The sequence below is a fragment of the Thermobia domestica genome, chromosome 6, assembly GCF_964235325.1.
Source record: "Thermobia domestica chromosome 6, izTheDome1.hap1.1, whole genome shotgun sequence".
In the NCBI taxonomy this organism is placed as follows: Eukaryota; Metazoa; Arthropoda; class Insecta; order Zygentoma; family Lepismatidae; genus Thermobia; species Thermobia domestica.
This window is the reverse complement of record NC_137459.1, coordinates 84,415,412-84,559,590: the sequence shown is the minus strand read 5'-3', so window position 1 is coordinate 84,559,590 and position 144,179 is coordinate 84,415,412. Positions and strand designations below refer to the sequence as shown.

General features: G+C 35.8%; 2 protein-coding genes across 4 annotated transcripts; one reads left to right on the top strand and one right to left on the bottom strand.

Moving 5' to 3' along the window:
* Positions 1–59,216: 59,216 nt before the first annotated feature.
* Positions 59,217–116,218, bottom strand: LOC145688085 (intracellular hyaluronan-binding protein 4.S-like). Of its 3 annotated transcripts, none has more exons than XM_081761813.1 (8): positions 115,836–116,217; positions 95,285–95,414; positions 93,776–93,922; positions 81,503–81,574; positions 72,722–72,820; positions 65,286–65,520; positions 64,262–64,444; positions 59,217–61,156 (listed from the first exon to the last, which is right to left on the bottom strand). In XM_081761813.1, the coding sequence occupies exons 1-8, from the start codon at positions 116,086–116,088 to the stop codon at positions 61,091–61,093; spliced, it is 1,185 nt and encodes a 394-aa protein (XP_081617939.1). In that variant the 5' UTR covers positions 116,089–116,217; the 3' UTR covers positions 59,217–61,090. The 3 variants fall into 3 exon arrangements, with proteins under 3 accessions (XP_081617939.1, XP_081617940.1, XP_081617941.1); XM_081761814.1 differs by having other exon boundaries at positions 65,304–65,520; XM_081761815.1 differs by lacking the exon at positions 81,503–81,574 and having other exon boundaries at positions 115,836–116,218.
* Positions 116,219–116,253: 35 nt separating this feature from the next.
* Positions 116,254–142,784, top strand: LOC145688084 (uncharacterized). Its single transcript, XM_081761812.1, has 4 exons — positions 116,254–117,078; positions 123,986–124,106; positions 126,979–127,119; positions 137,804–142,784. The coding sequence occupies exons 1-4, from the start codon at positions 116,721–116,723 to the stop codon at positions 138,609–138,611; spliced, it is 1,428 nt and encodes a 475-aa protein (XP_081617938.1). The 5' UTR covers positions 116,254–116,720; the 3' UTR covers positions 138,612–142,784.
* The last annotated feature ends 1,395 nt before the right edge of the window (positions 142,785–144,179 follow it).

Sequence of the window (144,179 nt, the reverse complement as noted above, 5' to 3'; positions counted from 1 at the left end):
GAACATCAAGAGCAGGGAAGTAAATTTGACTATTGTATAGTGTCCATGAAAAGCTTTCGGTTCATTTGTTGTTCGACGCAGCGCGGATGGTGCAACGACAGTTACTAAGATACGTGGTAGACACACCTACAACATGTAAATAAATGTTTGCTAGTGATTGGTCAAAACTGGAAAATGTAAACCAATCCTTATCTATCATTGGTCGGGCGCCTGTCTACGATATTTAAAGCGAATTTCGAGAAATATATTTATATTTTTTATTTTATATAAATTTGTTTTCCTGACAGTTTTCCAATAACTATTTGCTTCCAATAACTATTTTCTTGCAGTTTTAATCTTACAGGCAATCTTACAGTTAGAAATACAAAAAAATATTGACTGGGACATGTTCCCCGTCCGTCTCTCTGACGACTCCCGTGCACACATATAATTGCAATAATTGAAAATGCTATTGCCATCCATTACTTTGTATTTTTCCCTAAAACGATTTGAGTTTTCTTCGTGACAGTTTTTATTGTTTGAAAAGTTTATGGTAATGATGGCAACATCGCACAACTTTTTTTTTTTTTGCGCAACTTCCAATGTTGTTGCCTGCTCACTAATTCTCTATCTGTGTCAACAGATAAGGGAGTGAAAGTGTGCAATTTCAGTGCACCCCTATCTTCCGCCCTGCTGCAGCGGCGTTTGTCTCCAGTTTGAACTCGTACACGATACACACCCTTATGACGTTCTGTGGAGGTCCCATATTCACTCTATCCTTACACAAGTTCACGGTGTAACTGAACTGCCACAACTAGATAGTATGTTGTATATGCCTACACCAACAACTGAGCTTTGCCTTATCCCCATTCGCATTCAACTCACGGTGTGAGGGCCAAATGAACACAGACCTCCACAAAAAGCGACAGAAACTTTCTTGGTTACCTTTATATTAATGTTCAAATTTAAATATGGTACTGCCCTTGTCTTAATAAAAGCAAAGCATGTTCATGTTCAGTATCATTTCTATCCATCTTCAAATAATTAAATTGGAACAATACAGTTCAAGTTGAAATTAAGTTAAATCGTAACAATAGTTTTAAATTGGCAAATCGCCTGCAGGCTAGTAACACTTATTGACGTAAGAAAGACAGTGCACGTAGCGAAGTTGTGAGTGTTAACTATTAAGAGTTAAAGTTATTCACAGATTGAGTGCTTTCTCATTTGTAATAAGGATTTCGTGGTGGTTAGTGGATTAGCAAACTTCAAAATTGGATCTTCAAAAACTGTGAAACCTAACATTAATTTAGTTATATCACCACAAATTTTATTACCATTCCATATCTATCTCATAATGTTTCTTACGTCCTCAAAACTTTAGAACTTATTTTATTTTACAGTTATATTTAAAACGAAAACAGGATAAATTTTACTTTTTTACTCTTAAAGCCTTTGGCCAGATGCTTTCTAATTCCAAGAATACGTAAATGCAATAATAAACACACACGCATTACTGTACACACACGCATTACTTTTATCAAATATATGTATTAATATTTTCCCTTAGGATGTTGGAATACAAAATGCTTCTTTCTTATTCTTTCTTGCTTTTAGGGCATCGTCAGGTGAATCTATGTCACTCTGACGTCATCCATTTCCTCAGCTAACTCAATTTCAAAACCAATTTACTTCCCACTCGATGGCTTTGTATATGGAGGTTGAAGTAGGCGATTCTCATTTCACCTCAGTCGCTCAGTCAGGAACAAGAAACAGCACAAGTGGAATAGAGAACTTACCTCTCTCGAGAATTTTTCTCTTATAGAGAAACTGTTCCGTTAATTCCGCTCAAAATAATGTAGTTGTAGCAATGCACTCACTTATCAAAAAATGTTCGTTTTTTTTTTAACAATAAAAGGTATGGGTCCACGCACTAACATTCTCACTTAACTATGATTAGTTCTCGGGCAGAATTGAAATGAAATATTTGAGTTTTACGTCCCACGGTTATGCCGGTTAGGCTAAAGGAGACGGTGATGATGAGTGATGAATGAAATGGTGGAATGATGAAAGTGGGAGGAAACGGGAGAACCCCGAGAAAACCCACGCACACGGTGTTTGTCCACCACCAAGTTCACTTGACGGGGGCTGGGATCGAACCCGGGACCCCAAGCACCAGAGGTGAACGCTCTACCACTCGGGCAGAATCGTTTTAGAAGTCTAGACAAGTTTAGGAATGAAATGAAATGAAATATTTCAGTTTAAGTCCCACGACTATATCCTTTAGGCTAAAGGAAATGGAGGATTAAGGCAAGTGAATTATGAGGGAAGAATTTACGAAATGAGAATATGGGAGGAAATTGGAATATTCCACGTAAACGATGTTGTTCACCACTAAGTTACTTGACCGGGGAACGAACAAGGGATCCCACGCACCAGAGGTAAGCGCCCTACCACTGAGTTGGCGTATCCCAACTATACAAATTTAAAGTAGGCTATTATTATAAATACGAATTAGTTCATTTCTAAAATTTCACCATAAACCATGCTAACATACAAATTATTATTAATGAAACCATTTCTTATGAAATATGAATAAATTTGCTACAGATTCGAATGCTTGATCATGTTGCCATTACTATATTTGCTCAACCACACCAGATTTTCTTTTTAATAGCTGATTTAGGATAAAATTTAAATCGGCATTTAGGCTTTTGCTTGCTCTCCATTTGCATTGTTCTGAAAAATGGCGGCCATGTTTCTCTCAGCACTTCATCATTTATAAGCGTTTTCCCGGGGTCTCAGCTCTGAATCACAATAGAGAATTGAGATGAGTTTTCACTATATTTCACGCTATATTACAATCGATAACTTCGACTGTTGAAGTTGGGGGTGGAGGATATTTTAGAAACGTTTGTTAACCCCTTATAGATACTGTATAATATGCACAATAACTTGGGTCACGGTAGCTCAGTGGTAGAACACTTACCTCTAGTGTGTGAGGTCCCAGGTTCGATCCCCGGAGAAGTAAGCATGTGGTGGACAACATCGTGTCCATGGGTTTCCTCGGGGTACTCCCACTTTCTCATTCCATTAATTCTTCCATCATCATTCACTTGCTTTAATCATCGACTCGCTTAGCCTAAATTTCATAATGTGGACGTTAAACTGGAAAAAATTCATTTCATTTCATTTTTTTCTACGAAAACTAACACTCCTATTGGATGTTTGAGAGGTTTTCTATAATGAATGAATACGTATATTTTGTAAGTAGTCCAGTGTTTTAGCAGATTAACGAAACTATTAACTTATTTTACCAACTTTTCAAGTTGTTGTTCTACCACAATTAATTTTGCACAAAATAATATTAAACCGTTTTATTCTTAACGTGGGTAAGGTAAAGTAGCCCCACGTACGGAAGTCGCTAACACTCTCGCCTTTGGTGCGAGCGGTCCCGAGTTCCATTTCTGGTGGGAACATTTTGTAGAAAATGTGCAACAGCTTTTCCAGGCCAGTCATTTTGAGTGGGATTTATCTTGGGTTTCCTCATTCACGTCAGGCAAATGCCGAGATGGTACGTAACATATAGGCCGGGATCTGAGGGGGGTTGAGCATGCATGGAAAGCCTAACGCAGTTTCATTTCTCATTATTGTTATAGGCACTATAGTGATCGTGAAAACCGATGTTGTTGCCACCCAGCGTGGTCGAAAACTTGGGGAACGGGGAAAAGGTGTGGGGCGAAGAAAATCGTAGACCTTCACACGTTGGTGGTCCTAGTAGCCCTCCTAATTGTCACAGGGACATGATCTATACCCGCTGGAAAGGTCATGGAACATAAATTCCGACGAGGTAACTTTCGTGCACGCCGTGCCCAACATGCAAAAGAAGAAGAAGAAAAAAATAAGAAACGAATTTTTGTAAAATTTGTCGGACACTGGCAACACTGTTGTTTGTCGTATACAGGAAAAAATAATCTCACATGTACGCCATACATTGGCAACAATTATATAAAAAATGAAGGGCGTAGACACAATAGCAAGAGAGAGAAAAATTCGGAACTTCGTACCTCCGATGGGAACTCTGTACATATTTTTCGATGGACTATCGTCACGTTGGCAGCCCTAGCGACGCCCCTAATTGTCACAGGGACATGAAGATACCTTGTTGGAAAGCTTATGTTACAAAGATTTCAGAGAGAAAACTTTTGTGCTTCTCTGCGTAAGACAAACAACAGTGTTGCCAGAGTCCTACAAAGTTTTTTATTTTATTTTTTGGTTTTCTTCTTATTATTATTTTACGAGTTGAGCACGGGGGGGGGGACAAAAGTTACCTGGTTGGAATTTGCGTTCTATAAGCTTTCCAACGAGGTATATTTTATGTCCCTGTGACAAATAGTGCAGTCGCTAGAATTGCCATACAACGTCAAGGTAGACGACAAATATATACTAAGGACGTACGAGCTTCCGATTTTCTTTTATCTCCCTCGCTATGCACTTACGTCTTTCATTGTCTTCATATGACTGTTCCCAATGTCTGGCGTACATGTGAGAGTTTTTCCTGCGTACGACAAATAACAGTATTGCCAGCGTTCCTCAAAGTTTAAATATATGGCTTTCTTTTATAAGAAAATATACACTGGAGAATGGGCAAATTCAATGCCCCCATTTACCCATTCACCCCTCGTAAGCCCAATGACAAAATACAGGGTATCAATCAATAGTATATTCATTTATTTATACCGATACCAATTTTTATGATTATAGTTCCTTTTGATAAGTTTAAAGGCAATTTGAGTTTGGCATTATGGATAACTTTTTTTGAAATGCATATTTAGTTGTAAAATCATTATCATATTGTTAATAAATGTAACTGAAATAAAAATATAATATTAGCATTACAACAACTTTATTTGCACTTACCTTTGTTTGTTGAACATTTGTGTTCCTGATGTTAATCCACTCAATTTCCAATGACAAATAAGGCCCACATCTTCGCGTGTTATGTTGTTTAACAACACTTCTTCATTTCACAAACGAATTGCTTGATTTTCAAATTTTCCACTTCTTTAACTAAACTTGAATCACTTGAGGCCTAACGTATCGTAACTGTTGCGTTAAAGTTTGCATATCAGTTTTAAGAAAACAAATCTTATACTAATGGTTTGTTCTTCTTAGTCATTGCAATTGGGAATAACTTACTTAGTCACAATCGGCTACTTCGCAGTAATATTTTGTCACCTAAGAAAAAGAAACTTGGTTAAATCTAAAGGCTCTGTAAAAGGAATTGTGGAGTTACTCCAATAGTACAGTTTAGCAGTGCATCTCAGTACATGTTGTCGGAAAGAGTTGGAGGTGCACGGTAAACAACCAATGTCATTAACTGCTGATGGGAAAGGAGTATAAGATGGGTGTGGCAAACTCCTGCTCATTAATGCCAGTCGTGGTCGCTCGATTCCTCTGGGGACGAGCGTTGTTGTGTTGCTGGAGCACACCTTTCGCCCATTTTCATGGCCGTTTCCTGTGAATTGCACGACGCAAACTCCGAAGCGATGTCACGTATGATTCCCTGTTAATTGAGGTCCCTGTTTCCAGACAGTCAATGACGATGATTCCATCCTTGTTCCAGAAGATTGTGGCCATGCTTTTGCCTACAGAGGGATGTGGCTGAGGCTGCATTTATGCATCTACTGCATTGACTGAGATTTGATCTTTGTCTCATGGTAGTGCCAGCAAGTCTCGTCGCCATTCACAAGTTTGGACATGAAGCCTTTTGGATCCTGGCTGTAGCGTTGCACATGATCACCACTCACGTCCTTACGCTGTTGTCTTTGTGTTGCATTCAGAGATTTGAAAACCCACCTGGCAACACCTTACCCATCTTAAGGTGTTCGTGCACAATGCGATGCAGAGTAATTCTGTCAATTCCTGTGGGCGCTTCTAGTTCCGTGAACGTGATGCAACTGTTGCCCTGAATAAGCCGCTCTACCCTTGAAATGTTCACTGGTTTTGTCATAGTCACTTTCCTCGCTGAACTGGTTCCCTTCTCCGTTGATGTGCGGCCACTTTTCCAGCCATCCAACCAGTTGTTTCCGTTTTTGCATGACGGTGCGCACTCTCCACAAATAGTCCAGGATATAAGATCAAGGAGCCATCATATCCATGATTTGTTGAGTCATGAGCTATTGGACTATCTGCCAACTTTAGCACACCCGCATTGCCATCTCAAGAAAAGTATGAAGTCTGACCTGATGAATGTCATCGAAACAGAGGCTTCTTGTAATAAACCCCTGCATGAATTAAATTCTCTAGGGAACCAAGTACAAATTTTAGATGGTCTGGTTTGTAGTGTCCCAAACAATGTTTTATCAACTTTAGAGACTTTCAAAGACTTTCCCGAGCACCAACTAAGGAAAGTTGAAAGATTTCTCCACAACAGTGCAACAACACAAATGGATCTTGTGTATGACAAGTACAGTAACATGAGTACATCACTTTAAAAAATGGTGTAAACGATTTTAGAAGTACGGAGAAGTCTCCTTTACTCATAAAAACTCATAGTGATCTGACTAAGATTCCAAAACAGTTGTTCCCTTACATAGCTTTGCTGAAAACAAAAGGAACTATGTCAAGTACATTTCAGAGTTTATAATTAACAATAATCTGGTAGTTTTGAAAGCTGAAAAGACTGTTGCCTAAAACATGAAGATCAGTTAACAAGAACTTATGAAAACCTGGAAAATAACCAGAATGAAGCAGACACAATAATTTTTCTTCATGCGTTTGATTCAGTTAGAAACAAAGGAAGTGTAAACCTAATAATTCACAGCCCAGACACGGATGTGATTATATTAGCCATATCATACTGGCATGATTTGAAAGACATCGGTTTCCATAGTTTGTGGTTAGTCGCTGGTGTTCGAGAAAGGAAAAGAGCTCTAGGATGTCATATAGCTTCAGAAGCACTTGGGATAAAATTCTCCAAAAGTTTATCAGCTCATCATGTTTTACAAGCTGTGACTCGACCAGCAAAGTAGAAACCAAACCCTATGCTTTCAGTTTAGCAAGAATATTAGAATCTCTTTTAGATATGCTACAGTTTTTACATCAACAAGACCTAAATGATACACAACTTCACCAAATAGAGCTTGTCTATTTAAAGATTGTTAACAAAAAGCGAAATTCCTGTGATGAAAGTAGATACATTCACTTTCTGTCATCCCCCATCAGCAGTTAATGACATTGGTTGTTTACCGTGCACCTCCAACTCTTTCCGACAACATATACTGAGATGCATTGCTAAACTATACTATTGGAGTAACTCCACAATTCCTTTTACAGAGCCTTTAGATTTAACCAAGTTTTTTTTTCTTAGATGACAAAATATTACTGCGAAGTAACCCATTGTGACTAAGTAAATTATTCCCAATTGCAATGACTAAGAAGAACAAACCATTAGTATAAGATTTGTTTTCTTAAAACTGATATGCAAACTTTAACGCAACAGTTACGATACGTTAGGCCTCAAGTGATTCAAGTTTAGTTAAAGAAGTGGATAATTTGAAAATCAAGCAAGTCGTTTATGAAATGAAGTGGTGTTGTTAAACAACATAACATGTGGGCCTTATTTGTTATTGGAAATTGAGTGGATTAATATCAGAAACACAAATGTTCAACAAACGAAGGTAAGTACAAATAAAGTTATTGCAATGCTAATATTATATTTTTGTTTCAGTTACATTTATTAACAATATGATAATGACTTTACAACTAAAGATGCATTTCGAAAAATGTTATCCATAATATCAAACTCAAATTGCCTTTAAACTTATCAAAAGGAGCTATAATCATAAAAATTGGTATCAGTATAAATAAATGAATATACTATTGAGTGATACCCTGTATTTTGTCATTGGGCTTACGAGGGGTAAATGGGTAAATGGGGGCATTGAATTTGCCCATTTCTCCAGTGTGTATTTTCTTATAAAAGAAAGCCACATATTTAACATCAGGAGGTCCTAATTAACCCATCACGACCTATCCAACGTCCAGGAAATTCAGTATCAAAATGCTCTCTCACTTGTATGCTCCAATGTGATGGGGGCATCATCCAATTGGAATATCACTTGAGGTTGCAAATGTTGTAACTGAGGAACAGCAAAGTGTTGAAGCATCTCTAAGAACACATTTCCTGTTATGGTTTGCTCTATGAGAAAGAAGGGGCCTATGACTGCGTTATGTGTTAAAGCACACCAAACATTCAATTTGGTACTGTCTCTTGAATGCTCTATATAGGCATGCGAATTCTTAGATCCCCATGTCCTAACATTGTGTCTGTTAACACAGCCAGACAAGTGAAAAGTTATCTCATCAGAGAAAACAACATTCAATAGGAAATTATGGTCGTAATTAATCCTGTCCAGAATTTTAGTTAGAAAAACCTGCTCTCTGTGGCTTATCGTTGGGCTTAATTTCATGCAACAATTGCGCCTTATAGGCGCGCAAACGTAATCGTTTGTGTACCACATCGTGCACTGTTGACTTTGGAATTGCCAATTGCCTGCTCGTTGCGCGAATTGGCATCCTCGGGCTACGTGAGAAACACTCTCTTATTGCTTCCACATTTTCTTCTGACACACGCGATTTACCACCACTGTGTTGTTTCACTACGCTCCCCTTTGATATAAATTGATCCTCCCACGCCTGGATACTGATGCGTGAGGGAGGATCCTTGTGGTAAACACGTCGAAAGTTTCGTTGAACTTGAACAACACTTTTTGTCTCCGCAAAACACCACACGCATTGCGCCTTTTCGACTGCCGACGCCATTTCTATTTATCGGCGTTACTAGTGTCGCCACTGGCAGTTGTTAAAGTATGGAAACTTGCTGAACAAAACTTTTTGAGTTTTCCTTCAATATGAATGTTTTTTTTAGTGTCTCTGACCATATTAAAACTAGTATACGCTTTTAAAAACCGTCAGTCCCGTTCCGGACACCCTATATATATATATATATATATATATATATATATATATATATATATATATATATATATATATATATATATATATATATATATATATATATATATATATCGTGTAAATTTGATCGAGATTGGTCGAGTGGTTCAAGAGGTATTAAGTTTATACTTTTTATATTTCTCCCCAATTCTCCCCCTCCCTTAAATTCTACCGTGAAAATAAAAAGATAGGAACCAATCCAGGCCCAAACCTCATCAATGTTGATAATTTGATCGAGATCGGTCAGGCAGTTCAAGGGATTAAGAGTCGCAAACATAGTCACTTTCAATTCTTTATATAGACTAGCCCTTGACTAGATAAAGGCTATGCCTCCTGACCCCCGTCTTTGCTCGGTCCACGGCCTCGCATCCATTAGCCTTTGCATCAAGAGTGAATTTCGTGCATTTCTCTTAATATTTTCTGAATTTGGCCAGCTGGGGGCTTTGCCCCCAAACCCCCGAGTTTGTTCGACCTATGGCCACTCACTTCTTAAGCCCAGAATTCTACCGAATTCAAGTTTATTTTCCTACTTTAACTACCTAAAAGATAAGGTTTTATGTCTCAAGAAAATGCCCAGGAATTTCTTCATCCCCCTTTAGATCTCTTAAAAACTAAAAATATTCACTTTTGGCAATGTTCTTGTGGATTAGTCCCGGAAGATTACAATCATGCCAAATTTCGTCATCTTAATCCTGCCGGAAGTGCCTAGACATTTTGGGGTACACTGAGAAAAAAAAATGTAGGTGGCATACTTAAAAACGTAGGTTACATTCGTAATTCCTGTAGTTTCTGGACTTAACGTACAACCGTATATAACATCCTGCAGCAAACGTATAGCTGAAAAAGTATGTATTATACGCACTGTCTGCATAAGTGCAATGACGTCATTCGTGTGACGTCATCTGCAGTAACAAATATATACGGAGGTGATATCTAGCTTTGTGACGTCAGGATCGTATGTAGCATGTGGGTTAATAATGACGACACACACTGACTATCAGGACGGAGCATAATTTCAAGAAGTATGCAATATACGTTCTTTACGTATGTTTCTTTCGTTCAACCCCAAGACAGCATCTATATTGTACTTGTGCCCCGTACGTACGACTAGATACAGTATACGTATTGTACGTATGTATTATACAGATTTTCCTTATGTCGCACACAGCTTGTCCAGATACAGCATACAGAATATCCATATGCACCATACAGAGTGCACATATGTAGCTTACAGACTGTATGCATGCAGCATATAGATTATACGTATGTCGCGTACAGGTTGGCCATATGTAATGTATGGATTGGATGTATATAGCTAATAGGTTGTCCATATGAAATATACGGATTTTACCTGTATCGCATACGTATTGCCTTCTTGTAATATATGGATTGGACATATGCAGGATCTAGATTGTACGTATAGTGCACCATTATTAAAGTGCTGCAACATACTGCAAAATGCATGATACATTCTTACTGTAATGTTGTCAAATATTGTTTTACTCTGTATGAAAACTAAATAGCTTAAAATATGTTTGATCTCCTTTGTGCCAATAATAATAAAATTAACAATCTTAGTTTGGAGCAGTGAAAGTGTCCAAAGAAATGTATTTACCTGCAGGGTGTCCTATAAGTTTGGATTTCCTGCTAATTCGTTGGGAAGCTACTGCAAAGCCAAGTGTTGAAAAGTGACACAAGCGTTAATTTTAAAATTATGGGCACAAAGGAGGTTAACCATATGTTAAACTATTTTCGTTTTCATACAGAGTAAATCAATATGTGATATATTACTGTAAGAATTTATCATATGCTTTGTTGTTAGTTAGTTCCAGCACTTTAATAATAATGCAAAATGCACAGCCATATACAATCCTATATTCAAACTCAAACAACTTCTCTGTACATTTTAATTAACAGGTATGTTTTTTTTTTTTTTTTTTTTTTTTTTTTTAATGTCGCAACAATTAAAAGTATGGTGTCAGCTGAAAACGTGTTCGCTCACAAGATAATTTCTACTCAGTACTCGCCATAAAAATGCAACACCAAGAAGGAGGCTGGGTAGCTGCGCCAAAGTTCCCAGGCCGATACCTAATAGTAAGTGCAGAATACTCTTAAACGTCCGCCGTATTCGCTGTGCGACAACGTGGTGACAGCGGAGGCGTTGTGCAGCCATCGACTAAACATATTTATCCTTCCCTGCTCTAGACATTCTGCAAATTTGGATTTTCGTGGGTGCATCCTTCTTAGTGCAACATTTTAAGCAACGAGCGGATGAACAGTCTCATACATTGCTTAAAGAAAGAGCAATGATTCTCAGAATTACTCGGAAGATATTATATATATATATACAATAATTTAAAACTGTTATTTCAAACTTTGCAATTCAGAGCACGAAAAGAACTATAGCTAAAGGAACACTGATTTTAGCCAGATAGTAACTAGTAAACTCAATCACACTCAGTACCATTAGTTCATGGTGTTATCCGTAAGTCAGAGATCATGGTATCTCATTTCGTGTAGACTTTTGCATTTGTTTAATGCTAAAAATGTATTTTATCGCTACTTGAACCCAGTACCATATATATATATACCGACAGGACGTACCTTAGTCACAAGGTGACATGAGTGAAACACTAAACTATTCGATTGACACCTGCAGCCTTGTCAACACTAGAGAAAGTTACAAAGTGATTAAGTAAATACGGAACATAGTTCATACAAAGTATAGCGATGTATGAAGTCTCCGTTTCATACGACTTGGATAAAGGATACATCTGAAATTGCAACAAAAAATATATGATTTCTCTGGATAATTTGGATTAGTCCAGAATTCAAACACATATACGTTGGTAAGTCGAACTTTTTTTTTTTTTTTTTTTTTTTTTTACTTCTTTCTTCGGATTCCCAATAAAGTTGACTACTGAAAAGCTGAGTTACAGATTCTGTATTAAAACAACACCTTTGCTAGACATGTTCAGTATACACATTGTCTTACATACAGAACAATACATTAGTTATTAGTGCATGTCTGAAATAATAGTGCTTCGTATAGAATTTTACTTCATTCAAACGTAATAGCACGAAGATAAAAAAATATTGCGAAAGATAATGTTCTTATTACAGAGAAAAAGAGTTGAAATGACTTAACAGTAACAAACATTTTCTTTAAACAGAGACAATATTTTATTCTAATTTATGGAAGAAAGAAATAATTTGTAGTACAGTATCTTTATTAGGGTTATATGTTCGTACAAAAGAATGTAAATACAATTGGGTCTGTCTTCAGAAAGGACGTACTTTTAGCCACAACCTACACTGCTTCTTTTCACTGTCTTTCAAGCAGAATCCTGGTTTGATGCACGAAATACCTGAAACAAAAATCAGAAAACATTTAAAATGTTACATTCGGTGTGCTCAACTTGGTTGTACTTAACAATACAAAGTATCTTAACATTTTTGAGATTAAATGGACAAAATCTATTCGGTCAGGTATGGACTTTTAGGTTGCACATAGAAAAATTACGAAGTGTTTATTGATGCTGAATAACAACTCAAAATGTATTACTATTCAAAAGTAAGTGGGTACCCCAATGGTGTTCGGGGTACCATGGGGTATCTAATGTCTGTATTTTTTTAGATATATGGAAATGTATGTCTCTAAAATGTAAGGAACTGACATCTGTTTACCGAAAACCTCAACTCGGTAAGCCTTATGGATATTGAGATATGGGAAAATAAAGAGCGACACCATAGAAGTGTGGGGTTTGAGTACTAGATGGTGCAGTTTCGGAAATGTAATTACGAGGGCTTACAACAACCTCAAAAGTAATTTCAATTAAATACACTACACACACGCCCTGATGGGGCTTTTCGGGTACCATGATATTCGCAGAACTCTCATTTCTAAATATTCTAAAATATGTCTTAATAACGTTTTAAAGAACGTTAGAGGTGTGTGTTTGCCGAAACTGCAAGTCGGTACGCCTAACAGTTACCGAAATATGGTGAAATAAAAAGCGACACCATAGGTACGTGGAGCTTGCATATTAGACAGTACAATTTAGAAAATTAATTAAAATATGACTATCAAGATATTGTCAAATAAAGGGAGGATCCATACAGTTATGGGATTTTCGTGTTAGGTGGTAAAGTTTCCGAAACCGGTCATGGAAAGTTAACAAGCATCAGTAGCAATTTCATCTTAAAGTAATTAGGTACTTCCATGGAGTTTAAGAATATCATGGGGTCTACCAAGGTTAAATTTTAAAAGCTTTGGAAAATATATTTTGACATTTGTAAAGAGTATTATAAATATGTATTTACCTAAAATTTCCAGCTAGTACATCTAGCAGCTAGAGAGACACCATACAATAAAAGCGTATTAGATCTTGAAATTTCAGAAAACAATTATTGATCCTAACAAAAGTTAAATAAGATGGTACTTCTATGGGTTAAGTGACTACCTCAGACTTGTCAGTACAATTTCGATCGAAAGATTAATTCAGCTCTAAATTTTCTTTGGACAATTCCAAGCGTTCATCGGGCTCTGAAATAAGTGAACATTTTTTGTCAATATCTAATATAGCAAGCGAGATATAAGAAATTATTTTATGACGTCGTAAAAATAGAGACCCACATGGATTTGTACTTTTGAGTCTTTGCTGTAAGAAGAAATTTCAGAAAACAACCGTATATACCTTAATAGAAAATTAAATGGGCGGGAGCACGGTGGCTTAGTGGTAGAGTGCTTACCTCTGGTGTATTGGGTTCGTGGTTCGATCCGCGGCCGTCAGTTTGTAGTGGACATCGTATTCGTGGGTTTTCTAGGGGTACTACCTCTCCTCCCACCTTTGCATTCCATCAATTCTGTCAACAACATTCACTTGCTTTAATCGTAATCTCCCTGAGACTAAAATGCATAATCGTGGGTCGCTACACTGAAATATTTCCTTTTATTTAATTTTAAAATGAAATAGGGAGTTAAGTATGATCGTATCTCTATGGGATAAGTGAAAACTCCAATAGTTTCTGCAAAAGAAGACTAGTTAAAAACCCTACCACTAAGCTACTGTATCCCCGTCCATTGAATTGTCTATTAAGGTATATACAGTAGTTTCCTGAATTTTTTTCTTATGGGAAAGACCCAAAAGTACAAATCCATAAAGATCTATTTTTACGTCATAAAATATATAATTCCTTATATCTTCTCGACTATCTTAGATATTGACAGCGACTTTTCATTCTTTTGCACAGCTCGATGAACCCTTGGAATTGTCTGAAGAAAACCTAGGACTGAACTAAATTTTCGATCGAAATTGTACTAAGGTACTCATTCAACCCATAGAAGTACCCATCTGATTTAATTTTGTTGCGACCAATAATTGTTTCCGAAATTTCAAGATCTCATACGCTTTTATTTCAGTGTTTCTCCAGATGTTAGATGTACTAGCTGGAAGTTTTGGGTAAACACATATTTCAAATATTGTTTACAAATGTCAGATTATATTTTCAAAAGCTTTTAAAATTTAATTTTGGTAGACTCCATGATGTTCTAACACCCCCTGAAGATATCTAATTACTTTAAGATGAAATTGCTACTGGTGTTTATTAACTTTCTATGACCGATTTCGGAAATTTTAGTATCTAACACTAAAACCCCTTAACTGTGTTGGTCCTCCCTTTATTTGACAACATCTTGATAGCCGTTAGTCATATTTTAATTCAATTTCCGAATTCTAGCGTCAAGTATGCAAGTCCCACATACCTATAGTATCGCTCTTTATTTTCCCATATCTCGGTATCCATAAGGCTTACCGAGTTGCAGTTTTCAGTTAAAAAAAAAAAAAATCAGTTGTTTACATTTTAGAGACATGTATTTCCAAATATCTAAAATGCAGAAATTAGGTACCGCATTGGAACCCCATTGGAGTACTCACTTACTTTTGCATAGCAGGGTAAAAACGCCAATGGTTCTCACTTTAAGGTTGAAAACATACTATTTTGTCTCTTCTCTGAGCATCGTGAATCTGTCGGAGCTGTACCATAGTTGGAAGGACTCACTGATCCTTCCTATAATGACCATATAGTCAGAATTCAAAAAGGAGTAGCCGTTGAAGGAAAAACAATATTTTAAAATCCTTGCACCAGTAGTCGTCACCTTAAAATCAAAATGTTCCAGTAGTAGTCAGGATTTTCTACCAGTATTCGTCACTCAAATAACTTGATATAATTTATTCAAAAACGCACTGTGTATCAGTTTAGGGTTAAGAATACAATATAAAGTAGTAAGCTTAATAACTTTGCATCACTTTTAGCACTCAAGAAAGAAAATAGAAACGTTTTTACATACTTTTTAAAGCAATTTCAGAAAGAAAAATGTTAACTGAATTCAAAAGTTAACTGTATATCACTTTCACGTTAAGAGTACAATATTAAATACTATGTTTAATAACTATACATCACTTTAAACACTCAAGAATGAAAATAAACGTTTGTACATTCATTTTAAAAACAATCTGAGAAATAAAATAAGTTAACTGAATTCAAAATTTAATTATACATCACCTTAAGCTTAAGAATACACTATAAAATACTGAGATTAATAAAAAATGAAATCTTTAACGTCCCACGGTTATGCTGGTTAGGCTAAAGGAGACGGTGATAATGAGAAATGACTGAAATGGTGGATTAAAGAAAGTGGCAGGAAATGGGAGAACCCCGAGAAAACCCACGAGCACGGTGTTTGTCCACCACAAAGTCCACACGGCGCGAGCTGGGATCGAACCAGGGACCCCCTGCACCGGAGGTGAACGCTCTACCACTGAGCCACCGAAGAGTAGACGACTGAAGGCGCAAGTAGCATACAAATTTATGATGCTGAAGGCGTTATTTTTCACAGCTATGGAGGAAAGAGATAGAAACAAAAAAAATAACAGGAAATCTTTGTTTTACGTCCTACGAATATGCTATGTAGGTTGACGGTCAGAATTGAGTAATGAAAATTGATGATCTTGGAATACGATTTGGCCGAATAACGAGGGAGAAAATAATGATTGATTAAATATTAAATTGACGCTTAAATACTTATCTATCCGGCACCCATCTTGATCCCCATAAAATATCATGAAGTGCTTGATTGATTCTAAACCCAATAATAGTAATAGTAATTTAACAAGAAACACAGAATATATAATTTACGCACCTTGAAATGTAGAAATTAATGATTGTAATCCCCAGCTTTCCAATAGACCTTTGATTTCTTCAAATGAAGATTCGGATATCTTGTTTCTTCTCAAGCAATAATGGGTTACAATAATCAGTTGCAGTCCAAAGCCAAGTCACTAAGTGAAGCATGAATATAAAAGAATTCATTAGTTAGATGCATACAAAATCCTACGCATGTAAATCCGAATCTACTTATATTAAATTGTAAATTTAAACAAACTAAATTATACTACAGTTATAGCGACATAAAACATACATTAAATAAGGTATACAGGGTGTCTCAAAAGTCCCCTGACATAGGGTAACTCTGTTATTATCAGAGTTACAACAAAATGTAGGAGAGGAAAGCATCTCCAAATATGATGTTTTCAATCTAAAGTGAAGGAATTTTTAAAATCGGATGACTCGTTTGCGCTGTACACTCTTTATGCGCCTAATGTGAAATGAAAATGCAACGTTGCCATTTACCTGGACCTACAACATAAGTGAATGAAGTTACTTTCTTTTGCGCTAACATTTCGATGGCCAGCCCCCGTTTCAAACAGGAACTTCATTCACTTATGTTGTGGGTCCAGGTAAATGACAACGTTGCATTTTCATTTAAATTTGGGTGCATAAAGAGTATACAGCACAAATATCTCGTCCGATTTTTTTTTTGAAAAAAAAAGTGTTCACTTTAGATTGAAAACGTCATATTTCGATATGATTTTTCCTCTTACATTTTGCTGTAACTCTGATAATAACAGAGTTACCCTATGTCAGGGAACTTTTGAGACATACTGTATACATCATAAGAAGTTCCTTTCTAAATTCTACACGGATGTGGTTTCATTGAATGTGAGGTGGGTGATACACATTAGGCCTTTTGGGAGTACATCACACGGACGACCGTAATTTTGTGTTCAAAATTTTTATTATGAACTGGTGGGATATGTGATACATATGGCCACGGGCTAGAATTTTCTCAGTATGTCAAAAATGCAATCAGATTTCATGCAGCTTAATTTGGTGAAAAGCTATTGCCAATTGAACGTTACATTTACCTCTTTCTTGCAGATGTTAAACCATGCCGTTAGCACGTGAGGAATGGATCGAAATAATAAAACTGTGGGACTGGAGGAGTATATGTGCAGTGGTTGCCGATTGCAGAGTCATCCACAATGTGACTCTGTGTCACATGTTTCAGTGCTACAGTAATTAACTAAATTTGAGAAGACGAGCACATTCGTGAACATACATCGTAACGGTTCAAACTCGCGGGCCCTTTTTCCTTCCCCATTTTGAACCGGTACATGAAAATGCCATTTTCTCTATGTTTGCCTGCGCCGATTTTGAAAATTCCTTCACTAATCGATTTCTCTCGACGAGTACTACAAGAATCAGTTAAAATCGCACGGGCCCTTTTTTCTTCCCCATTTTGAACCGGTACATGAAAATGCGTTTTTCTTCATGCTTGCCTGCGCCGATTTTGAAAATTTCTTCACTAGTCGATTTCTCTCGTTGAGTACTACAAGAATCAGTTAAAATCTCGCGGGCCCTTTTTCCTTCCCCATTTTGAACAGGTACATGAAAATATGATTTTCTCCATATTTGCCTGCGCCGATTTTGAAAATTCTTTCAGTAATCGATTTCTGTCGTCGAGTACTACAAGAATCAGTTAAAATCTCGCGGGCCCTTTTTTCTTTCCCAACCCAATATTTTTATATATTTTGAATGTATTCAAGTATGGAACAAAAGTGTTTAATTAATTCCCTTAGTAGGCTTCTCAACTTAATATTTTTCAACTTAAATTTTATTTGTTTTGATTATTTATTTTCTTGTGACTCAATATTTAATTGCAATCGTTCATTGGGGAGAAGGGTGGCCATTCTCAAATATATAAATATAGTATTCTTAAAATTTATGTCTTCTCGTATTATTAGTTTCTTCCACTAGACGTGGAAATTGCAAAATTAATACCTGGAAAACCTGGAAAATTCAGGGAAATTGAGTTCCATATTTATGTATGAACCCTGCTATTTACAATTTTTTTTGAATAGGGAGAATTGTACAAAAGGGTGTTTTGGGAATGGTATAACAGTAGGTTTCTGGGGGTGTTGTTCGAAATGAAATAAAATCTTTAAGTTTTACGTCCCACTATTATGCTTGCTAGGCTACAGATGACTTGGTGTTGTTCGGTGGGGGTCAATGTTGCCAATTTTGGGAAAAGTCACTAAATCAGGGGAATTCGACCTCAACGATAGCGTAGGGTGACCATAAAATTTTCAGTTAATAACGGGATAGGTTCTGGCTTTTAGATCTACCTTTGTTCTTACCAGTACCTTGGGGCCGCGGTGGCTCAGTGGTAGAGCGTTCACCTCTGGTGCTTGGAGTTCCGGGTTCAAACCCTGCTCCCGCCAAGTGAACTTTGTGGTGTACAAACACCGTGTGCGTGGGTTTTCTCGGGGTTCTCCCGTTTCCTCCCACTTTCTTCATTCCACCATTTCATTCATCTCTCATCATCACCGTCTCCTTTAGCCTAATCGGCATAACCGTGGGACGTAAAACTCAAAAATTTCATTTCATTTCATTTATCAGTGCCTTGATATCAGAGTTCCCCCTCTCTCTCTCTTTGTTACTGAGCGGGTACTTATGAAAAAGGAAAGACACGTTGAAGTTTGTTCAACACACAACCAACTGCTAAATCTCTGCTGTCTTTCGAGCAGTACTACGAACTATAGAGTATGTTTAATATAGGGAATTTCAGTTCAATTTTTGCCTCTTTGTTGTTATTAATACTTTTAAAAGGAGTAAAGGTACTGGGTTTGTTATTTACTTCTTTCATTTACATAAAATGGGACGAATACTAATTTTTTCCATCTACTGACGGGAAGGCCGGGAAACGCCCCTAAAACGGGACTGTCCCGGTCAAAACGGGACGTATGGTCGCCCTACGAATAATTTTTCCGATTGGAGACTTTTATGGGTGATTTTTAAATGACGATTCAGCTACTTATACATTTAGCGACTTTTTGCTGCAAACAAAATTTTCATCTGTAGAGAAGCATTATTAGTTCAAAACAGTTTTTGAACTAATAATGCTTCTGTTTGTTCTTTTTTTCTGTTTGTTTGTTTTAATCAGCGCAAGTGATGAAGAGTTTGGAAATACAGCGTACCCACTGGCCCACAATCCTGCATTGTTATGTTGCCCTTGTCCTCTAACGAAGAAGAACTACAAACTTGATGTCCTTTAGTTCGCAGTTTCCGTTGAGAGACACACGTAATACATCTTTACCGACAGCAAAAAGATTAGCTATAGATGCGTGAATAAAGGCGATGTGGATGTTTGTTATATTTGTTCTTTGGGGTCTTTTAATTATTCTGCAGTTTTTCTTTTACAAAAAATTGCTTAACGTAAGTACTGTAGTGTTAATTATTTCGGAACTATTTTGACTCCACAATATGAACAAAAGTACCCGAAACAATCTGAAATGATCCCTGAATTCAAGGATTGGTTGCGCCCTGTTTACAAAGATGTGAGTAGAACCAGCGGCGCAAATCTGTCTTCAACATTGGGGGGGAAGGGTAAGACCGTTACCATACTTTTTATTTTGCGATGTCCAAAATAGTTATGAAGTTGAAAAACAATGTTGTGGAGTATCAGAGTTGTCTTCAGCATTGGGAAGCTGCAGATTTGAGGCTTATTCTGGGAGACGTCTATTTTATCTCACGTTCCTTTGTAGCAATTGGACAAAAATCATCAAATTTCTCCCAAAAAAACACATTTCAAATCGGATTATTGGGGAAAACTCCCCCTCAGTTCCAAGATTGGAGGGGACATGTATCCGTCATCCCCCCCCCCGGGATTTGCGGCAGTGAGTAGAACATATTGTTTAGTTTACATCTACAACTTTAAAACAATGCTTATAGATAATGAATTTCTCGATTATTTTTTATAGCGACTTTTCACCCAAAATTCGAGTCGCCACCTCTCGTTTCGCAAACTTATTGTCAACATTTTGGCAACACTGGTTGCGGGGAGAGCTACAATGGAAATGAAAATGAAATGAAATCTTTGAGTTTTATGTCTCACGGTTATGCCGGTTAGGCTAAAGGAGACGGTGATGATGAGCAATGAATGAAATGGTGGAATGAAGAAAGTGGGAGGAAACGGGAAAATCCCGAGGAAACCCACGCACGCAGTGTTTGTTCACCACAAAGTTCATTTGGCGGGAGCTGGGATCGAACCCGGGACCCCAAGCACCAGAGGTGAACGCTCTACCACTGAGCCACCGCGGCCCTAAGAGATTGAGAGTCATAAACTTAGTCACTTTCAATTTTGTAATATATATATATATACTGTATATATATATTACTGTATATATATATTACATCACTGACTGATAACTAAAATGCTTGGATTGTATATATAAAAGTCACCCCCTGCCCGTAAAAAGCTCCATTCAAACTCGGAATCGAACAATTGCATCTGTAAAGCAGTGCTGAGTTGATTTTAACGTTCCTTTCAGCAGCAAGGCTGTATGAGACATGGACTTACAGATTAACGTGAAATCCGAACCACATAAGCTCCGGCCGGGAATCGAACCCGGGTGTCCCACGCCAAAGGCGTGTACACTAACCACTTAGCCACGAGGGAACCCATCTGGGTAATAGTTAAGAACAGGTACTTCTCATCTCCCGTGCACGAGGATACATCTTATTGTTGCACTACCTAAACACCCTAAGTACAAGGGCAAGAACTCAGTCTATTACCTGCTTTTTAACATCCTAGATCAGCGTTTCCTAACCTTTTTCAACTTGCGGCACACTACGGATGTAACTTGAATTCTCGCGGCGCACTCATAGATATTATTATTTGTAAATATAAAACTAGTATTTTTTCTGCGATTATTGATCTCCTTCTCACAGAGAAGAAAGCTCAATCACTGTTTTTTTCCCCGTGGTAAATTATTATGCTTATTTTTCATTCTAATTTAAAAATATAAAACAATTGCAATGAAATATTGGACTCAGGTTTTTAAAACTAAGCTTTCTTGTTCGAAAACTGTATCCAACCTTTCACTAAGAAGTAAGATCACTGAATAACGAACGAACAAACAAATCTTTTTTACTTTTAAAATACAAATGTATTTAATTTGTCGAAAGGATTGAATGTTATTTTAAATTTTCAAGTTACAAAATAGTCTGCAACAATAAAGAAGCAATAATAGTTACAACAATGATAACCAATATATATTTTCAACATTAAAAATGTACAGAAAAGTAACACGGTATGAAACTTAAAGTTGTAGATTCATAGTAGAGGTTCATAGTAATGTGAAATAAAAATATACATTTTTCCTTCGTCTTGCAATTTGATTGCTATAGAATTATTAATTTGCTTCGACTTCCTCGCGGCACACTAGCGGCCCATTCACGGCACACCAGTGTGCCGCGGCGCACCGGTTGGGAAACGCTGTCCTAGATAGTCAATGAATAATTCCTGAAAGTATGGCGTTTCTCGTCCTTCCCTAAATGGGAAGTACGGCTCCTTAACTATAACCCTCATCTGTAAGGCAGTGTAAGCAACAAAAAATTAAAAAAAAAAACGCACACTGGATGTTTGCGCAACTGAGGATCAAAACATCCTCAATGGAGTATGAGAAATCGTAAACGTCAATCAAAGTGTCTTTTTGCTTATTCATTACTTCGTTAATAGTTAATTCCTTCTAGAAATAGTGAAACAATACTATGAAGAAACACTAATTAAACTAATAACTATTACGTTGTGTTTCTTACCATACCGTTTTTACCAGCCATAGAATTTGAACCTAGTACTATACTGCATTAGTCACGCCGGAACGAAGGGTGAAATTCAAACGCCTGGCACTCGTAGGTGTTGAAGCTGTGTTGTAGTTACGCGGCCTGCGTTGGTACTCCTCAACATAAATACGTCACTGCCCAAAACCAGGAAACATCACAGACAGAAGACAGGGGCACAATCAGTGCCTGACACTTCACGAACTCAAACCCGCCAAGACTCAACTCAACATGACCTTCAATTACGTTCTACAGTAGAAACCAAACCAATGCTAAGGCACAAACTTACCAACTTCCTATATGAAAACACAAGAAAAAAAAATTCAAACTTTTTGGTTCCAAAGTGATGCCATAACAATAATACTAAAAAGGTTTTAATTCTCAGTAACCCAAACATTAATTAACTAGGGAACATAACAAGCAAAAATAAATAAATAGAAATCAAATCAAATTAAATTTAAAAAATAAAAACCTGATAAGTAAGCTCTCCCTGACTACTTTTTTTTAAAATTTCAGTGAGGCTGTAAAATATATCAATATCTTCGTCAAATATATATATTTCAATGTAAACAAGTTCTTTAAACAAAAGAAAGCTCTGTAGTAGAGCGCTTACCTCTGACCTGTTAGGTCCCTGGTTCGATTCCTGCTCCCGACAAATAGCCTTTTGGTGAACACTGTAGGTGTGGTTATTCTTAAGACTTTCCAGTTTCCTTACATTTTCTTGATTCCACCATTATCATGTATCTCATCGTCACCTTCTCACTTACGTTTATGTACAATCATGGGGCGTTAAACTAAAAGTAAAAAAAAACAAAAAAAATGCAAATATCCTAATAAAAATGAGTTTTCTAGACTACACAAGTGGCCCCGAGTAGCGTAGTTGCTAACGCTCTCGCCTTCGGTGCGAACGGTCCCGGGTTCGATCCCGTTGGGGATCGATTTCCTCAGTCGAAAAAGTATCAAAAGATTTTAAGTCCAGCCATCCTGAATGAGATTTCCTTGGGTTTTCCTCATTCACAGCAGGAAAATGCCGGAGTGGTACCTAACATATAGGTCCCAGGCCGTTTTCTTCCTTCCCCAATCCTTTCTTCCCTTCCTTTACCCGGATAGTGTGCTCATCGAGGGACGTCATCCCTCATATGTGACGGGCTAACAAGGCCATTGATGCCGAAAGCCCAGAGACCTAAAGCCTAAATCTTCACTACACAAGGGAATTTTCGCGCTGAAAACGGTTTCTTAGCAATTATGTTAAGCAGTCCTGTAGTAACTCTGCACCACGTAATAAATCGTCACATATAAAACGGAATGAATAAACACATAACATTCATTTTGCTACCTTGTAACGTAAAATGTTTCAAAACATTAATATTCAAAGATTTCTCAAAATTCAGATTCACCCATTCCATTCTCCTCAATCATTAACGAGTTGTAGTCATAAACTATATTACTTACTTAGTACTATACTAAAGCAAGTTACACTAAAAGAATATATAATTAATGGAATATTTAACTAAAGTAATAGTTAACTAGTGCACTTACCCAGGTTTTTGTTTCCTTCCGATTGTAACAACCTCGTTTCGCAAGCAAAAGACGGTAGTTCAATGACGTCAGCCATGGCGAAAGAAAGAGTGTCTATAGGCGGTCTGGATCTCACGTACAGATGGACGTATATAACGTATAACTGAAGTACTTAACATACGTATATGTATGTAAAATACAGAAGATTGTTAGATGTCAGACATTCTGCAGCGAAATGATGTAATATCTAAGCGGGTAAAAGGCAGTACCTGTGTAGTATATGGATAAAGTACGCTCCGTACAGATTTCCTTAGTAAACATAACGAATCCTTGTATTTGTACAATATACCGCTGTCCGGATAATGGATTTTTCTCAGTGTATAAACGAAATGCCATATAAATAACGTGGGAAAAAATTTCAGTTCGCCGTAAGAACACTCTGAAGTTGAAAATTTTTATTTTTAGTGATTTACTTAGGTAACACTAAGAAAAAAGTACATGCATACAGAATTTCAAATTTTTATTCCAATCCAAGCACCTAAAATATTAGATTATAGGTAAAAAAAAAAAGTCAATTTAAATAACATGGGGAATTTCTTCGTTCCCCGTTTAGACACTGTTAAAATTTAAAATATTCACTTTTGGCAATCTTTCTGTAGCTTAGTCCCAAAAAGCTACTATCATACCAAATTTAACCATTGTAGCCCTACAGAAAGTGCCGTATAATTTAGGGGTGTAGATGTCTTATAACATAGAAAAGATTTTTTAATTGGCATAAAACTCCACTAAAATTGAATTTTTTTAATACTAGTGATTTTGTTAAATAAGTCTATGGAAAACGTAAAAACATACCGGATTTCAAGTTTTTATTTCATTCCCAAGAAGCTAAAACAGGAGATTATATGTCGAAAAAAAGGCCACTTAAATAACATAGGGCATTTATTTATCTCCCCTTTAAACCCCCTAAAAATTAAAAATGTTGACTTTTGGCAATTTTTCTGTAGGTTAGCCCCGAAAAGCTACAATCATACCTAATTTCAATTTTCCACGTCAATCGGAAGTACCCGTTACTTTATGTCCGTTCATGTAGTTCTTTTTTTTCTATAGTTAGGATTAGGATATACATGCGTTTGTTACGCCAGAATGTTTAGTTTTAATAATAATAACAACAATACATCTTTGTCTGAAGTACTGGCTGTTTTAGATAGTTCTCCGTTGTTTCTCGATTGCTGTTTATGCAGTTTTTCGCCAAAATCAACACCACTACTGTCGTTTTCTCGTTTTAGCCATTTTTCTAAAACGTTTTCTGAGTCTTTCTCTTAATTAACCCTAGCATTGCCAAGATATTTTATGTGCCGTGGATTACCAAGTTGGGCAAAAATTGCCCAACAAATAAAAATTGACATAAGTTACCTGTAGATGAACAAAAAATAATTTATTGAACCTAGAAATTACAGTTAACCTTCTGGAGCTCGTTTACATTACTTAGCCATTATTTTAAGTGGGTGAGTTAACAAGGATGAGTTACACTTTTACTCATTTAGAGAACGAACACATTTGGTTTGTGCAAAAGTTTTAATGAGTATGAGTTACAGTTTTACTCATTTAGAGAACAAACACATTTGTTTATTCATTGTCATTTACAGTGCAAGATGCTCCAGCGCACACAACGTTTGTATCAGCATGTTTTCTACACAAATTGAGTCCACAATTTGCACATCTGGTATTACTTTTGGTGACATTTTGTTGAGCTTTTCTGTCTAGTGCGCGACTCACACAGATATGACATCTTCTCTTCAGATGAGGTTACTCTTGAATGTTGATATTCTGGCGTTGAAGTTCTCTACCAAGTATGTGTTCCATTGCATTCACTATCAGTAATTGTAATCCTCGGAGATCCTGAGAACGCTCTTCTACAAAAAGCTGCACCAGTTGTCTTCCCAATTCTTGTAGATACATCTTACGTATGTTATTTTTCCTTGTTGGTAAAAGGGAACATTCTCAATGTAAAGAGTGTATGAATTAATTGCGCATATATCAATCAGCGTGTAAAGTAATGATATTGGCCATCTTCTAGTACCTCTCTTTGTAGTGTAGTAACGAGCCATTTGGTCTATGGAGTCCACTCCTCCTTTTGTCGAGTTGTAACATAGGTTGATGTGGATCTTCCTTTTATGAGATCCAGCTTCTATTTCAGCATCTCGATGTTGAGTGAACAGCATCAAGAGGTTCTTCTTCGGTTTTTCCTTGGTTTTATATATATATATATATATATATATATATATATATATATATATATATATATATATATATATATATATATATATATATATATATATATATATATAAACAGTAACTGGTGGCTTTGAGGTAGCTGGGTCAGCAAAAGCAAACTTCGATGAATATAATTCTCTCGAATCTGTTGCTTTCAGCTTCTTTGGAATATCTCTCGCGTTGGCTTTGATAGTGCCTACCAACGTGAGTTTGAAATCTGTATATAGCACATCAGCAAGTCCCACTGATGTGTAATACCTATCAGTTGTCACATTATAGCTGATATTTTTTATGGGATTTACTAACATTTTGACAACTTGCAGTGGTTTTCTTTCTTCAACAGGTTGGCTTTCTTTTCCGGCATATACTTCCATTTTTGTGACATATCTCTCAATTGCTCCAGTCAACATTCTTATAGGGATGCCATATTTCCCAGGCTTGTCTTTCATGAAAACTTTAAAGGGACAACGGCCCCTGAAAAGAGAAAACATCTCATCAATTGTAGTATGGGGACTGCAATAGAAGTATTTAGGAAACATTTCAACTTACGTAAGGCTTGCTTGAACTAAACACTACGAAAAAAGAAAACACTTATTGTTTATTGTTGCATTGAATGTTCTAAGCTAAGTCTAAAATCTTGGCATCTAATGAGCAGCTTCTAAAACACATACAAACACGAGCTTTACAGAACACATCTAATGCAAATGACAATAAATCGGTTCTTTTGAACTATCAACAATTACCTTAAGGCGGGAAAGTTTCAACAATGAACATAAAACAGGAAATAAATTTCTGAGACTAGCTTGAAATGTAGGTGACATGGATTACCAAGTTGGGGAAAATATGCCCAACATCACAAATTCGTTTTATAAACACGTCAAATGTGATGAAATAAAAATGTGTATCCATCTAAATACACACAATATTATGTAATGAACAAATAGCAGAGAGACGGAAAAGGTCAGATTATATTCAATGTAAAAAAAAAATACGTAAAATAAACAATGTTGGGCAATTTTTGCCCAACCTTGGTAATCCTAGGGTTAATATCTTGTTTAGATTTTTCTCCGTTTTTTCTTTTGTTTTGTTTTCTTTACACATTTTCCTCACCGAAATTAACATAATTGTCTTTCTTCCGCTTTAACTACATTTTAAAACGTTTTGCGACATTCTGAAATTGCAAAGTAAGTTTTTATTTCGACACCCTACGTCTAACTCGAGCAAATCTGAACTGCTCTAATTGATCAAACATAAGAGATTGCTGTGAGGCAGTCACATGCTGCAAGAATTACTATCATTTTCCACTCTCTTCGTTAACAATTTTTCCTCAAATATTTTTCATCTGAATGAAACCAAAACAACAAAGGAAAATCTTTATTTTTACCCCTCCTTTTCCTTTTATCCATCCTTGTAGGTTACCGCATGCAAGCTAGGTATAGCCCCCCGTAGAGAAACAAAGGAATGAATAGGTCACCGCTTCCAACCCTTCTTGGCTGCCAGCTTCTTGGAAGGAAAGCGGGATATATCTGGTTAAAAACAGGTTTTGCTAAGAATTTGCTTATACCTGTCGTCCAGTGGTCTGTTCTTTGACAAAATGGAAAGAAATATATTTTCCCCAGTTTCTCTTCCTGAAATGCGAGAAGTCTTCCAAACTACGAAAGCTACAACAAAGTAACAGGTTCAACTTAGTTTGCTTTGATATCTTAAATTTAACCTCGGCTAAAGCAAAGGTAGATCCATAGTTTAAAATTAGATAAAACCGACTAGCACCGGGAATTGAAACCTGGACCACATAATCAGAAGCGAAAGATCTTTGATTTAAACCCTTTTTCATGTCTTCGAAACAAGTCATTATAACTGACCAGAGATGGCCAACAAATCTACCATGGTCTACTAGTCTACCAGCAATCGTGAGAGGTAGCCCGCGGTGGTCTGTCACACTATCTGTATCAACCAGTCTCGATGGGCTGATTTCTAGTTTCTGATAACAAATGAGCATTTCTGAGAAAGTAAAAATGAATTAATTAGTTTTTTAATATTTAATTAATCTTAATTTTATTGTTCACATTTACTTCTTTTTTACTGTCCATCACGTCCTCATTATTAGCCTATATTTTGATTAGTAGATCACTAGTGATTTCAGAAATGAGAAGTAGCCCTCAAATCTAAGAAAGGCTAGCCACACCTGTTGTAAACCTATTCAATATTGTTTTATTTTCAGTTCTTACTCTGGTTTGTAAATCAAGCGCTTTAATGCTTACCTCGTGTTATTATAATCAATTTCGAATTCCGAAATTGTATATACATAGATACTTCATAATTATAATTTCGAATTTTGAATTTATGTATAGTTATACTTTACTTCTACATAAATTGTTTTAATTTAAAATATCGTATTAAAATATTTGAATCAAAAGTCACCGCGTTAGTTATTATGTTAGTCGGGTTAATCTTCTCCCAAGAACATCTATGATTATACGTAATAGTGGTATATATATACCCACAGTTATATAGCAATCAAATATAAATACTTATACACTGATTAAATGTGCGCATACAGTATATTAGAAAATTTATGATGTAAAATTCAATTAAATAGCAATCTGGTTGTGATTATAAACCCTGAATTATATCCACCTACCATTTCGTTTTTTGTCAAGATGTCCACTGGCCACTTCCTCCATTAGGTTGGGCTGAAATATTTCCTGCCCTTTTGACCACTCTCCATAATATTATCTTCTGCTATTTTCTGAGTAAGAGATAAAAAGTGACCTAGAAGAGGCCCTGATACCGTATAGTATGGTGAAATTAAGAAGCACTGCGAAATGATTTGAAAGAGGGTTGCCCAAGATGGAATGTTCTCGAGAAATGTTGAAAGATCTTTATCAAGCATTGGATTGACAAAGGTTGTAAATGATAGTTATCTATCATGAGTTTATATAATATTTTTGATTCCCCAGATAATACAGATAATTTAAATTAAACAGAGTTGTTATATTAAGTTTCCATCTAGTATAAAATAACTTACGAATAAAAATCTATTATCACTGCTTATAGCCTACCCAATTTGCAAATATATTACAATACAGTGTCTTATCCAGACGCTTCCCCCTCCCCAAGTTGTTGAATTTTTCCAAAGATTTTTGAAAATACCTGCAACAAAAGTTAAAAAGTCACGATTTTGGTCATCCCCTAGAGTGTTAGATTCTCCTCAAAATCAACAAAACTGGACAAAACACTGCTGGTAGTTATTTTGCAACTTTATCTCACAATGCTTTAAGAGCTTTGCATAGTTCATTTTTGAAAATACTGCTGTTTCTGTGCTAAAAGTTAATGTTCTAATTTGCAGTTATTCATTGAGAACCTAATACTGCAAAATTCTAAATTTCGGAAATAAAAAAGCAAGTAAAATGTTTTGTTTTAAATAGATTATATATATCTATATCTATCTACATTGTAACTCACAACATTATTAATCTAATTAATGCGCTTATCGTAATTCCAGTATTCAGTTGCAGGGGCGTAAATAATGGCCCAGCGGACCCCGCATTGTGGGGGACCCACACCATCAGGGAGCCCCAAATTGTGAAGTGGGACGTAGAGAAGGGGCCCCAGCCCCACTCCACGCTGTCAGCGGGAGAGCCCCCAAGCTTTTAGTTACGCCACTGTTCGGTTGTGCCATTTGTTTGTATGACTGGAGGAATCAAATTTATGTCAAGATAAATTTGACTTCCAGTCCTGGTTTCGGAGAGTCGCTTGAGTAATCAATCACATTGAAATTAAGATCGGTATACTAAATACTATGAGGTCAATTCGGAAAAGGAAAGCCGTTTGATTATCAATGGCATACATTCGCAGATACAAAACTTTTATTATACGCGTGGGGAAAAATACCACATTGCATTACTTTTCAGCATATTCACCATTCAAATTGAGGCACTTGTCATAACGTTTTACAAGGTTTGAAATTCCTTCTGAAAAAAAAAAACGCCTGGGAAAGAAACCACCCACTAACACACCATCGTGAAGTGCATTGTCCTTGTTGAAGCGGTGCGACGCAAACCACTGTTTCATGTATCTGAACAGGTGGTAGTCACCCGGTGTCAAATCTTGGCTATAGGGTGGATGATGTAAAACATCCCAGTGAAACTTCTGGACGTCCATTATTAAACATGCGACATCATTCTCGTACGACATCTTCACTCATCACGTTTGGTCCGTAAACACCACACAGTTCGCGACGAATCATAGCTGCTGAAAGTTTTTTCGACTCAGAAATCGTATTACCGCACGCACTTCACATTTGGCAGTTTTTTTTTTTCTATTGGAACATTGATTTTCAATTGTTATAGCAGACGAATGAACTGCAACGTAAACCTTCTCCTTCCAATGCTCACTGTCTACTGAACTACTACACACAGCGCCACAAGATTGACGTTGCTCTTCCCGGTCATTTCTTGTACATGTGCAAACGAAGTTTCTTTTCTTTCGAATTACCCTTGTATTTATGAACATGTAAATTGATTTACCATATTTGCTCTCCGCTCTGACAAGTTACAACCTGCTTAATGTGAACTGAATTTTCATGCGCTGGTTCTTGAGAAACTGAGTGCCACCGCACAAAGCTCGAACCTCATGTCTTCAAGCCGAAGCAGCTGCAATGGTAAACATAGTATAGATTTCCATTGTCCTGTTTTCCCCACACGGTATTCGAAGGCGCGTAGTTAATTAGGACGTATGTTCACACAAAATATGTAGGTATTCCAAGTGATATTTGCACGCTGCATAGCTGAAATAAAAGCACTATTGTACTGTAATTTTGGTGAAAAATAGCTGTGCTGATCGTCTCTCCGATAGACAAATTAAATTATAACATAAATTAATTTGATTACCAGGGAAATAGAAATTAAATCGATGTGAAACTGAAAACTAACTATTAATAATAGTAACAGTACCTCTTAGATCAGCTCAGTTTGGTTTCCAATTATTAACTAACTAACTAACTCTATGGCCTATGGAACCCGAAGGTTCAACGCCGCGTTCACAAAAGCTCTCCACTGACTTCTATCCTTAGCTAACTGCATCCAGTTTCTACTTTGTACTCCTATCTCTGCAAGATCCATCTTAATATTGTCCTCCCATCTGCGCCTAGGTCTTCCTAAGGGTCGTTTTCCGATTGGTCTTCCAGTTAAGACTTTGAAAGCGTTTCTACTTTCTTTCATTCTAGCTACATGACCTGCCCACCTAAGCCTCCTAGACTTGACGACCCTAACAATGTTGGGTAAACCGTATAAATCATGTAGTTCCTCGTTATGAAGTTTCCCCATTCCCCATTCCCGTTCCTCTTGGGTCCGAATATTCGTCTCAGGATTTTGTTCTCAAATACTTTCAGTTTATGTTCTTCCCTCACTGTAAGCGACCATGTTTCGCATCCATATAGAACAACAGGCATGATTATCGATTTATATATTTTAAGCTTCAAATTCCTCGACAGAATCAGCGACGACAAGAGATTTTGAACCGAATAGTAACACGAATTCCCTCCTTTTATTCGACATTTAATTTCTTCGTGGATATGATTTTCCTCTGTTATTATTGATCCTAGATATTTGAGACTATCCACTTTATCAAAAGTATTATTTAATATTTTAACGCATCCTTAATTTGCTGTATTACGGTCCCGACGCACTTCCATGTATTTAGTTTTCTCTGCATTTACTTCTAAACCCATGTCCCTGCAAGCGTTTAATAAGATCTCTGCATTTATCTCTATTGTTCTCCTATCATCCCCTATTAAATTTACATCATCAGCATATGCCATAACCTGGTGAATACCGTCCAACTCTACGCCCTGGTTGCTATCTTTGATTTTCCTTATAGTGTATTCCAGAACAAAGTTAAATAATAATGGCGACAACGCATCTCCTTGTTTCAGGCCATTTTCGACGTGAAAGCTCGTGGACAAAAATTTTCCTACCCGAACTTTACTTTGGGATTCATTTAAACATATCTTAATCTAATTAGCTTTCTCGGTATTCCAAGTTCTGTAAGAACATTGTATAACGTTTCTCTCCTAACCGAGTCGTACGCCTTTCTAAAATCAATAAATAGTTGATGTACCGGGATATTGTATTACCACTTTTTTTCGAGTATTTGGCGAATGGTAAATGTTTGGTCGATAGTTGCTCGATTTCGTCTAAATCGGCACTGATAATCTCTAATAATTTCATCTGCGTATGGGGTCAATCTTGCTAATAGAATATTTGAAAGGATTTTATAGGATGTTGACAAAAGAGAAATGCCTCGATAATTATTAGTCAGTTTTGTCGCCTTTCTTGTGAATTGGAACAATTATTGATTCTTTCCACTCTTGTGGCAATTCTTCCTAGTTCCAGATAAGGAGGATGAGTTTGTGTATCTTCTTCCACAATTTTTCGCCTCCAGCTAAAATTAACTCAACCAGAATTTCATCTACAGCGGGAGATTTGTGTTTCTTTAATTTCTTTATAGCGGTTTCTACTTCTAATCAGTTGGGTTCTGGAATATACGGTTCTGCGGTGTGTATCTCCGTTTCTCCACGCACACTAGTTTTTGGTTGCTTGTTAAGCAAATCGTCAAAGAAATCTTTCCATCTATTTAAGATGCTATCCTTATCAGTGAGAACTGTACCGTCCGATTTCTTTAATATATAAGCACGAGGTTGATAGCCTTTCTTAAATTCGCTGATCCCCTTATACATGTCCCGGATGTTTTTATTTTTACTATGATCTTCAAGTTCCTTAATTTTAGCTTTCAAAAAATTGCGTTTCCTTATTCTAAAAGTTTTGAAAGTTGCCCGCCTGGCATCTGCAAAATTTTGTGTAGTTATTTCATTCGGATTTTGTAGCCACGTAATTGTGCCTGTTTTCTGTTCTCTGCTAGTTTAATGCATTCCTTGTCGAACCAAGGTTTGTTCCTACGTATTTCCGGGTGTCCCAATTTTTCTTTTGCTTAAATTTTAATGCTATCTCTAATTTCAATCCAGGTATCCTCAACACTAGTGCACTCCGAATCTTCTAAAGCCGAGAATCTATTAGGAACTTCAATCTGGTATTCCTCTCTTACCTGGCTCTCTTCTAATTTCTTTAAATTGAATCTCTCCGTTTTCGGACAATGAATATTACCTTTATTCAACGATAATCTCTCTCGTAATATTGCTGCTACCAGGTAGTGATCAGTGTCACAATCATCCCCTCTAAACGACCTGACATCAATTATGCTAGATTACCTTCTCCTATCTATTAAAACGTGATCAATTTGATTATGTGTTTTTCCGTCTGGTGATGTCCAAGTGTATTTATGAACGTCGCGATGTGGGGATTTTGTACTTTTCTCTTGTAGATTTTTGGATGTTGCAAAGTTCACGAGTCTAACACCGTCGCCATTACTTTCCTTATGCAGACTTTCGCTCCCTATAATCGGTTTGAAAATATCCTCTCGTCCTATCTTCTCATTGAAATCCCCTAATAGAATTTTCATATAGTATCGCGGGAGTTGGTCAAGTATCCGTTCCACTTCTTCGTAAAAACTGTCTTTTATATCATCATCCTTATCTTCAGTTGGGGCATGTACATTTAAAACAATAATATCACACCACCTTCCCTTAAGAGTAATAAAAAAAAGTCTGTAAGTAACAAATTCAACCCGTTTAATTGCTGCTAATATTAGTTTGTGGACGAAAAACCCTGTTCCTAACTGATGATTTTTATTTCCTTCCCCGTAAAAGAACGTAAAATTTCTGGAATTCACAGCTCCAATTTCTTCCCACCTAACTTCCTGAGCTCCTACTAGGTCCATCCTGTATTTCTCTAACTCACTCATTACGGATTTTAACACACCTGCCCTATAAAGGCTTCTAATATTCCAAGTTCCAAATCTCATGTCCATTTTCTTTTGCTGAGATCGTGCCAAGTTATCAGTCCCTGTCCGAGGCTTTTGTGAATATTTCTGAACAAGTGGTTTTTACAGGATGAGGTTGTTAGCCTTACCCAAACCCCCAAGCTAGAGGACCACTCCTAGTCGGCTCTCCGCGACTGCTTATTCAGTATATTCGCAGCTAACCTCTATATCTAGAGGCCTTCTCCTCGATCCGCAACCCGAGGACGCGCCATGCCGTGGTGACAGGAACCCACGTTGCACGAGGTTTCCAATTATTAAGAAACAATATTACAAGAAAATTCTCTAAGTAGTGTAGAATAAGTTGAGAAATCTGAATCATTTTCATAATGACAAGTTAACACAAAGTTCAGGTAACAGTAGTGGCGGCTAATGTTAGTGTGTTGCAGCGTTGGGCAACGACCAAAGTATTTCAAGAAAAAGAATATTATTATCAGTAGTAGTAAAGAACAGAAAAAAATACTTTCTAATACTCGCATATATACACTTTAATTTTTTTATTTTATTTTATTTTATTTATTTATTTTTTTTACTTCTGTAACTGTCCGTTTCGTTAATCCGTTTTAAAAAGCGAAAAATAATTCGTCACAGAGTCTCTAACTTATATTGCGTTGCAGCGAGTATACAACGACCAGATTCCTTCAGCGCGGCAATTGGATCGAATGTTAAGTCTCCTTTCCCCTATCTCAGAAGTTAAAGGGACTGGTCGTTGCAGTGCTTCTGCAACACAGCACGGTTTCCAGTGAACGAGGTTTTTCACGCTAGATAAGATTTCTGAATTTTATTTTACTAGCAATTAACAAATGGAATTTGTTTTTATGTATTCATATCTTTAAACTACGGAACCATACTGAAGCAAATCAATATAATGCCAATTAAAACATTGATTGCAGAACTACAAAATAAGAAAGAAAATATCTAGTAGAGTACAAAACAAATGAAAGTAGACCCGCATTTACAAGTTAATTCTTAGCTTATATTAATAATGAAGGCTTCTTCTACAGTAATCTATCAATCAAATATTAATAAGTCAGTATGTAGAATCGCCCTCCCCCTCTGTGGATAGTATTTTACTATATACATATTTCTTTTATAAAATAAGTATATTTTATACTCTTGATAATTTTCACATAAAACTGTATGATGGGGAACGCCACATTGAATTTGGGACTAGTTAGCAATGCTCAGGGGCGTAGCCGCGAGGGGGGTCCACCGGGTCCGGACCTCCCAAAAATTTCGAAACTTGACTAACATTTGTAGACTTTCCTAACGAACTATACTTGTTTAGCAGAGAAACGATTGATGTAGGCTGAATATTTTATTTTACGCCTCATCATGTACTTTTTTTCTTTTCTTATAAAAAATAATCGTTCTATCATTTTTACTAAAAAAATATAGGTGAAAATAATTAATAATTACTTATCGTCTTTTCGGGTGCAGTATAAGACAGGTTACATATTACGTAGACATATTGGGCCTCCCTCAAATACTTTGGACCCCTCCCAGTTAACATTTCTGGGTGTAGAACAGGGGGTGCTGTTTGTTTTGATGTTCTTTGATTTTTGGCTTCTGTTACATGCTGATCCTACATCTGGCGGGTTTCGAGGTTTCCTTTCCAGAACATATGACATTGATAAGCATTGTTTCGCCTCATGTGGAAGTATATCGTGCTCATTGTCATTGTGTAACAACCAAGACGGATGATTTGGAATGTAGTTTTTTTTTTTTTTTTTTTTTTTTTTTTTTAGTTTTACGCACATGTGTGTGTGTTGATGTATGAATATGTGACATTCGGAATTCATATACCAGTACCTCTTTTGTATCAGCTGTTTTGGTTTTTAATTATTAGATTTAATTTTATTGTGTGTGCTTTAATTATGTAAATAACCTACAAATTCTGAATGAATTATATACCATGACTTCTGTAAATAATTTACAAAAAACATTGACCAGCTTTCAACTGAGGAAAAACTTGCAATCAAGGCTTCGACTAAACAAGCAAAGGGCAATTCAGGAGAGTGTTCGAAAAAATCCAGTTTAAATTTACAGGAGATCTTATAGCAGTAATGTTGTTTGCACTAGGGCATTTCCTCAATTTATATTAGATTTTCCTAGATAAACTGAATAAATTGTGTTCAATGTACATTTTTTATAACACTAATCTCTGCTACGAACTCTCTTCAGTCAACGCTGAAGAGGAATTCGGATCACTGTCAGGGACTAAGTTTGCTAGAATGAATCGTTCGCAATAATCTATAGCTTCTGAAATTAATATTAACTGTACCTATGGCGTCAGAAAAAGACGAAAAGTTGTTTGTTTTTTTTTTAATCAAAAAGAATTGACACTTTCAAGGAATTGAATGTCCCAAGAAAGGATATCGGCATTGGTTATGCTTTCCATCGAAAAAGACCTGACAATAAGAATACCAGAGTTCAACCAGCATGTATTAGACAGATTTGCTCCAATCAAAGAGAAGAGAATGAATTTACTAATTAAATAATGTGATTAATCGGATAAAATGTTCTGCATTAAAAAAAACCGAATTTTATCTAATTTCACATGTCACATAGCATTTGCATCTAAAGTTATGCTGATTATGCAATGAGTCCACTTTATATCTTCTGTCTCCGATCGTTCGTACTGCAACACCTGAAACCACAATCCACCGGCCGCCACTGGGTAACAGTAATAAATTTTTAATTATCCAAACGTGTAGTAAAATTTAAATTAAATAACAGAAAAAATGAAACGAATTACCACTTTAAGATGAAATGAATTATGAGATAAATGTCACTGAATTTAGACAATGAAAGCATTAAACACTTCAGCTGGAGAATCTGAAGGATTCCCATTTCTCATGTTGTTCCAAAAACAAAATATTATTCTGTATTGTTTGTCACTTAAGAAAATGCATGTTTTCCGGGGATAGTATCTTTTGCCCCTTACTATGAGATTGAAATCGGTACACATTTCTTGCTACAACCTCGCGATTTAATTAAAAGTTACAAAAGTTTTTAAAGCTCAATCGCTAACCAAATCGATTACTGCATGATCTATCTCTTTGCAGTTCACACAAGACACTACAGAAATATCGTGAAACTTAAGAAAAAGAAAAATACAATGTTCTTTCACAGTGTGAAGCTTACGATTATGGCCATATATATATAGGGTGTTAATGAACTATACCGACAAACTTTAAGATGTGATTCCTCACATCAAAATAAGAGAAAAAGTTCATATGGACCTATGGTGAAATGGCCATAGTTTCAGAGCTAGGGTTGTCCAAAGTCGCGAAAAAGCCAAATTTTAAGAGGCCCTATTTCGAATTCGAGAGACTGTTGATGGTGGTCCTTATCAGAATAAAGGAAGTCACGCATACGCAATCCAAAATGCATATTTCATTAATGTTCAATCGTTGTACAGATTATTCCCTGCATGGTGAAATTCCCAGACATGCCATCAACCGAATTTTGAAATATGCTCTGATTTTATGATTGGTCCAAAGTAGGCAAACGATAAGCCCTGATATCAATGAACACGGAATTCTTTGGCGCGATGTCAGAAGCGTTAAGGATCGTCAGCAGCACGGTTTCTCGTACTCGGGAAAAAGCATGGTGCCATGTTTTATTTCACGCTTATAAGTGAAGAAATCGTTAAATATATCGTGACTAAAAACATATCATCACACGTTATTCCGAACACAAAGAAACATGAAGCTGCCTTTAGCTAACACTTCCGCCTTCCCTCCGGAGTATTGGATGTCCATTGTTGTCGAGGTTTACCTCCTGCCTACATTGGACCCTTCTTGAAATCTCTGAACCTGAAAACTCTATTGAAAACATATCTGAGAATTACATCCTGTAGGGAATAACCTCTTACTATTGTATGAGGCACACATATAGCTATGATTTATTTTATTTTTTTTATCTTGATTTCACCCGAAATTTTTGCATAATATTAGATTAATTTACATATCTATATGTTAATTAAGAATATATAAGTTAGTTTAAAATAGGAGTACTTTCTTTTCACTTATTTCTGGAATTATGCATAGGATTAGTTTGAGAACGTGAGGGATGACTGCATATATATATATATATATATATATGTTAGGTTAATTAGTATAAGATAGGTAAACATATTCAATTTGAATATAAAAATCTATACGTAGGGAAGAAAACTGAACTTGAAAAAGCACCACTGAGTATTGTTTTTTTTTTTTTTTGTTTGTTTTTTTTTAAATGTTTTATACCAGTTGAAAACTGCGTACGTGCACACAGGATTGCTACCTACAGCTAAAAAGGATTTTGATATGAGAAAATTTTTTATCTATGTCATATATTTATATCATACTTCTAACATAGTTAGGTAAAAGTAAGCAAAGTTGCTAAAGTTGCTGCAAATAGAGCTTGGCAACATATATCCTATTCCAAAACCTTTGTGTATTTCTGCTCAAATATTTTAGCAAGTTGGTTAAAATGCTTGGGAACAATAAGGTGCTAAATTTTCTTCAAGTAACCAGTTTTCACACCAAAAACTTCAATAGGTTGGGTTAGATCTCGCCAGCAAATCCAGCCTATATTTTTTTTCTATTCAAAGCGCGGTTTCGACAGTGAAGAGCTTCTGCTCTTCCTGCGAGTGGTTTTTCCCCCATTGAAAGTAATAAGTGCAGTCATATCCTAGCGTTATTACGTATTTTAGAATTGTAGAAATTTAATATAAGATGTAATTTTGGGCAGAGAAGAAGTTTTCGATGTTATCTCAACTTTAAAACAAAAGCTTATTACTTTACTGTGCTTGTTTTCAACATTGGTGTAATTTAGTCAAAAGCAAGACGCAGTACCATGAATGCCATAGCAGTCGACATGTGTATATTTACTGTATTAATTCTAAATTGAATGTCACTGCTGGAATCCGATGTAAAAATAATCAGAGGAATATTTGGCATAATAAAATATATTATATTATATAATGTATTATCCTCATCTCGATGTGAAATATCAATTGTCGTCATAAGTCTGTCTCAAAACTTAACGTCATCTCGGTGTATGCTTTACGGGCAACACATGTTGCGAGACGAGATGTTTAAAAGGGGAAAGTTAGAATATTTTGTAATAATGTAGAGACTAAGTTTTGAATCTGCAGCTAGGACAATGACTATTAGCATATAACTCTCATGTGTAGTTCGCCGTGTAAAATATACATAAAATCCAAATAGTGGAAGTTTAAATGCGTCATATGTGACCAGTGTAGTGTGAACTTTGGAACTGGACCGTAGAAGCAGCGCATTTCCAGAAACTTTAAGGCGATCCAAATGAAAATCATCCAGTAACACTGCATAAACCAAATGTTTTCAACTAGATCCAGAGATGCTCAGAAAAAGAGGCCAGTGCAGCAAAATAGCGACCAAAACGGCAGCCAGTAGCAGCAGTTATCATCACGAAAATTTCAGGATTCCAAGCAACTTCAGTGAGAAGAGGAAAAACTAAAAAAGAAGACAATAAAGAACACATCAAAACGACACATGCACGAACTATAAACGAAAATACATAAAAAACAAAGTTTATAGAAAAACATTAGTAATTCATTATTTATTGTTATTATCTTTTTTTATGGACCGGTCACTATTCAATTTAATATTCGTGTGAATATAAAACCTTTGTGTGTGTGTGTGTGTATCAGTGTGTAAAATCTGTATGATATATGCGTGGGAGTGTTGTGTCTATTTTATCACCATTAAAAATTCAACAAAATCGCATGGAAGTCTTAAACGGATTCCAGGCATCAATTAAGGTATGTGGAAAATTTCGCAAATGTTTTTTTTTCTTTTACAGAATGGCAAAAACATAAACAGAAAAAAGTGTAGGGTTGCAATCTGACCATTTCAATGGAGCATCTGTGTTGAAGTAAAACCACAGATTACCTGAGGTAAAGAGTATCTTATGTATTAAAAAAAAACATAATCCTTTTTTAAAAAAAGCTCTACCGCATCTTTTTTATATTTCTAAAATTTTAAGTAATCACAAGTAATTAATATATTTCATTTACAAAACTTCTGTTAATTACTCTATTTAAATACTTCTTGGGACTGTCCGTTAAGGGCACTCCACCATTGTGGTGCGAATATTTAAATATTTCATTTGTTCATATACATACGCGCACACCTCGAAATCTGGCTATGCCCAGCACATTCACTGCAGCCCATCACAGAATCTGGCGCCCAGCGTGGGGCTAGATCACTTTAAGTGTCACGGATTGTAATTTTTAGAAAGTGGATGCTGTCAATGAACAGAGCCATACACCAACGATGAAGTAATAAGCTTTGTGTCCGGCATCATTTTATTTATGAATTTTGTTTCTTTATTTCCTTGTTTACTTCGAAAAAACAGCCAAAATTACATGTTTTAGTTGTAAGCATTTAGAGTTATTTTGATTAGAGTTTTTCCATGTGAGCTTGTCGGAAAATTTAAGAGGGGGACAACATTTATTTTGCGTGTTACTTTTAGTGCCTTCCATTTCAACTCAAGCAACTCAAGCAACCATCATCATCTCAGATATTGTTGAAACTTTTTTATAGCAACTAGACATGTTTTAAGAGACCCATATCTTTTTTTTTGTTTTGTCGAAAAATAATTTCCCGCCAAGTAATAGGCCATCAAAGACGGGGAGTACAATTTATGAATTATTGTAGAAGGCATGGAAAATGGTCAACTTCGGAGCCTCACCATTCGGCTATGGATACAGTTAGAGTTATAATTCTTGTTGTGGTATGTACATAGGGATATAAATAAACTATATTTTATTATAGTTTGGTTTGCGCATGTGTATCTTTCTGTACATAAATTAACAAATGAACGTCAATTTATCTGAAAAGTCGAAGTTTGCGGATTTTTTCAAGCACTTCTGGTTTGAATTTTAAAATTCTGTTTTCACGGTTCATAAGACCTAGTTACCCGCTTTCCTTAAAAAAAAATTTGTATCGCTTCTATGTGCAACCGTTTTGTCGCAAAAAATTCGAGAAATTGCAAAATTTTCAAAAATCTCCATTTTTGGGCGCCATTTTCTCGAAAACACCACCTTTTAAAATTCTGAGATTTTGTCAGATGGCCAAAGCTTACATGATTAATAAACACACCAAATACCATTCTCGACCAATGCTTCATGAATTAACTACAGCCTTTTGAAGTTTCGTTAGCTTTGATGTCCCAGTTAGCAACACTGGAAATAATAAAAGTGCAATGATTTGATGATGTTCGTAGTTCGCATTCATTAATGAAGAATAAAAGGTTTTCTTGACTGTTTTTTTTTTTTATTATTTTGATCAAAAAGGCTCTCTGGAATAGTAAAATGATCCTCTCCCTACTCCTCTGTTTTGTTAAACCGAAGTGATCTGAGATGGAAATTACGATTACGAAACACACAAATTTGAAGTTCACTTACTTAAAATGGTCTTCGGAAACAAAATTTTATTCATTTTTTTTTTTCACATGGATCCAATCATTTGCTTGCTTGGTATCATCTTCGCTAATAGCATGTAACCGTGCAGATGCCCAATAGGTGTTGGTGCACTCACAACTCGTCCAGGGTTGTATCTAGGGGGACGATCGCCCCCCCCAGAAGAAGGAACTTTATTATTTTATATATAAATAAAACCAATCTCAGAGTTTGGAGATCTTAAAAGTAGTTCTAAGTAGCAGTATTACAACCCCGCCTCCAGAAGTCCGTCCTGGATCCGCCCCTGCGTAGCACATTGTCAATAGTCACAAAACACTTATTTTCACTTCTGTTATGCCCTTCTGGAAACCTGTACCCTGCTGAAGGTGCATGTGGAAGGCTAAACAGCACTTCAAATTCGCGTAATTCATGATTTATTCATATTTCTGCTACGTATCACTGGTTATCATACGTATATGTATGTAACAAAAGTTCCTTTTTTCAAAATTCTTAAATCTACACTTTTAATTGCAGAAGCTCGATTTTGGGGGAAGCATGAAATTAGTTCATGGTGACCCGTTACTGCCATAAAAACCGCCATTTTCCGAAAGCCAAAGGTGACTTCGTTAAATACCAGTTACCAGTCACACACTTTTCCCATTCTTGCTTTTTTTCTTCTTCTTCTTCTTCTTCCGGAAGTTGTCGAATTCAGTTCCAGGCAACAAAACGAGAGTAATACCCGGAGTTTGTAATTGCACTATACTCACGAATTCTTCTGCGGTTTTAATACTGTGTATCTATTTTCGCATATGGTTATGCCGCGTTGCCTCATTCTTTACAACCCCCCCCCCCCTCCAATACCTTCGCAAAGACCCTTGCATGGCCGGTTTCACTGGAAAAACACTGCTTTCTCGGACCTGTCTGCATCTCGATCATCTGAAAGCGATTTTTAAAGTGCGATGCAACACCATCAGAAATCACTTGACACGGTTTGAGAAATTGTAGAAACTTATTTTCAAGTATTCGAACTTTTTTCTATAACCTATATTTTCGCTTTCCTTCGAGTATTTTTAGAATATTGTCTATGGCTATGAGTACATGAGCTGAATCGTGTGTTTTGTTGTCGCTTATTACAACAAAACTGTCAGTTGTTTCATATTTCGGTGATAACTGAATTTTACTTTGCAGAATAACAGTCCAGTTTTCAACGAAGTCCACATGAAGTAAAATAGAATTTGTATCTTGAAATTTTATACGATGCTTTTCGGTAGGAATTAATTCCATTTGGATTTTTTTTTATGTAGTCATGAATTACAATTCTTACAGTTAAACCAGCAATGTACGATACGAAAACAGAAAGTGGCACAGTTTTTTAACGAGATCATTGTTTTCCCATATGGCATACGTAACACTTTCATTTTCACCAGGATCAATAATTAAAGACTCCACACTTATTCCTTCCACTCCAAGACATTCACCATATCAGGCCCGCAACCATCCACAGAGGTTTTGGGGGGGGGGAATGAATATGTTAGGGAGCAAATCATTAAAAATTCTCTAATAAATAGTTAATTTTTTTTGTATTAATAATAGCATTTTGTGTTAAGGTCTAGACGGGCCACGAAAAGTTATGGGGGGCCAGGCCCCCTAACCCCCCTCTGGTATGCGGGCCTGCACTACATTCCTGAAGAAAACAACTGTCTTTTTCTACGGATCATACTACTAAAGGAAGGAACGCGTAAGAAAACGTTTCGATTTTTTTTAACTTTTTGTCCTTTTTCGATCACTGTAATGACATCGCACTTACTTGACTTTGTCTGGAGCATTCCAAATCATCACGGAGGTAATAGTTCACGCTTTTTACAGATCAGAATTTATTGGATGGCCATTTCAAGTAAACTTAAAATTTGTGTGTTTCGTAATCGTAATTTCCATCTCAGATTACTTCGGTTTAAGAAAACAGAGGAGTAGGGGAGGATCATTTTACTATTTCAGAGAGCCTTTTTGATCAAAATAATAAAAACTAGTCAATAAAACCTCTTATTCTTCATTTAATGAGTTTGAACCACAAACATCATCAAATCATTGCACTTTTATTGTTTCCAGTGTTGCTAACTGTGACATCAAAGTTAACGAAACTTCGCTAAATTCAAAAGCCTATAGTTAATTCATGAAGCATTGGTCGAGAATGGTATTTGGTGTGTTTATTATTCATGTAAGATTGAACCATCTGACAAAATTTCAGAATTTTAAAAGATGGTGTTTTCGAGAAAATGGCGCCCAAAAATGGCGATTTTTGGCAATTTTGCAATTTTCGAATTTTTTGCGACAAAACGGTTGCACACAGAAGCGACACACTTTATTTCGAAAAGCAGGTAACTAGGTCTTACCAACCGTGAAAACAGAATTTTAAAATTCGAACCAGAAGTGCTTGAAAAAATTTCTCAAACTTCGACTTTTCAGATAAACTGACGTTCATTTGTTAATTTATGTACAAAAAGATGCGCATGCGCAAACCAAACTAGAATAAAATATAGTTATCTATATATACTTATGTATACCACAACAAGAATTATAACTCTATCTGTCTCCATAGCTGAATGGTGGGGCTCCGAAGTTGACCATTTTCCATGTCTTCTACAATTCATAAATTGTACTCCCCGTCTTTGATGCCTCATTACTTGGCGGGAAAATTTTTTTCGACAAAAAAATATGGGTCTCTTAAAAACATGTCTAGTTGCTATAAAAAAAAAAGTTTCAACAATATCTGAGATGGTGATGGTACATGCTCTGCCTGAATTGAAATGGAAAGCACCTTTTATAAGATACAGAAACTAGCACATCTTAGAAAAGTTAGAGTAATTTTATTTTAAGATGATGGCAGGGGCGGATCCAGGGGGGGGGCGATCCGATCGCCCCCCCAGAAGAGGAAACTTTCTTATTTTATATATATAAATAAAACCCATCTTAAAGTTTGGAGCCCTTAAAAGTGGCAGTATGACAACCCACCGCTCCCCCAGAAGTCGGTCCTGGATCCGCCCCTGGATGATGGTGGTCACTAGACTACAGAAAAAAATGGAAGAAGACCTGGTTAACTTTCCGCAGAATCAGCTTGGTGAGTTAGAGTTAGAGGAGAGTGTGACGAATATAGAAAATCAGGAAGAAGTTAGTAACAAAAAAGAAAATCATGAAAGTCAGGAAAACAAATAATAATCGATCCGTGGACCATCCAGTGTTGTGACACGGAGACAATGGATCCATCCATGAATCCACTGTTTGTAATGATACAACAGCTGGTAAAGTGCACTGTAAAGGAACTAGTTGATGAGCAGGAAAAGATCGCACAACAGAAGGAAAAGTCAGTACAGGAATTAGTGAAAAGGCAGGAAGTAAATAGCAGTAGATTAATGAACAGTATAGCTGAACTGAGTACTCGGCTGGATGCAACAGCTAAATCGTTCAATGAGCAATTAGCTGGAGCATGCAACGAGTTACGAGGTTCAATAAGAGCGAACGATGAGAGGGTACAGCAGCTCGAGGCGAGTACCAATAGAAAATTAGATGAGATACAGTTATCTTTAGGACAAGACATTGTGAGAGTAGACAACCAGGTAGAAAGCGTCAGGACTTGTGTAGAATAGGTACAAGTAGGTCGGAAAGCGTTGAGGGTTCAATTGCTCAAGCGGAGAACAATATGCAGCGTGTAGAATTGCAGTGGAGAGAAGAAATAGGTCGATTACGCGAAGAAATGGGTCACGAAGACCAGCTTGAAGACTTTAACCAGCTTTATCCTTTTCAATAATTCCATGTGCTGTGCAACTTGAGTTATATGAACCTAATAGTATAAAGGAGTGCTCAATAATATTATGAATTGTAAATATCCAACACGTTGTACAGAGTGATTCATATTTTAGGATTGAAGTCTAGCGTTCTTTCAAGCTGACATGTTTTAACTTGCGTAATAATTTCATACTTATTTTTTTCAACACTTTTATCGTTCAGTTGTATTATTGTTCATGTTTATCTGTTATATTTTAACTATTCTAGCATCAAGTCCTTTCGGAAGACCTTTGTACAGTTGTTGTTACGGATACTGGTTGAGCATAAATAGGGGCGATGAATGTTTTCAAAGTCGGCACTAATCGTAGAAGAGAAGGAAGAAGACATTATATTGTAATTTTTTGTTTGTAACATACAAGTTATGTATCATTAGTCAAATAGATGGTGTTATTCTTAATGTAGTAGGAGTAAAGAGTAAATTCACACAGATCTTGTGTATGTATTTTATTTGGTGAACTAAGAGGAGCTTTTGCATTACCATTTTTCATTATCCATTCATTCCATCAGTTCATTATTCGTGCTATAATCGTTTCCTTTATGTAACATATAATTGGCAAACAATTACTATTTTGATGCCATGATACAATATAGGCAGAAGAAAAGTAAGACTTGTAGATATAAATAAATGACAGATAGTCATAGATACATAATCAAAAAACAATATAAATAAGAATATATCTTCCCAATCTTGTAAAGTTTATGCAGGGGTGTAGCGAAGGAGAGGGCTCAGGGGGTACGCCCCCCCCCAAAGGTTTTCGACCAAGTACTTTGGTACTTTGAAGTTTTTTTTTTTTTTTTTTTCTCGGAATAAACACCAATTTCCTTTCATGTACTATATCTCAAACCAAAATATGTCACTAAACAGTTCCTACACAAGCCGTGTTCGCCAACGTCATACTTATTCTTTAAAAATGTTTGCATTTTGAGGTATGGAAATCGAGTTTTCCAAGAAATCTCTTCAATTTACTACTAGTTTATCCTAAGGTCTCCCTTGACATGCGCATGCAAAACACACACACACACACACACACACACATATATATATATATATATATATATATATATACATATATATATATATATATATATATATATATATATATATATATATATATATATATATATATATATATATATATATATATATATATATTAGTGTCGAATTAATAGTATTTGGGGTAGCTGAAACGATTAGTTTCAGCGAAGCCCAAGTTCAGCCGAATGGACCTGGAAACAAAGGAGCACAGGCAGGGGGGATTCATTTTAGCTCGGTCTACGACTTCGCACCTCATGAAGCTACAATCATATTCAATTTTAAATTCCTATTCTCATTTCAATCATGATATTTTATGTCTCAAGGAAACGTCCACTTAAATAACATGGAGTTTTTTCTTCTCCCATTAGACTCCCTAAAAACTGAAAATATTCACATTTCGGAATTTTCCTGTGGGTTAGTCCCAGACTGTTATAACCATGCCAAAACTGACCATTGGGGCCCTACCCGAAGTGCCCAATAATTTTTGGGGCCAAATCATGTCCCATTTAAATAACATGGGAACGGTTTTTCAGTTGCCCATAAAACCTCAATAAAGTTGGATTTTTTTGTTATTTACTTGGATGATTCTATCGGAAACGTACAAGGATACCAACTTTTAAGTTTTAATTCCAATTTTAGGTACATAAAACATAAGCTTTTAGGTCGAGAAAATCTCCCATGTGAATACCATGGGAAAAATTTTCTCCTCCCGATTAGACCTCCTAAAAACTGAAAATATTCACTTTTCGGAATTTCCCTTTGGGTTAGACCCGAAATCTGACCATTGGGGACCTACTCGAAATGTCCAATAATTTGGTGGCCAAAACATCTCCCTTAAGAATAACATGGGGAATATTTTATCCTTTCCATTAGATCCCTAAAAACACAAAATATTTATTTTCGGAATTTTCTTGTGGCTTAGTACCGGAATGCTACCATTTTTCAGTTGCCCATAAAACCTCAATAAATTTGGATTTTTTATTTTATTTTATTTTATTTATTTATTTTTTTGTGATTTACACCTATGATGCTATCGGAAACGTACAAGGATACCAACTTTTAAGTTTTAATTCCAATTCTAGGTACTTAAAACATAAGATTTTATGTTCAAAAAACATCCATAACAATAACATGGAGAAAATTTTTTCTCCTTCCCATTAGACCTCCTAAAAACTAAAAATGTTCACTTTTGGCACTTTTTTTTCGGTCGGTCATTTCCGGAAATGAGCAAACATGTCAAATTTTAAGTTTCAACGTTAACCAGAAGTAATCGTTATTTTCTGTCAGTTCATATAGTTTTATATATTATATATTTATACAATTTTATGGCGTTAGCGGCATCGACAGCCTTAAGAAAGTCACGTTTGATGAATGACGTCTCTCAGTGAGCGCGGAATGCCGGGGAGGGAAAGAGAAGAAAGGAATGAGGAGGGAAGCGGCGTAGGGCCTATATGTGAGGTACCATCCCGGCATTTGTCTGATGTGAGGAAAACCCAGGAAAAACCTCACTCACGATAGCTGGCCTGAAAAGGCTGTATTAGGAATCGAACCCGGTACCGCTCTTGCCTTCGGCGCGAGTGTTCGCGACTACGCCACAGGGGCCACAAATTGGAATTTAAAAAACAATTAAAATTTGGTATTGTAGAGACTGGATGGGGTTGTCTATGAAAATTACAATAAATAAATAAATAGAATAAGAGTTTAAAACTTTAGTTGTGCTTTATGGGAAGCTAAAAATCATTCCATGTTATTTCAATTTGAAGCATCCCAAGGTACTTATGGAACGTTTTCTACACCCAAAAATGATTAGGCACTTCCAGTAGGTCTACAACGATTAAATTTGGCAAAGTTTGTAGCCTCCAGGAACTATATAGAAAATTCCCAAAATGAATATTTCATATTTTTAACAGCTTTAAAGAGTCAAAAAAGTGTGTAATTTAAATAGACTTTTTGGATGTATAAAATCTCATATTTTAGGTACCGTAATTGAAATCGGAATAAAAACTAGTAAGTTTGGTGTTTGTAGGTTTATGAGGTGCGAGGCCGTAGTATGAGGAAATTTTGTATCTGGCGACAAATTCCCATCTACTTAAAACTACACTAGTCACATAAACATTCAACTGTGTCAACTGCCAAGTTTATAAAGAAATTGAAAATCGCAGCAACTGGCTAAGTAAGAAAATGCTAAGCCAAGTAAGTCAATTGAAAGTAACGGCAGTCTTTTAAGTAAATATTGACAACAACGCATTTTTATTTTCCAACTTCGTAAGAAGTTAGTAACTTTGGAACGAAGCCCCACCTAGCAAAAACCTGGACTAATTACATGAGCCTTCAACTGTGCCAGCTGCGAAGTCCATAAAAGAAGTGATAATTCACAGCAACTAGGTAACTAAGAAAATGTTAAGCTAAGTCAGTCAATTGAACGTAACGACAATCTTCTGAACAAGGCATTTGCCAACTTGATCAGAAGTTGGTGACTTTGGGGGGAGGCTCCCCTTTCTCCCCTTAACGACGCCCCTGCTGAGACAAGTCTTTCGGTTAGCTTTTCCGGCCCTCCTGAATAAGTCATAGTCCCCCAAGAAAAACTTCCTGGGTACACCTCTGTATAATTATTTAATTATATTTGTCAGTTTCGTTTCTATGCAGTTTGGATCGTACGCTGTTTGGACCCTACGCAGTTTTGATCCTACGCCGCTTTTGACCTATATAACTTCAAAAAAATATTATTATTTAATATTCTGTGATTATAATTATATATATATATATTGTCCGATCATATGACCTTACCTGTTTTGGATCCTACGTCGATTTCAGTTTCGGTGTACGCAGCTTGGATACATGCGTAGGATCCACACTGCGTAGAAACCCAGCCCTCTGGCCTGAGCAATGTAACAAATTATTGAATATTGATACGCCCACTTCCGAAACAAATTATATTTTAACCAAATAGAAAGCTCCTTATTTCAACTCAAAATGCTTGTCGGAAACGTACAATTCAGTGTAGTTTTCGCACTTAGTCTTGACTTAAGCTTTTATATTAGATCCAGCTAAAGAGGCCCGGCAATGTCCATTATTATTATTTGTAGCATTGTTTATATCATTTAGATATGACCTACATGCGAAATAACATCAATAGGTAAATACTAATTTTACCAAAAGCAATCAAACTTTTCACCAAAAACATTATTTTTTTCAATTGTTTTAAACTTTAGGTCCGATGCGGCACCTCAAGACTTTCACCGATCGAGTTCAAATTTTGCATACTTCTTGTTAAGCCAATTTTGCAAAATATTAGCACTAGCCGTAAGTCATTTTCGAACCAACCTAGTGTATAGTCCAAATGGCTCGTCCGATTAAAAAAAAAATCCTTCACTTTAGATTGAAAACATATTTGGAGACTGTTTTCCCTGTTACATTTGTTGTAAATGATAAGTTACCCTATGTCGGGACTTTTGAGACACCCTATATATCTCATCCTTTTTCAAAACAAAGTTTTTTTTCGTTTTCCTTTAAAGTTGTGATTTTCAACATACGATCTATTGCAAGATACAAACAATATACTTTTTAAAAATACTGTTCACACAACACACGCTTACAAGATGCTTCTCCTATGGTTTTCTCTAGAAGAAAAAACATGGGGCCTTATGCAGTCATTTTGACGTATGATTAGCGTTATACTAAAGGCCTAACTACTGCAGGAAACATGTTAGTCAAGCTCTTTAGTATGGCACTAATAATGCATCAGAACGACTCTGCATAAGGTAGTCAGTGTCCAAGCATCAAGAAAAATGTAACAATCCTGTCTCTTAGCACATGCAATAGGGACTTTTGGTTATGCCTGCGCAAAAGGTTGTTTCTTATGAAGAGTAATAGGCCAGTCAATAAGGGATGATTTAGGGTCGAATAAGGAAAATATGGTGGAAAGCTGAAACAAATTTTATATTCTTCATATAAGTGCCCGTATCAACATATTAATTTTGCACCACTCTACCACCCCGGATTTTGCCGCCATCTTGCCGAAAAATGGCGCCAAAAATTAGTTTTTTTTTTTTTTTTGTAAATATCTCACATGGTAAGCATTTTAGAGCAAAACATGTTATTACAAAAAATAATTACAATAAATTCTCTACAAGAAATGTTCTCTTCATTTTTTTTTTCTCTAGGAGGCACCGTTTAGATGTTATAGGTGTGGCAAATTACGCATTTTTCTTTCAGCATTGCTTTGTAGCAGAACTTGAACGAAAATTTTCTGATACTATTTTGTCTTAGTGATTTTTTAATATAAAATATAAATTAATATATTTTCATTCATCGCAGGTGTGACTAAGGATAAGTAATCAGGTCTATTAGATCATCTATGTTCAAGATATCAGCTTAAAAATATTTTATCTGTGAGATACTTCTCGGTGATTGTGTTACATGTATAGTAAAAGAAAAGGGTCTGAAAACATTAGTAGACTGCAGTATTAAAGTGAAAGATGGAAACGAATGTCAACTTAAGGGACTGAAAAGTGTTACACTTCATGAAAAGTGTAGAAAAGTTTACACAAAATCAAGAAATAGCAAAGCGTTGCTGTCACAACGTACTTCATCACCTACGCCGATAACCCTTAGGTCAGTAGTACTAAGATTTAATTTTCAAGAAGCCTGCCTGTTTTGTAGACAATGTACATCAGATGAATTTTTAGAGAGACAGAGTAAATAACTTGTGAGTGAACGTGAGAGTGTACATCGCGTCGAAACCATTCGAGTTAAAGATTCTATTATGGAAGCTAACAAGGAAGAGTGCCAATTTTCATTCAGTGAAATTTTTCCAGATTCTAATGAACTGGAAAAAAGACAATAAGAACTAAACTGAAAGAAAATTACTCAGAAAATACTATTATATCAACAAACAAAAACAAAGCCCATAGTTTGCTTCCGTGATACAGGGCATAACATTCTCATGGATGCATGGTATGATCGTCAAACGCGTAAGTATATGGACGAAGAAAAGTTGAGAATCATAATGACAAGGACAAATAATTGCTGAAGATATCAAATCCTAGGTTTACGAAACTGATGATTAGTCATCAGCAGATAATCTTTGAATGACGTTAATTGATTGATTCCTGGGACCTTAAAATGCCTTCTCGACACTACTATCTTGAAAAACAAGACAGGGAATAGCATAAAATGGGAAAGAAGAAGTATAACAATTTCTCACGTCATAACTGCAGCAGCTACACAAAAATATATTTGATCCTCATCGCAAGTAGGACTTGCGGTGCATCTTACTCAAAGAGTATGGTAGTAAGCATCTTCTTAATGTTCTCTCTTAATTAGGACTGTGTACCATATGCTGAGACAGCTCTCTTTCAGGTTTTGGTTCTTCTGCACCCTGCATTCTTTGTTGATATAATATCTTCTGAGTAATTTTCTTTCAGTTTAGTTCTTATTGCTTTTTCAGTTGGCAGTGCATCATTATAATCTTGAAAAAAATCACTAAATGAAAATTGGCACGCTTCCTTTTAGCTTCAAGGAAGTTGAAAGCATACGCCATGGCATCTGAAACAACATCTTTCGGGCTACCACGTTTCATTCCAGAAGAAGTCTTATAGAACTTTTTCATGCATGCATGAGGAATGGTATCTGGCTTCAGCAGCAACTAAATCATGAACATTGCTAATCCTAATAATAACTTCTTTGCCCCAGTCGTCATTTATTTTTCTGTAGGCTGCTTCCATAACATAATCTTTAACTTGAATGGTTTCGACGCGATGTACACTCTCACGTACACTCACAAGTTATTTACTCTGTCTCTCTAAAAATTCATCTGATGTACATTGTCTACAAAACAGGCAGGCTTCTTGAAAATTAAATCTTAGTACTACTGACCTAAGGGTTATCGGCGTAGGTGATGAAGTACGTTGTGACAGCAACGCTTTGCTATTTCTTGCTTTTGTATAAACTTTTCTACACTTTTCATGAAGTGTAAAACTTCTCAGTCCCTTAAGTTGACATTCGTTTCCATCTTTCACTTTAATACTGCAGTCTACTAATGTTTTCAGTCTCTTTTCTTTTACTATACATGTAACACCATCACCGAGAAGTATCTCACAGATAAAATATTTTTAAGCTGACATTTTGAACATAGATGATCTAATAGACCTGATTACTTATCCTTAGTCACACCTGCAATGAATGAAAATATATGAATCTATATTTTATATTAAAAAATCACTAAGACAAAATAGTATCAGAAAATTTTCGTTCAAGTTCTGCTACAAAGCAATGCTGAAAGAAAAATGCGTAATTTGCCACGCCTGTAACATCTAATAGTGCATCCTAGAGAAAAAATGAAGAGAACATTTCTTGCAGAGAATTTAATGTAGATTATTTTTTGTAATAACAAATTTTGCTCTAAAATGCTTACCATGCGAGATATTTACAAACTAATTTTTGGCGCCATTTTTCCAAGATGGCGGCCAAATCCGGGGTGGTAAAGTGGTGCAAAATTACCATGTTCTTTGACATTTATATAAAGAAAACAAAATTTGTTCCAGCTTTTTTTTTTTCCTTATTCAACCCTTCATTGACTTGCCTATAAGGGACGTTTATCGGTGGTCGTAACTTTCCATATTCGCTACATCAGTCGGTATAGGAATACCAAACTCTCAAACAGGCGTGCATTTACTTATCAGCTAGTACATCATATAGGCTGCAAACTTATATGCATACGAGAGTAATTATCGTTTAATTCCCAATCTTATTTGTAGATAAAAAGGGTAATGAATCACAAGGGCTTTTTTTCTTTAATATTTTTGTGGCGAAGAATGTATTCAAGATGGGTGTGTACTTAGCTGAAACTTTTCTCTCCTGGATGCCGATCAGAATCAAAAGTTTTCTACTCAAAGCTGTAGTAGAAGCAATATTTCAAGAGTGAGACTGTAAGGAAAGGCTTACTTTTTATAGACTTTGGAACAAAATTTAAAAATCTGAGTTCAGAGGTCTTCAAAGAGATTTCGATGGTCTTTCCAAAAAATCAGGATGAACACAATATACAAAAGTTTCTTCCATGATGTACTATTATGTAAATTTCAAGAAAATTCAGATTAGTTTTTATGGATACTGACATTTTGCTTCTAGGACATCGATGAAGTTCTGATTCTCAACTTCTGCGATTTTGTGAATCTAAGAAGAAACTTCTGTTCATGGATGCACGATCATTTTTTTTTCCCCTCTTTCTTTCAGTATAGACTATATAGCATAGTTATTCCAGTCAATGTCTGACTTTTCCCTCTGCTTCACAATATAAGAGTCGAGAAAAATCACCATCCTTTCATTTTTAGAAATTGTCAAACATCTGTTTATCAGGTTCCTACACACATTTTAAGAAATAATTTTAAAAATATGAGTGAGAGATTGACACGGAGCAGGTAGTATAGAGTTAGTAACTTAGCTTTATAGTCACGATATAAAGAAAATTAATTTATTATAATTATGTATAACAAAGTGAATATAAATTTAATCACCACCAAGGTGCCTATAAAATGAATAATAGCATCATGATTTTTAAGAGGTCCACATTCTCGCTTTCACGTTAAGACTCTTATGTGAATATTACTAAGGTTACCAACAGTTCTTGTGAGCGTACTTACAATATTATGGTGTCCATTGCAACCAGAATCTGCACAGCACTTTTCTGAAGTCACTGATCCCGCCTCGAGTAAGCGCGAGTAGTCACTAGGAGACTTGTAGTTGATAGATCTTTGAACGATTTAATTAAATTGTTTAAGGTCTATATAATAGTTTCCTTGCACTTTCATTTCTACTTTTCGCGGAACTGAAAGTTGAAATTAGGATTGTTTGTGAAATTATTTTAGTTTTTACTTTTTTTAAAACCATCTGCGTTTACAAGCAAAACCTTTTTATTTATATATATATATATATATATATATATATATATATATATATATATATATATATATATATATATATATATAGATAGATAGATAGATAGATAGATAGATAGATAGATATATAGATATATAGATATTTATATATATTTTTTTTTTAAAGCGATTTTACTCTCCTATATTGTCTTTGATACTTGGAGGTGATCTGTTCACTATATCTCTCTCTTTTTAAATTTCAAAATGAGGAATGTTTTAATTTGTATGTACACATGTCCAAAATAAATGTCACATATCTGTCTTCTTGTAATATAATAATTTGACAACGATTTTGCAAGATACTTTTAATACTACGTGCATAATCGAGAAATGTATATTTGTGGTAAATTTCATCGGAAAAGAATTAAAAATACGAAAATTAGAACGAGTAAAAAACGTTGCTAAATGGACAAGAAAATTTTATTGTTCTTACTTGCTGCTCTTTTGGCATGAAATTTACCACACATTTACCATGTCTGTGCCGATTATACACATACAAACATTGTAAGAAATACCGGGCGAATTCGTTATCAAATTATATTCCTACAACAACATATTTATAGACATGCGAGAATACTTTTGGACATGAGTGTACTTCGAAACTCAAGTTGAAATAAAAGTATAGTATGTTTTAAAATTAGTTTAGCCTTAACCAGGCAACGCTGCCGAAAAACTTTTAAGGTAGGTATTTACGCTTGGCTCGAGGAACTCCGGAAGACTAATCTGAACAAAACTGCGGTTCTGTGTATGAAAGAGTATCCGCAGTGAGCATACTCCTTATATGATAGATTTTGAAATGGGGTGTTTGACCTAAACCATTTTCACTAACACAGACGTTTTCATCTGCCTTATATCAAAGAAAAACTATTACTTGTTACTCATAAAATGTATGGAGATACACAATGTTAGTGCTGACTGCTTAACATTAAAATCATGCATTTATATCGAAATTAACTTCGTAGATATGCTTAACGGTTCTAGAAAGTCTTCTAATGCAGTAGGAAAATATTCACCGTCTAAAGTGGACTAAAAAGCTGGCCATGTACTAGCTTTCCCCCCTATAGTTGCGGATTATTTTAAAATTAGTTGTTTTGTGAACTTACCCATTAGCCCTGATAAAATGTGATGGGGTTAGAAGACATCCTTTCCTGAATAGTACGTAAAACTAAAGTTTGGCCATACATCACGAATTCAATGTGCAATATTTGTTTGGAGAAAAAAAAAAAGTCTCAATATGTTTACGCTTTATCACATTTGTCCAAATTTTATTCAGGTCGATAACTACCACATGCTAAGAAACAGACTGAACAAACCATTATTTATGACATCTATGAAACAGATCATTTTGCACTTTCGATGTAAAGATGAGTGCATGCATCACTTACAAATAAAAGATTTCTCTCAATATTTAAGATACATCATCTACCTTTAAATGTCAAAGAACTTTTGGGACATATCCGTACTTTTCACAATGAAAGATCCAGCATCAATTTACGCCATCTTCTGACTACTGTTATGGCGAATTGCTTTCATCGCCCCTTGTGCAGTTCCTTCATGCAAGTTTGGTCTGAAAGAACAGCGTGTATATTGTTAATAAGTTTGCAAGCACAGGGCACTTCAGAAATACTTGTTGTAAAACTACATTTACGTAGATAACGCTAAGTTAATCATCTTGCAGTTAGGATGGACCTCTTATGCTTGCTCATCTTTGTTTTCATGAATTTCCTTACAGCTCAATTTCCTTTCACTAATTTTTAAAATAACCACTTTCTTATCTACCTCATTTAACTTAGAGCAACCTGAATGCTCTGACGTCAGTTTACTGCTTTCATTCTCTGGTAACCACACAGCAAGAAGTAGCAGACAACCTCGAGTTGATAAACGCAGTGGCCGCAAAAATATAGGGTGTTTCAAAACACCGACAACGTTTGGAAGGTGATTCCTGACACGAAGATAAGACGAAAAGTATAGACCAACCTGGGTGCACAAATGGTTCCTTTCGGAGTTATAGGCTGACGAAAACATGAAAAAAAAAAAAAGTCTATAGCCTCAAAACAGACAAGTAGTCGGGTCAAGATTTCACTTAGGAATTAGTATGTGCCCTATCCAAATATCCATGTTTCAGAACCCTGCGGTACTTCCGCAACAATTTTTATAGAGGTAGTTGGTGAGAACTTCATATTATACGCCTGTAGAAAACTGCCTTTATAAAAATTGCTGTGTGAGTACCTTAGGATTCTGAAACCTGTATTTTTGGATAGTACACATTAGTTCCAACGTGAAGTCTTCACCCGACTGCGGTAGGTCCCATAGTTTTGGAGCTATTCACCTTTACGTTCACCGTTACGTTCATAAACTTCATTTTTTTACGCGGCAGCGTGTAACACCGAAAGGAAACATTTGTGCACCCCAAGTTGGTCTATACTTTTCGTTTTATCTTGGTGTCAGGAATCTCCTCTCAAACGTTGTCGGTGTTGTTTTGAAACACCCTGTATAATATGAATGGCTAAAAAGCATAACCGCATCAAGTGACATTTTAATCTAAATTAAGGTAATTTCATATAGAACTACACAAGAAAGTTAATGTGGTAAAAAGATATATCCAGTGTTGAATTCAGACTTTTGATTGATTGATTTTAGTTTAGCGTCCCTTTCAGCAGCGAGGCTATATGAGACGTGGACCTACTGATTAACGTGGAATCCGAACCACATGAGCTCCCGCCGGGAATCGAACCCGGGTCTCCCACGCCAAATGCGCGTATGCTAACCGCTTAGCCACTAGAGCTCAAATTCAGACTTCTGTACGGGGGGGGGGGGGGGCAATTTATGGGGTACATTAAAAAAATTCTTTTCGATTTGGTTCGACAAGGCCATTCTAACTCCAAATTTTCCAAAGAATTTCCTTAGTCCCACCAGACGAAAGTCGGAATGCATAAAAGGTACAAAATACGGAAACCTTTCTTTAAAAACCAGTGTAGAAAACTTACATTACACTTCCATGTGAGACTCTTTTTCGACTTTTGCCTTCCTCCCTTGCTCCCAACAGTGCAAGAAGGCTTCTAAAACAGCACGTCTCGAAACCTACGAAATACGTATGTGAAGAATGAGTAAGGAGGATGAAGGCTACTTTGAACTTGTTCGGGACCGTTTTATTTTGTTTACCAAGTCCTTACTATAGTTCACCTCTTAACATTTCATGCCAATCCTAGCTCTCCTTCCTCTTCGTGCTATATTTACGAATTAGAATTAGGTTAGGCAAAAGAAGAAACTAATTTTCTTTTTAAAAATTCTTTGCTTTTAAGACTTCCATTTCCGAAAAAAAAAAAAAATAAATAAATAAATAGAAAAAATTAAATATTTCAATTCATGTGTATAGATATTCTAAAGGAGACGCATTATATTTTAGGCGGGACTCGGCCCCTCTTGAACATGCCTGAATTCAACACTGGATCTAACTAGAATAATAGTCTTACCACAGAACTGTTTTTAATCACACTTAAACTTACGGCATCTGTTAATTTTTAAACTACCCTCCCTTTTCTCTCGAACAAGATCTATATACTTATAGTTTCCACCCATTCATTTATATCCGTATTCTATGGTTTTGCAGACACTATTGATGGATCAATGACCACTCAGACTCATAACACTCAATTCCATCCAGTTTCTTTCCCTCTTATCTAGTAGTTATTTCACCGAAAGTGAAACCACACTTCTACGTCGTACAACCGCCACTTACATAAAATTCAAGATTTCACTTCATGAAAGGAATGTGCATTATCTGATGTGAGAGAAACTTCGTAATACTGAGAACTAAAAGTAACGCTTCATATGACAAACCTTCTGTTCAATAGTTTCTCTTCGTTCCTTCCATTTGAAATTGTCAACTTCATTAAGAACATTATAAGCTGCATTGTAACGAACTTTGTGTTAAATTGTGTCCATATGGAAACTTAAGCGCCGGTCACAGCGTCGGCTTAACGCAATGACTTCTGGCTTTCTAGCCCGCCGGATTTAATCCCACAATTATGCACAATAGTAGGTTACATGTGAGCACATGTTCAAACTTCCAATATTTTTAAAATACTCCTGAGGAAATTCGTCTTCCCGATTCAAAAATGACCATTTAGTTCAGAGTAAGTTGGAGCACACATTTCTACACATCTCTCAGAAGTGTCATAGCTTCTGCGAATTACGTTGACAAGACTGCTATGAAAGTAATCACGATAAGATCTATTTCGAAACATTAAATTTTCTTACTGTAGAAAATTATCAGATAAACTGGAATTGAGGAAGTAAGTTTTAAACTAGAAATTAATATGTCCTAAAGTTAACTTCTGACGATTCCTCTGCGACAAAGACTAAAGAGCAGCAAAATACTTCAATTAATATCCTCTTACATATTCCATCTCCACCTGAGACCTGCAGAATACAGCGTAGCAGACACTGCCCAAAAGCAAGAGATAAGCGTTTGACTGCAGTACTTACCTTTTTTTGTACTATGAACTCTCACAGAGAGAGAGAGAGAGAGAGAGAGAGAGAGAGAGAGAGAGAGAGAGAGAACTATTTTCGGTTTAAGTTTAAACATGTCACCATATAGTGATACATAATATACAACGGCCAGTTAATTCAGTTAAACTGCGAATACATGGCCAAGTTGTCAATTTCAAAAGATGACTGTTCACCTACTTGATCACTTGCTGTATTGGACTAAATATGACTTATTTCCACATATTCTATTAAACTTTATCGCCACCTTGAAAGAAGTAAGCTACTTAATTTTCGGCTTTGTAAAATATTAAGCACGCGTAAAGTAGGTTAATATGTAACCTTCAAGAGTTGTATGGAATGTTGATAGGTGTATTTTTATTTGAAAACAGTGAAAAGTTTTGATATTTTAACCAACTGCACTTCATTTCTCTTTTCAATACATAGCATAAAATGTATAATTTACTTTGTATGAGTTAACTGAATAAGGTAAATACAAGTATGAATATTTTTTTTTTTTTTACACCTTTATCAGTTTTCAACTACCTAGCACAAAAAAAAAATGCAATTAAATATGAGTTACTTTTAACAAATTTAATACTAATGATTCAACAGTTCCGCTAATACAGTACAACCAGGCAAAACTGAAGTGAATTTAAAAAAAAAGAAAAAGTTACTAAATTATACCTTACTTTTTTCTTCTTTCTTCAAGCAAGGTAAAACAAAAATGAAAACGGTCTTCAAATTGGAGGCATCAAATTTATTGAAGTACATTTGCTGTGACATGTTTCACAGTTCATGAACAAAATCAGTCTCCACCGCACTGCACTTACTTCTAATGATAATTTCATCATCAGACCTACAAAGGCCGCACAAAGCTGTGCTTCAGAGATAAGAAAATTACCTGATTCCTGATGAAAACGAAGTGTGAATAATTTGATCATACATTGACGATGATCCAAAACCCGGTTGTGACTTTTAACCCAATTACTGGTGCAGTTCTAAGTCTTATTCTGAAGCACAGGAACGGAAAAACCAAGTGTAAATCAAAAAAATAAAGAAAACTGTAGATTTTCTACGTTCAGAAGTCATGGTATGAAACTTGCAACACCATATTCAAACTAGTTCATCATTATCTATAGATAACAGCCTGTTTTAGAATGCACCAAAATATGTACATACATATTACATACAGTTCGCACTCCGGATGAATTATGCAGGAGTGACGCTTTATGCATAGACTACATAACAGGAAACCATCAAAATATAGGAAACAAAAAACAAAGAAAAACTATTGTGAAATAACAATATTCGTACAACGCGTCATTCAAACAATGGCAATAATTCATATTTGTAGAGTGTTACAGAAAACAATGTTACAAATTAATTCATTCAATGGTTTATAAAAATATTTATTACACCTAATAGATTCTAATTGCTTTTATTTTTACCAGCTACTATAACTTTCAACAAATAAGTGGATAGTTCAATATCCCTCACCCTATTTTGATGTTAAGCATCTTTTCTTCCTTTTTTTAATATTATATTACGTAAATATTGAGATGCTTGTTACGTCTGCGAAGAACTAAAGTGTGCCACTTATACTATATAAATTAGCACGAACTCCACCACTTTTGGGAAACAAAATGCTTGTACCTATTTATATATGTTTGTATGATTATTATGCTGCAGTTTAGAACTCCTCATAAACCAAAACACTCCTTTACAGTGCTGCAGTAACGTGCACATCTTCAAATAAAATTAAAAAAAAAAAAGGTTATAATTCTATTGAAATTTTGAGTCCTCACTATCTGTAGTGCTACAGCGCTGTCACACTTTATTTCCTCCCGGAAGAGAATAGTAAATCAATATAAAGATTATTTTAATGAAGCATGATACATCCATATTCAACAAGTATTCCACACAATGAGGATTTTATATATATGTATTTATATATATTTATATATTTTTATGAGATCTAGTTTCTTTTCGTCATGCAATCTGTTTAATGAGCAACAAACTCATCCAATGAATGATAGTTGTCTATCTGTACATTATTTAATAAATCTATGTTCAAAGGGGGGCACAATATTGACTTCAGTTCACACGGAAAGGTCATTTTATATATCTGAATGCTAGTCCAATCAACTGTTACAAGAACAGAAGGTACATAAATTTGGTAAAAAGTTATTTACCGGAACACTACGCTGTATTTTGCTGCGACCTTTTTAACACCTGTTTTCTTCACACTCCACTAATTTTGAACTTGCATGATGCGCATTTAACTGGTATGAAATTGCATATTTTTTAAATTATTTTTATTTTTGTTACCACTGCATACGATTTTCTCAATTGCATATATATTTTTTCCACTGCATTTTAAGACTAGATCTGCTGCAGTGAGCAAGTCACACGTTACTTTCATGGGTGGCCACCGAACTTCACCATCACAGTTAATAATCACTTCATCCACAACTTTCTATTGAGTGAACATTTCTAGTATTTGTGTTATTTGATGGAATTTCCATTGAAGTCATGCAAATCTTTTCACAATAATTTATAAAGTAAGAATGGACATTTGAGGAATACATTAAAGATGCTTCACTGAAATCCTTACCCCAAAGAGGGGAAGTCGTTCTCATCATCAACTTTCGGAGCACTTTGTCGGGTTCCACGTGCCTGAAATTTGAGAATTTTATTTATTCGAATTCTCACTAATTATAGGCATATTATATAAACTACGAGTACATTAAAGTTGTTTGCATATTTAACCTGAACAAAGATAAAGCAATTGCATAATTGTACTAATGTAACACTACGACGAACTCTCGATTATTAGTCTAATAACGGGCACACGTAGCGTGGATAATCCACAGTACATTATTTTTTTCACTTAATTATATACACCGTATCTAACATGAAGTAGTGACAACCAACGTACCTTCAAATGTACTCAACATTTGAAAATTTGTCAACCTCCCGAAGAATAACACCCATGTATATTTAAATATCACCCATGAACTGAGGTGATATTGAAATTCAAAAATCATCACTCAACACTATGAAGATCATCGAGTGATGTCTGATCTTATCTATTCTATGCTTCTATTTGTATAATTGGAAGACTATTTGCTAATGAAAAACTAAGAATTCTTAGTCCAAAACTAATTCTCTAACTACTCACTGTTCATATAATAAAGAATATGGATTGCGATTTACAATTAAAAAAGCTGCTCCTATTAAAAAAGAAGAATTAACATATTTCATATTCTGTATATAAACACAAGAATTTTAATCATGAATAGCCACCGTCAAAAGGAAATTTTATATTTTTATATGCAGACTACAATTACGAAAAAAATGGAACCACCATTGTTACCATTTCATACATAGTGTGTTGCAAATTCTTGATTTTTATGCAGGGCCTACTCGTCGTTACTGGTGTTACGTAAGTGTAATACAACAAGCAAGGTAGAGAACAGAGGGTGTTGAAGTGAGCAGACGGTAGTTGTTGCACGTGTATCTAAGGTGGTCAGTGTGTCAGCTGTGTAATGAAAAAGAATGTCCAGATAACAATGGCCTACACTAATGGCAAACACATTGGTGAAAAGTAATACCAGTCAGAAGATTCTGCAGTGACAAATGGCTCAAGATTGAAGAATGGTCATCAAGGAGCGTACGTACATCAAATATGGCTGAACTTACTACGGAACTCAATCAGCACAATAAACAGCCGAAAGTAACAATCAGACGAAAGTTGCATTACCTGAATATTCACAGCCAGATTGCAATTTCCAAACCGCTGATCACGATTAATAACACTTTAGCTTGAAGCAAATGGCGCCGAGAAATACAAAGTAGACTGTCAATGATTAGAAACTCATACCATGGTACGGTGAATTCCCAGTAGACTGCGTTTCTGTATGGTGAGTGTCTAGAGAAAATTATGTACCGAATTGTCTGCTCCCTATCTTGAGATGGCTGTGGATTTGATGTTTAGACTACAATTTCCTGGCATTCTATGAGATTCTGCGATTATGCTTAGAGAACATTACTGTCAATAATTATGTGGATATTTTACGTCACCACATGAATCCTATGGTCCAGATGTTTCCAGCTAATGACGCAATTTTCCAAAGTAATTCACACAGTCGATTGAACACTGGGATAAACTCCTCTGACTCAATTTCAAGAAGTCAACTTTACTGGACACCGATGTCAGTTCTGGAGTTCCAAGTCTAACAACTATCTATCCTCTCTCATCCTATCTAGTGCTCCATTGCGTAACTAATGGTACAACACTCCTAAAACCATAACATGCTTCCAATTCCACGAATGGGAGCTGTTCTACAGGCTAAGAGTGGTTCCACGCTGTATTTGTCAAAACTGCATTTTCTTCATATGTATTCATTACTGATAACCATCTGACAAAATGTGCTGTTTTCTTTTGCAGCAGACTATACAGTATTCTGCCATTTATCTTTACTGGTTGGATGGTTTCATTCGCCACTATAGGCATAAGATACTTGAATCTACCAGCGTAACTTTGGATCAGAATCACATGAGCACCCATCGGGTCTCTCGCACAACAGATGCGTACAGCAACCATATAGCCACGAAGGAGTTATTCCGTTTTCTGTGTACGTTCCATTGAGTTACGAATCCTAGATGTCACAAGAACATGCAATTTACGAAACCTTCCTCAAATTGCTCTTCCTGCTGATCAAGATTCAAATGGAATAACTGACATTCAGGAGAAAAGTAAGTAAGTTAATCTATCATGATGTCGAAACCACAAGAATTGCACGTGTTTATTATAGCTTATAACCAGACTCAGTAAAACCTACAAAGAAACCTAATAAGATAACATATTGCGTCAAGTCTATTTCTAAACTACTCTAAGTTTACCTGGAGATCTCAACATGAGGGTAAGGGAGGCTGAAATTTAATTTTGTAGGTTATCATGAAACTACACACAGCTGTTTAAAAACATACTGTCTGCCCTCCAAGCCTTTTCTCCTATTTCACCGAAGACTGATAAATCCCACCGAATCTAAATTTCTCAACCTCTACATTGAAAAAAGTATCTTACGATTTGTTGCTAAAGCATCTTCAGATAGGAAGCGGAAAAAGAATGGAGTAATAAAGACATTTGTTGGATGCCACATTCAAATGCAGTCTAAATGGAACGAATTTTCCTTTGATTTACCCTTTTGAATTACAGTAAGGCACTGTTTCAGACAAGGCTGACCATGAAACAGACGTTCAATCTCTGCACATTGATACATTGTTACTCTGTTACCAGTAGTACTAGCTTTAGTACGCAGGCATTTTAGTGCTATTTACAAATATACCTATGCGCTTGAAAAGGGTTCTGCATTCCTTCATGTTATATCATTCTTCTCTTAATAGCAATGGGGATGGATAATCACAAGTTCTTAGTTTTTGTAGTGTAGTCTTGAATAAAAATCCTCTATAAACTTTAAATAACCCAATACTATGCCACTGCAACTCATGAAGGGTCTTCACTGTTAGACTATTCCATAATAACTATGGAAATTATTACCTTATTTTTGGATTTTTAAATTTAGTTTGATAAAGTAATTCATTAGAACCTCGAAGAAAAAAAAATTACCCCAGTGATCAAAATCCGAACTACGCATAATGATCACGTGGTTAAAATTTCTGGAAGATCCACGTAAACACATTTACAAAAATAAACGAACAACGTGAACCGACCCTGCCTCATTTCAATTAATGCAATAATTCTAATAAAATACAAACCGTATTGGCCTGGCCCCCTCGACCGCCAGCCCGTGGAGTTCCACGTGGTCCACCTCGACCAGTTCCACGTACGCCACGTCCACGTCCACGAGCTCCACGACGTGAATCAGCAAAATGGATATCGATATCAAGCACATGTTTCTGTCTGCCCACACGCTGAGGATACTCAGCAGCATCGTATTCCTAAAACAGAATATTATTACATCTTCGCATATCAACATTCAACAAAATTCGTGTCAACATTCATCCAGATAATGTAAAAAACTCCTAGTAACGAAAGCACAAACCTCGTCAAATATCAGAAATTTATTTTATGTTGATGGATGCGTAAACTATATACACTTGACCACAGCTATGGTGAAAGTAAAAATATATGAAGTTTAACGCTGAGGCTGTATACTTGGCAGAACTCAATTTACAGGCACGCTTACCACTTTGTTGTTCGCTATGCTCCAAAAAGTTGGAAGTCTAAATGTTACGCTTGTAATCTCTAGATAATTAGCATTTCATTCACAAACTATTACACAGGTATATAAATTCGAAATAACAGACTGTTGCCAGATAACTATGAACATAAAGTAGCACATATTAAGAATAACAGCTTCATTGTTTAAAGGAAATTTCGGCTATGGGTAACTCCAAATTAACAGAGGAAAAAAAAACTGAGCGTACTTCAACTAGCGATTTAATTAATTTTCACAGCTAGCACGAGTTTGGTAACACAAAAGTTCTAAAAAGGACTAGATATTCTAAAAAACTTTATTCAGCACATTGGACAAAGTTAAACCCCATTAAATATGATTCTGCTTTTTCTTTTTTTTTTAAAAAAAAAAAGTGTTTCCATCCGTTCATTCCGTACTCAAAATTTACTGGACTCGCCTATACTAGCCACTGGGCAAATTTTTCTCCTATGTGATCATGAATCAGTTTGTCAACGACCTATTACACTTTTTCGTATAATGTTAGTTAATTATAAACACATGCAGTTAATTATAAATAATTGAATTTTAAATGTAATACCCACCACTAATGAATTCATTACCTCTTCTTCCTCCTCATCCTCTTCGCCTTCTTTCTTCTTCAGAGCATACATCTTTTTCCAGTGCGACAGGTCTTCTCCTTCGCCAGCCTTACGGATGTTGAAGGTTGGTTTCTGCCGATTGCCACGCATAGCTTTCCATTCATCAAGTGTAAGTTCGCGCGGGCCGTCTTCAGTAGGAGGAGTCACTTCAGCCTCTTCTCCGCTACTCTCAGTGACCCTGAAACAGAATTGCAATTTGCCTTATCACTATACTGCATGGTATTTAAGGCTCTTTTTCTCATCCCACTTGATACACATGACAAATGCATTATTGCTGAAGCACTTTAAAGGAAGCTTGCGAAGTTCAATACCAAAACTTGTCACTACTTTAAGAGAGAGCATGTGGCACTCACGCGCTTCCACAATACTTATTTAGAAAACACCCACAAGGGACATTCACCCTCGGAGCAAAAACCTTAAGTTAATGATTACACTGTTCAGCAAATTTTAATCGAAGGTATATAAGTACTTCACAATTTTTACATTCATTTGAACGTGCTATAATAGGAATGACTGATAAGTATATACTTAGTACTACTTTTGCAAAACTGCCCTTGTATGTACAAACCTTACTCTTAGCCCCTAGTTTTGAGTTTTAAAAATGTACAAAAGTATCAGTATGCTGGGCCTAATGTAATTAGAATGAAAAAGTTGTGAAAACATTGAACCAAAATCCTTGTAAGTAGCTATGATTAAGGTTATTGAGATTTATTAAATCTTAATGTGAGAAGTTTGGATAGAATTAAGGAATATACTAACCTACAGATTTCTATAACCCTATACATTAATGCTGACATGAGCAAATCAGTTATCACGTAAAATGTGTCGAATGATGTTAGAACAAATAAGTGGTGTTTCAGTAGAGAAAATTTAAATAATGTACTAGATAAATATTAACAATGCAGTAATGATAAATTCAGTATTAACCTTAAAACTTCGAAAAATATATAGGTACAAATACAGCTTTTTTTCTATATATAAAGTAAGATGGCCATAAAATAATACCGGTAGAGTGAAATAAACACTATCAACGTGATACAGATCAAACGAAAAGATCTGACAGGGAGAAAGGTACAATTTAAAAGTTCAGATCAACAACTACTTTTCAATGTAGGCAAAAAATTTAAATCCCTTTGTACATGATAGATTCCTGTTGGGTTTGTTTTGAGCGATTTCGCTTCGCTTGCATTTGGAATACCCCAAGCAATAACAAAACACTAGTCGGCCAACGTGGTAAGAACTTTCCTTTATATATTTTCTCTATGGTTGCAAATGCTAGTCATGTTCCATCACTTACTGCTCCACAATCCTTTGGAAAGAACTCTAGGTGTGAATGAAGGAAAGGTTTCATGGAAATATCGCCAACTCAGTTTCTCTCTCTCTCTCTCTCTCTCCATAGTATACAACAACTTAGTCAAGTTCTTTGTAATTTATTGCTCGGAGTCTTCCCAAGAACTATTAAACACTCGAAGTTTTCCCCACACAGCTTTCTCATTACCTTCTATTATGTCATTGAACCATTTATCTCTAAATAGCTGTCGGATCTAAGCGTATGAAGATGCCCTCTCAGGCACCACTTTCACAGAGGGAATTTCTCCTCTTAAGTATTTCTACACCTCTCCATCATGGTTCACTCTTAATAAAACATTTCGGAAGACCTAATTTAACATGTTGCGAGGAAAGCAAAATTCGTTTAGGGTCTACAAATTTAACGCTGCAAGTTTTTTAACGCCTGACAAGAGCTTCTCTAGTATGTCAGTCTTTTGCAGTGGTGAGAGGCGCCATCTATCTCTACTATGCTATTCACAAATAAAACAAATATTTTGTATAACCTAACTGCATACCTAGAAACAGCGCTATTACTTTAATATACCACATTGAAAGTCAATATCCAACGGCTCGGAGTAGACGTTTCAAGTTTTCCGTATGATTTCTTCATAGGAACTGAACAAACAACCGGAATGAAAGAAAGCTCGTTTCCAATATGTAAACCAATGGCTTCTAAACCGTCCTTTGAAGAATTTATGAAGAGCCTCCACTCTGTAAGATCGTAATTTTAAGCCTTCATGAGGCCATTTATGTCTATATATTCCCCCTAAGTGTCTTGCATAGTTAATGAAGTGACATTTTTGTCCTTATTCCAATACTGAAATATTTACTTCCTGCAATTATTCCATTGTTGTAACCGTGACGCTAAAATTTCGGCTTTTCTTTTTAAGAAGTCTATAGATTTAGCTCTCTTGAGTTTAGTCTGTAGTTCACTTGGAGGTACGTTTATAACAAATTCAGGATCCTTCCAAGTACTTGATTTAGACGACGACTTACTGATCATCAGACAAAAGTTCATATTCTTTAGGTGAGGTGAGGGACAGGTAGTCTTTCTCCATGTAGCACTGGGCGCATTGCAGATGGAATGTTAGTATGGATTAATGTCAGCTTTGTCCTAGATACTCCCTTCTCGGCGGGAGACCGCCTACATAAGTAGCAATCACTGATATGGTAGCTTGGCTTTCTCCAAATAATGGGCACTGCAAAAGGTATTGAACGTCTTCCCATTTATCCATTTCTTAGATTACTGGCACAAGAGTTGCAAACAATGTGGGGTGGTCATCTTAGTCCAATTTTTACACCAAAATAATGATAGGCTTTCCTGATTAACGGTGTTAAATGTACTTTTACGAGAACCCCCCCCCCATACCAGAAATTATCTGCAGTTTACAAAATGTCGCGACATTTTTGTCTATAAACACTAAGAAATTCTGAGGAATTGCTCACAAATATACATGCAAATACTTGTATTTTTATCACATCATTTCACTGGAAACACATAAGGAACTCGGATAAATGTTTTCGCACTCTAGAACACAACTGAAGTAAGAAAAGGAAAGGAATTTTTCCAGTGTTGACACATCAGTGTGATATTTTTACTGCAAACGTGACGAATATGGTCACTACTATAACATTATTAGATATGGCTGTAAAACAAGAGCTTATTTTTGATTTTCGTTTTCTGAAGTACAAAATTAATAAGAAAATTGATTTTGTTCAATTAACATTTTCATTGCTCAACAGTGTTACACTTATATTGAATACTTCGTTACTCCCACATAAATTAATGCGAATGTTAAAAATTCGTCGCATACAATACCTTAGAATTTGCATTAATATGAACAATACTAAAATAGATTTCAACCACGCTGCTTTGTTTATAACAATTTATTAATCCAATTAAAACCTAAACTTAAGGTTTATTTCATTTCGCTTGACTAGAAGTTTTACACTTCAACCAAGCACACTGAACATTACGAACTACTAAACAAAAATCATTGACTCACTGAAACAAAATACAAAAAGGTTTCTCCAAGTTTCACAATTCAGAACTGCAAATTATACTCGAATGTTCACTACAACAGCTTTAGACTTATTGAATAGCGTATAAACATAACCATTTAGTTTACTTAATATTGTCTTTTTAACGTCCCATGATTATGTTCTGAGGCTAAGTGAGTCTGATAATAAACAAAATGGTGAAATGTAGAAAGTGGAAGGAAACTGGAAAAATTCGAGAAAACCTACGCACATAGTCCACCACAAATCAACCGCGGCTTCGTATTTATTGCTGATGTAGCAACATATGTACGGTACTAGGGTCACCAGAAGTTTCCATTACGATTACAAAGAGAAAACCTTAGTAAGCATAAATATCACATCCAGTCTGCTGAAGATAGTCTGTTAGCCTAACTATTTTATTTACTAAATGCTGTGTGCAAATACTTATCCCCCCCCCCTCTAAATGTCTGTGGGGTAATGTTCCATCTATCTTTCCCAAGAGGAAGAATTTCATAATATGCCTTTCTCATTTGAAGGAACAAACTTAGTTCTTAAGCACTGATTAAGTCCGACTGTTCACAAGCCTGGTTCTGTGCTTATGTTTATCACTTATTTAATTTTTGTACCTGTGCTACAAGTACCCAAATTACTCCATTAACAAGAAATGGGTGGGGGAAAAAAATCCTCAAACAATTTTTAACATATATTCATATTCACCATTACACACCCTTCTGATTTGTTTGCTCTACGCGGAATTGTTCCTTTCCCTACATTGTTACTTCAGCTCACTTCAACTCCACTTCTTAGAACGCCTTGAAACATATTGAACACTAACTTATTTCTCCTCTATAAACAAGTGAGTTTCGTTTCATAGTATGAAACTAAGGTAGACTTCCAAACTACGCGAATTAAATACTCAAACTTGAAGTAGTACAGCTATAACTATTTGAATAAAGGAATAAGATCAAAGATGGAATCTGTTCCTCGGAAGCTGAATCCACATCGAAATGTCATTACTCGCTATCCCTCACTATTTCAGTTCTATGGATAGTTAGCTTGAACCACTTCCGGTTTGAATAAAGAGTTATGTGAGAAAAGAAAACCTACTCTTGGGAAGCTGAATCGATTGCAAACACCACTTCTCAGTGTCTCTGACGGTTTTCGCTCTACGGTCACCGCTTCATCATTCACTAGTTTCCTCCCACTTCATATGAGTTAAATATTTGTCCACGGCAGTCAACCCTCTTAACACTGACTTTTTGTTGCCTGTTAGAGGAATCACCTGCTGAAGTTCGGACAACCTTTGCGCATCAACTTTTATCCATATACTTAGTGAAACCACATCAACGGAACACAGACATACCCTACAAAAATACTACTAGATTTACAGTATTCCCAACCCAATTTATTTTTTCAAATCTTTATTGCATACTTAAAATATACAGTACATATTAAACGGTGAACTAACTTAGCGTTACAAACTACAGCTGTTACAATCACAAACAAAAATTTCGGGGCCCTGCAAAGCAGACATAACGCAAGTGAGATTGATGGTGCTATACACTTCCGAAGTACCTTAATGTAGAATGCGAAGTACCTTAATGTAGAAGACTATGATATGGCGTATTTCGAATCAATAAGAAAAAATTACAAGGATTTGAGAATTTTCCATTTTTTCGACAATTATTTCGAAAAAAGTGGTTATATGTAAGTATCACATCCAATCACAATGACTTTTCAATAGACAAAAATCTACGTTTACAGCAATATCTCAAACCGTTGGAGATTGAAAAACCGGGATAGAATTGCTGTACTGTTTAAAATTACGTAATTATGGGAAATTTTAAAATTGATTGTTGCTTTTCTTTGCTTCTGTAACATTACAGCAACAGTTGTTGCCGACTATATTTATAAGTTCTTACAATTACATAACTTCAAGCAATATTGCAAACTTTGTCAATGTTTATCATATCTCCGGAATGGTTTGAGACAATTACTGTAAACGGTATTTGTTCCCTACGTCGATTAAAAACTACAAACATGATTGGATGTGGTACTTATCTAAACACTTTCTCGAAATAAAACTGTTTCAAGGAATATTTTTAGTTCTCGTACACTCATGTCCAAAATTATTGTCGCATGTATACAAATAATGTAGGAGTATAATTTGATAACGAATTCGCCCGGTATTTCTTATAATGTTAGTATGTGTATAATCTGCAAAGACATATGTGGCAAATTTCATGTCAAAAGAGCAGTAAATAAAAATAAAATTAAAATCAAATTTTCTTGTCCAGTTAGCAACATTTTGTTTTACTCATTCTAATATTCGTATTTATAATTCTTTTCTTATGAAATTTATCACAAATATACATTTGCCGATTATACATATAGTATCAGTATTAAAAGTACCCTGCAAAATCATTATGAAATTATATTGTTACAAGAAGACAGTTGTAGATATGCGACAATCATTTTGGACATGAGTGTACATTTGTTCATAATTGTAATATATTTGTCACCTCGTGGTCATAGGATTATATACTAACGTACCTTGCATATGCACTGGCCTCAGTCTCTCTCGCATTATTATTGTGGTAGAGACCTCCAAACTTTGTAAGGGAATGTTTTTGATACTGTAGCATTCTTTGTAACAATGACGAAGTTCCCGTTTAATACATAATTTAAATTAATGTAATAAGCTGACGTAGCATTAAAAAAAAAAAATGACTTGAGTTGAGAACACTTAATCGGGTACTGATGCAGAATATGCTAATATGTCTTGATATTTGCAACGTACAAAATTTCAGCATTTTGTATCCGTTTATAAGTTACAAGGGCGTTTCATTGATATCGTTATTTCATTGTTTATGTCGAGTATGTTAATGCAAATACACTGAGTGCTCACTGAATTCAGACCACCTGCCTAATACTTTGTTGGTCCACCTTTAGTTCAGAGTACGGCCTGGACACGGCGTGGCATGGAATCTGGTAGTTGCTGATATGTTTCCACGGGGATCTGACACCATATATTTCTGATGGCATCCTATAATGAGCCCATAGATGTTTGTGCAGGAGTCATCATGCGAAAAGCTCGTTCTGCAACATCAAGTGTTCTATAGAATAAAGATCCGGTAACCTAGGAGGCTAATACATACGCTGTAGCTCCGTGGAATGTTCCTTAAGCCAAGCAAGTAGTCCTGGCTTGGTGGCACCGTGCACTCTCGTCCTGGAAAATGCCGACTTCGTGTGGGTAGAAGTGTTGCATTATAGGCTGTATGTGATTCTCTAATGCCCGAAAGTACACAACGGATGTCTCACTGTGGTCCATACACACAAACGGTCCCAATCCACGTCATACAGGAGAAATCCACAGCTTCATGCTGTTGGCGTGACATATGGACACACCCATCCAAGAGTAGTAGCGGACACTGCAATTTATCGGACCAACACACCTTTTCCAATCATCCATGGTCCCATTAGCATGTTCCTGTGCCCAACCGCGACAAAGCCGGCGGTGAGTGACGAGTGTAGTCAGCTGTGGAACTGCATGCATGCCGGTGTACGCTGTATAGTTGCGTCAGATATGAGTGTTGTGCATCCTCCAGTGTATGTCACGTAATTCCCGGACACTGATTGTTCGTTTGGCTGTCTCGAGGTGTTTGACCCAACGCTCGCCCCACGTTTTGAACTTCCGTACGCCCCTGTAGTTCCGTCTCTTGCAAACCGTTACCCCATTTTCTTCCCAGTCCTTGTACACCTTCACTAAATATGAACGGGAGCATCCGTGACGAACTTATTCTTCGGCATGTCCATGCCCTATTGTAATGCTAATAAATCCTGCCCACCTCCATTATAACAGTGTGCTGTCTGCCAACATGTAGCCTCGTTTGTTCTTTCTCTGCAATACTACCAGCCGGGGTGGTCGTAATTCAGTGAACACTCAGTGTACGAGAGAAGACAATGATATGAACATTAATGAGGTGTAATTTCTCATGAAGCACCTTTACTCAAAATTCAATTAGCTTATTAAATTCCCATATACTTACTTTACTTCCGTTTGATCAGTTGCACCACCTACTTCAGCATCAGACTTCTCGGTCCAGTCGTTATTTTCGTTCGAAATGTTACTCGAGTTCAGCTGCTCACTAGAAACAAGAAAAATTACAAGTATAAAAAATACGAATAATGAAAGATAAGAAATACATTGTTCAATTAATTTAAATTCAAAAGGTTAAATTTCCGAAATATTTTCTGTTGTGCATTACGGTGTATAAATCAGCTAATCACTAAAGTACACTTAAAAAAAAAAAAAAAATTAGTCCACTGGAGCCTCGGTGAAAACTGCTTTCGATGTAATGATTCGGTTTGATAAAACATAGGACATCCTTTAGAGAGAAAACTTCATCATTGTTAAAAACGTTAAGGTGAAAATTTTCGCCGTAAGAGAAGTGCCTAAACATTTTTATCGAAACTTAAAAATTAAGTACATACTAACAGTACGAATTTGTACTTGAAAGTAACTGCAAACAAAGGAAAAATTTTAAGGACATGCACTAAATAAAATAAATAAATAAAATAAATTGAAATCTAGCTGTTAGATTACTTCACTAACTGTTGACCCCCCGACTGAGAAGGGGACTTACTCTAAAATTTTAACAGTAGCTTTATGTGATATTTTTAACAGCAGCTTTATTTGGTGGATTATGTATTCAAAAGAATTTAGAAAGTTCAGAAGTGTTTGTTGGCATAAACACTTTTAATGCTAGTGTAATTTGAAAATATCGACAATCAGCTTTTAGAATCAAAATGTATTTATGTATTTTATCATTGCGTTTTGGCCAACTAAGGACCACGTTATTTCAACTTTCTTCCAGCTTCGACCTTCCTGCATTCGTATTTTTTCTTCATTCTCTCCCGTCCATGGCCTTCCAGTGTTCAGCTTCTGGTTCGGAAAAAAATTTACGTCCCAGGCTAAAGGAGACTGATGAGAAATGAAAAATGGTGGAATGAAGAAAGTGGGAGAAAACGGGAAATTTCCGAGAAAACCCACCCACACGGTGTTTGTCCACCACTAACTTCACTAGGCGCGAGCTGGGATCGAACCAAGGGCCCCATGTACCAAAGGTGAACGTTCTGCCACTGAGCCACCGCGGTCCCTAGCTTCTGCTGCGTATTCTTGGAATCTTAAGCTGTTCCCGCTTTGATATCTTTGCATGTGATTAGTCTTTCTTTCTTTGAAGAGAGAGAGAAGAACCGTCTAGATTGCCTTGCTGGGTTCATTCAAAACGTAAAAAACAAATCTTCGCATCATATCAGTCAGTTTTGAATAACTCTTGATTGTGACGTCTTCTAAATTCCCCCTTGTCAATTGACCCTAAGATTTTTAACATCCTTCTTTATAAAATATGAATTATAATCTTAATTGTTTTAAATTTCAAAAAAAAAAAAAACAGTCTTGCAAAAGTGCTTGGGAAATTCCCGTAATTGAACGCACCAAGTATCGGAAGTGAACTTCAACAATAAAACCATTTAGTTTACATTGGAAAATATTTGTGCTGTATAAGACATTTGGAACATTTGTTTTATAAAACATGAATTATATCTGTTTTAAATTCATACATTTGGTGTTCATATTTAGCAAACGCCACTGAGGCTCCAGGGATGATTCGACCTACATTTGTTCGTTCGTCTGCCTATACCACACATACTACAGGATACTACTTTCCGCTTTTAAGGTTAAATTTTCAGAGAACAAGCACGAGACACGCTAAATTTCCTGTATAGATTTTGACGGCATACCAACGTAAAATTTAAAATAGTGGGTATTCATGCTACAAAATTTTTGGACTTTTAAGTTGAAGGTTTGAGGGTAGAAGCACGAGACATTGTACATCTGCTGTATCGATTTTCTCGGCGATCCAATGTAAAATTTCAAAATGGCGGCCACTTTTTCAAAACAGCAGTGAATAGAAGTTACAAGTTGTGACAATGATAATCTTGAAATATAAATCACGTTTTAACAATTTTACCCCAAAGACATTGAAATATTTCGAAAAAAAAAAAACTCAGGTTTTCAAACCCTGACGCTATCTCCATAGCCACGAAGGAGCTGGGTCTCATGAAATATAGTTACCTGGTCTGCTAAAGATTAAAACTATTCATTACACCTGTACGTTTATTCAAGTTAACTGGAACGTTTATCGAAACACTACGCGATTGTGCTATATAGCATAATTTGTTGTTAAGGCATCTTTCCCGTGTGTTTACTAATTCAATTTTATATTCAGTCAAATCAATAAACCAACAGAATTTAAACTTTTGTATTGGCATTATTGTGGAAATAGTATAAGCCGCCGTGCTTATGACAGAGTGTGACTACATGAGATCTAAGAGGGAGATCTTTATGATGAAGTAGTAAACTTCAAGAGCTGCAAAAGGTGTATTTTGTAGCTAGGCTTAAGGTAAAAGCTACGACTGTTACACATTCAGTCGAAAATTTAAACGAAGTTTTAAACTACACATTCGCCACACTGGCTTTGCATAAAGTGACAATTTCAACCACTAATCCACGGGTGTGATAATTTAAAAAGGCAACGCAATAATTCCGTCGTAAAAACTAACGCCCCAATTCATCTATAGATCTTGGCAAGGAATTTTCCACTCAATGATACGGTCAAGTACGTTGCCGCAAACTACCAACGTAGGTGAGTTACTACATAATAGTTCTGTACAGTTTTATTCACTTTCTAAACTAAATTTCTATGAAGTCACGAGTTTCTATATGCTATGTGCGTAATTTCTCAATTTGTATTGGTTCTACACACGTCTTCCTGACATTGAAAATCCTTAAATCGTGACTAAATGTATCTAAATTATCTTGAAGACTTCTTTACAGTATACAACGTATTCGGTCAAACATACGGCTACATCAAAGCGTAGTGTATATAAACGTAATATGTATAAATGTATAAAAACCACAAAACTTACAAAAGTAACTATATAAAAGCTCAAAAAATGATCAGAATACTGAACTTCATTGGTTTCAAAGATAAAAATATACACCAAAACTCGAACTTGTCAGATAATTTACCTCACTTCTAACCTTCCGTTCACTGACAAATGAATTTAATCTAGAAATTTTCCAATTGTGGCTCCGTTGAATTTCGTCCTGCAGGTCATCTGTGGCCCCGCGTAGCGTAATCGCTAATACCCTCGCCTTTGGTGCTAGCAGTCCCAGGTTTGATTTCCGCTGAGGACACACGGTCGAAAAAGTTTAAAATTTTTCAGGCCAGCCATCCTGAGATTTTCTTCATTCACACTAAGCAAATGCAGGAATGGTGCCTAGCAATGGTCCAAGAGTGTTTTCTTCCTCCCCCCAATTCTCCGAGTAATGTGATCGCCGAGAAGCGTCAACGCTCATACGTGAGGGGCTAATATGGCCATGGGTGCCGAAAGCTCAGAAATTAAATTCCTAATCTTACAGGTTAATCTAAATGGATTGACCTACACAAGGTATTCATTAAAGAAGTAACTGAACTTTAGGGTAGAATCCTCCAGTTACTTCAGAATTTTCATCTGTCAGAATTTAACAGAGGCAAGTTGTGAGTTTGTTTTCTGAGTAACGTTCGTAAAACCTAAACTGCACAACCCCTAAACTGTCTAAGTCCCAATAATATGGGTACCAGCAATACATTTTAGGCCTTCTGCCGTTTAGGTTTCATGGCTGTTCCATTCACTTGCTTTAGTTTTGAAACTTGCAACCATGACAGAACTCCAAACAGTGCAGTAAATGCCACAATGCTTTTACGAACGTAGTTAAATCCAATAACATCATCTTAATATTGAAATTATCATTCTGCAGTTCTACATGAACTATAAAACACCCTTATTTCCTTGTAAGAATGGATTAAGTCCTTTTTCAACATGCAGATTATTTTCATATATAAATTCCACCAATAAAATAAAATTTATATACATAAAAAAAAAAAACTTCGTAAAGAGGTTGAAGCTCATCAAGATGAGATATTTTCGTAAATTCGAGTCATTTGTCAATGGAATGTGCTACATCAGAAATCCGCTACCAAACCAGGAGTATCCATGCGCTCTAGTACATGTCGTACCCCTAAATTTACCAAAAATTTCCCCAAAACAGTAGCTATTAATGCTTAGGCCGGAAGCATGGTCCTATAATCCAACTCTTGAAGGTGAGAATGTGGTGGGGAATGCACTATACTGCGCTTCGAGATTCAACCCTGATCGTAGTTCGGAGCCACGTTACCAGTAGGTTCCATCCTTCGTAATCATAACGTTGCACAAGGATGCATAATAGTGAAACCCATTAATATATATTAAAAGTACCCAACAGGAAGAACTAAACACGCACAGCTACTAAACAAACTACCATTACCTTTCACTTGTACTGGTAACGAGGGTTCCCCCCCTTCGCGAGCTTTTTTTTTTTTTTTTTCTTCTTCTTCTTACAAACTTTTTCTGCGTTTGCCAAGGTATTATTTTGCTCTGAAACTAACATTGCATTAAGTAATGAAACAGGACCTGAATGTTTCAAAGAGCAAGCAAAGTGTGTTGGGAAAGCTTCACTACTCTTATGACTTCCTCTCCTATTACAGGTACTTAGAGTGCGTTGTTGCCAAACTTTCAATTCAAAGGGACTTAAAAATTTTGGCGCGTAATTATATTTTGGAGAAGTGTACATATTAATGTCAGACCAATTCTTCACGCAAAAATAGAAGCTCTTAAGTTACGCCTCTCTCTCTCTCCACAGATCAAACGAGAGTTATTTCTTGTTTCAGCCAGTTTTTTTCATGTGACTATCCCCCCTTCCCCCCAAACATCTTGCTTTCGTACGCTTGTTTTCTGCATTATTTACATCAACACAGTTTGTATGATAATTGTAAGTTCACTGAAGGTACAGTATTTTTTTTTTTTTTTATTCCTCAACTCTTTCTTGGGTGGAATATTTAAAAGCTCCGACTTCACATCGCGTTCATAATCATCGGGAATAAAATGAGTGGTACAGACGCGAAAGTTTTCAACTTGAAACTTGTCTTTCCAACAGCATTTATTTTGCCGAACTTTCTAGTTTAGGATCCAAAGTAAATACACGATAACTTCGAATTCTTTATTTCTACTATGCTTGCGACAAGTACTTACTGCACAATTCGACATCCTTATAGACTAATACAAACACTACAGGAATTAATTTTCAAAACAGGAAAATAAGTCACATCACTACTTCTATGTAAATAATAGCTAATCAATACTGTGAACTCGAGAACCCATCAACCTAATACGATAACCTTCATACAATGCCCTTCGTAAATGTTAGCTTTGACTGTAGTGGCCACATTGGGACAAGTTTCGCACACTTAATAGAACGTTGTGGTTAATCCATAATTGATAACTTACTTTTATAAAAATCATATTTGGAAGTTCAATATTACAGTACTAAACACAAGGTTTATACTTACAGCTATCTTCATGGCATACCCCGGCGTACCTCTGTGCACTTTGCATTTTTTATTAAGCAAACAAAATTCAACTCATTGATATATAATGATACATCGTGTGAATACGGGCCATAAACCAACTGTTATGAGAGAAAATAACTTGTTGAAAATAGGTAGTTTTCAATCTAAAATGGTGGAACTGTTTCAATTGCACAAGTCGTGTGGGCTCCACACTGGTAAGGCGCCTTATGTTAAATGAAATGCAACATTTCTATTTCGGCAGGCTGTTCAAACGGAAGGTAAGTGGTTCTCACACATTGTGCACGGGGGATCTAGAATACTTCAAAAATTAATTTTCCCATAATTGCGTATTGCTTTGCCGAGGTCCAAGAGAATACCTTGAAGTGGCAACGATGCTTTTTTCACTTTTTAGCATAGGGCTCTATAAGTGTGGAGCCCAGACTATTGTAACTGGAAATATTCCGCCATTTTAGATTGAAAACTACGTATTTCCAACTTTTTTTTTTTTTTTTTTGGTACCCTCACTCATAAACAGTTGGTCTATGGACCCGGACATTTGATACAGCCCGTTAAATTCGTTATTTTCATGTTATGTATTAGGAACTGTATCATGAGGGACGTGCTAGAGGGTATAGTAGCAGGAAAGAAAGGTACGGGGCGAAGGTGGCTACAGTTTGATGGACTATGAAAATAGAAAAGTTATACGTAAAGACTAAGGACCATGGTGCATGGAAGCTAAGTTGCAGTTAGTGACCTGTCAATAAATGCAGAATATATATGATAATCATATTAGTAAAATACATCCAACAAAATGCAACTTACCTGATTAATAAATACATTTAGATAGTAGTATGGTTTGTATTTGTCGCCGAGGCATACAACTTCTGAATCATTTAAAGAATAGTGAACCATTCTTCAAGCAATGTAGCACCCGGGTCAAGAATTAGGAAACTGCACAGGATCCGCAGCTTTAAAACTGAACATAGACTTTATTCAAGCTGTTTTTTTTTAGCACAGGTGGTGTTAACTTCATCTAATGTTTTCAAGCCACGTCTTGGGGTTGCGTGTATTTGCATCTTGTATGTCATCTTGGAAGATAGTGTCTTAGAGAAAAATATATGTACTATAGAATGCACCCGGCCACTTAACCTGTCTACAATGACTGGTAGCAACGAGTCCTTAGAAAGCAACACTAGGACCCACTCCAGCACAAAGCCGCAGTCATGTATGATGGTAGCAAGTACTACACCGAATATACCTGCTTGGGCGTCCGCCATAAACCCAGTCTGTTATAAAGATTACTCACCGGATTAAACAATCTGTGGTCTTGTGCCATATTCTCAGCACCGATATCAAGTTCAAGGCAGGGATCAAACGTTTCGAAATTCACATTGGCAGTCTTGAATACACTAACGTCCATCCACAATTTGTAGTTTGAAAATCAAGTGTACCATTTTCCAATTTTAACGTTTGGTCTATTGCTGGCACGAACCAGCACTTCATCACCTCACTATTATCAAACAACACAACAAATGTGTTGCAGTGCACGGATGTTCAGAGTTACTAAACCACAAAAATTAAGCGTTCATTATTACTCCTGTTCAAGCGCTCATTATTAAGCGTTCATTACAACTAGATTTCACTATTACTCCTGTTCGTGAAAATTGCAACACCAAAGAGGAATGATATGCACGCATCCAAACTTACAAGATTTGTACGACGGGATAATACCCACCATTTCTGAAGGGTGGGGAATCGAGTACAGCAGTGCCCGCAGCACGGTACGCGAAAGACCACCGACACGGCAGTTTCTCATACCGCGAAAATTGGTGCGCGCGCACATGCTGCTACAATAGTAATGTACGTGTGAATGAACAGCAATGTATCAAACAGAGCAACGACCGGACAATGGACACCGTAATGTTATACCACAGGATTACATTATCTTGTCAGCATGGCAGTGATGGACTGTAAAGTGCTATACAAAATGTTAATTCGACGCTTGAGCAAAACAACATGTATGAACTTTGTGTCGACAGTGTCTGGCGAACGCTGAATTGGCGGCACGCACATCTTTCAGATTCCATCGACTCAGTCGGTTACATGGGCATGTGAATACTCGTTGGCGTGCCGAGTGGCAGATGGTTGAGTTCTGGAACGAGTCCAGCTTCAGAATGACCTAAAGTGATGGTCACATATGGGTTAGACTACCGTGTTGAGCGCAATTAGCGAGCGTGCATTGTTGACATCGGCCGAACGCCAGACGATTTTGTGTGGAGGGTAGATACTGAATAAAAATATCTGCTGCTAGGGCAACTTTGCCAGTGTCCGCTACATCAAGAATGTTATAGAGGTCGAAGTTATACCCTTCCTTCAGACAACTCTGATTTCAACTTCCAGCAGGACAACGCCTAACTGTCCTGTGATGATCAAGGTTTTCCTCCCAAGAAACGCCGGGTACCGGCTTTATGAGCTGCAGTCATTCATCAAACATGACATGGTTGACATTTGGTAAGTCACAGTTTTCCAGCAGACTGTTGATGTCTTGAACACACTTGCATACAAGCAACATGGAGATTTATCCTCAAGATCAGACAAACGCCTGTTGGATTCGATAGCATGACGTATTGTGGCTTATTCCAAACACGAAGGTTCCATGTCATTGATTTATCGGTGTTAACAGTCTTGTACAGTTCTGAACCCATGTCAAGAATTGAATTCTATTCCATTTACACATGCGTGTTGCAATTTTCACAAATACATAAATGCATGGATTGTTTTATTTAACTGGATATTTATAGAGAAGGATTACAATGTTACATTCCGTATTTCCACATCTTCAGAAGGAAAAATTTTACTGTATACTCGTAATTCTTGTTCCATCTCGCAATTTAAAATCTGAATGCAGGATAAGTTATGATTAAAATCCACATACTAGCTTCTAAGAAAAACTAATAGAAGAAGAAACGTTAATTCTGATAGACTTACACATTTTTATAATTAGACATTTACATACATGCACGTTAATTTTTCTACTGACAAAATCACATACAGGTACCTACTTACACCGTCGTCAGGGAACGAATTCTACCTAACACTCTTAGCAAACTGCAACGCGTTAATTTATCCTACGTTCCACGCCCCTTTTCTCCACAAGATATGCTACACAAGAGAATGCACCTAGTTTAATTCAGTCTACATGCATTACTGATAAGTCCGATGTACTTTAAAAGAATGGAAAGCAAGTTAAGATTCCGTGTCTACACATTCACTATCAAATTAATAATCAAAAGCTTTTAACCTGAACAAAATTAAAATTTGCAATAAAGAGCTACTTACTCGATCTCATCTTTGTAGTTTCCCCAATTATGAGCACCACCTCCCTCTCGTTTGTCAACAGGTTTCACTCCACTGCAATAGACAATTTCGTCACTTTTCTTTATTGAGGTGCTTCTCAATATCACAGTGAATATTAGAATTTTTCACTCATTCTGACCGTTCAATTTTCACACATTCTGACTCATTCACTACCTAGATATTTGCACATATTTAAGTGCAGTTCACAGAATTCTTACCTAGCACGGATTATTTTCACATTTTATAAAGTAATACCTAAGAATTGGAAATGTTCATAACCTCCTCTATCCTACTGTTCATAACTTAAATGACAATGACAATTCGAGCATAAACAAGAAAAAAGAATGTTAATGCAATGGAAAGCAAGGAATAATGAACATTATTACATATTTTGCGATGATTATACATGTATAGGTCATGTAACCAGGATTGTGCTCCAGGCTCAGGCTTGCCTGATGCGTGTGTTCAACTTCTCGATAATTGGTCAATGTGTCAAGACTTGGAACGCAAAATTCTCGTTTTCTGTATCCACAGTCCGCTGTTTTGTTAAGTAACTCTCATCTTATCCCTCATACTGCAGAACGAAGCCGAAAACCTAAGTAACAAGGAGCAACGCACACCGAAAGCAACCACATGCCAGCCATTAGTTACACGGAAGTTGAGGGTGGGTGCAAGAACCATTACCTTCACGTCATTATCCTGATACGTGAAATTTTAGTTTGTACAAAACTCTTAACATTACGAAAAGCTGAAGTAACTAAGTTATTCTAACTGCAGTAGCACTACACACTATATTGAACATCAAATGAAACTATATTATTCAAAATATTAACTATAACATTATATGGAAAATACTTTTATTTTCAATTGGTATAAATTTTATACTTAGTAAAGATACAGCTATTTCACTGATTACCACAAAGTTAAAATTAATTACGCAAATGGCCGAAAGTAGTAGAAGGAACAGGAGTTATCTTTAGTGCTTAGCAACAGAATGTTCTGCATACCATTCTACCACTGCCAGTCGCCTAGTTGTAACGTTATCCCTTAATCGAAAAAGCTTGTATTCAAACCTAAGGGTGCTATATTTAACCATTTATAATAGGCTTACGATGTCAAGTGTCCAAAAATTTATTTCAATGTTAGAACTCCGTTATATGTTAAGTATTTGGCATAACTAAGGTATTTTACTCCCTAGTAGCAATGAATATCACGCGTATTGAATACACAAGCATCTGTAATTGAACTTTCACTGAATACTGGCACAAATCTATATTTTTATAATTATTAGGATTAACTACAACATGGGATAGTAGATGCTCTAGATTCTTTGAACCTCTATTATATGAAATATTGCTTTTACAAAGCGAACCTCTAGATTACAATCTGCTTATTGTAATAAGTGTCACGAGCCCTCTCCAGATATTTTCATTACACAAGTAGAAATTAAAATTTCAGGTAATTCATGTCTTCTAGATTACAAACAACACTGAACCTTTATTTGTTTAATGTTATTAGTTGATCGAATATATTTCTACCGCACAAAGAAACGACTGTCTAGTAGTTTTATTATTAACGGTTTTGTATATTCCGTGACATTTAACAATTTATAATAGGCTTACGATGTCAAGTGTCCAAAATTTACTGTATTTACCGCAATAGCTACGCATAGAGGTTTTCACACACTCGGCGCTAAGCGCACGGAGTAATCTGAGTCCAGAAGTGTTTTATTTGCAATTACTATATTAATACATTTAACATAATAATATTTCATGGATAATCTGTTCGTACAGTTCTAATTTTTGCAAACTTTTCAATACAATGTAGGAATCAAAAGAATATCAAAATTTCTTTCCGTAATTTTTTTTAAAAGTAGTTCTTGGTGAAATAATGTGATGTTGGTACATTCTCACGTAGTCACATAGCATCACGCATTTACATGAAGTAAGAAAGAATGAACAAGATTTCAAAAGTAATTACTAATGCATTAGTAATAAATGCTTACTAAAAATTTTAATATTCTTTGATTTCTGTAATAATTTGAGAACACTAAAATGGAGACGGGACTGATGAGAATCATTTTTTTAAAACAAAAAAGAAAATAGAGTTGTTTAAAAAAAAAAAGAAAAGAAAGCTTTCACTAATAAAATTTAACTAATGAAAGTAAAGAGTACTTTGTATTTAACAGCAATTCTATGGAAAACACTGACAAAAGCAATCACGATGTGACGACCTGTTCGTCCACAATCTGTTGGATCTCATACGAAATAATTTTTTTCGATTCCCGGCGGGAGCTCATGTGGTTCGGATTCCACGTTAATCAGTAGGTCCACGTCTCCTGTAGCCTCGCTGTTGAAAGGGACGCTAAACTAAAATCAACTCAACTCAACAAAATAAGTTTTGTCAGTTTTCAAGTATCTTTCTTTCAGGTTCAAATAAAACTGAGGACAGAAGCATGGTTACGTTCTACGAGTCCTCTTCTCTTATTTTATCAATACCCTACATGCAAAGTTATAATTTACACAATAAGCAAAATCCACAAAATCTATGCTGTTATAAATCACACTAATAAATTTAATTGGCACGTAACACACACAGGCTTCTAATATTGCCACTGAAGCAAGATTTTAATTCCATGCTTCACTGACTACTACTGTGTACCACAATGAACGTGAAAATAGAAAGCGCAGCTTCCATACAACAAATTTGCTGTAAGTTTTCAATGATATACAAGCACTGTTGGAAACACCACAGAATGACTCCTTCCTCCGTATGAACACCTAGTTGAATAGTAGATTTCAATTCAGCTTCAAACTTCCCTTGCACTGATTTGATGCAATAATACGTCATATCTTCGACAATAGGATAGAAAACTTGTAATAATTTTTAATACTGGTGACCGATTACAGCCTAACAGGAAAAAATGAATAAAAATCATATAGTTCAACTGCCGAAGTATCAATTGTTTTTCCAACTCTTGTTCTCGGTCGTTAAGAGGAGACTAAAGCAAAATTTAAATAACTTCAAAGCTTAGCCCTTTGCACATACATTAACAATAGTAGAAATAATAACTTATTGATCCTGGAATGGAGAAAATTGGAAAATTATCATCCATTTGCCAGTACCTGTCTTTTATTCTCCCGTTTAAACCAAGATACTAAATTTAATATATCCAGAAAATAGCAGGGGGGGGGGTATTAAAATCATTCTCACAACCTATATGGTTACTTAATGTTTGCTTGAGGGATCCCCAGGTTAGCGACGAAACATGGAATTCAGTTCGTTGCCACTCCAGGTATTAGGTTTCCCCTGCCCCATGTGCACAGTTTTGAATGAAAATTTGACTACACAGTACTTACTAGTATGATCTTAACACTTAAAAGCGAATTTCCACATAAAAGTCCCCGTCGATTTTACTCCATGACATTCCTGAAAGATTTTTAATGAAATTGATGTTCAGAAACTAGATATCACTGAAAAACAGCTTTACAACGTAATAATGATTGAGCTAAACAAAGACTTATTTAAGAGCATCAATCAAGGACTAGAAATATTTTCGAGTTTACCCACAATTGAAGAATGTAATAATGTGTCAGATTCGTCAGCATCTCGAAGCATTAGAGATATGACATCATAAATATTACATGTTGCTATGTAAATTTGTATCACATATTTCTGATGTTATGTTAAGTACGAAGAATGAAAAGTGTATAACTAGAGACACACTCAACAGCTTCAACTTCGTAAATTTTCTAATACATGGATTAGAAAAGTGTGTCCCCCATTTCCAAAGAATGTTATACATGAGAGCTGAGCGAACAAACCCAATCGTCGGGCTTCATTGCCTAGTACCATTAGCAAGATAACTTGGAATTCCGATCCAAATAATTTTACATTCACAGCATGGGACGCAGCTAAACAGCTGAAACAGAATTAGACCGACATTGTACGTAGCCTTCTGCTGCTGAATTTCCACTGATACACTAACTTGCTTGAGTTTACTACTCTATAAGCTTCCTTTATGGATAGAACTCTAGGAATTATTTTCCAGAGCCAGCCAACTAATCTGGGGGCATATAAACTCTCCCCCCCCCTGATGTAAACGTTCAAAAACATTTTAAATTTATCTTTCACATAACATTATGAAGTGTTCTCGAAAGGATTTACTTCTCTAGTAATTCAGTGGTAATGCAACAGTTGTGAAATGGAAGACCTAGCTCCAATTATGTGAGTTTAACAAGCTTATATATCTTTTGACCTTTTGACGACCAACTAGGTTCGAGTCGTTCACTACCTTTAGATAGGACGAATTTTCATGTTTATTTGTAAATAAGTTAGTATTACACTTCCTTAAAAACGGTACAAGTAATTTAAATATCGAAATGTGATACCACTTCATTACCAAAAGCTTTTCTAAATTGTATGCGGATGCTTAACTTTTGAATACAATATTAGCTGTTACATGCAAGGGAAAAGTAACATTAGCCTTCTCGATTACTAACAGAAACCGAATGATTTCTAAATAGTACCTATTTGAATATTGCTATATGCTTAATTAGTATTCAAGTGTCTACACGTACCCAACTTGATAAAATAAGATCCGCCGGAACAAAAAGATTCCGAAACAAATATTTAGATAGAGGGTGCACTACTTCAAGTAACTTCTTGAACTGATTACGATAAGTATCAGTCTTTCGAGGTATGCAGTTTTGCTTTTCCGTCATTTTCGGGAGCTTTTAACATTGGACGTACCTAATTTCCACCCAATATTGTTTGACTTTTTTGCTTCTTTCGACGTTCCGTGGTTGCAGATAGCATGTAAGTACACTATTCCAAAATGGGTGCCTACACTGATTATGACTGTTTTGAACTGAAAATTTTCTACGTCCAACTTTGGATATCGTCGGAAAGAGCAAACCAAAGATGCAACGTTCGAGCCCCCAAAGCAACCTTTGCAATCGGGAAGAATTGTGCAGGGGTTTTTCTTTTGAGTGTAGTGCAAAGCTTTAAGTAAAAAATCATTGAAATGCTTAATACGTATTTCAAACTATGTATATATGTGAGCATATGCTGGTTGTCATCTACGTTTCCATATGTAAAAACACTTCGAATGAAAGGAAACACAGCGAACATAGTTCTTGCATCCATAGGACAATGAAAAAGACATAAGAAAAGAAGCATTTGCAGCTGCTCGGCAGGGGTGTTCCTATTAATCAATGGTAAAGCGCGGGACTACTAATCGTAAGGTCGAGTTCGATTCCTGTTTGGGTCAAACTTTTTGGTATGTAATGACATATTCAATGTATGAATAATTATCAGGGTGGAAAACTGACTATATTTTAAAAAAATATATATTTTTTGTTGATTTTTTTATTTAAATAGATTTTTTTTTATTTAAATCAAATCTTTCTCCTCTATAATACAAGTTGCGAACTGAAGAGGAAACAATTAGTATTAAATGTTAATTATGCAACTTAAATGAAAGTATTGGGGTTGAATTCTGAATTAATCCCCAATCATTAACCTATTTCCATCCCAAACAATGTATTTTTTTAAACATTAAGGAAAGAGTACAGCGGGGGACACTTCTAAATGGTACACCTTAGCCGTAAATCTCCATATGGCTGTACCATTTAGAAGTGTCCACCGCTGTACAATAACGTTTATCAACATGACTTTTCTCCCACAAAAGTTACTGACGTATTAAAAAAAGATTCGCCTGAAGTTATAAGATCAGTTTCGGAGAGGGTATATATATATATATATATATATATATATATATATAGATGGTGATCAGAAAAATGGAAACACCTGTAGTTTGCAACACGTCAGATGTATGGGTTGGCAGTGGTGTCATGGCGCCCGCAGCGCCGGACCGCTGGTGGTGGTGTGTTAGGTCGGTCTCCATGCTATATCAGGCGCAGTGGAACAGCAGTGTCCAGTGGCTGCAGCAGACTGAGGTAGTGTAAAATGGGAGACCTCTCAGATTTTCAAAGAGGGCAAATTGTTGGTGCGCGGTTATGTGGAGTGAGTGTGACGGCAGTGGCTACTGTGTTAGGTGTGTCGCGTGGGACAGTGTCGATGGTGATGACGCCCTACACAACACACGGGAAAACCACATCGGGGAAGCGGAACAGAGGGCGGAAGAAAATCATGAGTGACAGGTCACGCCGGGTATTAAAGCGCATTGTCATGCAGAACCGACGTGCCACTGCGGAGCAATTGATGGAGGAACTCAATCAGCACCTCCCCCACCCTGTTTCGACAATCAAAGTCCGCCGCGAATCACATGACATGAACTTACGGGGTCGTGTTGCACGGGCCAAACCGCTCATCAGGGACCATAGTGCTTTCGCACTCCGCAAATGGTACCGCGACCATGCAACTTGGACCGTTGAGGACTGAAAACTTGTGATATGGTCGGATAAGTCATCCTTCACCCTATTCCCAACCACGGGCCGTGTTTGTGTGTGGAGAACGCCCAAAGAAGCTTATGATCTGCAGTGTCTCCGCCCAACTGTGAAACATGGCGGCGGCTTGCTGATGCTGTAGGCCGCCATATCATGGTTTACATTGGGTCCTGTGGTCACACTTAGCGGACGAATCACTGCCAACGATTATGTCGCAGTTTTAGGAGACCACTTGCATCCTATGCTCCGGATGTTGTTCCCGGACAATGACGCCATCTTCCAGGATGATAATGCACCCATTCACATAGCTGGCGTTGTTGCAGCGTGGTTTGAGGAACATCGGGATGAAGTTCAACACCTCCCCTGGCCCGCCCGATCCCCAGATCTCAACATAATTTAACATCTGTTATCCGTCTTGGAAACACGACTCCGGCGACGATTTCCACCTCCATCCTCTCTCACAGAACTGGCCGACGCCCTGCACGAGGAATGGTGTAAAATTCCACTTGCTACCATTCACGACCTCTATGCCTCCATCCCACGTCGCATCAAGGCTGTTCTGAAGGCGAAAGGTGGCCCGACACCATATTAATCAGGTAAGTTGCAATTTCGTTCAGGCGTTTCCATTTTTCTGATCATCTGTATATATAGTAATTTCAGGACATAATAAGGGTGTCTCGACAGTTAAGGGAAGCTCCGTTTTTCCTGGTAGTAGAAGAGTGCTTCAAAGGCTTCGTCATGCTGGGTTACGTAGTGGTGTTGCTGCCGTGGAGGAAAAACTCTCGAACAAAAACTACCTCTCGCATTTGTACAGTCCGCAGCAAAAAACCTGCAACATGAGCATTTAAGTTAATTGTGAAACGACAAAGTATTTCGCTCCAAAATAAGTGTGCAGGGGAAGACTCCGAGGTTTCTCCTGGCGTGATTCGTGCCACTCAGACGTTATGTTGATTCCCTGTTCTGTTAGGCGCAGTTTCACAAACTTACATGCTCATGGTGCAGGATTTTTGCTGTGGACTGTACATGCGAATGTGGTTCGCCAACTGGGAAAATGTTTTCTCAGACGAATCCGTATTCACAATATCGAATGAAAGGAGCGCATAACATACCATAATCGTACTATACGTCACATACCTGATACGCAAAAGGAATTTGGGAATTTCCCGATCTGATTGCCGTTAGTGCTGAGAAAATAGAGGTATATCCTTAGTTATTTCCTTAAGTGAAGCGTTTTCGATTTGCAAATAACTGACATTGATTGTATTAACACGCAAGTATGTACTACGGAAACGATGGTAATGTAGTTTCATTGCTTTTTGTTTCAAATTACAGTTGAATATCGTTACAGCAAATTTGACATTTCAGGGATTTTGGTTAAAAATCTGGGTTAACACTACATAGTTCCGAGAAACGAGAGAATAGTGAGGTGATGATTAGCACTCTTAACGAACCGCCCGAACAGTGGACTTTCCAGTAAAGAAGACTTCTTAGCAGGTGTACAAGGAAAATTTTGTTTCCAATCCTTGTTGTATGCTTTCCGGAAGTTGGCCGGCCGTCTGACTGGGAGCCTTCTAAATGCAGTTTCAAACGGTCTATACCGAGTGGGAATTTCGTTGTTGTAAATATGTTCCTGACAATCACTTTTCACATTGTTGCCAACGCAAAGCTTTAACGTTCTCCTGTAATAAATTCCAACCACAAACATGAAACCGCATGGATAACTTCAGGTGCACTGATGAACTAAACTCTTTCGTCCCCTTGCATTTACATTTCTGTACGTAATTGACGAAATTCTTTCACACACTGTCAGACACATCCATGCCCTGCCTCCAGTTACTATCAACTTCTAATAAACTTCATCCAGGTGGCACTCGTACTGCAGTGGTCTTTCCTTTGCGCGACATCGTTGGTTTTCAGCACAAACATTCGCTTCATGGACTATCAAAAGATGTAACTGTTGTGAACGACATGTTGGATACTTGATTGGGGTACGGAAAAATGGCCATAGCACGTTGTGTCAGTCTCAACGCCGTGAATCTCTTAATTTCGCAATACACTGGTAGTATCACCTTCAATCGGGTTTATTTCAAACGTGACAGTGATATACAGTCCTGGGCGGCCGTACTGTACTTCGTCGCACTACAGCATTCAATGGAGTACCGTTGATGCGGGCTACTTGGACCCAATTTTGCAATAAATTGGTTCTTTCGGCCTGTTTTCATCCACGAAAACTCGAAAGTTATTGTCATAACCCATATTAAGTGGAACTACAGGCTTTATTGTACATATCGAAGACAGTTTTAGTTACGTATATTGAAAACAAAGCACAGGCGATTATTGTAAAAAATGAGTCCAAGTAAGACTCGCGTTCGGGCTACTTGAACCCACCCCCATATTTTCCTTAAAAAAAAAAAAAACATTGAAATCTCCTCTGAGACTAAGTAGGACGTAGGTGTTCCAAGAACAACACTTTTTATTTACTGCAAACCACAAAGAGAACATGTTAAGAGATACTATCAAATATGACTGTAATAGCTGATTACGTTTTCTTCTACAGCTGCACGAGCCCTATCTATATTAGCAGTGAATCTAGTCCTTGACTGGAGGTGCAGTTTCTAAAATAGCTTCACCCAATCTCGACTGGGAAGATAGTCTTAGAAAGCAATGACAGTTCTCCCATGCGTAGCTAAATAGGACTTCACAATAAATCTAAAATCAAGTTAATTAACGAGGAATCCGAAATCACAAACTTTATGAAGATGACTAGCGAAGGCTAATTCTTCTTCTTCTTCTTCAGTGAACACTTTCAGATGGCCTGGATTCTGCCATGACCTGTTCTTTAATCTTCTTTCTATGGTGGAACGACTTATCTTGAAGTGAGCTTCTGTTTCTTTCTGTGACATTTTCCCCGACTGAATTGCTGGTAAACATTCTTCAAGCTGTTATGAAAAATAGCATACTTTCGACCTGCAGGCAATCTTTTATATTGATGTACCATTTTGTACCGGTATCCTTAAGGGGGTAGACTACTAAATATTTTTGAAAAACTAATAATTTTTCTTTTGCCCGTTTTTCGTAAGTGGAAAGAGGTAATAAAATGTAACTTACTACAATAATAGATAATGTTATTCTACACCCGAAAATACGAATCGGAAGAATTTTCAGTGTTGCCATCCATAGAAATTACAGTGTGACCAGAATTTGAATTACTCAAAAATCTAGATAAAGGCAGCGACTAGAAAAATGAACTCAACGGTAATTGATGACTTATCATGCTGTCTACCTTTCTTGTTTACTACTTTTTAAAAAATGTTTCTACTTATTTTGTAATAACTTATTTATTTTGTAATAATTTATGTAAGTTTTATAAAATAAATAGATATGTTATTAAAAAAGTAGTAAACAAGAAAGGTAGACAGCATGATAAGTCATCAATTACCGTTGAGTTCATTTTTCTAGTCGCTGCCTTTATCTAGATTTTTGAGTAATTCAAATTCTGGTCACACTGTAATTTCTATGGATGGCAACACTGAAAATTCTTCCGATTCGTATTTTCGGGTGTAGAATAACATTATCTATTATTGTAGTAAGTTACATTTTATTACCTCTTTCCACTTACGAAAAATGGGCAAAAGAAAAATTATTAGTTTTTCAAAAATATTTAGTAGTCTGCCGCCTTAAGGAAACAATGAAAAGTCCTTACTTGTGTGACACGTGACAACAGACCTATAATTTTCATTGATAAAGTATGGGGTGGGATAAAGATAACAAAAGATATGGTGGGACAAAATATACATGTTTTCCAGGTCATATGTACACACTTCATAAATAATGCAATTACGCACATATTTTATTGTATGAGAAACTTTACCATGTCAGTTTCATTAACCTATATGTAACTACTTATGTGTTTATTTGCAAGGAACTGGAACCAATGCTAAGTAGTGTCCACACATAAAAGTTTGGCGGTCAATAAATACACTTTTCGTCAACGACGCTTCTCACCAATGCTGCTAAATCGTAGCCTACCACAGAACTAGTTTCAATGTGTATACGTCTGCATTATGACCCCATCTAACGGATCTAACTGAACTCAGTCATTATTGCATTGAATATGGGACTTTAAACGAATTTTTGGTATGGGTCCAAGTAGCCCGCAATTACGGTATCCAAAAACAATTTATGTTCACGACACCGTATAACTATCATTATATGAATGTACATCGAGAAATATTACAATCTAACCTTCCCAGAATAAATTTTAGCACCATTAGACTTAGAACAGAGTTACCACTATTGTTATCAGTAGTGTAACTTTCAAGTTTCAGTACTGTGACTGCAGGATATCAGTCATTTGCACTGCGCCTATAGAATAGCCTGGCCATCATAAAAATATACACTAGGCCACCAACAAAAGCGCACAAAATTCGTTCGATGAAAGAAAGAAAAAAAAAAAAACAGATTGCAGGATTACAAGCAACTAAGACAACCTAACGACACCACGCCATTTTATAGACAATCCATTGGAGAACAGTTCCAATTTTTTTTTTTTTTTTTTTTCTGAAGTAAAAATAGTTCTCTTTTTACACATATCCTAACACTTATGAAAAGATACTTTGCAGTGTACCGCTACTTCGGTTTAAGTTCGTATTTCAAACTCAGAGTTACTCAGCTAACATCTCGAAAACTTAAAAAGCCAGTTCCCAGTCATAACTCTCCTATGCAAAATAGTTCAGTGGGGAAAAATCGAGTAGCGTATCCCACGAGGGTACAGGCTGATTGTTACAAATATTCCTAATATCTCAAATTATTAGTATTGCTGTATCACTTATAGATATAAAAATAGTTATTTATCCGACTATAATATTGAAGTCCGTCTGCTTTACCATCTTTTCATTCCTTCCCGTGTAAAGATAGAGTTCTAAAATTCACAAAATTATGAAAAACTTTTTAACCCGAACTTAACTCAGGTTGCGGGACCTATAATTATGAATATGTAGTGTGTACAACACGCTAATAGTACTCTTACTTAAGTGTTACACTAATTACTCCCCCTCCTCTTTCCTCGCGTGCCAAATTCACGCTTCATTAATTTGACTTCAAGTTCATAATGTTCCATGGAAAGAAAGAAACAACAGAATTAAAGGAAAACATACATGACATTCGCTATCACAGTTTCCTTGTATTAATGTAGAAAAGCATTACTACAGATCGCGTACTCAGCTGAGTGTGGTATGGTCAAGCTCATCAACAACCAACACTAAAGCGCGAATTTCGGAAACTGCAATTGTCATAAGGGTAAATACATGTTCTTCGGATCGAATTTGTTGTAAAATACTTGCTTATGCTTAACAGAAGACTTGCTTATAATGTTCCTCATGATTAAAAACGGAAATGTCGTGTTTAACGCAATTCAGATACATACAAACCACTATTCTTGTAAATAGGCCTTCCGTTAAAACAAACTATGGTATTTACAGCCTGACTTTTTTATATTTTGTTTTACTGACGTGTTGCATTCGAGATGTTAGTACCTCCCCCCCCCCCACACACACACTGGTCTAAACAGCCGAAATCTGAACCAAAGGCCAGGAACAGCGAAGAAAAGCATGTCTCCAGTTAAATCACAACGATCCCAAATATGTTCAAATTACTGGCAAGCGAAACGTTTAATTCTATTCGAAATTTAAGCGAAACTAAGTTTGTCCACATTATGAAAATGCCTCTCATGCATTTATTTCAGCTTTATACTAATCACTGAAAACAAGACTTTTCCCTTGATAAAGGAAGATTTCTAGACAGAATTCCTGTTGGATCGTAAATACAAGTCAGGAAAGAAACCAACCTCTTATCTGATCCAGATTGACGATCGAATTCCCTTTTGCCACGTATATCATAGCCACCTCTACCACGTCCTCGTCCACGGCCAGCACCACGTCCAGTTCCTCTGCCCCGAGCACGCTGCGAGTCGCCAGATTCAAACCTTGGTTCCCTACAAAAGAAAAGTTCACTGGGTGAACAAAAAATGTGTATTATCATCTACCTACATCTACCTATTCTTTTAAATATTACAATATTACAGAATTTAAGTATTTATCACTACTCTATAATTCTCTAGTACTTACGAAATATTTAGTACAGCAAATCCGAGTTTGAGACTGTATATCATTGAACAAATTAACAAGGACGTAATCCGTGAAGATTTATTATTATTTAATTTGGGAAGATCAACGTAAAAGACTTGAAATAGTCAAACATTCTTAACACTAACACTGGAGTATATAAAATTATTAATATACAGTGAACACAAACAAGAAGCACATTAATTCCATGCAGCTACTGAACTACATGAACTTTTAAACCTAATAACTGTGCTTTTAAAAGTCACACATGACTAGTCATGTTCAAAGTAAGCAAAAAATTTATGCAAAGTTTGAGAGAGAGAAAAAAGAAGTGAATTTCCTAACAAATTATTCAGCATTACTCTCTAACTGTAACTTACTATCTATACAGAAAACTAAAATATTTATCCCATTAAATTATTCAGAATGTTAAAATTGATCAATTAAACGTAACTCATGTTACCATCACACCCCTTACACTTACTGTCCGTTGTTGAGGACAAAGTTGAAATTAAGTCCTCAAAGTTACACAAACAAAATTTTCAGTTCTCTAATGAATGTTCTTAAAACCTGAAAACGCACATGATTATCCCAATCCTTCTACCACTGTGTATTGTTACTATTCCTCAGAGTACGCCACATTTTGGTCTGCACCCACCACTGAAGTTTTATTTTCCAAGCTGCGTGTTCTAGTGATTTTAATGCTCTAACAGCATACACCAGGAAAACTGAACTGTTCGATTAAGAATTTTCTGTATACGCAAACCGGTATCTGCAACCTATAGCAGGCTCGGAAAAAAACAACCTCAAACAATTAACATTCATGTACACTCATGTCCAAAATTAGTGTCGCATATCTATAAATATGTTGTTGTAGGAATATAATTTGATAACGTATTCGCCCTGTATTTCTTATAATGTTAGTATGTTTATAATCGGCAAAGACATGTATGTGGCAAATTTCATATGAAAAGAGCAGTAAATAAGAATAAAACTAAAATAAAACTTTCTTGTCCATTTAGCAATATTTTGTTTTATTCACTCTAATTTTTGTATTTATAATTCTTTTCCTATGAAATTTACCACAAATACATATTTCCCGATTATACACATAGTATTAAAATTATCCTGCAAAATCATCACGAAATTATATTCTTACAAGACAGTTCTAGATATGTGACAATCATTTTGGACATGAGTGTACATATCAGAAAAATGTGAGCTGCAATTACCTAAATTCAGCAGTTGGTGCAGGTCTCTCCTCTCGGTTACGCCGGTTATTTCTCTCTTCCCTCGTTTCGCTACCAACAAATTTGACATTTCGTTCTGTTGCCGGCCTCGGAACCTTTGGCTTATTCCCTTCTGCAAGATTGAAATTACGATATAGGTAATGCAAACTTTCAAAAACTAAAATCAAAGCTTTAAAACAATTTTAAATTGCACATGTCTAATAAATTTTCATCAATCCAAGTAACAATAGTATAAATACACTACAAATAATTCTAATAAAGTTCACAAACATTAATTTCAATTACAAGAGAATAACTTATTCGGTAAGCAGAGAGAACGAACCTAATTGAGCATGAACCTGAGTTCGTAGCTTGCTTTCAGCGGTAAAAAACAAAAAAAAATCAAATTAGTATTGTCCGGTACGTGTATTCATATCGCAGAATTTTCAAACTTGTTATATTTAGATTTGTATCACAAAGATACAGGAACACATACGTATATAGTTCCAACAAACTTTAAGTGCTTATCTTCACCTCTTTGTTCTTCTATTCACAACTTTTAATATTTCTGGCCTACAATATTTTCTATATTTTTCATATTTACATACAGTTTGAACAACTATCTAGAAACTTCCCTGTAACTTTTAAACTGAACTCCTGCCTTGCGCTACGAAATAACTATTCTTGTTTAAGATGTTTATTCATTTTTTGTTTCGGTCATCACTACGATCATGGTTAAAGAGATACCGAAATAATATTTAAAAAGATCATAAACAAGAACAGAGTTGGTGGTCCAGTCCGCAACAAAAAACCTGCAACATGAGCATGTAAGTTTGTGAAACGACGAAGTTTTTGCTCCAAAATAAGTGTGCATGGGAAAACAATGAGGTCTCTTGCGTGATTCGTGCCTATTAGACATGTTGATTTCCTGCTTTGTTAGGTGTAGTTTAGCAGTAAACTTACATGTTCATGTTGCATGTTTTTTTGCTGCGGACTGTACAAAGTAGTTTATTTTGAAAATAATCACCCTAGAGCAAAATTCAAAAATTATAGAATAAGTAATTTCGCATCATGCCAGTATCTATAACGCGGTATGGACATACTGCTCAATACTGCCAGATTAACGTAACAATGTGGCCAATACAAGTTATATTTCCTCAAATTACACTATGGTAATTATTGTATTTGAAATCATCATCTTACAATAATAAACTTCTTATTTAGTGTTACAGTATTAGAAACTGCTATTTTAGAAACCTGCGGCAATGTTGTAGAACACAGGTCCTCCTTCCCATTTAGCTGTAATAAAGACAGAAAACAACGTGCCCTGCGGGGCTCTAACCAGCCTTCATTCGCTCACGCTTGCTCGGCAATACTATGTGAATTAAAGTTCGGTACAGAAAGAACCAACCTACCTACTAATCTATATAGGGGAGGGGGGGTTTTAGAACATTCCCGAAGCCTGCACAATAATAACGCGATTGAGATGGACATACTAATGCATCTAAAGTACCTTAGGGTAGAATATTAGTTTGCTTTTTATATTATATATTGATTTAATACGGTTAAATACGCCAACTGTCTAATGTACACTGATGACAAATTATTTATCGAAGAAAAAACCAAGGATGGCGTATGTCTTCAAGATATTGATCAACCGTATAACTGGTCGGTAAGAAATAGACTTCAATCTAATGTCAAGAAGTATAATTACATTATACTTAGTAATATTAAGCATAGTTTATTGGTTTCAAAATTATACGTGGAATACATAGTAAAAGTGCATACAAACAATTACGTTTTATTAGCAGAAATGCAGCAACCTTTAAAACAATTGATTCTAGTAAGGCTTTACTTAATAGTTCAGAAGTTGGATTACGGATCCTTAATAAGAACAATTTTTGCCTTCTCTCATTCCAATAAAATAGAAGCAAATTCAGAAACATTTTCTACGTTACTTGTATGTCCACAAATAAGTGTCAGCTGTAAGACATGGAATATTGTCAAAATTTGTTAAATGAATTTTGTTATACCGCAATTATCTACTACACAAAAAATAAATCTCCCAATAATTTTATACAAACTGGTTAAAGGTATATCTGATAATAGTTCGTTTTTGAGCTTGCTTTTTTTTTTTTTTTTTAATAGAAAAATGGCGAATACTCCACAAAGATACTTATATGACACACCTCGAAGGAAGCATTAGAGAAATTCACCATTTGTTCGAATGTGCAAAGCACGTCCTAGAAATTGTTGCAATTAGATTTTGATGTCATTTCAAACTTACTGTCAATTATTGGGACAAAATATTTCATATTTTCTCTTAAGCTTTTCCTTTTTTAAATTGATTGCATAATCTTCACCAATATTCCTATTATTTCTTCTAAAATTATTTTAATCTAAAACTGCTTATTTATTAACAATTTTAGGCCATTAGATTGTAAAATATATTGTTCATATCTTCTATAAAAAGAATATATTCTCTGTTGAAAACAAAATCTCAGTAACAGTTTACGAGATAAACTGCTATAAAATGCATCATGATCTTTATGTCTATTAAAAAAAAAAGTTACGCCCCACAGTTATGCCGGCTAGGGTAAAGGTGACTGCTAAGAAGAATGAAACGGTGGAATGAAGAAAGTGGGTAGAAATTGGAGAACCGAGAAAACCCACGCACACGATATTTGTCCACCACAAAGTTCACTTGGTGCGAGGTGGGACCGAACTAAGGATCCCATGCACCAGAGGTTAAAGCTCTAACACTGTGCCATCTCGGCCCCTTACGTCTATTTAAATCCATCTGTGACTGGACGCGATAATTATCTTTAAGTAGTTTTTCGAAATAAGAAGAAAGTCGAACTTTTAATCCTTAAACTTTTTCTTTCCTATTCATTCGAAATAATATATTTGACAATAAGGTACTTTGGATATGCAATGTCCTATCTGTTCCACTTGCGGTATTATCGTTGTATAGGCCTCCAAAATTTGGAAGTCTGCGATACTGTAGCGTCTCCAGTTCAACACTGAATAATAAATGTGATAGTAAGTTTTAGATATGAAATATTTAATAAACGTTATTTCAAAATAATACAACTATAACCAGTTGTAAACATTTACTATGGTGGTATTGCAGTATGTTGAACTGTCCCCCCCCCCCCCCCCGTTTGCTTCGTACAAAATGTCACTGCTTTTTTCGTTCAAAAAGTTACATAGGTCCTTGCAGAAAAATGGTTTACAAATTTCAAAACTAAAATTTTGAACCAGTAAAAATTCCTAAGATACAAACTGAACCATTACTTACATTGGACGCGTGCGCTAGTGTTGACATTTATACAATACGGTAACTAGTTATAGAATAAAAATATCAGTGTCCCGCTCACTTATAATAAAAAAAAAATGTCCGCTAAGAATGGAAGTAGCTCATCTTTCTGCCTGTGACGACAGATGTCGCTCGAGTGTAAATAATTTCCAGATTTAAATCTTGTCGAACTTAAACTGCATGATTTCAATTTAACTATTTCAAAATAGGACAAAGGTTGTAGTCATCTTTAGATTTAAGCATCTTAATATTCGTACATTCCTAGAGCAATATATTCTGATGATCTCAATGCAACTTAAACTTTATAGTTTTAATTTAATTATTTGAAAATGGATTGTAACGATACTGAGCGTGAGCGTACTTAGTTGTTTATTAAGGCAAAGGGCGTAGCCATATTTTTTGTGTAACAACTAGTTAATTGGCGGTCATACGAAGAAAAAAAGTTACATGTAAACCATTAGAGCTCCTAATTAGGCACGATTTTAACCTACAGTGTCAGCAGGCCAAAGGTTCGGTCGTAACAACTAGTTTAAAATAATAAATAAAATATTAATATGAGGAAATCACTGAACTTAGCCTGAGAAACTACAGGAAACCACATTCAGTTAACCACAGACATTTTTCAAAATCGCACTTGGTACGACATTTTTAATTAGTATGACAAATTTTGGTTATTTTTCCAGTTACTACACGAAGAAAATATCATCCGCCCGATCACTTTTTTTTTTTACCTACTTGGTCTTGATCATATGGACCTGACCTAACGCCATGCCAACAACTTAATAACCCTCATATCTTACCTCTCACATACTCTAACATGGCATAATACTTGAAATACCTCATATACTGTTACGGCAATTTTATAAGCACTAATTTCTGTAGATATCTAGTTTAATTCTTCATGGCATACTGAACTGTGGCAGCACATCACATGAAATTACGTAAGGAGTGTTCAACTAGATCAAGCAGACTTTTTCCTCCTCCCATCCGATGATGTAATAAAACCTTTACTCCAGTTTATCGCACTACTTTCAATCTACGGGGAAAAAGCAATTGCTATGCCTGTTCTCTAACTCGTACCTTACTCCATTCGCTAAACTGAGTCTTTCGCGTACCTCAGGCTTGTCTCAGACAAACTAATAATGAATTATAAACTACATGCGAGTAGCTGAGGAAAGTTGAAGTGAAACAGACCAATTCACTAAAATCAAACCGTATCTAATGAGCGAAGCAAGCGCCAAGCTGTTAATTCCTTACAGTTTAGTAATTTCGCCTGCACTTTTCAAGCCAGACAAGTTTATCATAGTAATCTAAGTCACTTCAGGTTCTTAATGCAGATATATGTCCGGTCGATCGTGAAATGCACTAAGCGATTTGTATTTTCCGAAAGCAATACACAATTCTGTAGCGTTGTCTGGTGGTACAAAACAGCTACTTGTCCTCGTCCCCTCAAATCATCATCTAAGGTACTCTGCCATTATTGGGAAGTCACTTTCCGCAACTGAGTAGCTTCCATGCTCTCCAGCTAACCTCTCCATCTTCACGTATGATTTTTCTGCTTTGATACCGTCCATTAACTGCAGCTTCCTTCACCCTATTCCTCCCTTTCCTGCCATCATACCCTCTAGCACTAGTTATACAGTTCCTTTTTACCGAACGTCAAAATTTTTTCGATATCTGAATGTCTTGTTTTCTGCCCCACCATTTCTAACACCCTCTCATTCGTTTTTTCATCGACCAAGCTAATTATATTCATTATTCTTCACATTCACATTTCGAAAGCTTTCAGCCGTTTTTAATCACTTTTCTGTAATGTATGTTTCTGGCCCATGAGAAAACAGTACTCCACATGAAGCATTCTATGAGTGTCCTAACTCATTATTCAAGGTCCGCAATATACTTTTCCTCCTCCCAAAGTCTTCTCCATTCTTATCCTTGTTACGTTCACACTTCATATCAATACTACTAACCAGGTATCGAACACTAGTCACCTGTTTTAGCCCCCCCTCCACTTTCTATATTCGACACTGACCAGTTCGCTCCAATCACATGGCATTTGTCTTTATAACATTTATTTTCATCCCATATTCATCACAGCACTGCCTCTAGTCTTCTAACACCTTACTAATTTTCTTCTCAGCGCAACAAGAGTCGTATCTGCAAACCGTGTGCACCTAATAATTCTACCTGCTACCGAAAAATCAGTCCTCATTATGAAGGCTCTTTCATTATCAGCAACATATATTATGTTGGCAAGAGCACTATGTCGAATTCATCTTACAATTGCACACTCCCCTATCATTTTCTCCACAATTCTAACAGTTAGGCCCGCGATCCTACGAAATCTCTTACAAGAGATTCGAAATCTGTCCTAGAGTCAAAATCCCAACATGTATGGCATCAGATCGCATGTCATTTCCTGTGTTCTGAACGATCCTATGAGACTTCTCTTGTTTGGAGCACGCTCTATTTCGAAAAGAAAATTCGTAAGATTTCGATTTAAGCGACATCAGGTGAGAAATTGTGCAAACAAGTTAAAATAAACAGCTGATGCGGTATATTTTGCCAATATATCTTCAGATCGTGCAGCTTTACTGTTGGTGCACCACCCGAAATAATTGTTGAAAAATTATAATTTGTCACTCATATCCTTATCATTTCCTAAATGATTTGCGCTGAGCGAATGAAAATCTCCCATGGTATAGATAAAATTCAAGGGGACCATCAAAAGCTATTATTGAGAAACTACAATTATTTTATGATTTGCCTGTAATATATGGCGTCCGAATATATAAAAACCAGTGCAAGAAACATAAACCAACCTTTGCTATGTGGCCACCGGAAAGCACGAATGCTACCTAACCGACTCAGAGCAGGCACGTGAGCGAAGGTAGTGAAAACGAGTGGGTTTTGGCAATGATACGAGATTGAATAGCACTCTTCATGGTATCATGCTAGTAGCTAAATTAAAACTTCTGTAAATTGTGCAAAATTACACCGGTGGTGGAAAATAGTATTACTGGTCAATTTTTATATGCACTAGCTAAGGTAAATGTTTCACAGAAGGGGACGAGGAGAACGTAAAATCCCCAGAATTTAAAGAAATGGATGATGCAAGTACTTAGACCTAACAAAACCTAATAAAATCTAACCTAATGAAACTAAACTTAATATTAAAAGAAAAAAGCGAAATTGTATAATTTTTTGAAAATTATGCTGGACCCCTATACTAATATAATCTAACATAACCGGAACTAACCTATTCCAATTTAAATGTAAACAGAAACTACCGAAATTGTAACATTTCTTAGAAAAAAATAGCTGAACTCCTACTAAACATCGTCCCTCACGTATAATAATTTTACACTAGTAAACTTACACTTGTAAACGTAACATGTAGGCGTATTACTTTGTACTTAATTCTATTGCTTGCTGAAATACGTTCATTATAAATATGTCTTTTCATGCAAAGTATTGAATTTTACCTTTAAATCTTCTAAAATGTGGTGCACCAGAAGTACACCAGCACCCTTCTGATTTTTTTGCATTTTTTTCAAGAGGTATCCAAATTAATATAGTGCCTGGTATTAATATTAGTAGGATGTGCAGTATAGTTGGCATAGGAATTCATCAATTTTGTAATTTTATTAAATAGAATTATTTCAAATTTTGAAAAAAGTCATTCGGTCACACAGGAAAACTCACGTGTATGGCACAAAACGGTAGGATGTCCTACGAGATATGTCATAACATTTTTCCCCAAGATAAATTCTAAGATATTTCCTAGGATTTATCTCGTACTCTATAGCAGGCCTTACAACCAATGCACGCAGTCAAATGCCTTTTCTAGATCAAAAACTACAACATATACCTCTTTGCCTTTTCGCATAAACCTTTCACTGACTACTCTTAATAATTCAATCGCACCTGTTGTATCCTTACTTCTTCTGAACCCGAATTGTTCCTCAAATATTGCATACAACCTTCTGTTCCATATATAAAGCATATTTTTTTTCCTGCATGCAATATGAGACTAATAGTTTATGACCCACATCTCTCTGTGTTCGATTTCTCAGCCATCGGTATCATGATAATCTTCAGAAAATCTTTTGATCACAGTTTCATATTTCATTCCAGAGTCGGAAAAATTCTTCCCTGCCATTGTCTCATTCTTCACGAATTCGATTGGTACATCATCTATCCTGATTAACTTTCTATTCCTAATATCTGATATAAACCCTTTATGATCGCAACTTCAACACTTAAGTCACATAGTCTATCATGACTCTCATGTAAGTCCTCAATTTATTATTTCAAACTTCTAAACCTTCAAATCTCTCGCTGATTACCTTCCCATTATTTTCTACTGCCATCGTAATATCCCCTTGTATTCTCTGAAGTTCCATATTTCAGCTTGTACATTTTCTCATATTTCCAAACTTTCTAATTCTTCTATATCCTAGTATTTTCTTTTGTAAATCTCTTCCCTTGATTTTTTAAAATTCGTAACGCATTTAACTTCCTGTGCATTTTTTTTTTTTTTTTTACCCTCTTCTGTATCCACTACTTTCGCGCCCTACCTACCTTTTCTGCGACATCTGTACTGCAACCCATATTTTCTTAACCGTATTACGTTCGTGGTAACCGATTACTACTTTTGCAGCCTGTTGTATGCAAAGTTTAATATTCTCCCATTGTTTGTTACTATCCTCTTTCTTCGTTTGAGTATTTTTCTTCGAACTTTTTGACGAGCATATTTCTTACTTCCTAGCTTTTCCACTTCTTAGTATTCCAATCTCCCCTCCCCTTTAGAACAAATAATAAAACTATTTACTCTTAATCGATGTTCTATAGCCCTGATCTTTTGATATATTTTGAGCCACACAAAATAATTATGGTACCAAAATGTCGTTTATTATACCTTTTTATGTTCGTTGGGATATCTCTGATGTTATTTATATATCTTACAGTAACTCCGTTTCTATGTCGGCACTCAACATACCGTCATGGTTACCAAAACAAATACATACACGAAAATATTGATTTTTTAAAAATATAATTAAATTTGTGTCTTCTACCATAGAAATAGCTGACTGGTACATATTTAAAGAAATATCACATATTTCCCAGAAAAAGTTTAAAAGAATACAAGATATCGTTGTATTATGGCGCCTCGAACATACGTACTTTCTTATTTGTTTTACAATTAAAAGAAAAGGATCCTGGACCGTTAGGATTTACATATTTGTAATTTTCGGACATCCCTCGTATATAAAAATTACATTTCATAATATAATTCATGTATCACATTTATTTTATAGATCAATATTAATACTGTATTTACGTTAAGTTCATAATTAACTACATATATTTTCATATATCATAACGTCGATAAGGAATGTCAGAAGTCCTATCTATAAACTTATTTTAGGTCTGTTCAGGGCCATAAAATGTTTAACAAAATTTAAATTACATTGGGCATGATGAAGAAGGATTTGACAAAGATCTATCTATGATATTCATATGGTTGTTCTTTGTACGAAAAAGGATGAAATATAGAATATAGTTAAACAAAATATAGATTAAGATTGAAATATCGATAATAATCAGAAGATAATAATTAACTTCTTATTAAGATCATAAATGTACGAATTGTTCCATTCGTTAATTCATTGAATTATCTTCATAGAATTCAAACAAGGTACGAATAACAAACAAAATCATAATGATATTTTAAAGCGAAATAAAGCAAAAATCAATTGAGTACGGTTTTCTCGGACGCCGTAAGTTTAGCTTAAGTTACAAGACCAACGAATTCATTCAAGTTACATTGCAAGTCAAACAAGAATACAGTATTCCACGTTATTTATTTCTACAGTTCTTTGTTTTTTACTCTGAGAATTTTTCCCATCTAGAAGATTTCTACGAAATCCAATTCGAACGAAATTAGATCTAATGCTTACATGTTTCTTAGGTGTACGTAATCGTACTACAGTAGAATTAGGTTCAGTTACACGAGCACTATTACTGTTACTACTAAGGTTCGGTTATCTTACCGGTAAAATTAGGTTCAGTTTTCATTCGTTTTACTGGTGGCGAGATGTCGTATCTGTACCTATTCTTTCTACAATATTCACGGTAATCTGTCCTACCACAATCTGTTTCTACTATAATTAGGTTCTGTTACATTACCGGTACACGTGAATTTAACATCTTGTACATTGGGATCATACTTTAATCTCACATGAATGTATCGAATTTGGTTTCGATTAAGGTTAGTTTGGTTTAAGTTATGAACTGTATTGTTCCATTGAAGGATTTTCAAAATTTTGCGATGTCACATTTGGATGATTTAAATCAATGCACTGCATCACGTTCTGTAAAAGTATCAGATTGTTTACTAACATCATTTTGGACCTTACGTTGAATGAACATTTCAATAGCTCCAACTCACTCTGCCAATCACCACAAATATTGATGTGAACACACGTTCTCCTTTTGAATTTCACGAATACTGGAATCAATTTTCTTCCTGCTACATGAATTAATGTCGGGTGCATACCATTAAACGGTTCCATTATAATTACTTGATCTCCTGTATTAATGTCATGTTGCATATACTGTGAATACAAGCAACCAATAGCATTCATTCACTAGATGAAAACTATCAACTTTTCGCACATTGATACATACTAAAATCTTCATTACACGCAGCATACATAAGACAATCAAAAACATTCGAATGAAGGGAAAAATTAGGATAATCTGATCCAGCCAATACGGCAGTATGTTTTTGCGAAAACTCAGTAAATTTCATTAATGTAAACTCAAGATCTACATTTTCCGTTGTTTTTGTTGAAAATTCAGGGTCACGTAACGCATTCATGTTGAACTGTGATGAAACTTCGTGAACTGACAAATCTTCCCCTAATTCTTAACTTAGGTTATAATGTTCATTCACGACAGTTTCCACTTTACGATCATACTGTTCGAACTTTGCACTAATTTGCCGATTCATCTAGTTTAATTGCTGCTGTACTTGATCCAATTTATTGTCATTTCGCTGTTGTAATTGCTCCAATTTGTCGTCAAGTTGTTGTGACAGTTTGTCGTCAATTTTCTGTAGAAGTTATCCAATTTATCATCATTTCGCTGTTGCAATTGGTCTAGTTTATTATAAATTTGCTGAGAATTGTTTTAGAAGATCAACTATATTTATCGCTGAATTTCTTCCGGTTTCTCTAATTCTGTTATTGATTACTTCATTTTCGGTAACACTCATTGTAATATGTCTATTTATTATCGTGCCACTTCTTAAAACGGTATAATTAACGTTAGACTCAATGATGTAATCGTTTTACGTAACTTCTAAACGATACACAACTTCCTGACGTTTCGGCACAATTTATAGAACGAATAATAAAACTACTCTTAATCGATGGTCTATAGCCCTGATCCTTGGATATACTTTGAGCCACACAAACAAAATTAATTTGGTACCAAAATGTAGTTTATTATACCTTTTCATGTTCGTTGGGATATCTCTGATATTATTTATATTATATCTTACAGTAATTCCGTTTCTATGTCGACGCTCAACATAGTCATGGTTACCAAAACAAATACATACACGAAAACATTGATTTTTTAAAATATAATTAATTTTGTCTTCTTCTACCATAGAAATAGCTGAATAGTACATAAAGAAATATCACATATTGCCCAGAAAAAGTTTAAACAATACAACATATCGTTGTACCTTTCCCATCCACATTCCTTTACAAATAAACCCTGTAAGATCCTTGCGCAAACTTACGTAAAAGAACTTGCATCAGAAAAAAGACCGGTAACAACAATCACGATTCTTAAATGTCATACATTTTCTCATTACAAAGTTGATCTTACATAAGGGACTAATGCATTAGACTTTCTTGGTCAAAATTAAGAACCATATTATACCGCACAGTTATCGTGATATGCTCGTTCCTTTTAAGGGAACATGTTCATGGAAAATATTTGAAATTATTTTAACTCCCCCTCCCTCAAAATAAGAACTTAATGAAAGTATTATGATAGAAACCAGACTCCCCCCTTTAAAAGCTGAATTTTAGTACGTGAACAATTTTAGTAAGTTTACATACGGAGTTTCATCCTAAAATGAGAAGGCTTGTGAGTAACTATTTTTGGCACATATTCTAAGACTTGGATTTTAACGGAAGTGACATAACCCAACCCGAACCTAGTGCTATGTTCAAAAATTCATTTCAAGCTGTTCGGCAGTTTTCCCGTGATGAAAGAATGCCGACGTAATTTTCAAACATTGAAAAACAATTATATGCAAGCAGGCAACATAGGTATCGCCAGCTGTTAGCGTGACTGCTTATCAGGAATTACCGCGACACACTGACATTTATCTTAACAGGGTTCCCTCACCATTTCTGAAAAAGCTGGGACAGCTTTCCACTTGACTATTAAAGAGTTCATATACTAAGTTTTGATCTTCGCCCGTAAAATACTCTACTATTGGCGCACATTTTAAACCACCTCCCTCCCTATTAGAATACATATGGTAGAAGCCCGTCTTGAGAACACTGCTCTTTTCAAACCTTCAAAATCAAACGGCTCAATTTTACATGATGAAAGTCGATTTGATCATCATCTTCCGCTAGGAGAGGTGTCCATTTATAAGTTCAGATAAGGACTAATTTTCGTACCTTAAAGGACTCTGGAGATCTTACCTAAAATTTTGAACACTAAACATTAGGATACAGACATTATTCAAATTAACAAGATAAAAACTCAGTGAGATATATAATGTTCAAAAATTCGTTCCAAAACCTCTAGCAGCTTACCCATGATAAGACAACCTACATTTCCCCTTCCTAATACACTAGCTGAACTCACGATGTTCGCACGGCAGAGAGGTTTAAATTTATGTAAAATATCTGGAACTTTTATATTAACCCCTCTTCTTTCCTCTAGAATGTGTATTTTCAATCGAAATGGAATGGTGAAAATTCCAACTCGACCAATCGTTTCTCTTGCTGTCTAACCGCTTCCGTGTAACTTTCTCTTCCTCTGCTGTTGTCTGCGTCGTTACACATAAATGCTTGCCTTTTCTTTCTAATTTCTTCAGTTTCCTCACTGGCATTGTATAATTTATGTCGAAAGACTACTTCAGTAAGAAACGAACTTGTTTTGTGACTTGTAACAATTAAAAACTGGTATTCAAATTGTAATAAAATCACATCTCCGACGTGAATTTGCACTCTGTATACATTGTGAACTCTCGCTACCTCCCTTACTATACGAATTTTAATAAAAGCGACAAGCTTAGTTTGAGGTAGATACTAACAATGTTTTAAAAATTATCTAATTCAGTTTACCAGTTTGGCTGTGATAAAAACATTCATTTTTACTAGCACAGATTAAAACTAGCTAAGAAAACGTTCATAGAATTATTCTGTAATTTACTCTGTGTGTGTGTGTGTGTGTGTGGTTAGGATAGCATTTCAAAAAAATGAAATAATAATAATAATAAAAATAACCAAAGTTCCTACAAAAGCCCGTTTAAATTTAAGTGTCTCTGACTTTCTCCATTTTATGAATGTAAAGTAGAACTGAGATGATACAGACACCTCCCTTGAACACTAGATTATTTCGAAAACTGGAGCGCGTGGTCATGTACTTTATAAATAAGTATATACGGAGTTTCGTCTCCCAAACGGTAGGTGGCACATGAGATACTATTTTTAATCCTACTCCCCTTAGTATATGCACTATGGTTAAAGAAACATGAAAACCCGATCAGAGCCAAGTGTAACTATTTTCAAAAACGGATAGTTTCAAAATGATTCACCCACTTTCTTATGAAGATTAAACAGAACCTGGATAATTGTTGTGCAAAAATATGGAAATTGTCCCCTTCCTACCTTTAGAAGCGGAATGTCCGAAAAAGCTGGTAAATTTCAGTTTTCACTTGTATTTAAATAAGTTCATATACCAAGTTCCATTTTCCTACCATCACAGAGGCTCTTCAAAACCTATTTCTGGCATGTATTTTAAACCTCCACTGTATACGTATTTTGATGAAGGTGACACTACAAAAATATGAAACTTTTCACCTGCTTTCCGGTGATAATACAGACATGTCAATATGAATGAAGAATCCTCCCCTCGAACTTAAAAAGCTGATTTCTCGAAAAACTTGTACGCGTGTCCACTTATTCTTAACGAGGAGTTTATATACAAAGTTTCGTCTCCCTAACTTTAGGTACTGAAATATTTTAGTTCTAGCATAAATTTTGAACCAGTTATCCCTCTTTCAGGTATGAATTTCAATAAAAATATGATAAAAACGCGGTTTAAGGTAAGTAGTATTGTTTAATTTGAAAATGTTTAACCGTTTTTCTGTTATGTCAGACAGACCAGTCCCATTTCTATAGTATACATAACTAGTTCAAACACCCGTTCTCCGCACAGGAAGAATAAGTTTACTGTAAGCAGTTTAACCATATCCCCTTCTTAGGATACACATTTCAATGAAACTAATGGTAAAAATCAATATTGTCACCCCCCCCCCCCATCACTTCCATGACAATAGGCATCAAGTGAGTGTATTTTTTCAGTGATCCTGAGAACTATGGATTGGACGCTATTATCAATAGTTTTCGATTATTTTTACATCACACTCCATGTTGATGAACGATGAACTTGGACAAACAGCATCAGGAGTGTCAGCGTTCATTACAGTGATCTCCAAACTTATGGACTGCACACAATACAGATATTTGATCACTTTTACACCTTCCCAAACCTACACCTACCTCTTCTCACTTCCATGTTGATGTGATGGCCCAGTTATGTATCGAAAATAAAATTTAGCGCAGCAGTATAGGAGAATTGGCCGCCAAACATAGTTAAATTCATTTTTATTTATATAGAAGATACTGACCCAACATGAAAACTGAAATTTTCAAAAACCCTGAAACACGTGTTTCTTTATTTTTAATGAGTTCTTAATTCTAACTTCCCGGGCCCGTGAGAAATTTTATCTCTTATCAGTTCTTAAAACCCCCCTCAACCTCCTGGAAAACTGTGGTAAAAATCAGTTAAACCGAGGCCCACTTATGTGGGGGAAAAAATCAAAATCGCCAAGCGGTTTAACACGTAAGAGCTAAATCAAAGATTTTTTTTCTACATATACACAGGTACAGATGTCACGGTTCTACATCTCAGTTTAGAAGACTGGTAAATGCCAAAAATACATTCAAAGCCCCTCCTCCCTCGTAATGAATCACACTCCGCAAAATTCAGTCTTAACTACACCCTAGAATCAAAGAAAAAAAATTCTACAAAATGTCAGGGCTCTACGCCTAATAATTTAGAAAACATTTCCCCTCTACCCTATTAAGGGCCCCATTCAACAAAATCCCATTCTTATCTATAGCCTAGAACTCAAGAACACTTACGGAAAATTTATCGGTGCTATGCTTTCCTCCTCATTTAGGGGTACCCCATTTCACACAATCTAGTCTACGGTTTAAAAGAACATTTACATAAAATTTGAAGCTTGGATATTCAATAGTTTTGGAAACCTGATGTTTGCCAAAAATACATTCAAGCCTCCCCCTCCCTTCCCTCTCACGAGTAGTACATCGCAAAATTCACTCTACAAAAGTTTAAGATCTTATGCCTAATGGTGGATGAGTGAACAAATGAGTCAATGGGGTTGAGCTGATTTTAAAGTCCCTTTCAGCAGCGAGGCTAGATGAGACGGGACCTACTGATTAACGTGGAATCCGAACATGAGCTCCCGCCAGGAATCGAGTCCAGGTCTCCTACGCTTAAGGCGTATATGCTATCCACATAGTTACACCCCTCTCATTTCTCTACTTTGAAATATGTTAAGCTACAATAAGAAAAATCGATTATACTACATGTAATATAGAAATCTCCTGACACATTTTGTTAATGTAGACAATGTGTGTAAATTCAATTTAGACCTATTCTGTTGAAGTTATTTAATAACCATACAGTACAAGTTTATGAAATATTAACATGACTGACGAAGCAATTTCCCGAAAACTTCGTCTGAAGAAATTTTTTAGCCAATCTTATTTTTTTATAATTTGGTTTGACACTCAACGCAACCTATTGGCAGTGCTCATACGAACAGAAATCCAGGGAACCCTCCATCGGCATATACGAGCCATAAGAACTTACTTCGCCCATCTTGTCGATTAAAAGTAGGAAAGGTAAGGGAAAATACTATCCGAACAATGTTATTTTGCTTTTCTATACGAATGTTGCACTATTTACAATGTCGATATGAACTTACCAAAAATTTAAAGTGTCAACCGTAGAAAAAAATCCATTATCTATAATCAGTCTCAAATGGCGAGGTTGAGGGAATATTGACTTGCTTCGGCATTCAAAAATTCAAGGTATAGGATGTGCCTCAAAACCACATTACATCCTAACCTTTTACTTCTAGACAAAAGTTGGACATTCCACCTACATTCTTATGTCCACAACATTTTAAGATGAATATACCAAACAGGGAAAAGAAACAAAATCATATGGTCCACAACACTATTTGCTTACACAATTACCTGTAAATCATACCTTACTCTCACCATAGAGTGGATACTTACCAGTGGAATATCATGAAAAGTGAAGATTGAAATATTGCACTAATAAATGTTTAGAGAATTTAGTTGTTACGCTCTACCATTGTAGTTTTGCTTCTGAAGGACACATATAGAAGAATGAATATTTTACGTCTGTAATTGTCCAAGTCCATTAGCAGCTTATTGATTTTCCAGAAAAATCTAATAAGTTGAATCACTTAGGTTAATTGATCGCAAACTAATACCTCATATTTAGATCACATCCAATGTCTTCCAACTACGTGAACCACATAAAAACATCCGAAATTGCCGTAACTTTGGGTGTAGAATCAATCTGAGCATAAACTATACTATATACTGAACATTAGTTTGAGATCTCGCACACTTCGAACTTCACGTGCGCTCAGCTCCTTATCGAAAAAATAATCTGGAATACTTTGCACACTTCCCAACACAGATCCTTTAGCTTTATATCAAATATGAATATACTGAAGCCGAATAACTCAAGCAATTAGAATGTAGTTATCAAATGATACTCCGCGTTAACTTTCGTAGCATCCAAGTTTTGGAACGCAAAATACAATTATCTTATTTATTTTCGAAACTTCAGATCATAGGATGTGTAATTACCCGTTGTTTGTATAACAGACATCAATATTCTTAATATTAGTTCCACGACTCCGTACATCTGGTCCATTCAACATTACTCAAGAGAGTGATGAATAATTTCCAACAGTCCATTAGTATAAAGGTATGCTCGATGTCAGACTAATCATCTCTGGAAGTGAAAATATTTCCGGGTAGGGCTCTAGTTACTACCCAACCATGAGCCTGTGTACTTTCTCAATCAACATTCATCTAAACAACGAAGATAGTTTCAAAGTTGCTTCTGCTACTTTATAACCACAACACTGCAAGGGTTCGTTTTTCTATTGATCAGACTCATCTACCCTCAACAGCTATGTTTAGTCTTAAAAGACTATTGTATAAAAGCTTTGAACATCCTTGTACTCTTAATACATTAACAGAAATGAAGGATTTACTTATATCTGTATTTGAAGCAAAATGCCAAGATATACGCAATTATGAAAATTTAACCTTTCAAGGAGAGGTTGCACGTTTTTCTAGAAGACTACGCATAAAGAATGCATTAATTTCCTTCCGTCAGTTTTTACGAATTCAATTAAGTTTACTTTCTGAAACAAGAATTGCCTGTTCGTAACTAAGTGCCGAATATTCTGTTTCCTGTGCAAGTGGTTCCTGGATCGACACCCGATAGCGGTGTATGACGCTAACAAACTCGGTTCTGATGCCACTTGAAGTCCTGTCTCATACCAAAAATCAAAGAACTCATCATTTGAACACTTTCGGAAAGAACTACATGAATCATGTAAAGTTCGACACTGTATGAATTATTAAATAACGAACATACCTCACCTTTCCACTAAAACAAATCCGCTGCTAAAAAGTCTTATTTCACCACTAATATGAGATGGTAAATGTCACCAAGATTCAAAATTATATACTTGCTACATTCTATTCACATCATGGAGTATTGAAATAGTATTGATTCGTCTTAATCACTTACATAAATTTCACAATGAAATACAACTGTACCAATCAATGCATCAAGCACCAAAATCTAGTGCACAAAAATTCGTCAAGAGCACACTATTACGTAATTACTTTTAAACGGTAGTCTCTAGCTAAGAAAAGAGGACATTCAGAATGCAGCATAACCTATAGTTAGTGAGAATTCCTGAGCTTGACAAGTATGTGCGAACGCACTGGCGCAACTAACCGACACATCTTTCAGCAGCAGTACGATAGTAGTTATCGAAAGTCAGTCATGGTAATGTGTTTATAGGTATATAATTTAGCAGTGTTGCGACGAAAATTGTTTCACCTCTAATGGAAACTATTTCCCTCTTCAAGTACGATCTTTCGATTTTCTGTATTATTGTTGCACCAGTTGTAAGAAACATCACAATACCCCACTTATTTGGATATTGTTTCTTTACCAATGTGTTGATTGGCATTCCCACTTCATAAAATCATGTTCAAATACCAATCAAACAACTCATACAGAAAATATTCAGAATTTAAATAGTCCTACCACTTAACTATTTCCATTTAAGCCGGCATCACTTTTTTCTGCAAAGAAAAACAAATCTTGCTCAGCAGGACCTAAGAAACCTCGCACTCTATACAAACTGTCACTTCATACTATCTTTTGTCATTTGGACCGGAAACAGGTTTCCCCTCCGAAGTTATACTGAAAGTGCGATGTCCATCCAGTGCGAATACTGCGGATTCAAACTAATCTAGATTGTAAAACGCTCAATTATCTCAATTATATCCCATTTTTAAAAAGTTCAAAGGCAAACGGCAAAAGCTGTCAAACGAGCCATATACAATCACTTTCAAAACATAATTCCTTATCACAGTTGTAAACACCAGCAGACGATTCGCTGCCTCCCATCTTCGGGCCCATTGTACATCACAGTTCTACTTAAAAGGTTCAGGTGTTTACATTTAACATTTTTAAATTTACCCACCAAAAAAACATGATGTAACACAAATAATCAAGTTTAAATATGGTTACCGCCCTCTTTCTTGTAATAAACACCAGAAAACTTCACGCACAGTACTAAAACTATCCATTTTTAAATAAATTGAAACAATAGTAAAGTTGCATTAGCGAGTCAAAATAGTCTGCAACTTACCTGTATGCTAGCGACATATATTGGCGTCGAAATCATAAGTATGTTTACTACCAGGAATTAGCGTAATGCACAGACCGCTAACTTTCTTTCGTAACGGAAAGTATATAGTGGAACACTATCTACAGAGAAATCAGAAGTGTCAAACTTTGGAAATGTGGAAACCATAATATGGGTTTAAAAATAATCACGAAGAAGGATTATCATGTACGCTATGAACACCAAGCTTAATCCTTTGTCCGCAATTCATAAACTGACCAATTTTCAATGTTTTACCGAACAATCACTTTTCCTCCCAAAAGAAAAAATAAACTGATATTTGTTATGTTCGTATCAAGTAGCGCATAACTATTATAAGAACTTATTACGTAATTACACTCCTGCACAACTCTCAGGAACAAACTGTCTAAAAAATTATACACCACAGCCAAGCATCCTAATACATACTTATTAAAAGCTAATTACTCAAACTACACCCAAGATTTATTCTATTTCTAAAATAATCAAGACAATATACATTTGCGTAGTCAGTGAAGTCTTTCCTTTGCTGGGATCGAACATGCATGTGGTATCGAAACAGTACAGTTTCCTTAATAGTTTAGCCCTACCAGCTATAGTTTACGGACGAAGGCTCCCCGCTAACCCTCGAACACACAGACTTTTGACATGTGCTCAACACAAAATCGCAATGGACAACTGAATTATTAATGGTTAATCAAGTTCATTTATATTCGTCACTACTTCGACAAAATATTTAAGAATTGATCGTTTAATATACATTATATTATACCTAACACAAGGTCACACGTGTAGTCGGTGGCTGGTAAGTCACGGAACAAACACACTAACATACAAACTGTCGCGTACTTCGTTTACGTAAACTAATACCTCTTACACATCATACATGATATTCTAGCTCTGAAGTTACTGAATATCTACACCACCCATTTAAAAACCTTTGTACAGTACACGCGCTAGTCCTCGTACTTCGTTAATGCATCATTTTCGACAGTGTTCTTTACTCGATCTGTTCACTAACAACTGACTGTTCCTAATAACTGATATCAATATTAGAGGAAATATTATTAGCTGACAAAGGTTGGATCAGGCATGGTTCTGTCGCGTTCCAACAATAAGACCATTGTTGAACGAGTTTAAGAAATAAGAGCACTGTTCACAGTAAAATCTTGCCATAATTCCATATCATTTCAACACCAAAAATAAAATTCAGTTTCACGTTGTGATAGTAGATATTCTTAAAGCGATCAGGATTTTCCATCTGAATCGGTATATATAAAAAAGAAAAAAAAGACCCATAACATACTATTCAAGCTAAACATTGCAAGCATACGACAAAGAAAAATCATTTCTAATTACACATCGATTCTGCAACACAAAACTGAGGAACATTAAAATATTCGACCGACTTGTGTCCTTTTAATAAGCGTGGTCTATCTACATGATACCATTAACCATCTGGACACCTAGTTCTGATTTTGTTTACAAACTATTAAGATCTCGTGGTTAACTACCAGATAATGGAACTTGTTCGAATAGATTCCGCAAGTAAAAACCCCACGTACCCCTAGAACCTAGATGATTCCTATTACTATTAACTCGAGACTTATAAGGCAATTACAACAACGTAATGGAGTTCAGGTCTTCCATATCGAGCACATATGCTGTGTAACTAACACAAAATTAAGATTACTAAGCAGTTCCATGCAAGTAGGTCTGAAATATAGTATAAACTGCAACAACTAACATAAATTCTGCTTACCAGTAATAAATAAGTAAGTAAATACACGGAAGTAGAATTATTTTGTTACACAACCCAGCACTTTCTCCGAAATTATTTTTTTTCTAGCTTTTACACATACCTTCTTTAGCTTTCGTTATTTCCACTGTTTTTACACTTTGAGAATCTTTAATTCCTTTCCGAACTACGGGGGCCTGCTTTCCTTTAGGGACTGGCTTCCCTCGATTATTGGCATTTTCTTTTTCGGAGAGCTTCGTTTTCCGCCTGGCTTCTTTCTCCTGTTCCTGAGCTTTCAATATTTCCACAGGATCTTCTTCCTCATTTAAAAACAGGGCATATCTATTAGTTACACCAATGCCGTAAGAGTTCTCCATTATTTAATAAATCCCCTTATTTAAGAGGATGGGTTTGGATTATTTTGGCTACTGTGAGCCTCCTTTTGTTACGATCATTCAATATGGCGTTGTGTCCTGCACGAGGTTCCCTTCGCATGTGCAAACATTGGCTTCTCATGCACAGATTGTCAACTTTTTTTTAGGCATTTTAAAAATAATTTTAAAATCATTAACTCGAAATCATTAAAAATCATTTTGAAGAGGATCATATAAAATGTGATGCTATAAGTAAATTTTAGTAAGTAAATAATATGCTCATGAAAAGAAAAGATATCGAAACTCCTCATGGACCAGATGGCAGACGGTGTTATTGGCGGGAAACCTTATGTACACACCATCGTGCTTGTGTTATTGTATCACTTCCAAATTCATTATTTTTCTTAGTGCAAAGAAATTAGTATTTATGTGTATTGTTGTATATTATTCCTCATTAACAGCGCCTTTCTTTGGAATGTTAAAGAATTCTAAGGTGCGTCGCAAGGACGGAACCGTCTGTACAACTTATTACAATTTTTTAGCCTATAAGACAACAGTGTAAAGCGCGGGAATTTTCGTAAATACATCTTGGCGGCAAGGTCTGCATTGAGTACCGCGAAAAGAGGTGCAGGTAGATGGAGAGTGATTCAGAGGAGTGCTTCATAAAAATGGCTTTAACAACACCGAAACGTTCAAGAACAAGGAGTAATACATCTTCAAACTTCCCCGGTAGTCCTCCAATGAATGACGCAATGTTATATCCGTGGAACTGGGGCGATGAAGCTCGGAAAATAGAATTAAGCCCTGCCAGCTCGTGCAGCTCACCCGAATTCGCCATAAGACAAGAGGCCAGAAGAGGTAGACCAAGAGCTGATGCTATTACAACTCTTATTCTTGAAGGATCCACATCACCAAGTGCTATAAAGTGTCGTTATTGTAATAGAGTTTTCCCTAGAGAAAAATCATTGCAAGCACACCTTCGAACGCATACAGGTACGAGTAAAATTTATATCTTTAAGGCCATTTAATTAAGCCCGCCATTTTTAAACGACAGTTTGATATCTATATTTATTTGCATTTTAACTTGTTATTTATTTATAATGATGGTTAAATTGCATGTATTATTGTTTTTGTTTATTTTGAAATCTGGGTTATGTAGTTATGTTATAAAACTAGCATGATTCGATTTCGTTTTGAGAGGTGAAAAATCTACCACCACTAAATCTGCTTAATTTGTTTTGTAACAATTACAGATTAAAATGAACATTGCATATCGATAATATTGGCATAGGCTGGTGATTAGTGTTCTCGCTTGAGAATTGGAAGGTCCTGGTTTTGAATCCGGTAGCGATTGCTGTTGACAAGCTTCCCCAGTTCCGTCAGACCAATACTGGTCTATCCGACTTTCCCTTCATGTCATTAATTAATAGTTCTATAATAAATTGACCTTTTAGGCTGTATCTGGAAATAATTCTAGGATGAACTTTACAATGGTCACTCCAGATGGAATCCTTGAGCAGATATAAGAAATTGCACTCAATTCTAACAAAATAGGTCCAATTTTCTTCGTGCAGATCGAGTTTTGGAACACGGATCGAATTAATCATTGAAAAATTATAATTCTTTCACTAATTTCCTTTCTTGTCCCCTAAAAGATTCGTAGTGGGCGAGATGAAAATTTCTCACTTGGCTTACATGAGGTTCAAGAGGGCCACCAGAAATAATTGTTCAAAATTCGTTATCCTTTCACAGATTTTCTTATTGTGCTCCAAAATATTTGCGCCGGGCGACATGACAATACCCCACTTAGCTTAAAGTTCAAGGAGGCCACCAGAAACAATTGGTGAAGAACACAAACCAACTTCTGTTAAGTGTCAACTAAAAAGCACCAATGCTATCTAAGCAAGTCCCGGCCGGGCGAAACTTGTGGGCCCGTATGGTTGTGCGTCTGTTTGTGCAGCAGGCGCATCAGCGATTATGGTCATCCTCAAAAGTGATTATTAACACGAGAAGCACACACTAGCTTTCCCTAGGTGACCGCCACTACAGTTTTGTACTTATACTTTCTCACTGACCTTGACCAGCAGCATTTCCATAACCGGACTCAATTATGCTTAACTATGCCGTTTTGAAACGGCAACAGTACAAACTATATTTATGCGAGTAGTCAGGCAATTTGAGACGTCTACACACATCAGGCATGTTTTTATACTTTTTTGTTGGCAATTTTTCTGCACAGGCTAGGGAAATTTTCTGCGATCACATCACAGATCGCGGCATGTGCTGCAATGGGGCCTATAACTTCTGTATAACTAAACCTAACCTCACTTATTTGAATAATTTATTGATAACTTGACTAAAAGTAACAGCTTAGCAAGATGTAAGTGCTTATTGTCTTATGCCGGATCGATCTTTTTCGCACTTAAGTAAGTTAGAATTTTAGGCTTCCCACAGACCAGGAAAGTCAGGGAATTCAGCTTACTCGTAAAAGGTCAGGGAATTTTAAGAATGGATTTTTACTTTCTGAAACATGTTTTAAACCTTTATTGCGAGTCTTGCAACTGGAGCCAATGGTTTACTATTCCCACTCAAAGAAATTTTAAAAATCAGCAGGGTTTTCACTAACAATATCCATAGAATTATTACTAAACCAACTTGCTTTGTAAAACTTCTGCTTATATATACTCACACACACTATTGGATTGATTTATCATCTCTTTTAGCAATGAGGGCATGTAAGACTTCGCCCTACAACTTAACGTACGATCCAAACCATCATGAACTTCCCACCGGAAATCGGACCTGGCTCTTCCGCTCCGAAGACTACAAACACACATTATATACATGTACTGCGTGAACAGTAATGAGGAAATCTTGGTAGATAAAACCAGGAAACTGAGAAGTCGGGGAATGCGTATTCTCCAAAGTAGTGTACACCCTGAATTTGTATATATATATGGGTAATTTTTTTTAAAGGCTCACTTTGTATGAACTATGACTTCACAATTGCTATAAATTTTCGGGTTTTTAATTGCTTTTTCAGGCTGAGATGAGTGTTGCTTGTCCGGTCTTCCCCTATATAATGGTCTTTCTTTCAAATGTTTATGCTGCAATCATTTACTCTTCTTGAGTTTGAGTTTGAGTTTTTACCCTTTTTGTACAGATCTTGTAATGAGATTAATACATAAGGTCTTCTGACCAAATTTTGTTTAGTGTACTTTTACCAATTCATTACAATGATACAGAATGAATTATAACTATATAGCCTATTTGGTTTTCTGAATGACCTTAGAGATTCTTGGGAGATCGTTCCCCTTTAAGTTTCTTTAAAAAGTTTTCCTTTGGAAAAACCTTATGGTGTTAACATTTGTATTTATCTTTGATATATTAGATAAATATTGACAATAAGATCAATTTTCAGTAGAACGCTCATCAATAAAACACATCAACTTTTAAGAAAACTTAATTGCTTCCGAAATTCTCGAGTAACATTAAAAATGCAGGCAGATTTTTGTATACTTAGTTAGTGAAAGTTGCCTGCAATTGTTATAGCCTCAAGGAAAAGTTAGCTCTAAACATCTTTCTACTTCCCGCACATTCAGTATTTTGTATATTGACAAATGTTTTGTGCTTGTCATCCGTTGAATTAAAATACCTGAAAGCTGGACTTACATCCAGTCAAGAGAAAAGACATATAGCCTACATAGTGACTAGACCCAAGTATTGTTTTTGCTAGCCTTGAAATCCTGTTATGGTATATAACAGTTGTTTAAAACTGGTTTCATGATAAGAAATGGGATTCCATTAGAAGACACGGGATTATTATTTTAAACCAACGTATTGCTGCTCTTCACAATATCTTTCTTGTCCTCCAAGGTGGTTCTTATTAGTCGTCTGCAGGTTTATACGGCTGTTCTTCTTTTCCTATGACATATTGCCGAACAGTTTTGAATGGTCTTACTTATTTTTCCTACATATTCTTCTCATGCATATCCAAGCAAGGAAATTTTAGATACACATCAGCATAACCATGAGCAAATGAGTCACCAACATCGTACTCCTACGTTCTTCGTAAACAGAAAAATTCTTGTTCATTCCAAGTTCTAGTATTTTTTTTTTTTTTTAATTTTTTTTCGGACCTACTAATAAAATAAATCTGCAGTTTAATCTTCAATATTTCTTTTATTAATGAAAGACCATGAGCAGTGCATATGACTATGAAAGACGATGTAATTGAAAAAAGATAGTACTTCAGGAATAAATGAAAAAAGTACTCACCGAAAACCCATGTGATACTTTAACGCAAACTTTTCGGCTACCATTTATCGTCTTCAGCGCGTGTTCGTTAAAAAGTCACTTTGATTGTAGCATTACATATTTTGATTCTAATAGCGAGTCACTTTTTTTATATATATATATATAACTAAAAGTTACTTTTTTGGGAAGTAAAGTGACTTTTCGTATGATTTACGTTTTACATTGTCAGTTTTCTAAGAAAAATATAAAAATAAATGGAAAAAGGCAGAAACTTGTTACTCATTACTCTTCTGGAAGCTTCAGTACTTGCTGACACATGTGAAACAAGTCAGTTTTATTCTCGCTTCAGCTTTTATTCTTTCTAAAGCACAGTGGATGGTTGATGGATGCTTAAGCTTGCAAGGTGGGGTTGAGAACCCTTCTGTGTCTATTCTTTCTTCTATCATAATACTCTTTTAATTTTCTCTCGTAATAGTTAACGCTCCGCTCAACGTTGTGTTTGTGTGGTTCATCATGTTTGTCTTGTGTTATGCTTCTTGTATGTTCTTCTTAAGAGCAGGTGATGAATTTGAATATTTCATGGCTTTGAGAACCCTCAGTGCTAATTTAAATATAATGTCTGGGATGAAGAAATTCGGAAATGGCCAGAACTGGTTTCTGCTAAATCTGCTTACCATAACTACAAACCATACTTAGAAAACCTAAGAAAGGAGGAAGCTCAAAAAGAAGATAAAAGATGAAACAAAACAACAAACAAAGAGAGAGAGGTGATAAAGAAATTGACAAAAGAAAAAAGGGCATGATGAGATTTTGGTCACTTTTCAACTATTTACAAGAGATCAGACCCCTAGGAGCCCTGATATATATAGGGGCAATATTTTGGGAAATGGTAGTATGGGTGATTCTAAGCAAAAAAGTTCGTCTGAACATAGGTCCTAATGTCAATGGTTTGATAGCTACAGGTTGTGAACCATTTTTTACTTTATATTACGTATTGCTCACCCTGTAGTTATTCAACAGAGGTGCCACATAGCAGATTTGAAAGGTGATGGAACGACCTTTCCAACGATATGTAATATGTGGCAGTGGTGTCTTTGGAAGAGAAGTTATTGAGAGATATTTGAAATCAGTGTTGCCATCCAATTTCTTTAAATAACCTCAACTTTCTCAAATTTTCCTCAATAGCTTACCTTCCAAAGAACACTGCCACATGCTACATACCATTGGAAAGGTCATTCTATCACTATTCAAATCCGCTATGTCTTACCTCTGTAAAATAGTTACAGGGTGAACAACACGCAACAAAGTCAAAAATGGTTCCCAACTTGTAGCTCTCAAACCGTTGAGATTAGAATCTATGTTCATATTAACTTTTTTGCTTAGAATCACTTATACTACAATTTCCCAAAATATTGCCCCTTCCTCCTGGAACACCCTGTATATATATATATATATATATATATATATATATATATATATAAAATGCTACAATAGCAATTAAAAGCGCCTGAGCTCCAATCTATAACTTTAGCTTTCAAATCTTTCATTTACGGTTATGTGTGATTTCACGTTTAACAGAGACACATTTTAAGTATTTGTACTTTAAATAGTCTAAATTAGTTAACTGTATCTTTTTCACAAAGTTTATGATATAAAATTATTGTTCAGAGCCTTTGTATTTTAATAAACCTTCTCTAAAATCAATGCATGTGAGTTGTGCTTCCATCTTCCGAGTTCTTTTAAACTATGTTTATATGTTTGTGGCCAATCCTTTCGACAATGAGATCTCGGAAACTACAAGCTCTAGAAAGATGACGTTTTCACTGATCGATTGGAAATTTTGAGTAGATTGTCCAGTTCTAATTGAATATTTTAAAAACATGGCCGTTATTTCATTATTGCGTTTTTAGGGTACGCATGGAAGCGTTGAATTTTTTTTTTTTTAAAAAAAAGAAAAAACTAAAGCACAATATCCTGCGCGTTATACATTCCAACACCACGCTGTTGTATATAGGGGTTGCATGTGTCTCAGGCGTTTTCATGGCCAAATAATACTGAAAAAGGAACGATAACCATTTCTCCAGTTTAACCAGTAAGATGAATATTTTTTGAGTGATTTGCCCAAAGAGCACCATATATAACTGCGATTATAATTAATTGCGTATGTAATGCATTTGCTTATTACATACTGCGTGCAAGAAGAAAGAAAACACTGGTCATGCATGAATTACGAACTCCAACCGGAAGTAGGCTCAAATCTTGCAAACGGTGCGAAATATTGAAGTCCCCTTTATGATACGCCTTGCCGTTTTTAATCAAGACTTTTTTTTACTTATGTTTGTAAAGGGACATGTACAGATGTGAGGAATGAGAAGGATATTTATGCGAATGATGCGCTGTGTAGAGAGCGCAGGTTCAGCTAGTATATATAATATAATTTGTGGAGTTTTGCTGAAAATAGAACAACTTGTTGGAGCTTACATCAATTGAAATTACATTTACTTTTATAGGAATTTACATTGTGTTTTATACTATTGTTCATTCAAGTTATAGTACGAATTCTTGACATTTTTGTTTTTTCTGCGATTTCTACAATGGATGAAACTGATTAGAACATGTAGCCTAGTTCTACAAGCAATGTGATTTCTTAAGCAACGCAGACTGAGGATGATGATAATTAGTCATTGAAACGTCTACGTTAAATTACCATATGAATGCTTTGCTTAATACTTTTAAGTCATATGCTTCCTATTACGACATTAAGTAACCACAAGAATAAAGTTTCCCAAATAATTCCTGCTCAGAGGAATTATTTGACATTTTGATTCCCAAAGGGATAAAGCAGTGCAGAGATCATCATCTCGATAAGTTCTGGGATGGAAGACATCAGTTAAAAATTACATACAGTATTAGCACAGGAAAAACATTAAAATGAGCTGGCAACTTTTCTTGTTTAAACAAAACAACATACAACTTAAGCTGCGCTACTATCTATCGTGTGACTGGCACATATCAACGAGGTGTTTTCTCCACTGATCTAACCGGGTAATCCTTTCTGTTTTATTTCCTTTGATGTTTTTATTACTTTTCCTATTATATCCTCCGTGAACAAGGCTCCAGGGTAGAGCTGAAGGCTAGCAAATGTGAGATACTTTTCAGGAATCAAAATTTCAGGTAAGCAAAATTATTGTTAAAATTCCTGAGTGTGTTAACATATCGTGTATCTGTTTTCAGTTTGGGGTTATTTTGGTTAATTAATTCCTCTGAAATTTATACTACTAGTAGATGCTTGGAGCAACTTCTCAACCACAATGATCGAAACTTCTCCAAGAATTTTTAGGAACTGCATTCTTACCAATCCAGAATTATGGTTTGCATGTTGGGGAGGAAAAATAATTTAGAGCACAGAACAGATATAAAGTTGATCCAGATCAGAACTCCGAAGTTGCGTCATAAAGAAAGGTACTTGCTTTGAAACTTACTACTTGATACATCCCTTATGACATAATGGGATTGTATGCCACAATGGTTGTAAAGAAAATGTTTTGTATGCATTCCACAGTTGTACTTCAATACTTACATGTTCTCTCTTTCGCTCTGTATGTATGACTCTCCTTCAGTGATCTATACTCTTTAATTTCAGGTGAGCGCCCTTATACCTGCGACTACCCAGGGTGTACAAAAGCCTTCACACAAAGTGGCCAACTGAAAACTCATCAGCGCTTGCATACGGGAGAAAAGCCATTTATTTGTTCGGAACCAGGGTTAGTACTACTATTATTATTTAGTGTACAGTCTCTGGGTTAAACGTCTTCCTCTATATATAGGGTGAACTATTATCTTGATACGACCTTGCAACTTTTATACTAATGCACAAAATACGCAGAAATTTTCCTTCAACATGTGTAATGCACGTTCTAATTCTATGAACTTCAATCTATTGAATGAGGTATAGCTCATTTCGGTACAACCATCAGTCTCTTAACTATAATTTTTACATGGTCTACAATCAAGCTCATAAGTACATTATCACCTTATTCCTTTTCTTTTTTCTGTAACTTCGAAGCTAAATATTTAAATAGAATAGTTTCTTTTAAACTAGAAAGAACGTTAAATAGTAACTTACAACTATCCGCACTTTAATCGATTAGTTGGTTCCACGATATAGACCAGAAAAACGTATATATGGTATGCTATCACTTTCTATATATGAGCTTCCTTGTGACAGTATGATTATGCACCTACGGAGCTGGAGACCCGGTGGGAGCTCGTCTTTCGGAACCCATGTTAAGCTGTAGGTCAACATCTCATGTAGCCTTGCTTCTGAATGAGACGCTAAGCTCCAACCCAGCCACTTTCCTTCATATGTTTGAAAGAATTTAGCATTTGAAGGTCTGTGATTTTTAGCTTCAGGTGTAAACATATGGGAGCTTAGTTTCACTACAGAGGTAAGTAAGTGTGTCGGGGGAGGAGAGGGGATACTTTATCTCTCGGTAATTACTGGCTGCATCTGAACCAAATTTAGGAGGCAAATAGTCCGTGACTAAGTGAATAAAACATATTAAATTCGGTGACAGGTTTGACTCACCTTGCATGTGCTACTGTATTTCTCGAGAACTACCTGCTGTATCTGAGTGAAATTCTATGGGCAAGTAGCCCATCCCCTAGGAACTAAAGATCGCTATATTTGGTTGCCAAGTTTGGCCAGGAATACGCTCGGCTCGACGACAGATACTAGTTCCACAGTATTGCAAGCCGGTAGCTTCTGAGTTCTGTCCATCCCGGCTTGTTATTAATATTATTCATTAAGACCGTATAAGTTTGTTTTATATATATATATATATTTGTGGTATATTGGGAACAACTAAACCTTTCCAAAAGTAAACACATGGTGACCAAATCCAACTTCCCACATTTTTGATCGGCTGTAGCGCGGTCAGTGGAGGGGCGAGAGGAGTGGGGTCGTCTCTTCCGCTTACCACTCTCTTGCCATTTTCAGTCATTATGATTTGGTCAGGAGCTCATTGTGCGTAGCAGTCGAAATTCTTTTCTAAAGCAGCTGATCTTTGATTACAGCGCAAGGAGCTTTCCACTTAGTTTGCTATTTCACGTAATAAAAATGTTGCTGGTAGGAAGACTGTCTTTCAGTAGATCGAGAATTTTCAAACTACGTGCTCAGCCGTGGAAGAAGGGAAAAAAAAAATCTAGCCAACCTAAAAGTGCTCATACCTGAGAATATTAAGGCTTGAGACAATCTGGCTTGCAATCCTCTACACGTTCTGCAAGGAAGCATGCTACAACTGCTGGGCTTCCTACGAAGAGTATAAGAATTATTTTCCAAGAAAACATGCGCTTCCACCCTCATTACAAGCTGTTTTCAGTACTATTTTATACTTAGAAAATCTATATGGCATACTTTTTGTTTGATTCGCCTTTAAAATGTGGAATGTATTATTAGGTCACCCTCTATTTAAGTTTTTTAATACATTCGTGAACTTTTTGAATTTGTGGTGGACAACACCGTATCTGTAACTTTTCTAAGGTTCTTTCTTTTTATGTCGTATTCCCATTTCACCAGTTCTTAAGTCTAAAGGTTATAACTACGGAACGTAATTCAAGGTTTCATTTCCTGAACTTCGTACGTGTATTGCTGAAACGTTATATGGGTCAAATGTCTGTGTTATGTGAAGAAAGTTTATGGTACTATGCATTTATTTACATTTTTCGCTTATTTGATTAATGTGTAATGTTTCGAGAGTGATATATAAAGAAGTAAATGAGGAATCATGTATATACATTAAAAAAAAAAAAAAAGCAATATATTGAGTTTACAACATTCAGATGTGTCAATGATACTTGCTTAAGTTTTCAGTAGCATTGTTAACTCTATTAATAGAAGTAAACCTGGTTGGTCTCAACATATGCAAAATAACTATAAACAACTGTAAGATATATGTGTATATATATTGGCTCCATGTACAAAATTCATAACAAAGGAACAAGGAGCCACCGAAACAAGAAACTGTTCCTAAACAAAAATTGAAATTTCATTTCACTTTTTTTCCCCTCAAAATCTATATTTTACGTTCAATGCTTTCTCAACTTGTGTAATGTTAAATTCTATTATTTGCAGTTGATGTGGTATTTTTATAAGATGTTGCTTTATAACGGTGCAAAAATAAGTATATTACTGTTTGTATAAAAATTTGTTGTTTATTCAAATTATTTATTATTACTCAAATTATTTTATGTGAGTAATAAATATATAGTTTTGAATCTTGAAAGTACTGTATTTGTTGTGGATTTTTTTTATCTTCTATCACTTCCCTTGTAATAGTATTGTATATTTCTCACAGTTTGGTTATTATTAATTTAGCTGTAAAATAACATAGTTTTGCACCCTTCTTTTCCCTCTACTATGGATGAATACATATACTTGTAGCTTGAAATGTTACCTATTTATACGTATGAAATACTGATGTGCAATGTACCTTCTAAGTAACAGTATCCTTGAATACAACTGTGACCGTTGGTTCTGTTTGATAGTAAAATTAGTCCTTTTTAATACTGACAACGAAGAATTAAAGTGAACATCTTTTATTCCCGTCAGTTTATTCTTTTATTTTATCTCCATAGGTGCTCCAGTAGATTCACACATGCGAACAGGCATTGTCCTGATCATCCATATGCATCACTTCGTCGCTGTAATGATTTTGTTCTCAGGCCAGTTGTAACAAATCCAGAACATTCACACGATGTTCTCAAATGGTTAGAACGGTGAGTATTGTGTACTTTCTAGTGCATTTATGAAAGTCCTATGAACAGAAGTAGCCATAAGTGTTGTCATTTTCATAAATGTGGTATTCATTTACTCATCATCTGTGCCATTATGGACACTCATTCCCTCCTCTCCAAATGCCGATGTCTATCCCGTTATGAATATTCCTTCATATGTGCATTTACTACTGACAACTAAGAGCTTCTCTTCAGATGTTCAACGAGGGGAAGAAAGTATAGCTGGACCGAGATTCGAGCCCAAGTCTCTGGCTTACTGTGCCGATGCGTTGTCCACTACGCTACCTAGTCCATCCCCTCAACAGCTTTGTCAGTCGTGAAGTTGTTCAACAACTCAAACCGCATGCACTATACCACCACTGCTGATTCGCTCGGGCAATCCAGTGTCTACATTACAGAACAGGTCTGCTAGTTGAATTGTATATTACCCTTATTATATAAGGTAGGTGCCTCAGTCTGCCAGTCACGCTCTTAATAGTTCAAAGGCGTGTTGTTGTTGTTAGCGTGCAGGCAATTTGCAGACGAGCCGAAGGCGTTGGGGAGGGGAACAACTAGTATGTGATAAATGGAGAAGTAAGATTTTATATACTCCCATGTAGACAGATGAGCGCGGTGTGGTCTATATTTTCAGTGACACTGGTAGTTGATGAGTTGACCATGCATCACCCGGTTGAACTTTCGCCAATCGGTCACTCATAGAGCTGTAGCACCAGGAAGTTTAGCAGTTGAGCTGTGTAGAGGGCGAAAGCTAGTTGCACTCAGTTCTGCGCAGAGATAAAATGTGTCAATGTTGAGAGGTAAAATGGAGTACTTAACAAGGATAAAATAAAAATAAGTGAAAATATTTTGACAAAACAAAAGAAAAATAATTAAAATAAGTATCTGTGTAATAGGAACTTGATGCTAATGATTGAAAACACAAATAAGTTACATTTATAAGCGTCAGTAAAAGATGATTATTCTGATGAAAATAGAAAAAAGTGAAATGCTTGCGTGATAAGATCGTATTGTCAGTAGCTGACAATATACTAAAAGGAAATTATGAAACACAAATACAATTTCATACAACTACCCCGTGAATGCTATTTTGAGTATGTGAATCGTTCGAGAGTCGCATAACCCTTTGTGCTGATTAGCAATATTACTTCTGAACTCTTGCTGTAGATAAATACGTTACAGCCGAATACCATTACGTCAGCTTTACTAGATTTACCTTTCCGAAGTTCCGAGCATTAATCATCTTCTGTGTATTCGTGGTTTCACACGAACGGACACTGCACTATTTCATGTTTCATATATACTTATCTGCTGGCTATTATCAAACACTTAGTGCATTAAGCGATCCATCGTAAGTGTTACGAACCAGATGAATCTTACCCGTCGTTTTCCAGATAGTTCCGTTATATTAACTTAAACTGAACTTCCATTCGTCCAAACTCAGTCAACACAGAAAATGATTAATCAGTTTTTTACATCGTAGAAAGTAGAGGGAAAAAAATCATTAATTCCATATTAAAACATTCCAAAAATATTTAGGAATTTGATTTACACTTCATTAATTTTTTTTCTATGTCCAATATTTATAATAGAAACAAGTATCTATCCTGGTCTTCTCTTTAGGTAAATAAGAGTTTACGAAATTTACATAAGAAACTCTAATTCTTATTTCCGTAAGAAGACCATGGTAAATGTAGAGCTATGATAGAACCACTAAAGGTAATCGAGTAATCTTTGAACGTAGGCGTTGGATCAGTAAACAATTGGGTACTTCAGTTCAAGATTAGGTGGTTATTATTTTATATCCTGGGCTGATTGGAAATCTCGGAAAAAAAAAATATATATATATATATATATATATATATATATATATATATATATATATATATATATATATATATATATATATATAAATCACAATACACGAGTTTTTCGACCTTCAAGTTATTATAAAAGAAAATATACGGACCACCTAGTGTGTATGAAGTGCGTTGCCAATCTGAAGAAATATATAGAGAGAGATGGTTATCAAAATAATACATAAAAACACTTTTAAAATTTTACCAGATTAACATGGCATTGGACTACCTTTCGTCCTCAAAACAGCTCCGATGCGACGTGAAATAGTTGTCATACAGGTCGTGAATGATACCAAGTGTAATACTACACCAGTTCACGTCCAGCGCATCACTCAATTACGTGAGGGAGGATGGAGGTGAAAATTATCGGGTTCGTATCTCCTAAGCAACCCACAGATGTTCAATTATGTTCAGGTCTCGGAATCTGTAGGGGCAAGGGAGGTATTCTGATGTTCCTCAAAGCACGGCGCAAGATATCCAGAACGGGCTTCTTATATTATATGGCGACATAGCCACGGACAGTGACGCGATCAGTAAACGCCAGTAAAGAACCCACTGAACCAAAATATTTCGGCCCACTCCCATCACAGAGCCGCCGGCATGTTTCACGGTTGGTGGAAACGCTTCTATGGGCGTCTGTCTCACATGAACACGGTTCGTGGTTTGAAATAAACTGAACGATGGCTCATCCGAGCATAGGACACGTTTCTAGTCATTAGCGGCTCATGTTACATGTTCGTAGCAACTTTGGCCTCATGCTAAGATGCTATGATCCCGTATAAGCGGTTTCGCCCGTGCTAACCAACCCTGCATGTCCATGTCATGTAACTCGCGGTGGGCAATGATTGTTGACAAATAATGAGAGATACTACTTGAGTTCCCTTGTCACCTGCACCGCAGTTGTACGATCACTAAAAAGAATCTATATATTAAAATGCTAGGTTTATATGTTTGTCCGCAATCGTTTCGACAATGACATCTCGAAAACCACGAGTGCTACAAACGTAACGTTTTCACTGGTCGATTCCAGATTTTGTGCAGATTGTCGAGTTCTTATTTGAATTTTCTGTGTCCTTCTGTATTCAACATTGATGCAGGCCGAAACTACGGTGTTTCCAGTAGAGAAGTTACATATGGCGGGTTGACGTACATTGTAGGCGCTTTGCTTAAATCTGAATGGCAAAACCTATTGATGCCGCCAACTTCAAAGACCTCAAGAGACGCAATGAGGCGTACTCGGACGGTTGCAGATTTATTAGAAAAAAATATTTCCACTTGATATCATATTACTTCTACAAATTTGCGACAAACTCACTCCAGCATCGATACATAGCAATTCACTTCCTCTGTGTCTCCTATCCTTCACTTGTGTGAGTAAGGAGACATGCAGAGTGGGAAGGATATTGGTCATAATAGAACGATGCTCTGAATAAACAGCGCAGGTTCAGGTAGTCTGTTTTAATGCTTGGCAGAACCTGTAATTTGAGTTTTCTTCCGACCACTATTCTTTGCTGATGTGGTTTTGTCGTGAGTTTTGTAGGCATTCATCACCTTGGACAATGTCACTAGTGACACAGCCAACACACTTGCCACTTTCGATTTCGCCACGCTCGTACCACATATCCGAGTGCTAACAATTTGCCCTGTGGAATTCAAAGGAATCGTTTATTTTACGGTATCACCATTTTCTCAATTCACTGCACACTGCTGTTCAACTAGTCGTCACGTAGTACTGAGTTTGCCCTAATACACCAACAGCTCGGCACTGCGTTCACTGCTTGACCGTTGCCAACCCAGAGATCCAGGCGGCCAGAGACGGCGTCTGGAGCGCCATTTCTCGTGCGAATTTCGACAAAATATTAGTTCCCTACCTCTGGAATAGATTAAGCTGTTTTGTTACTTTTTGTTTTACTTGAAAGAATATAATCCACTGATTAAAATTCTATCCGTCGTTCGGAAATATGTCTAAGTTCTCGTCCTGCAGCCTTCTGATTTTTTTTTCTTCGAATCTTTTTAATTATTATTTCAAAGATGCCAATCTCTTTCGTTGATCAGTATTATACAATACTGCATTCCCAATCAAGAACTTCTATTTTTGAGTTTAACATGTCTTAACTTTCGTGCCTAATGTCTTGATTGGGGTGTTTTTAATTCGTCTCAAACTCTGATTGCAAAATTTCTGAGAATTGTACAAGTTATTTTTGTAAGGTTACTACATATCCTGACAAGGAGAACACGCCACTTTGGTTCTAGGATTTTTCATAATGAGGTTCTAAAAGAAATCCATTCTCAGATCGCTGTGCTCAAAGTGATGGAATGAAACGATAAAGTTGGTGCTGGTGAAATGTTTTTTCCTGACTTTTCTTTACATAGAACCTTCCAAATCATGAAAGGTCTTGTGAAACTATGCAGAACCATCCAGATAATTCTGTTTGACCTAGCACATAAAATGGAGGACACTTGCATTCGCAGTTCAGTTGTCAACAGGCAACAGAGAACAGTTCACCAAATTTGTGGGCTAAGGGTACCTGTAACCTTTTTCAGGATTCTGCTGATTAAGTTATAAGATGTTTTGTGGGAAGGAGTGAGTTTGAATTTTCTTCTAGATGGAGCAACAGAAGAGTGAAGTGTGCTGACTCTTTACATATCCATAAAACAATGATTATATATATATATATATATAAGCATAAGAAACACTTCATCTAGGTTGGAAATAAGAGTGCTCATTTCAATATCGTTTCAAAATCAACATGTTACCAGTGGTGTCTTTTTGTGTTCTAAATATTTTCACAGAACATTAACGCAGTTGTGGATAAGTGCACCAAATCAAATTGACTACGTGAAAATTCTGTCTTCAGAAAATTAACCAAAGGCACAAATTTTGCACCTCATTCCATCTGTAACAAAATACATGGTATGTAAAACCAGAAATGTGAGGTCTTCAAAAGCAGTGTTGGGGAAAACGAATCCATATCCTGTATGTGAAGCACATGTTCAAATTGCACAGTCATTTTATCTAGGGAACATAAATGGGACTATTCTCACGAAAGCATCAACAAAAAGAGCCACTATCACTATAATAGTTGCAGGAGAAAAGGTGGTGAAAGTGAAAAGATAAAAGGCACGCGGTATTAAAGAAACTTTTGCTATACATAAGAAGAAACATTCAGTATTCCAAATTGGAAAATCAAAATTGTATGCACTACGAACTAAGTGAGTGGTTTCACACCACTAGAAACGTATGTGTGTGCAGAGTCAATTTTGAACTTCACGCGGTAACTTTGAAGAAGTTACCTTAAGGCGTGATATTCTACACCTTGGTTGGACATTTGAAGTCGTTAGTAGTGTATGTAAGAGAGATCTGTTCGATTCAGGAATGTGATGACTGCCCGAGAAAGGAAAGACTCGCATAGAGACACTTGGTCTGGAAAACATAGCAGATTCTTCTTTTTGATGGTGCTCGTTAAGAAAATTGTACTGTTGCTATTAATAATTTCATTGACGAACTTCGAAAATGGACAGTAAAAGTAATAACATAGAAACATCTGAAGAAATTGCAACACCTTTTAAAAGTGAAAGGACTTGTAGAGGCTGAATAACTATGTTTAATGCTTCATTGTGATTTTGCTCAAAATTGATTTGTGATTCTGTTACAAGAAGTACGTGAGTATCACTAGAGTAATAAGAAAATTCCAGCTTTTACAGGAGACTCATATTTTCGAAATAAGACCACAAGTATTAGTTGTAAGTGATGAGAGAGCACATACATTATTGGCAATATGCAATATTCTTCAACTGTTGCTATTACATACAGAAAAGATCATTTTTAATGGTGCTTCTAGCCACTTCAAAAATGGTCACCAACTGTTTCAATTGACGAAGTTACTTGTGTTAATGGAGTGAGTGTATAATGCTGTTGGTCATGGGAAGGGGCCTGCTTGAAGCACCATATTGTTTTGTGGTAGTAAAATTTCCACACCAAGTACAGCTATAATTCAAAATGCCGAGGAGTTTACAAGAGTAGTGAAGTCATAAACATCAACAGCCTTTAGCCTGTTGCCCAAAGAGAAAGTTGAATTCCGCCAGCACAAAATAGGAGGAGGTCCAACCGAACTACCCCTGTGAAAGGAATTCAAAAGTCATATGCCTGAACTCAGTGATAAGCGAACTTTAAAGAGCAGGAAAGAAGAAATTTCATTTTCCAACCAAAATCTCGGAGACAGCAGTAGAATATTCATTCACAATATACAAAGAGGGATGTTTATGGCCTGAGTGTATGATCGACTGGTGACTAGTTAAATAAAGTCAATGCTACGAGATGAACCGGCTGCTTGATATAAATTTCCACCTGTAGTACAGTAAGCATATTTTGCTTAAAACAGAAACAAAATGCAAAATTTCCGACCCTTCTTGGACACTAATCGAATGTCAGTCGGAAAGTATCATCTTGATCCGTGTTATGTAGCAGTAAGGTCTTAATAATGCAAGTTTAAACTCTTTGTGATAAAGTTTAATGGCCAAAAATTCTTGACAATGTACTTAATTCAATTATTTCATATTGGTATATTAGATTAAGGAGAAAATTGAATTAATTTAATATTCAATACTTACAATTCTTAGTTTAGAATTTTACTTATCGTGATAATGAATATAAGAGCCTTTTACCGTAATTGAAACTGTGTATACTTTGTGAGTAGCGCAATGCAATTTTTTTTTGCAATTTTCAAAATGGTAACATATTTACATATTATGCTGCATATTTTACTCAGGTAGTTTCCTAGTTAAGATGCTGAAGAAGAAATATTGAGTCTACCATACATTATCTTCCATTCGTCTAATTATTGTGAATTGAATTCGCAAGATTACGATGACCACGCCAACTTTTAAATATTGGATGAACTGTTAGGTATGCGAAACACCTTGTAGAAAACGCAACATAAATATCGGCAAATTCCTCTTCTTGCTTTTATTCGAGCATCACCTAATAAACCTGAAACCCCGTAGTTTACCAATTATAAAGGAATATTTTTTTTTTTATTTTTATTTTTGTTTACTCAAGTATAGGTGATTTTAGAAATATCGTGATTTTTTTTTTTTTCATCCCTGATTGTGGGTCTTCGAATCCCTCAGTTCGTATTGGTTCAACAAGAAAGCATCACTCATTATCAAAGGATGATACTGATATAGTAGAACACATTCTTGGTTCATTGAATTGCTAATTTCAGTTCTAAGCTAAGTGCATAGAAGTGCTATTCTTTCGAACCCGTAACGTCGTTGGAACTTCTACATATATTTTGGAAGCTGTACATATTTTGGTAACTTTAATATGTGTGAAAGATGTATCTCTCGTTATCTTTATGCATAATTAAATGCGATGTCAAACAAGACTAGCTTTTGAGTTCATGAAACCAGTATGTGAGAATGTAACGGAAACTGGTGTGATGTTTCCTTCTCAATAGGACAAGTTTTCCTTTCCAGGGCATGTAGTACTATATGGTACTGATCAACAGTTATAAAATTAAGTTTTGGGGAATTGGCAATTTTAAATATGATTATTTAAAAAAAGGAAAAAAGCTACAGCATGAGAAATTCGACAAATCTTTCCGAATGGTGATATTCATTTTAATCAATAAATTATCTTCTAAATAAAACAGAAAGCAACAAAATAACCTTGAGTCATTTCAGAGGTAGAGCATTTTCATATTTTGTTGAAATTTTCAAGTAAGAAATGACGCAATCTTTGACCGCCTGTGTTTCAGAGCGGACTTACTTACATACATTATTTATAAGATTTTTTTACTTTGTCCTGAATTTAAGCATCTGAGACTATCAAGGTGGGTTTCTTTTGCTTGCCTGTAGGATTGTTAGTAATGACGTAAGTGAATGGGTAGGGCAATGCGCTTCCAATGTACGTTAGTGTAATATACTATGATCACTACATGATATACTTCGAATAAATAAACAAATAAATAAATACGTCATATGGCGGGTTGGCAAAAACCATTGTTTTTATTGAAAAAACCAAAAAACCCGGTTTTGTTGGTTTAAATAATTTGGTCTATGTATTTGTATCACATATGGACAGAAATAAGTTTGTTTCGCCTTGGAGTTAAGCAACAACCGGGTTATGCTGTAAGAGGTCACATAAGCTTAAAACGGAATCCAAACCGTTTCTCGGCTGCATCCGAGAGAAATTGTCGTCCATTTGAACTCAAAACCAGGACGAATTGGACACAAATACGATACGTCTGCCGACGCAGTCACGAAGGACTCCTGATAAAAATACGTTATACTGATCTTTACCTACTTGTTAATATAATTGTCAAGAGGCATTTCAGAAGGACAAAAAGATAAACAGTTGCACAAGTGAAACCATTACACAGAATTACATATGGACAATTTCAAAATACTACAGAGTACAGAACTAATTTAGTCCAAGTTAGTTTCCTACGACGTTAAAGAAATACAACGACTTAATTTGCATAAAGTGAATAGAGATACGTATTATTTGAGTCCACTTTGGCTCTGACGCGTTTATCATAAACAAATACCAAAGATACTTCAGATTTCAATAAATGCCTCTCGTGGGGTGTGCATGTTCTGGAGATATTTTAAATATTGGTAAAGTTTGCAACACAGCTTAAAATCTCATAATTGCGTTAACTTGTTGTAATAACTTCCAAAAAACTGTTGCTGTAATGTTAAGAGCCGAATTGAAGCAACATTACAATTTGTAACCATGTTCACCATATCTTTGGAACTTTTTAAGATATAAAATTGCTGTAAACGGCATTAGAATTTTTATCTTTTGAAAATAGACTTTGCTTACGTAAGTACCACATCTAATCACATTTTTTCGAAACAAATCCTTTCCAAGAAAGTAAAATTTTCGATTCCTTGTGACTTTGTTCCTATTCATTCGAAATATGTCATATCATGCATAGTATTCGGCATTGAAGTGGTTTTGATCCACATCGCACCGTCCCGTCTCACTTGCAGTACTGTTCCAGAGGCTTCTAAACTTTTGATATTTTTGACATTGTATCGGCCTTAGTTTATTAATATTAGAAATTTGATGTAGTTCAATTTAAAAATATTTGTTCGGTTGGCAACATTAAAAGTCTGATTATATTGTGGAGTAAGTCAGTTTCTTCCTGTTGATATTTGCATGGTACATTTTTTTTCTAATTAGTTTAAAAGTTACAAGGACATATCAAGATAAATGGTCCAACCTCCCCCCCCCCTTTCCTTCCATTTTTAGATAAATGGTCTAACGTGAATATATGTAACAACTTAATCCCCAGTGTAGCTTATCGAAGCATGTAAGTGAAGACTCAACACAATAAGTGAGCTGAGTGTATTAAATAAATCTAAGAACAACATAATTGTTTTTGCAACTTTTCTTCCTTCGTTTGTTTTTCTAGTAAAAATATATATCAATCGTGTGGATAGTATGTATCGTATGCGATCAATGGTACTCATCCAATCTTGACCATAATCGTTATGATGATAGACCTTGAGAATCTTAGTACCCACATGATATATTATGGTGTGCAGACCTTTAAGTCCTGAGTTTTTCGTCATCGAATTCGGCCTTGGACGTGGTGAAATCAAGAAATTTTACTTTACACTAATCTGATTTTGACCAAAGTTGATATGTGGCAGGCCTTGACGAGCTTAGTTATGCACACAATCTCCGTACATCACAATATTTCATACTAACTTGTGGTTTTCTAGTTATTAGACTTCCAAGTTGTGTTTCGACTTAGCGAATTCAAAAACTTTCACTAAAACGCGAAAGACATATGTGATTGAAATTTAGCATATTTACATATTATTAGGAAAAATAATCCAAGAACTATAAAATTAATCTCAGAGTAATAGAAATAGTAAAGTCTGTAATAATCATTGCTTATTTTGGTACAATAACAGTGTATCTTATGTGCAGTAATTAAAATTCTACAATGATTTTTGCTCAAGGCGTTGCTGACAACAGATTGCGGAATATGCTGTTTTTTATATTTTGTAATGGCTGATACACAAAAACAGAGCAACATATACGTCAACTATTCATGTGGTGTTGATAGTTTGAGCAAATAAACATGTTCACCAAATTTAAAGAATATCTGAAATGGTGAGTTTTTTTTTTTTTTTTTTAGAAAAATCGGTTGAGTTGACACGGAATGACCCAGATACTATCTGGCTCACTTTCTAAATTTGAGATTTTTTTACTCTTTTAAGTTATTAACTAAATGTCAAAAAGAGTGGGAATGGGCTTTAATAGTAATTTATTTTTAAATGTCAGTAAATTTGATCTCATACATCCTTATCGGGTTACCTCCCCAAGTGTCATTGCCCATCTGTTTTGGATGGTGGTCTTAAGCTAATCATACATGCAGTCATTCAGCAACTCCTTGTTTTCTCCGTGACTTGACTTTATTTTATTCTAGATTAATATAAGTTGTAGATGAATTAGGATACAACTCACTCGCATTGTTATTTTTATGAATGGTGAAGAGTCTCTGCCTAAATAATGTATTACAACAATTATGAAGGTGTGCTCGCATACATCCAAACATAAAATAAATTTTAAAGGTATATCAATGATAAATTATACTAATACAAAAGGTATGGTCCATGTTTCTTACTAGACACCTTCAAGTTAGAGTACAAGATAGGTGAAATTTTAGCCCACTTAGGTTTGTGATAACTTCATTATACTGCCACGTCTGCTTCTTCACCTTCATAAGTGTGTTCCCAGATAAGTAAATGTCTAATGCTCATATATTTTATTTTACTTTATATTGCAGATATAAGAAAGAAAGGGAAGAGCGAACACCGTGTAAGAAACCTGAGAGAAAATCGAAAGGAAGAAAAGATGAACCGGAAAATGATGCAGGTATTCAAACTCCTCCTGTTAAGAAGCTGAAAGTAAGGAAAGGGTTGGTGACTGAAATGGAACAGCAGGAAAATAGGAATATGTCCCCATGTAAATCTCAATCCACAGATAATTCAAGAACATTACAATGGCATACTCCAAGTCGAGAAAATAATGTATTAAAATATGTTGTTCTGACACCTGAGGAAAGTCCAGTTAACGAACGTAATCGAATCAATTCTGACTGTGCTTTAAGGCATAATTACTCAGCAGAAAGACAGTCGTTAAAATCTAAGAGACCTGATATTTATAAGTTAGAGCAGCCGAAGAAAAGATGGTTGCGCGAAGCATCACAGGACCAAACGTTGTGGGAAGATAAGCACGATCTTGCACAGCCTCTTCAATGGGTAGAGAAGGACGATGGAGAAGATCTTGAACACACTACGTACACGGAGCTGAAGCCAGTACCATTAGGAAACGAAGCTCCCAGCAATGTAACAAAGACAGTTACTTCAGCAGCCAATCAGATTCGTCCCTCGGTGCTTATATTAGCAAATAGAGATGAAGAGAAGTTAGTTACTACGCATAAAGGTACGCAGTTGTTGACGTTTCCTCCGGAGGAAAATCAGGAAAAATGGATGGGCGCAATGGCTCTCATGCAGTTAGCGGAGACTGATAAAGAAACCACTTCAAAATCCGTTCCATTAAACTTAACGACCCCCAAGTACATGCAGTTGTAACATAGAAAGGAAAGTTGTTGAAAGCTATTGTGATGTTTAATTTTTGTAGTTGATTTATTATAAGAAAGTATTATCGAAAGCGTTGTTCTGGTATTGTTGAATGAATTAAAGTATGCCTTGCACCAGTCCGATTGTCGTGTATTTTGACCCGAGACACAAAATCTGTTAATGGTGGCTACTTTTAAGATAAGTGATATAAATCAGTTTTCCTCTAACAGTAGTTATAGAATATATACATTTTATACATTTGTATGTTATATATTTACTATCATACGGAGTCACATTTCTGGTTTTACGTTAGTTTTAGTTTTACAATCTTTAAAATTTTCATTTTTGTTAATTTTAAAATAGAACGAGTTAGTTTTTTTTTTCTTTAATCTCCCACCAGTGTATTTATGGATAAACAGCAGTTTCCATGAAGAGAAATTTTAGTTGTAAACATTTTAGCGATAAATTGTAGAAGAGATGCTTCTAATAAAATACCATAAACTTGCTAGTAGAGGAATTTTAAATTGTTAAAATTCATATGTAGTAATTACATATACGATATTGAAATTGTTTTACGAAAATTTTATTGTATGAGTTTATAAACGCTGCATTAAAATGCTGTTTTTATTATTATTATTATTGGAGTTGATAAAAAAAAAAAGCTTTGTTAAATATATATATTTTTATATTATCGAAAAGAAAAATAGGAATAATATTCACTTTCGATAGAGTTTATATTGTCACAGCTACATGAATCGTAGATTTATATAAGGCTCTAATGAATGCAGCATTGTAGCCTAGTTATTTAGCCAATATATATGTTATATTCAATGCAGTGTCTATTTCAGTGAATTTTGTGATACGAAATCGTTAAAGCCCAGTTAAATACAAGTAAAAAGAAGTTTGTAGCTAAGCTTGCCATTCAATCTCAAGACCAAACAGTTATTCCTTCCAATATTAATGTATACGAAATTACATATGTTCAGCATAATTAAGTATTTTCTATGAATTGTTGGTCATTAAGCCGCCTCTGAACTGAAATTGTGACTACCTACAGAGATTTGGTATAAAAAAATATTGTTCCTCAATTTTTTTACATGCTTGTTTTTTTCTTTCTTTTTTTCACTACTCATTTATATTATTCCATTCAGTTGGAGAATTACTTACCAAGAAGTACTTATTTGGATTTATGTTTTTCGTTGGATTAGAACAGAAGTGAACTCAGTAATTGTTCGTTTTCTAAGCTTTAATTCACTTAGAAAAAGCCTGATCTGATCACAACTCTGGCTCATAATATTTAATATTAGGTTGTAATGTACTCACTTATAAGAAAAATAACATAATAGAGTGTGTGTGTGTGTGTTTGTGTTTGTTTGTTTGTTGCTTTCAAAGTAGAGTGATCAACCAAAGTAATGTCTAACTTCTCAATTTTTACTATATAAGAATGTTGTTTGCTGGAATATGGAAAATATATTCGTAATGCAATCAAATTTGAAGGCTCTCCAACCCAGGAACTCGTGCACCAAAAGCGTGTGCGTTAGCCACTAAACAAGCGGGGAGTGCCACCCATAGTGTATATATAATATAACTTCTATAGAAGTATTTTTCATTCGTTATTAAGAAACGAAGCTGTCGTTTTTCCAAGCAATTCTTAAGGAGGAATGAGTTGTTTGATGTGTATTTATGAAATTGTTATGGTGATCGTACTATACATTGAGCAACAAATTTTGTTTCAGCAAAAAGTGCTGTAAAAATTTAATCCATGGAACAATTTTTTAAATTGTGTTTGCATCCATTTCTGTGTGTGAGAGAGAGAGGAAAAAAAAAATAAGTTCTAAGTATCTCACTTTTGTTAATATACGTTTCTTGACCATGAAATGGCCCTGAAAAATATTTGTATAGTCACTTTCAAAAATTTTACAGTGTTCATTGTCTCTCAAAAGCACCTGTACGCTTGTGTAAAATGTCGGAGATAACTCATATTTAGCCTTTGTCTCTTTGAACTCTTTAAAATTTCAAGTTGAAAATCTTTATTATAGATTTGTGTGAATATTTATTCAGATTAATAAAGCTGAACAAAGCACTGTTGTTGAAAAAATGTTTCAAAAGTGTCTGTTGCAGTTTTAGGATCACCACCCTGTGGCGCGTTCAATGCACAAGGGAGTAAAGTTTACCTTGAGGTCATTTTGAATATATTTTATCTTTAAGATCTTTATTTGAAGTTCCTCTGAGAGATTAAAAGATTCATGCCCAGACATTGTAAATAACTCTTATAATCTCCATGTACACTCATGTCCGAAATGATTGTCGCATATCTATAACTGTCTTCTTGTAAGAATATACTTTGATAATAATTTTGCAGGGTACTTCTAATATTGATACTATGTGTATAATCGGGAAATGTATATTTGTTGTAAATTTCATAGGAAAAGAATTATAAATACGAGAATTAGAGTGAGTAAAAAAAATATTGCTACATGGACAACAGTTTTATTTTCGTTTTACTATTATTTACTGCTCTTTTGACACGAAATTTGCCGCGAACATGTCTTTGCTGATTATACACATACTAACATTATAAGAAATACCGGGCGAATTCGTTATCAAATTATATTCCTACAACAACATATTTATCGACATGCGACAATAATTTTGGACATGAGTGTACATAAACGTACCTTACAAACTTTGTCTCTCTTTCTTTATAACTCGTAATTGTACCTGATTCCCTTGTGCTAAAACTCTCATGCTTTGTTCGGTTTCATTTATCTCATTAAACACCTTTTATCTGTTGGATAGAGTATATTTAAAAGATCAGTAAATATTTAAAACAACTAAAAGAATGGTTGTATATGACGAGTCTTACCTGACGAGAAATGTTATTTCAAATTCAAAGCAACAAATTTGTAATGAACATTGTTGTTTAATATGTGTATGTAATTCATTAACGGTGGTAAAGTGAAAGATCAGGAATTTTTGTGTGAAATTGATTGCTTAGTGTCAGATAAACTTTTCTGCGAAACTGTCCGAAACAAAAGTTGCTTAAAGTGAAAATTTCTTCAAAGTAGAATAAATTTTAGTCCCGGACAAGTATTGATGTTTTATATGACTACTGAAAGTACATTCTTATTCTGCCTTGAGCAAATTCGGCTGTGTATAGAACAGTGTGTGTCATAATTAAATGTATGTTGCTTCTTCTTAATAATAATAATAAATGTTAAGCATAATATTGAAAGAAAGGAAGAAAATTGATCCTATAATTCTGCATAATATTTAAAATAAGTTTATTCTTGTATCCAAGTAAAATATCAAATCGCTGCCTTACGTGCCACAGGTCTATAAGATATTAGTTAAAATGGACACCAAACTAGAATAGTAAGCGTAGATTTTCTAAAAGTTTAAGCTTGTTCTTGTATTCGTGCGATTCATATTAATTGTACAAAACAATACACATTTATGCAATAACTAACGTAACCTTAAAAACCAAAAATGATTAACGTTCTTTTGACAATTTCACGTAAACATTATTTTTTCTCATTTCACATATTTGCCTCTCAACTGATTTAAACAGATAATTTCAGAGAGAATAATAGTAATTATATTTTACCAACGAAGTCGAAATAAACCAGTTCTATATAGGTTTAATAGATTTCTGTCCATTTACATCGGATTGGAGCTTAACAAGGCGTCGGTGCTTGTTTTTTAGTTCATTTATTTTTTTATACTTTTTCCCTTGAAAATGTATTAAGGTTATTGAGTGTGCTTTGAGAGTTTACAAGCTGCTTTCTTGTGATATTTATCTCAACAGCCATTTTAGAATAATTTTCTTATCCCGCTGTGTAGTTGCTTATGTATAATGTATGCTATTACTTCGACATTTTAGTCGATAGATGCTACAATTTTCATTTTAGTTACCATTATTGCTTGATTTGTAACAAATTGATAGTCATCTTTGTACCTGTTGATAAACATTTTTTAAGTTTATTATATGAAACGAGAGTTCTTGTATATACTAATATTCTCTATGATTCCAGTAAGAGCTTTAAAATCTTGTAAATTGGAAATGTACATTGTGTAAAGATAACTTCCTTCTTTTCATGCTGGTGTGGGATATTCTCAGGGTTGCCTTGTGTACAGCTCTATTTTCCAGAATAAAGTTTTTATAGCACTTCATAAATAAATATATATGTCTGTTTGATTGAACTTAACCTGATGGTATAATCTTGTTTTCCCCGATGTAAAGTTTTTAAGTACAGAACTTCCAGAAGAAATCAGTGCTTTCCAGTTGGGAATCGAACGCAGGAACTGAACTCCCTCGTGCCTACATGATTAGCGTATATGCCTTCGCCGCGGGAGACCCAGGTTCGAGATGCACATTATATATATATATAATAACTTTCTTCTTTACATGTTGGTGTGGATATTCTTTGGGTGGGAGCTCATGTTGTTCGGACTTCACGTTAAGCTCATCTAGCCTCAGTTCTGAACGGACGCTAAGTCAAAACCAACCAACCATCGAACACAGGACCGTGTGCACCAAAGTTACATGCTCTAGCCATTATACTAGGGAAAATGGAAAAATTATTTTCTTATATTTAAACTAGAAAGTTGGGGAATCTTGAACTTCCTATCCTTGATGGATTTCAACAGCAGCCAATGCAATTTAGATTTTTTCGGTTCAGCGTCCCTTTCAGCACCGAGCCTATATGAGACTTATACCTGCAGCTTATCCAAGTCACAAAGGAATCGAACAGAGGTATCCCGTGCCAAAGACGCCTATGCAATCCACATAGATACGAGGTGGCTTAAGTTCCATTGGGGATGGTGGAAAGCCGTCAAGAAAAGATACACTGGGAAAATTTGTTGAAGCGAGCTTCCACCATTCGTCTCAGGCTGTATTTTATTATTATTATTATTCAGTTCGACGAGGAATTTGAAGCTTATATAATGTGTGTGGTATGTATGTATGGTGGCCCAAAAGTAGGTATACAGCCCCGTATTGATAGGTCATGACATTTTATAACATTTACTTATTGTTATCCATAGAGGTATCGATTTAGTTTCTTCCTTATCTGTTCTTAATTTATTCTCACTTATACCTTAAGCTCGGAACAAACCAAAGCAAATAAATTCATTATCTTAATAAATTAAAATGCTATACTTCATCGCTGCTGGTCTATACCTACTTTTGGGCCACCCTGTATAAAACAACAAATCATACCTGTTGTGCTTATGGTTGTAAAACATGGTCGCTTGCTCTGAGGAAAGAACGCAGATTGAAAGTATCTGAGAATAAAATCCGGAGACAAATATTCGAACCCAAGAGGAACGGGTATGGCGGAAACTTCATAAAGAGGAACTGCATAATTTATACTGTACCAAACATTGTTAGGGTCATCAAGTCTAGGAGGCTCAGGTGGACAGGTCATTAGCCAGAATGGAAGTAGAAACTCTTTCAAAATTTTGACTGGGAATCCTATCGGAGGCATAGATGGGACTACAATATTAAGACGGATCTCGAAGAAGTAGGAAAACAAAGTAGCAACTGGATCAAGTTGGCTAAGGACAGAAGTCGATATA

Coding starts and splice junctions, on each gene's coding strand:
- LOC145688085 (XM_081761813.1), bottom strand. CDS start 116,088: ATGGAGAACTCTTACGGCATTGGTGTAACTAATAGATATGCCCTGTTT. Junction 72,821..81,502: donor AACTACAAAGATGAGATCGA/GTAAGTAGCTCT, acceptor TCTTGTTTCTAG/TGAGCAGCTGAACTCGAGTA. Junction 65,521..72,721: donor ACTGATCAAACGGAAGTAAA/GTAAGTATATGG, acceptor ATTCTGTTTCAG/GGTCACTGAGAGTAGCGGAG.
- LOC145688084 (XM_081761812.1), top strand. CDS start 116,721: ATGGAGAGTGATTCAGAGGAGTGCTTCATAAAAATGGCTTTAACAACA. Junction 117,079..123,985: donor ACACCTTCGAACGCATACAG/GTACGAGTAAAA, acceptor CTTTAATTTCAG/GTGAGCGCCCTTATACCTGC. Junction 124,107..126,978: donor TTTATTTGTTCGGAACCAGG/GTTAGTACTACT, acceptor TTATCTCCATAG/GTGCTCCAGTAGATTCACAC.